Source organism: Leuresthes tenuis, unplaced genomic scaffold, assembly GCF_036924035.1.
Source record: "Leuresthes tenuis unplaced genomic scaffold, fLeuTen1.0.hap1 SCAF_22, whole genome shotgun sequence".
NCBI classification, from domain to species: domain Eukaryota; kingdom Metazoa; phylum Chordata; class Actinopteri; order Atheriniformes; family Atherinopsidae; genus Leuresthes; species Leuresthes tenuis.
In genome coordinates, this window is record NW_027325376.1 from 11772519 (window position 1) to 11912860 (window position 140342).

At 37.3% G+C, this 140342-nt stretch overlaps 4 protein-coding genes and 2 long non-coding RNA genes across 7 annotated transcripts; 5 read left to right on the forward strand and 1 right to left on the reverse strand.

The window, feature by feature from the left end:
* The first annotated feature begins 17584 nt into the window (after window positions 1–17584).
* Window positions 17585–36699, forward strand: LOC140282135 (urea transporter 2). Its single transcript, XM_072376715.1, has 8 exons — window positions 17585–18377; window positions 18851–19040; window positions 19483–19611; window positions 20224–20413; window positions 25969–26116; window positions 33862–33996; window positions 35463–35512; window positions 36230–36699. The coding sequence occupies exons 1-8, from the start codon at window positions 18251–18253 to the stop codon at window positions 36410–36412; spliced, it is 1152 nt and encodes a 383-aa protein (XP_072232816.1). The 5' UTR covers window positions 17585–18250; the 3' UTR covers window positions 36413–36699.
* Window positions 36700–37471: 772 nt separating this feature from the next.
* LOC140282136 (protein O-GlcNAcase) lies at window positions 37472–53304 on the reverse strand. The gene is made up of 17 exons (XM_072376716.1): window positions 53095–53304; window positions 51068–51119; window positions 47652–47749; window positions 47359–47489; window positions 47100–47271; window positions 46921–47019; window positions 45788–46057; window positions 44728–44814; window positions 44063–44538; window positions 43796–43970; window positions 42780–42836; window positions 42374–42459; window positions 42124–42228; window positions 41944–42035; window positions 41620–41809; window positions 40600–40759; window positions 37472–40199 (listed from the first exon to the last, which is right to left on the reverse strand). Exons 1-17 carry the CDS (start codon window positions 53147–53149, stop codon window positions 40063–40065), a joined length of 2442 nt encoding a protein of 813 aa, XP_072232817.1. The 5' UTR covers window positions 53150–53304; the 3' UTR covers window positions 37472–40062.
* Window positions 53305–56446: 3142 nt separating this feature from the next.
* On the forward strand, window positions 56447–111069 carry LOC140281669 (C-type mannose receptor 2-like). Its single transcript, XM_072376168.1, has 6 exons — window positions 56447–56534; window positions 58113–58283; window positions 58436–58666; window positions 94757–94859; window positions 95413–95651; window positions 110801–111069. The coding sequence occupies exons 1-6, from the start codon at window positions 56501–56503 to the stop codon at window positions 111067–111069; spliced, it is 1047 nt and encodes a 348-aa protein (XP_072232269.1). The 5' UTR covers window positions 56447–56500.
* On the forward strand, window positions 76217–84523 carry LOC140282303 (receptor-type tyrosine-protein phosphatase H-like). Its single transcript, XM_072376889.1, has 6 exons — window positions 76217–76220; window positions 76969–77226; window positions 77967–78224; window positions 80762–81019; window positions 84165–84303; window positions 84481–84523. The coding sequence occupies exons 1-6, from the start codon at window positions 76217–76219 to the stop codon at window positions 84521–84523; spliced, it is 960 nt and encodes a 319-aa protein (XP_072232990.1).
* On the forward strand, window positions 87528–88192 carry LOC140282146 (uncharacterized). Its single transcript, XR_011909812.1, has 3 exons — window positions 87528–87598; window positions 87913–87992; window positions 88124–88192. It is a non-coding gene; the product is annotated as an uncharacterized lncRNA (long non-coding RNA).
* Window positions 93147–94472, forward strand: LOC140281492 (uncharacterized). 2 transcript variants are annotated; one of them, XR_011909763.1, is made up of 4 exons: window positions 93147–93224; window positions 93370–93412; window positions 93999–94169; window positions 94308–94472. It is a non-coding gene; the product is annotated as an uncharacterized lncRNA (long non-coding RNA). The 2 variants fall into 2 exon arrangements; XR_011909762.1 differs by lacking the exon at window positions 93370–93412.
* Window positions 111070–140342: the final 29273 nt, after the last annotated feature.

The following is a 140342-nucleotide window of genomic DNA, read 5'->3' on the forward strand; positions in this document are numbered from 1 at the left end:
CCAAACTCTTCCATACAAATGCATAAAAAATCATTATTATTGTAACCTTTCAAATATCATTTAGGTGAATTGAAAAAAAGGTCTGTTTCAAAAGACATTTTAGCATGTTAAACTATAACTAACTCAATATATCTTTTCATTGCTCATACGGTATTACAAGGTCACAGAATTTAATTTAAATATATCTTGTAAGTTTCACGACAAAGTCCATGTGACATGAACAGGATTCAAGAGCAAACTTTCAGTCTCTACCACCAGTTGATGTTACTCTATTTGCAGATTGGCCTCGGGGTCATGGGTAATATACTTTACACATCTATTTCTTGAGATAGGTGTTTAGAATGGAGGAATGAATTAAAAGTACACAGTCTTTTCCTGTTTAAGATGTCATGATCCCAGTCTTGGGATTGTAACACTGTAACATGTTCCATGTTTCTTTGTCTTAGTATTGATCTTGTTCTTTAAATTAATCCTCAGTCCTAGAGTTAAGTTCAGGTTTTACTCTGAAACCAGTTTTCTCTTTGCCCCTTATTCCTGTTTTATTTTCTAGAACTGACCCTCTTGAGCATTCTCTTGATGTTACTTCCTGTTCCTTAGTCACACCAGGTCCTAGTTTGCTGATTGTGCACATCAGGCAGTATCCGGGAGTTTATTTTTCTACCACAGTAAGTTTTGTAGCTTGTTATTTTCATTACTTCGATCCATAATATCTTCCAATACTCTCTTTCTTTCTCAGCAATTTGACATGTTTGCAGTTGTATTCTGTGCTTTGTAAACATGTCTACATAATCAGGTAGACAAGCTACAACCTCTTAAACTTCACTTTACATATAATGCTCTTGAAATTAACCCTTTATTGTCCTGCTCTACCTTTTAGTATCAATTTTTTTCAATGACTATATTGTATCTTTTTCAGTTTTGGGTCCTAAATCACCACAAGCCATTTCTTTCACCCTTTCAAGTATGTAATTCCAATAACTGAGTGAATATTGTGCTATTATTTATGACTTAAAATGCTTATATTTTTACCATGAAGGAACATCTCAATCATTTGCTGTCATCAGTATTAGTTTTAAGTCAATTGATTTGTCTTTCTATGAATGTCCTGGGTAGATTTATGCATATCAGATTCAGGTAAAAAGTTATTTGAAGAGATAAATTTGAGATTCTTTTGGCAATGTAAGCAGATCCATGCAGGATTTTTAAAGATTAAAAGGATAATCTGTGGGTAAATTGTCAAGTCATTTTGTGTTTCATTTGATTTTCATAGGTTCTAGATTAGAAATTAATTCGGGTTTTATTAATCTTAAACAAACAAAATTGATGAAAAATGTAATGTAGCCTAACTGCAGTATGTTTCCGTCAGCGGAAAAATCTAGGCAAAATACAACATGGTGGAGGACGCAGCTGATGAACTGTGGCCTTCACCACTCCAACCAATCAACACACAACCTGGGGTTTACAACCAAGGATTCCTCAAGCAGAGGATCTGAGCACGTTGCTATAGAAACTTCCTGCAGGCCACAAGTGCTTATCCTTGAAAATGGCATCAAATTATTTAGACAACAAGCTAATATTATGTCTGTGTCATTTAGACACGCAAAAGGTTAAAAACTAGTTTGGTGATCGCCTGCCTCAACTTCACCTTTGCTGCCATGGCAACAGAGCGCTGTACTACTTGTAAGGTAAAAAGGCAGCATAGCACAGAGAGGGTAACAAATGGAGGAGAAGTGTTAGGCAGTAGGCAGGAGATTGCTGGAGCTGGGAAATGGATGTGGGGAGGAAGGAGGGGGCGGAAAACCATAAAAGTCTCGCTCTGTCAGGCAGGCGAGGAGGCAGCATGAGATAATGGGCATGGAAATAAATGGCTGGCATGACAGCACCACTAATTTTTACTTCCAGTAATCCTCTGTACTGATGTAATGTCTCCTGTTTTCATAGTAACTTTGGGTATTTTGTGTGGTGGTTTGATTGGATAAAACAAAAAAAAATATGCACAATAGAAATGTATATAAAGAAAGTTGGATTTTTAAAAATCTTTTTTTGAATTTTTTAAAAAAGGAATTGGAGTACAGATTTTAAAAACATAATAGTGGGTAATAACACTGACAGTCTCCTGGATACGCTTTCTTTCACTGTTGGTTTGCGCCTGCTAAAAAAAGAACGGGAGGAGGACAGAAGGATAGTAAACAAGATGAGGTGAAAAATCATTACTTCCTCTTTCTGTTCACAAAGCAAAAGTATAAATGACAACTTGGCCTTTTGAGTGTTAACACATTTCAGTGGGGAACAAGATGGGATGTCATGTTTTGCAGGGTTGCTTGGGATAAAGCAGGTACAAATGGCATCAACATGCTTTATTTACAAAATACATCATCATTGTGGCATCTGGGGACAATATATTGAACCTTAATCTACAAGACTAAGGATAAAAATGATGGCTTGAAAAGAAGAAAATAGTTTTAATACATATATTGACATTATTATTTCATACCATTCCTATTCCTAATTCCATTTACTCTGTATGCAAAGTATGGGGAAGTTTTGGAACACATATGGCAGTGTTAAGACTGTGTTTAAACATTAGCTGGTGCCTCCAGAAAGTCATGTAATGAAAAAAATGTCTAAACCATCATTGTGATGTGTATCTCAGAATCATTTTAAAAAGGCCAGAAAAGATATAATTGGTCAGCATTTGTGTATAAAAATGCAAAGATTAAAGAAATGCCCCTAAAATCAAAGTTTGCTTGTGTAAATGTGGATTTACTCTTTTTCATCTATGCTCAGTAATGACCTCAACCTTTAAATATTCTTATCACCCCTTGTACAGATTTAGGAACCCCTGCCCGTGTGGTAGATCAGAGCTAAAAACTCTGCTCCTCCAAGGATAAGTACCCCCACTGGCTGCACTGATAGGCACTGGTTCATGTAATTCAGCCAGGCTTTGAATCAGTCCTAGTTTTTTTGATAAGCACACAGCTCTTTGATCCTACAATATAATGAATGAAGCTGGTGAAATTCTGAAAAAGGCATTTAAAACATTTTCATACATTTTTGCTTCTTGTTGATTAATATAAGCTCATATCTGCTTCTTATTGATCAGCCTATGTTAATGTGTTCTGTTTAAAACAGAGTTTTGTGTATGCACAGTATTTTCCAACTATAAACTTTGTAAATGAGGAATATACATAAAAGCTCATATCTGTTTAGAATCTGGATAAAATGTGAAGTTTTGAGACTAAAATATGTTTGTTTGTGATTGAATAGCTGAAAACATCATGTGATATTTACAGGTTCCATTTCATGAAATGGTTATCATGCAATACAAAATATAATTTATGAATATGTTACTTCACACTAAGCTGCACCAGAAACAGCTTTCCTCTCTTTTCTCCTGGAAGGGCATCTTTAGGGTTGGAAAATCCTCCATTAGCATTTTAAATTACAAATGAAACCTAAAACAGCACAGTAAGAGCACATGGACAAAGTATGAAATTCCCTTTTTATTGGAACAGTTGTGGTTTCATCACTGCAACCAAAATCACGGCATGGTAGCGTAGTTGGATTCTCATTGCATTTTGTTTTTCATTTGGTTAAATGAAAAATGTCTAGAATTAAACATTTAGTTGGAACAAGGGGTACTGTTTAATCAAAGCATGCTCGTAATTTAGCACAATGAAAAGCACCCTGTGCTTATGCTGAATCTGATGGCAAAGCAGGAAACTGGAATGTTCAACTCATAAAGATGTTTTGGCCTTCAGATGTAAAACATGGCATTGGACAAACCACCACAACAAAACTGAATATGCAACAAAATTTTAGAAAACAAACAGCTGTTGTATTTTTCTTTTATTAAAAAAAACAACAAGACAACGATACCAAAGGCAAGCACAGGAAAAAATCGTATTTTCTGAATTATTAGACAATTAGACAACCAACTGTAAGTTAAAGTCAGGCAATACAGCTGCTGTTTCATTGCCATCTGACTGTATGACAATGACACTAATGTTGTTCCTGAAGTATATCCAATATTATAGCTCTGCGGTGTGTAAATGCAAAATTTACACACAGAAGTAGAATAAATAAGTAAGATAACCTACACTAATCCCCTTGATGTTGTAGTTGCTTCCTTGGAAAAGAAAACATAACATGGCTACTGATGTCAATGCATTTTTGATGTTATTAAAAATTATATGTGAATGTGCTCAGGGGTTACTATTCAGTTATTCACAACCAGTCCCTTTTAAAGGTTTTATTTCTAAAAAGCCTTTTTTTTTCTTGGATTAAATCTGACATTAAATTTTCTTTCATCACCTTCTATTTCCACAGTTGCTTGCAGAGGCACGATAAGGCTGATATGCAGAGAAGATGGCAGAGATTAAACAAATGTGCACATAAACACAGTCCAAGGTTGTGTGAGGTTGTGCATCCCTTCTTTCACTTTGAGTTTTTCTTCACTTCTGTTTCACCATTTCTATTTATTGATTTTACTCTACAACTTTCTGAGTAATACTCATAAAAGGCCTCTCATCTTCCACTGTATCATCTTTCCAGAGCTTTTCTTCTTTCTGCACTTCTCACCACATTCCCTGCGGTGGTCAGTCATAGAGCACCATCAGTCGCAGACACACAGAAACAAACACACGTGATCTCTGACTTCTCTTTCGTAACATCAGTATCCTGTCATGTTGAGGCGCCACGGTGCATATCATACGTCCTCCATCAATTGTCACCCACTTGTCCTTTATCTTTTTCTTGTTAGATTTTTCATCACAATAGAACAGCTGACACTGTTTGACCCACACAAACACCTTCACGCACTCACTTCTAAATACGACCTTAAGAATGATGCATGTGTGACCACCCTGGGCAGTGTGTGCTCAGGGCATTATGCATTTTATCCGTGTTTAAGGTCAAGTTCTATTTAATCTCCTGTTTAACCTTCTGCTGACTCCATGATTCATTGGATGAAAAAATAAAATAGAAGCACAGAAATGTTTCCCAACTTTATCTAAATGCATCAAAATTATATCGGCAATAAATGTAGGCATAGATTAATACCATTTGATTTAGTTAGATAGATTAGTTAGACATTTCTGGTTTAATCAAAATTAAGTTCAAGAATGGTGCTGCATAATTGTCAGACCGCTGCAATAGCTCCGGTTATTTTGTGCCATTCGTCTTCGGCTTTTATAAAGAGTTTTTTTCCGTGAAAAGACTAATTTTGAAACATTTTTCTGTGCTGCTGGAATGATTTCTGCTGGTATTTCGGCCACTTTTTTTTTTCTACATCTTTGATGTGTAACCATGCCAACTTTGAAGTAGTTTGCATGTGGGAGCTGCTGGTTGAACTTTCCAAAGCCTCAGTAATAGCTAATTTCTTCCTTTGATTCTCATGAGAAATGTGAGATCACTGACAGATAAAATGGAAGATTTTGAAGCTCTCATAAGGATGCAACTGCAATACTGGGAAAAGACGATTATTTGTTTCACAGAGACATAGCTGCAAGAACAACTAACATCTCTCTATCTTGCTTTCAGGAAACAAAGCCTACAGTTCTCCAGTTCAGGTAACAGTACAGGAGGGGGATATTGAGTTGCTTGTTAACAGATGGTGTTATCCTGGATATGCTACAGAGGAGCATCAGCAGCTGTGAGTTGCTGCCAAACTTAATTTTATTTTATTTTTATCTATAACAATAACATAGCTACATAAAAAATTCAATGTAGCAATATATAATTCAATATGGGGATTGGTTATGTTTATTTTATTTTACTCTGATTATTTTGTATTAATCTGACTATTTATATAACTTCAGTCTTCTCATTAATTGATGTAATTATGTTTAATGTCTTTATTTGGCTTAATTTCTATATTAGTTTCCTTTTGCAGCTTTGCTATTCACTTCCCAGACCTATATCTGTATCTTTTTTTTTAGTTTTGATTCATTAATATTGTAAGTTAATTCAAATGTATCTAATATTGTGCTATGTTTATGTTTAATGTTATTTTCTTCTTGTGTCAGTTTAAATAGTTTCTTTAGCATTTCTGGTTTATTGTGTAACATTACACAAAGTGTAATGACATCAACATCTTGCCTATATACTGTCATCATACACATTGTATTTTTATCTATTTAAACAAAATCTTATCAATTTGTATAAATGTCTGACAGAATAAACCCAAAGTTCTTATTGGAGCTATCTTAATTATTATTTTTTTAAAGAAGGGCACATTTCAAGGAATTCAAATGTTTTAATGTCATATATATTGGAAGTGTGTAACTATGAATCCTTCTGACATTATTATAATCTGCCTGACTTCTAATATCTATATATACATAATGATGTGAAACAGATTATCATAATGTAACTTTGAATATTTAACCTAAATGTATATATTTAATTTAGATTCATTACCTCACTTTTATATAGTTTTCTTTCTTCATGATTGTACACAACTGTTGCTTAATCCTTAAAGACTTGCACTGTTTACTATTCACAGTCTACTGATTACAGTGCAGTTGTATCCCTGTGGAGGTCAGATCAGCTCTGGGAATACTTGAAAAATAAAAGGCTCTATGTAGTTCACCAGTGCCAGGCTCAGTGGATTGGCAGTGGAAGCATGCCCTTACAGTTGGTGTTAAAGAGGCTGTTTGCATGCTCGCTGCTGTTTGTGCCACAACAAAACTGGCATGAAATTCAAAGCGATCAAGAAATAGCTTCCGCTTGAGCAGCTGAGGCACAAAAAAGCAGAGTAAAGCGGCTCAGCCTATTGAAATTTTTACAGTCAACTGTTATTTAAATTCTTAGTCTTGCGTGGGAGGAAATGGAGTTGAATCAAAGGCCAATTTACAGCTTTTATTTATTTTGAGGCTTCACTCTGACTCCATGAATCCACCCCTCTCCACTTCTTGTTCTCCAGATTTGGGCAAGTCAGCCTGAATTTAGGGGGGTCAGGGATAAGAACTGCCTCTGCTGTGGGCTTGGTGGAGGGTCAATACTGCACACATTACACTGCAAGTGCAGATATGTTTTTGTTAGACAAATGCAACAGATTGTGTGAGTGGGCTGATCCTGCATCCCATAAATGTTAAATATGTCTTCTCTTATGACACTAAAAGGAATTGTGATATGGCCTTGTTTTCCTCACTTTGCAGTCTTATAGCAGTAAATGCATTAAAACGCTTTTAAATGTTGCAATTTAAATTAATATGCAGCTTAGGTTTACACCACATTCAGCATAACCTCCAGATACGAAAGTGTAGGACAGAACATATAAAATCCCAGTATGGGGAGGCAGAGCCTATTTAATGATTTTTGTGTCAGTGGCAGGACAAACTATGCAAACACAGACAATCGGATGATAAAGAAACATGCACAATCGTTAAGGCTTAGCCTCTGCAAAAATCTCCTGCCTTTATCTGTTTTGCTGCCTAATTGCTTTACAGCTGGAGAGAAGACACAGGGCTATCGACCAGTTTGACACAAAAGCGTCGCTCATCTCAATTGCGTGGCTCGCTAAAGAAGTAAAATGGCAGACCACTGTGAGATTAAAACATCTCTTTATGGCATCTGAGAAAAATCATCAGGAATTTCTACAGCTTCTCACAGAAGTGAGGAATGGTGTACGCCTCTTTCTGCAGGGGGCATCCCAACAGCGGCTGGTGGCTCCTAGCTTGTGAGCTCCCCAGCAGTAAGGTTGGAAAACTGCTGTGAGTTTGAGCAAACGATCATCCTGTATGAGATTTAGAACTCTACTGGATGGGGAGGACTTATGAGAAACTGCTAGGACAGCTCTGACACTGGGTCAACCATAAAAATATCTTTTTAATGGCTGTTTTTTCCTAAAAATGTGGGTTGGTTTGGTTTATTTCCAAACTATCTGATTTTTTTATTAGTAAATATAACTGATAATATTTTATAGTCATACATACTGATGTCTTTGACCCTTTTGCTGCACTAACCAATTTGCCAAACCTCCATCCTAAAAAGTAGAGAGTAGATGGACAGCTAGGAGAGCATGCGACTGGTTGGGCCAGGAGTGAGGATCCCTATACTATCAGTCGCAAGGAGTGAGATGTCTACTTAAAGCTGGACCAGAGCAGGTCATACGGGAGGTAAGTCAAGTTTTCTTTGCCTTGTTTGGTAATCACTCTCTGCATTGGAAAAAGTCCAATGATCCAGATTCCAGAAAATGCTCAGAGAAGAAGCAAGTTGAAAAACAACATATCTTAAGTATGGTTCTTACCAACCATCAAGAAGCAGTTGGGTGGTTTCTGCCCTCCAGTATCAGAGGGATGTGTTAGGCTCATTATGATTTAAAGAGACAATAGAAACTTGGACATACTGGAAAACCTTGACTCTCATGCCCTGACTGTGTTTGTGCTTGCGTGGTCTTGTAAACTTGGAGCCATAAAGCCTTAAAATGCCACAACTTATTGTTTGATTTCCAGAATATTTGTTGAATAGATTACAGGATCCTGATTTTCATAAATGACAATATAATACTCATGTCTAAAAGAGATAAAAAAAAAAACAAAAAAAAAAACAGGAAAATGACAATTCAAATCCAGATGAAACACTACTTTCCACTACTAGCCAGGCTTTGGAATATTTATCCTTTTCAGTTCTGCTTTATTTTTCAGCAAAGACTATAGAAAACTGATCTAACAAGCAGCCTTTTGGGGGAAAGCATCCCAAACTTCTTGTGAAGATTTTAAAAGAAAAGGTACTGTTTCCACAGTCTGAAATCAAACAGCTGACATAAACTCAATAAAAAAATCTATTTTCAGATCAAGAACTTCACATCAAAGCTTTTAGTTTTGATAGGACAGTATTGCTGGATATCTGTATACACAATAGACAAATTCCCAACTACTCATGTTGCAGTTTTTTTTTCTTTAATAACATTTGACTTGAAGATGCTGCCTGCTGACGGCTAACTTCTTTGAATAGATACAAAAATAATTAGAGTGTCTGGTCAACTCAATATCACATGAAATTGTGTAATAAACCAACCAATCTACCACAGACTGCCATGTCAATGTTACATTTAGCCTCTCCAAGGCATCAAAACTACATGTTGCTACCAAAATTTATCAGAAAAAAAAAAAAGATTTCAGCTGTTTAACAGTGATAAAATTACAGTTATCTATGTTGTGAAATCTCAAGATATTTTGATGCCTAAACCTAACTAAACTGAGAGTGAAAGGTAAACGTTGGAAGGCAACAGTACAAAACCTACTTTCTGAACTAAAACCACAACCTCCCTGGTAAAAGCCCAGTTTTAATTCTCCGCCACTTCTCAAACTTTCAAATAGAAATTGAAAGTAGGCTTAATGTTGACATGCACAATGATTTTTTGCAGTATAGTGGGAAAATTAAAGTAGTAAGAGAATGCAAACTCACACAATACTTGTTGATATAGGGCTGCCGAAATTAAGCTCCCAAAGCCACAAGTGAAATGTCGTGTGCCTACAATGCCAAAGACATATCTACAAATATAAAAAAGGAGCACCTACCTTGCAAAAAAACCTCCCCTTAAAACATCTAACATCAAGTGTCTGTTTTCATTAGCTTCTCTTCCTCCTCTGGAGCAGATATATGCCTAACTGTACTAAATTACACTTTTAGTACAGTTATTTTGCCCTATCAAAAGAAAAAAGAAAAAAAAGATTGTTAGTATTTTCATGAGATTCATGTGTATAACAATAGTATGTATACATGTTTTCACTTGATAAAATAATTGCTCATTTTCTATAGCATTTCCAAAGTGTTCAAACTTTTTTTAAGAACTCAGGCAACTGCATTGTTGTGTGTAGTTTTAAGGCTTGAGAACTTTCTTTTAATTACCATGAATAAGATGTGAAATAGTGCCCAAGTATGAAGTAAAAAAAACATAAAGAAATCGTACCTAAAGAACCTTCCCTTGATATAGATTTCCGTCTCGTGCTTTAAAGCTATGGTTAATTTCATATCCAGCAATCCAAGCAGTCATCTGTACAACAAACAGCTGGTGTATGGCATCATTGTGATACAGGAGCTGATATTCATAGCTGGTGAGTCACAAACCTTCAACAGTCACTCGCCCACTGCATTCTGTTTGTTCTGTATTCTTTTGTGTCATGTTTCAATTTGATTGGATTAATTTATCTGATGCCCTCATTTCTGTCTGTGCCAAACAAGGTAGCACTGCATAGTGGAATAAATATATGGGTTACTATATTCATAATCCCTCCTCATTCTGCCTAAATTGGGTTATTGTTACTGTAGCTGGAAACAGGGTTGCCATGTGCAGGTACTGGGTTTCTGGGCTTTTACTGCACACACTGATGATGCCACAGATCGCTGATGATCTGTTAAGACTTAAAGCAATAAACATTTTAGAAGTTGGTTGTATGCATATTTTAATATGCACAAAAGAAAATGGTAAGTAAAGATATCATACTGCAGAGGTTTTAGATTCTTTTTTTAAACTAAACTAAAGTAACTAAATCTCAGATTCTTAAAGTTTGCAATTTTTCAATGGAGTCATTGAGTCTACTGACTGATGTAGCTTTTCCAGATGGGTGACACACAAAACCTAAAAATCACTCATATCTGTTTAGTCTAACAACTTCCAACAATACATACAGTAAAGCTCAGATGAAACAGAAATCCTAAATCTCTTTCAATGTTAAAGGGGAAAAATGAATAAAAAATAAAAGTTACTGATGAAAGAAATAATACTGCCGTTAAAGCAGCTCTAAGTATTATGTGTATAATGATAAACTGATATCGTAAAAAGAAAAAAAAAAGCCAATGTGAAGGAAATTATTTGTAGTAATGAACCAAACCATATATGCTCTACCGTTTGGTTAGTTACAGGGAAATAAATTCAGCTGGTAAACACAGTGGGACATTTGGCCGCTGAATAGCCGAGTCGCCTGTTAATCTTTTAACTCTGCCCATCAAAGTTGGCCATCTTTCTATGTCAAAAGCTACGTCCATCTCCATCACATTATGGTTCTGGTTATACTAAAACATGGAGAGGGGAAAGGCATTTGAAGCCAACACGGCATCTTATCTTGTTATCAATGATTTTATAGATATTTATGCCTCAGAGAATATAGATATATTGTACAGCAGCATGTTTGTATGCAGAGGTTTTACTTTTCGCATTGGTCTAATGTAATCATTGCTAAGTAACCTAACTTTCACTAACTTCTGTTTTGACTAAATAATACATGCATCTTACGTATTTACTTAAGTCAATTGTCACATGTTTAGTTGCAATGTAATTCAGGTTCTATCGAAAGGAAAGAAAATTGGACAAAACTTCAATTAATTTCAAAATGAGAAAAACAACAAAACATGGACAATGAGAACTTTGTTATACTACACAAGGTAGGCAAAGATAAATGGTTTGCCACTGAAAGATTCTTCATAACCTTAGCTTTGTTGTATGTCTGAGTAAGCAACTATTTGTTCGTTACTGTTCCTGTAATGGCCAAAATTTAAACGTCTGTTATTGCTGCTTTAATTAAAAATTGAGATAGTAACATTTTTTAGTTTTTATAGACTTAAAAGCTTCCAGGTTCTATATAAAAGCTATAATAGCATTCTTATGGTTCTCCTTAGGTTATGAATGACCATTCCCCAAATACTACAAATGGATTTGTAGTTTCTAAGCAGTTAATCCCATATTTTCAAGGAATCACTATCTATGTAGGACCAAACACACTGTATAAACCTTTCCATTTCAAAAGAAAGAAAGGGAGTAGTTAAAGGTTATTGGGAGGCAAATAAGAGTAAATAGGAGTCGCTCAACTCATTCTCAGGGGTTTCACCAGAGCAACATGAAAGATCCATCCATCAGTCATTTACTCTTCTCCTCCTGCTCAATCTTATTTCCCTCCAGTGCTAGTCTAGTTTTTCATATATTGTAAGGAGGTAAAGGTTATTTCCATGCTGGTTATGCTTGAGAAGTCAATATTAATTGAGATGCAGCTGTATGTGTACTATGAAAATGTTAAAAGGGCAAATAACTTTATAGAACTGATGGGCAGGGTTGATGAATAATGAAACAATTTGCATCAGTAGGTTTGTTGCTTCGTAAGATTTTCATTTTTAAAGGTTATAGTTTGGTTTCAGATTTGATGTGCCAAGAAAATACGTTAGAATTGGAAACCTGAGGAAGAAACAAAAGTGCTGACTGGTAACCCTTTGGTTGATTAATTGGTCCAGCAAAACCTAAAACAAATGTATTTCTTAATTAGACAAATTATGACATGAGCTACCCCCCCCAAAAATAATTCAAAATAGAAATGATAAAGATCTAATGTGGATGAATTCATTATCTCTGCAGTATGTAATAGAGTAAGTACGAAGGTTTTTCTATTGGTTTTCTATGGCCCTGAAAACCAATAGATTTTTCAGGAAGACCACCAGCACACTATTAAAAAGGAGTGAGGCAACAGTACTTCATCTTGAATCTTGAAGATGTCTCACCTCTCATCAAGATCCAAAAGGAAGCCCAGTTGCCATAGGTCATGGTAATCCAAAGAGCCTGAATAAGAATCCACATCGAGATTTCTGCGTTGTGTTAATTTTTGACACCATATAATTCCATCAGTTTATATATACCATCTATAACAAATTAAAATGGTTATTTTATCACAACAGCTGTCCTGTTTAGATGTGTGTAGATCTTGTTTTTTCTCATCAGCTATTTTAGCTTCTCTTTCAATAAGTCACAATCAAAGCATGAGATTTAGATATCAGATAAGGCGAAGGGCTGAGTTCATAAACTCGGGTTTGACAGCGAGGGAAAGAAGCATATGACAGCCATAAATCTGCAACTCCCGATTTATGATGCATCTTCCATTAATCTTGCACTGTTCGAATCCTGTTGCACACAGACCAGCACTGCACTTCCTACCAGGATTCTTAGTCTCATTGAGGTTTATACTGCGGTGACTGAAATGTCATAGTATTGTCATTTTAACCCTAAAATGTTAAAACAAATGTCCACAAACCCTTTTTGTGTCCCAGTCTGCTCCCATTAGTTTACTGTTCGATTTGCAAAAGCTGCTGTACAGTTTTATCCCAAACAACTTTACAGTGACTATTTTCTTTTAGTTTTAACATAGTGGAATGCAAAAAGAAAGTAAAGTATGTTATTGTCTCACTATCTTCTGAAAAGAGTAAGATAGCCAGCCCTAAAACTTGATGTAAAATTCAATTCTTCCAGGCAGGGTGTGCCTTTTCGCTGTAATGGCAGTGACTGCATTCTTGGCTGTTTAAGTGTTTTACAAAGAAAGCAGGATGACTGCAAACTTAACTGGAAACTGATTGAATTATCAGGAATCATGTCAATAGCTGTATGGTGTTGATGTGGTCAGCTCTGTTGCCTCACAACAAAAAGGTTTGAATCCTGGCTAGGGCCTTTCTGTGTGGAGTTTGCATTGCTGTAAAGGTCCTCTGTCTGCAATCATCACAGCCCCTTGCCCACTGGCAGCTGGGATAGGCTTCAGCCCAACCCCCTCTACTCCCCAGAACCCTAAATTGGATTAAGTGGATTTAGAAGACTGATGGATTCATATCTAAATAAAGTGGCAAAATGAAGTCTGTGAGTGTCAATTTGTATGCACATAGGTACACAGAGAGAGGAAGAAAAAGAACCAAGAGAAAAATGCAGATCACCATGGAAATAGTGCACAATAAGTACTCTTTTTCCTTACCCCCACCCCCAATGTTTATTTACTCTTTCAGACAACAAAGTCATTCTATGTTCCCCCTCTTATAAGTTTCTACTTCACTGTCTTGGCCCAACAGTGTTCTCTGCAGATTGAGTGCCTCAGATTTTGTGCTACCTGAAAATGCTTTAATAATAAGAGACTATTAGACTTTCAGTTCTGGGCTGTAGGAACATTTTGAGGCTAAGCAACATGATAAAGTGTGAATATTGCATCTCTAAGACCAGATGGGCTGTAATTTCAGCTTCTCATTTTCTGATATAATTTTTAGGCCTTGTGTTGCATTTGCTTTGGAGATCAGATTCTTCAGCCACTGCACTTATTAGATATCTTAGTGGCTTTGGGGAATTTCTGTAACCTAATCAAAACTCGTGCTGCTGTTCTTATTTGTAGGCCTCCTTGGGGTTAATGGCATCATGCTTGCTATATTGTATCCTTTTTATATTCCTAATAATTGCTTGAATTTGTACTGTGTTGATATTCTATTGGTCAATTATGTGACATTAGTCCCGTTTGGTTGATTGCCAAACCATCACCCACAACATTAAAAATGATTTGCTGCAGTGTGAGCAGGGGTATTTTGGACTGTTTCTTTGAAGTGCCCTGCGATGACATTTGCTGTGATTTGGCACTATATAAACAAAACTGTATTGAATATATTTCTTCAGAAGATGCTGTCATTATATCATATTTTTAAGTGAATTTTATTGTCATTTTGATCATGCTGTGTCCCTCATAAAGCTGTTACATGACCTCCGTTTTCCACTGATCACCCCTACATCACAACTGAAGAACTTTTTTGTGTGCTAGTTTGTGCAAGTCTAGAACTAACTCTGGTGTCATTTTAGGAGCATGGCCTATCTGGCTCTGACTAGTAAGTATCATATGTCCTAATTATTGCTTCTTGCATTGTTTTCCCATTTACCAAAGTGAGTTTCTGCTTTAGGATCCATGACTGACCAGGCCTCTTTAAGGTATTTATTTTTCATTGTTTGTCAGAGGATAACACATCCACTTAGAATTGATGCAATCCTTGAGTACTGATACAACTTGATATGATGTGACGTTTGAGTGGTACTGCACAGATGTTTAGTCATATCTGTTCTATACAGAACTTGTCTGCAGTTTTGAGGGGAAAAAAAAGCGGTCAAAAGCTGTGATGAAAGATTTTGTTCAAACCTACAAAACTTTCTTCTAAATTCTTGAAGAGCTTATGGTTTCAACTGAGGTACGATGTTTTGTTTTGATTATGTAGTTGATTTTGGCTATTTTTTAGATAATCTAGTAATATATTTGTTAAATTGGACTATATGTGTTTTTCTGAAGGAGTATCTTGGGGCAATAAAATCAGCTTGATGCTGCAAAATGCTGTGATATAACATTTGTTGTAGTCCATAAACTGTGTTGATAACTGGAACATTCCTAGTCATTATTTTTCTTGGACAACAAGGTTTGTTAGTCTAGACTAAAAAAAAAAAGGTTAGTCTTAGCCTGAATGGGAATTCTCATCCTAACCTGCAGCTTTCTTGGCTTTATACTGGAGCTTTATAGTAAGCCCCATGCATACCCTAATATCACAATTATTGGCCAGCAGTATCGCACACATTATGCAGTAAAAGAAATCTTGTGTAAACTCATGAGCAGTGAAAAAATAAAAGGCCTTTTGTGTTGAAACTTGATTTTCCTTTAAGACAAAGGTCTTTACTTCTGCTTCAATCACTGTTGTCAGCATTCAGTTACTGTGAAACTCATACAGTAACTCATTAGTGAAGACGAGCACATACTGTTTACTTTACTTTATGCTTCCATCCACTAAGTGTTTTGACATTATGCAGCCATTGACCTGTAGCCTTTGCTTGAACGACTTAAAACTGACTGCACTCACAAAATATATATTGCACATATGGTGGTCCTCCCTAATGTAGTATAGACAGGACTGCATGTGTCTGTTAACCTTTTAAATAAAACCAATATAGGTGCAAATCAAAGTGTATCTTTCACTGTTTACCTGCAGCCTTCCTCTTATTACGGCCCAGTCTGGTGTGTAACCCAGTGCAACTCCTTTTCTTTGCTCCGTATTCTGTGATTGATGGAATGAGCTGAGGTGTATAGAAAGGCAGGGGGAGGCGGATGTATTTATTGAAGCAAGTGAAAGATGGAAGGAGTGGAGGACAGGGGAAGGGGGTGAGAGAGAGAACAATGGGCTTCTTAAATGGCACAGCAGTCCCCACCTGCAAAAACAAAGCGTTTGGACCCCTGCTATTCTGAGTTAAAAGGAGGGAAAAGATTCTATTTTGTGATGGTATCTGACATGTTGTTTTTGCCTTCACATGCTCCACTTTTTGCTTTCTAATGGATGTATATCAACAATGTTTTTATAGCTTCTTGTGCACATGCGTTTGCATGAAATCTTTTTTCTTTTAATCACTGCATTGACATCATTAAAAGTGACATAGTACAAAGTAACACCGGTACAAAATTGTGAAAATGTGATATATATAGTTATAGATTAACACACATTCAAAATGTTAACCTTAGATGAACAACATGGCATATTCCACATTGTAATTGCTTAATAAAAAAAAAATCTAAGCCAAAATGCAGCAGCAGTGTGTGAAAAACTAAGTGCAGCCTATGATTCAGCTGCTTGTAGAACCACCTTCAGCAGCAATGAGTTGAAATAATACTTTTCTGTATGATGATCTCACTCTGTCACATCACTGTAGTGGAATTTTTGGTAGTGGAACGTTGCTTTAGTTCAATGAGGTTTTCAGACATTTATTTAAACACAGCTCTCGTCAGATCCAACAAGCATTTCAATCAAGTTGAAGTCTTGACTTTGACTGGGTCATTGCAACAACTTGTTTCTTTTCGTTTTCAGACTTTCTGTTGTAGATTTGCTTCTGTACTTAATATCATCTTAATGTTGCATGTTTCATTTTTGACTAAGCCTTAGCTGTCAGACAGATGGCCTCATACCTGATTGTGTCCTAATGCTTTGGTAAAAGGAGGAGATCGTAGTTGCCTCACTGACTGCTAGGTGTCCAGGTCGTGTGGCTGCAAAAATAGCATAAATCATCAGCCCCCACCATTATGCTTGACAGTTGATATTAGGTGATTGTGCTGTAATGCTGTGTTTGGTTCTTTCTAAATATGGTGCTGTGCTTTATGACCAAACACTTCCAGTTTGGTCTCATTTGTCCAGAGGATGCTGTTCCAGAAGTCTTGTGGTTTGTTCAGATGTCATTTTGCAAACCAAAGCTGTGCTGCTATGTACATGCTCGTACCACCTCCAAACACACCATACTTTTTCTAATTTTACTCTCATTAACTTTACCACTTAACATGCTAACTGAGGCCTGTCGATGTAGCTCTTGCTTGTGTTTTTTTTTATTATTATTATTTTCTTTGCATTAGACTGTCTGGTTTTGTGTGAATTTACAGGGACACCCACTCCTGGGGAGATTGGCAACTGTCATGAATGTTTTACCACTGCGAATGATCTTTCTCACTGTAGAAAGACAGACTCAAAAAAAGTTTGGAGATGTTTTAAGAGTACATTTACTTTTTCTCAGACTGGGTCCAAATTATGGATTATTTTTTTGTGAAAAATATGTGTCCTATTGCATGCTAGTTGCTGTTCATCTGAGGTTGTATTTACCTGAGAAAGACCAGATGATTTTTAATTACGTCCCAATTGGTAAAACCTCAGAATTCACACAGGGTTTACTTTCTTTTTCACAACACCTAACGCATTCAAACACAACACAGACTTTCGACAAAGTGAGATTGCTCAAAAATGTAGAAACATAATCGACGGAAAAAGTGACAGTGTACAGGTCATGATGAAACTGTTAAAAGTTTCTCTGAGAATTTACAGAAGTATCTGATATCAATCATAATAACTTTCAGACAGGTTATTCATTTAATTATTTTTTCAGTAAAGGCAAAGTAGAAAAGATATCTGAGTTATAGATTACACCATTTGGAAAAATGTGAGATAGCACAACACCCTCTAATGGCTTTACAAATGAAGGAAAAACAAACATTCATCCACATGGTGCAATAAAAACTGGATGAGTAGCTTAAATGGACAAACAGTAGGTGAGGAGATGTCACAGTGGGGCTGACAGAACAAATGGGAAAGAGAGGACAGATGGAACAAGGTGATTGTGAAATGCAACAACCAACGAGGAGCATGCAACGGACTGATTTTCCTCTCTTTAACCACAATTGATGGGGTTGACCTTTGTTCTTCTCTGGCACAGAAGGCTGAGTCAATACATTACCCACTAGTTTATAAGTCACCCCCTTAAACCTCATCGGAGAAGGAAAGGGGAGAAGAGAAGAAGGGATGAGCCAGAAGGAGGGAGAGGAAGGAGCAGAAGAACAAACAAAGGCGTAAAAGGAACAAAAAGAAACAGAATACTAAAAAGGAACTTTAAAGGACTTTTCAGCATTAATACAAAAGTTTTATCACATTTATAGTGGTGCTGTTCTGCAGCTGCAGCATGTGGATAGAAACCAAAACAGAGGTGGACGAGGTCAGCAGGACTCGTGCCAGTTTCAGTCGGCGTGTACTGAACAGTCTGCTTTTGTGCACTGGAGACATGGAGCACTTTGATAAGTACATTCAAGGTAGGAAACTACTCACTGCTACCATCAGATATTCTTTAACCTTACAGATAACTATAAGACCAATCATAAAATACAAAATATTGCGACTAAAAGTGAGATCTAGATCTTCTCTTTATGTGATTATTCATAAAACTTAGAATTCCCAAAGACTTGGCAAGTTTGAAATGACCATAATCATAAGCAGATGACTCAGATATGCTTACATCACCATTAAAATATGCAAATGTAATCATCACACAACTCCCACAGGGAAGACTGCTGCACTCTTCCTCCAACACAAAACATAATCATCATTAAAATCCCATCTTGGTTATTTTACAAAAACTCAAATTAGCTCCCATAAATCCATCAGAGAAAATAGTTGTTGTTTTTTTGCAGCAACAGCATTTGCATTTTATAACTTCACTTTTACAGCCTCTGAACATTTTGCTGTTCAGTGTTATTTTTTTCCTTTTTTTTCTCTTGTTTCCTAGACAAGTGGTTTGTGCTGCAGCTGACTGTGTGGGGGCTGAGAGGGGTGACCAGGGTGATTCTAGCCAACAACCCGCTGAGTGGGACTCTCATTCTGGCTGCCCTGTACTGGGCTTCCCCCTGGCAGGGCCTGCTGGGAACTCTGGGTGTACTGGCCTCTACACTAACAGCTGTCATCGTAGGACAGGACAGGTGGATGTACAAAGAATGAAAAAAAGCTTAGAAGTTGTGCCAAAAGTCAATGATTTAAGGCTTTACTTAAAATTCATAAGAAGAACAGCTCCCTGACTGATATCCCCATATACATCTATTTACTAAAAAAATCCTATATTTTAACTTATCCAAAATTCATGCTACACAATGTGAAATAAGTTAATGTTCAACCTCATAGGTTTTGAAAGTCTTTCCAGCTAAAACTGGGCCTTGTGATGCTCTCAAGTTTGATGTGTGAATACATTTACCTTCACATTATGTTTTTAAAAACCAAAAAAAATTATGAGGATCCATAAACAGTGAGGGAAAAAGATTTATTTCAGATTTATTAGCCTATTGTTGGTCAAGTATGATGCCGTCATCTGAGTCAAAGCTAGAAGTAGTCGTGATGTGTCGGTCCTTCTGTTATGTGTTTGTGCAGTGCTGAGGTGGCAAGGGGTCTTCATGGTTTTAATGGCATGTTGGTGTCTCTGCTGATGGGAGTGTTCAGCTCGGCTGGGGACTGGTACTGGTGGCTGTTGCTCCCTGTTTGTCTCGGTTCAGCTACTTGGTAAGAAACATGCGCGCATTGTTTATACTAAAGCTCAACAGTCAAGGCAGGTGTCCAACAACTCCCCCAAAACTAAATCACTTTCTGAAAACTGGATCACCTTCCAAATTACTGTGATAGATTAGGAGCGCATTCTATTCACCTCTTAAAACAATCCATCAAAAAAAGAAGACAATTCTTACCAGCCACCTTAAGAGTTTAGGTTCAAGCCTTTCATAGCAATAGCTTTTTGTGTCCTCTAGTAAAAGAACAAATGTTAAGGGGTTTCATGTCAAGGAGACACCCACCCAAACCAGAGTACACGCATGCAAATGTTTTCTTTTTACTTTAGAAAGGAAAAACTGGTCATTGTAAATTTGAATGGGTATTTTTCCCAAACTGCATATCAGTAATAAAGCAACCAATCTGCAGTACACTATATGTGTCATTTTAGTGCCTTTTTAGTGTTTTTTAAATATCAAATGCAAATAAGCTGCAAGAAAGCTGACAAACAGAAAATGTGTTTAAAAGGAAAGAAATTTCCTTTGTATTTTGTGTGTGAAACATACAGATTATGTTAAATGTCCATTTCAGTATGAGTACTCATCCATTCCTCCACTTTCCTTTCTATAGTGTCTTTCTGTTCAGTGGGCTCTCCACATTACTGGGCCACTGGGACTTGCCTGCTGCTGTGTTTCCCTTCAACATCATTATCACCCTCTATCTCCTGTGTACTGGTGAAAACAACCCCTATTTTCCACATCATCCAGCAACACCGCCCGGTATGCTGAGGCCCAATGTCACAGAGCTCAATGCAATACAGGTGAGGATTCGCCAACACAAGGGAGCAAAATGGGGCCAGAATGTTGAAATAAAAAGTTTTTCAGACCGACTAAAGTTCCAGTGTGTAACAATTTCTTTATTAGCAGAAATTAAGCTTAACATTTTAACAATGACTTTGGAGTAGAGTCGGGTGAAAACATCACCCACTTTCACTGAAATAGTCGCAAAACTAAAATCTTTGTGCTTGTGCTGATGGACATAAATTGTGTGTTTTTTCTTGAAAACCAGCACGACTTGCAAAGGGATGTTCGCAGCCTAAAAAAAAAATCTAGAAATATGAAATGCAAAGCATTTGAAATGTTAAACCTCTAACTTATATAGCAAATTAGTGACTTTGCTCAAATGTTTATCAATATTTTTGAAAAAAGTTAACATTTAGTCTGTCTTAAAAAGAGACTTACTAAAATATGTCAATTAGGTGTTTGTTCACGCAGAAAAATGTGGCCAGTAATTAAGTTAATGTCCAGAGAATAAGTGACCTTTAGTGGTCATGGGACTAACTGCATGTGAATGAAAAAAAAAAAACGATGTTCACAATTGCACGGTTGTATTATGAAAAGAAGCTTTTAAATATTAGAATGTCTTTTAAGAGGCCACAAATTCATGGGTGGGAGAGATGAGGGGAAGGTGGATGGAGCAGCTAAGCACTTGATTTCAGGTCTGAAATGTTCTTTTCAAAATACAACTCTCACCCTCATCAACACAATTTTGTTGGATGCATGTGAACACAACACGTTATGAGGAAACTTATGAGGAAACCTGTCACTTCCTGATTGGAATTAGACTGTAACATCCCCATTTTTACAATTCACATGCAAATGCTCTGACTAACACTGGAAGTCATTCATTTTGTGTTTTAATTAATCAACATCATCAATTAATTACTGGCAGTATGTTCCTACACGAACAAATATCATTTCACAGGAATTCTTTATGAACCATATTTAGAGTTAAGCACAAACAACCTGAACGATCATTTGAAATTGTTGATTGGCAATAGTGATGCAACATGTACATTGCTGCTGGTCATAATGGGTTCATGTGGAAACTATGTTTATTGTACATTAACCACATTGTACTTAATAGCTAAATCTAACCAAACAGTAAGCAAAAGTAAAATGAGGGTACAGTAGAATAGTTTTTAAAAAAATGTACCTCCTGCCATCTTTTCCGAAGCTCTTTTCCTTGACCGTGTTGGAAAATATAATTGGATATAAGGAAAGACGACAGGAGAAATTCACAATGACTTAGGAAAAGACACTGAGAATCTGACCACACTAAGCTGGGATGTGGGTATTCTACAAAAAGTGCTGTAGATAATGAATCTTATGCAATATTATCACATTGTCACACATCATATAAAAATCTTAGTAATATAAGATATATCATAAGAATATTGCTTTATTATCTTTATTAGTTTTTAGGTTTGTAGTCTAAAAAGCAAACCAAAAGGCACAAAACTGAGAGCTAATGCTGCTCATTTTCACCCTCATCTCCTTTTTCTATTTTTCCACACAAATCACACTTAGTAGGATTGTATGATGTTAATCAAGCGTTCAAGGTTGAAGGTTGCAGCTGCAAGAAATTATAGGCCAGAATCATCCCCTCTCTGCTTCACAAAATGCTGAATTTTAATTTCCTTCTTGACAGTTGTGTGTAACTCAATACCCATACCAATTTGACCTCCAAACACAGACCTTTTGCCAGAAAACTCTAACAATCAATACATAAAAACACTTGAACAAAATGCTATTGGACTGTTTTCCAATAGGCACCAGGTCCTATTCATACTACCCCTTAGGTCAGCTGCACTCAAGCTTTCTCTTCATGGATATTCAATCTATTTTGTACAGTTGTGGATAAAAGTGATACTGCTTTAAAGTATCTCCTCAAAAGAAAGTGTCCATGTAGCTCTTCTTGGTCTGACTAGTTGTTTTTATGAATGGTGACAAATCTAGGCACATTCATAGGTGGTGGATCATTTTCCAGCCACAGAGACTCAGTGATCCCTTGTGGACTGATGAGAATGATAAAATTTACATTTCACAAGCTTGTGCCGAAATCAACAGGAAATCTGATTTTTAATCATATTTAAAACTTACTAGATGTTTGTGGGAGAGGTTGCATATGTAAGCTTCTGTCACTTGGAAAGGCTGATGCTAGATTCAGTTTGACCTTTAAGTCAAAAAGAGAATTTCATGCTGGGGCAGAGAGTCATGAAAAGAAGATAAAAAATGAATTGGCATCATGTTCTATTGTCTATGTAATATCATATGACCAGGTTCTGATATAATGTTTGGTGGTTTTGTCAATGTTCCCCTCAGAATTTCATTGTTTGAGTACCGTGTGCAACAGAAAGGTTTCTGAACTTAACTTCTACTGGTGCCTGAGCTTATGTATGCAAGGGTTCGATGTTATACAGTAACTGACAGTGACTCAGTCCCATTAATTGATAAACCATACCCGTGTCAGTGCTGTATTATACACCCAGTACGCCCACCCTTTTATGTCCTTTATGCAAACTCTGGTGCTATTCTATCAAGTCCACTTTGGTAGAGCAAAATCAACTTCCAAACAATAACTCTCTACTTCACGGAGGCTATAATAATTTCTTTAAACTTCTTTAGAGAGGTGTTGATTCATCCATGCTGATTTTCCAGGAGTACATGGTGCTTTTAAAGTGTGATGCACTGGTCAATGTGGTTTTCTGTGATTAATCTATTCCTTAAATGAGGCTTAGCTTGACCAATATAATTAAATCCTATTAGAAATAATTTTATCTTTAAAATTAATGCATATAAACTATCTGTTGAAGCTTAGTTTAGGACAGCAATAACCTCATAATTAACCGTGTAGTTAGGTTGTGCGTAATGTATTGGGGAGATGGTTGAATATACTGAAAGAATGTCTTGAGACTATTTTATTACTGTGCCACTCATGCTTATTGATGCCTTCAAATACAGTTCAAGATCCATCACACCATCTTCTCTCACCTTTTCAAAATGCAGTATACACTCTAGACAGTCTAATGGTGCTGTAAGTCCAGGCTGGCTTCATCTAAGGGAAAACTAATATTCTCATCTAGGAAAAGGCAGAGGAGTGAATATCAAGCAGATTAATTATGCTGGGAAAGGCATATAGTTTTGGTGTTATGAAGTGAGGATTTGTAAGTCCAGAAAATGTGTTTTCTTATACTTTTTTCATAAATATCCACAAAGTATGATGCAATTACTAGCAATAGATATCACATATAACAGGAAATTAAAAGAGAAACCCACATGTGACTGATAAGGGCACAATATCCATAAATCAGGCAGATCTGTGTCTGTTACTTAGCAACAGTCATTGGTGGAGCTCTTGTTGGCAAATTATATTCAGCACAAACTGTTTAAACTATGAGTTCAGTTTAGAGAGCAAGATAAGGTGCTCATGACATTTTATGCAGTTTCTACAGATTGATAGAGATCCCGAACTTGTGTCCATGTGATTGGAGCACTGGCTGCAATACAGTATACCTTTAAAAAAAAAAACCCTAACCCAAATCTAATCGACTTGAATATGTGTTTATGCATCACTCACAGATTGGCTAATATGCTGTTTATGCAGACAACAAAATAACAAATATGGTCTATGATATGTAAGTTGTCTAGAAATATTTAGATATGTATAGAATAGATTATACAGTCTTTCCAGTGTAATATCATTTTCAAATTACAAATTGAAAATTGACAACTGGCCTCTCTCTTATTGCTCACTGAGGTTATTTGCAGAAGTTTTATAGGGAGAGTTTTATTGAATAAAAACTGCACATTGGGTCTTTTTAATATTCAACATGCTTTTTATTTATACCATTCGTCTTTCCCTCCAACAGCAGTTTTATTGAGTAAAGATGCACAGGATCTAAACATACTGCCATTCCGCAGCTGTTTTTCTTATAGAAAATCATTACTTTGTGGTTTCTTAATTGGACATAATCTAATTTAACCTGTAAGCAGGCCTTCTGGTATGGAACAAAAAAACTAAAACAATTAAATTTGTTTACCTCATTGCCGTGTGTATGTTTCTGTTCAGGATGATCTACAAACTCACTGTGATATGAGATTAGCCATGCTGCCTAAACCCTCTCAGCATTGTTAGGTGTGCTGAATATGAAGTTGAGATTTACACACAATCTTATTAAGAAGCATCACACCCCGTGGCAAAGGGTGTTCCTCACAGTAAATTACTTTCCACAAGTTTCAACTCCAAGTTCTGAGATGTTTTTCTCTGTGTTCCTACCTTCATATGAAAGAGTCTGCCTTTCCCTTGGCTCAATGTTTTCTCTTCTTTTTATTATTCAACATGCTTTTATTCATATCATTCCTCTTTCCCTCCATCAGTCTGTCTCTGGCTTTACAAATGCTGTTCCTTCCCTGATAGACACCCTGTTTGTTCTGTTCATTATAAGATCTGAAAAACATAAATCCTTCTTTTTATCTCAGTGTCGCTTTCTCACCTCACTCAATCTGTTTCTCTTTTCTGCTAATTAGATCTGTCATGATATCAGATTTTCACTGCACAATCATCATGGCCAAAAAGGTCACATTAATAACCTCATAGCAATATCAGATATGAAGATGGTTGCTCATTCTATGACAAATTGCCGACAATTATACCTCTTGGATATGATTGTTCTGTGTGCATGATATATTCCCTTCTGCTCTCTTCTTTTTTATTTATCTTCTTTTTTTAGTATATATTCTCTGGTTTTTTTATGATGGTAGTTGCAAAGTGGGGTTAGCAAGTAAGTGGCACTGTCTGTCTGTCTGTCCATTCAGTCGGTCGGTCGGTCGGTCGGTCATATTAATCCTTAACTTTTGCCTCTGGAATGTTTTTAAATGACAATAAAAATCAGTTGTCACCAAACAAAAGAAACGATCCATGAGATGCAAACTCATCCTTGCCTTTAACTCTCCTTTCTGTTTCCTCCCTCTGTTTTCCCCTTTCACCCCATTTTTCCTTCTATCCCTCTCCTCTTTCCTTTTATTCCACCCATCTCCATTACCTCCTTCCACCTTTCCTCCTCTCATCTCTCCTCTGGTTCTCTCCAGAGATGGGGATGACGTCTGTCCTATTTATATTTAATGTCTTCAGCTTCGCTCTCTCTGCTGAGCATGGCTGCACGACCGTGACGGTATATTTAATCTCGCACAAACACACATATACACACACATAAACACACAAAGGCATGTACCCACAAGGAGTTGTGAGGTAGCGACCATTTATGACTTGTAAATATCAGTGGCAGGCAGGCACGCCCATCATGTCGCCATGGAAACTCTTCTCTTCCTACTATCGACAGCGTTTGTCAGTGTGTATGTGTATAGATCTTTAAGCAGAATGAGAAAAGAATAGCTTATTTAGACTAAACTCATCTCGTCATTTTGTTTTTGTGAGTGTCTTCCTTCTCTTGGGACATATTCCTCGTATATAAACTTGTGTAATGCAAGCGTAAACAGTTCTCATAATTCTTCCCAAATATCTTTGTTTGCCCAGGTGATGCATGGTATCCCTCTTGGTGTGGGTCAGATCTTTGCCTGTCAAGCCCTTGGACCTTCTCTTCTCATCCTGGGAGCTGTTGTGCTGTACTCCCCACTGCTGACTATCCATGCTCTACTGGGATCAGCAGTTGGAACATTAGCAGGTTAGTCTCTATGTGTGTCCCAGTGGAAGGACTGAGACTATAGCATCAATTTCTTCTTTTATAGAATGTGCGATAGTTCAATACACTATGGGACACTGTTAAGTTATTTTGTTCTTTATGACAAGACACCAAGGATCACTTTATCAACATTTCACTTTACATCATGTAATCTTGAGTATCATTCATCTAATGTGCCACACAAATCAGTTTACCACCAACGGAAAGTATCACACAGTCTGTAAAACATTTGTGTAATAATTCTCTCAATGACGCTGGATGTACTAATGTTAGATAGTATTTATAACAAATAGACTTTAATACAAAGTTTTGGATAGTAAAAGACATTTGTGACCATTCACCTACCACTTTTGAAGCTGACTTACTGCCTCACTCAACTTTCTATATTTCTCTTAAAGCTATCATTTTCACTTGTTGTGCTTTATGGTGCCATTTTGGTGTCCTATAACAAGATTTTGAGATGTGATGAGGATTCTGCAAAGGTTGCGTATACTTTTGAATAAATAACACATTTTCCATGCTTGTCCTGTTTTTGATTGCACAGATTGACTAGGCTTGCATCAGATATAGAAACACTGCAAAGTTTTTGTCATCTGGGTGCATCCAAAGCACATTGTGAAACATTGGCGGAATCGCAAGCATTACCTCAATAGGCTACATCGGCTCTGTGTTGCAACTAGAATTTCACAAAGCAACCTCTGCGAAAGGCAGGCTTTTATTCTTGTTCCATTAACTAATTTGATCTTGACCACGTTGCCTTTTTGAAAATCCTTTCAATATATAGGGCTCTCATTAAAACGGCACAGATATTGGCTGACGAGATGCTGCACAACGCACAAGCCAAACTGAACAGGGCCAATTTTAGGGTCCATGTCCCAACCCGTAACCATTAATTGATCATTTAAGGTGGTTTAAGTGACTCCTTGCAGTAATGAGTGCATGTAACACATTTAAGCTTTTTAGAGAAGCTGTCACTGTCAGGGGGATGGACCCTGAAAACGCAAGAGAAGCTTGTTGCAGTAGGAGATATTTACCTTTTAAGATTAATTAACATTTTTAAAGGGTCAAACTCAGACCATGTTTTGTTTTTGTTTCTGAACTGGAACAACTTACCCTAATATTTTCAATCCTGAAACCAAACCAACAACTTAAACAGTGTCAATTATGGGACCAAAAACAAAAAGTTTTTAGCCTATCTTAGTACTTAGTATATCTGAAAGTTTAGGGAGCTCTCCTACAATAACAGAACGTCAGCTGCTAAAATCTCAATTTGAAACTGCTGCGACATCTGAACAAGTAGCCTGGTCTATAATATCTCTGTATTATAAATTAGAAGCACAGGCCTGTGGATCTACGTCCCTTTTATTATCATTCCACTATGATAATTAAGAAAAGAGAATGACAAATGATTGAAGTCCAGCCCTGCCTCCATATACTGCTACAACTTTAACACAATGTCCTAAAATACTTGTGTGTATGTGTGTGTGTACATGTGTTGGAGGCTATGAGTCACACCATTAGAAGCAGAAAAGTGGGAGTTAGCTCAGACACAAACACGTGTACAAACCTGTGGACCTCTTCCTTCCAGTAAGCTCAGTAGGTAAGTTTCACATTTAAGAATGGTAACAAAATTTCCATTCTTAGGTGGAAGGAGTGGTAGTTGTGGTGGGTTCAAAAGACCTAAGTTTGAGTCTTGCACTGTTGTTTTGCATTATGGGACTGTTGTTGTTTTACTTGTGTTGTCTTTTACTACTTGGTTAGGTGAAGGCAACATATGTTTTTCATTATGTTTAGATATATGTTGCTATGTTTAACCCAAGACTCCAAGAAAGTGTTGTATAAACATAACTAAAAGATGGCTTAAAACACAAAGAGTAAAATAAAAGTAAGGTGAAAGTACAGTTGTGTGCGCTTAATCACACGTCAGAAGGTCGACCACCAGTTCGGCATTGCATTCTGTTTATCAGCAAATATTGAGGATTAGCGTGATCTTATGACAGAATGTGTAGCAACAAGAATGATTGTGAAAAGAGTTGCAGTCTCAAAAATAAAGGCTCAAAATTGTACAAACTGTATATCTTTCTGACATTTCTGAAAACAGAGACGCCGCTTTCATCTCACTACTTGATAACATTCATGTTTAATGTATCGTAACAGGATATTAACACCTAATGTCTCGCTACAGCTGTCACAACATCAGAATTTAAATAGCACCTATTCGTCATTCAGCCTTTTAGTCTCCTTTAATCCAGCAATCAATTTTTAAAACTTTTCTCATAGTTTTTTTCCCACTGGCATCATATCACTTCTGTAGTCGGTGCTAAAGATGTTCTGGTTTAATTTTTAATTTCAGGAAAGAGAAGGTTAGAGTCTGTTTGTGTCCTTGTGTGTGTTTCTCTGTGTCGCTATTACTGTTGTCACCCTCAATTGTAACTAACACTGATAAATATTCACTAAACACTGTCCCGGCTAACAATTTCTAATCAGATAATTCACTAGAAAATTTAACCAATCACAAGAAGCCTGTCAAGTTGTTTGTCTTTAAAAGCTGTACCGGTGTGTATAGGGCTCGACCAGGAGACATTCGGTATCTTAAGAGTCTTACACTCTAAAAGAAAGCAAAACTCTAAAAGAAAGCAAATCACTCAATAAGATAAAACAGGAACTGAAATTAATTAATAAACGATTAAGTCGTTTTATTGTGCAAACTTTATCTGCTATAACAATAAGCACAAACATAAGTATGGTCAGCTAACTAGATAATTTGCCAACTATACCTAACAATATTTTTTTCCAAACGCACGTGTTGGTAATTTGAAATATTTATAAACTATATAACAATTCAAACTTAAAGTATTAGCATTTGCTGACTTTTTAGCACCGAGGATTTGTCAGTACTTTAGCTGTTAACATCCACAATTATCAACCAGACAGATGATCAGCCTAGGTTAGATCACTTCAGAATTAAATCAATTTGTTGACCCATACGTTTAAAAGTGGACTTCATTGGTGTTATGATAAAAATACCGATAATTAATCAAAGGTAGAAATAGTTTTTGTGCATTTAATCATATATGACAATGAGGTTGGGGGTGGGGGCGATGTAGCTATTTGAACAATACTCATGTCACCTCATAATGCCTATTTAATAAAAGACAAACAATGTCATTGGTCGATCATGTGAGAGAAGAGAGACATCGGGTGTGAGGCCATATTTAGAGCTGCGACTCAAAGCACAATTGCGTATAATATTCCCATGAGGGGTTTCCAAGGGAGAAGATCAGGGGCTGTATGTAGGCCAGTCACTCTCTACCTCCTGCTGCATTCATTACATACGAAAAGAAATAGTTTCTCTGTTCTCCTGTTTCTGCTCTCACTATGAAACATTTTTCTGAGATAGGAGAAGTCAACTAGAGTTCATAGTTTACTATGTTTTTATATCAGAAATTCAAATGTATAAAATGAAATGTATTTGCCACTAAGAAAATATCTGCCATCTCTGGTTAACATGCAGCATCAGGTCAGAAGAAACTGGAAGGAACACATGTTTGGAAGTAGATATGTGTTTTTCTTCTGATCTTTATGACCATATCTACTTGAGGAAAACTGGAGAGGGCTTGACAAGGTCTATTACCTACTTATCTAATCTATTTTCAGCTTCTGGCAGGATTTATTTTCATAATGTACATTAAAGATCTTGAGTCAGACTATAGACTGTAGAAAAATATCCATGGGTTGTTTTTTTAAAGAGTCTCTTTGTTACAGTCTATGGGTCAGACCTCTGGTAATTGCAGGAAAGCTGATCCACACACAGCATGAGGCATGAGTATTCACTCTTAATGACTGAATGTGTTATATTGAACTGTTTATTAATGATGATATTCATATTTGTAGCATTTGTCAATTGTCTCACTCTGAGGCAAAATTTAATAAATGTGGTTAATGAAATTCTCATTAACCACATCAGTCTCAGCTGTACTTTGTGTTCAGTACTAATTAATAGCAGTTATCATATTAGCCATTTAGCCTTTTTACATTGCATTAGTGTGATAAACTAGGTAAACTTTAGCAAAAGTAGGATTTTCATTATGAGTGTGTTTGCAAATATCTCAAATCATCTCTGTGCCCCAGCAGCCTACAGACTCACTAATGCTGCCATGGACATGTATTCCCAGTTTAACATGGTCAGTACTCTGTCTGGGAGGGTAAACAGAGATTTCAAGACGAAACAAAATCTAACCTCTGAAAGATCATTCTAATTACCTCATTTCATGAGATCATTTTCAAATAAGCAATTTTCTTGAATTGGGAATGAGGTAACATGTTGGACAGATGTAGGTGAAAATACGAAGTTATTATGCATGCATTGTAGTAGAGAACTTAATATGCTGCATGTGCAGACTGTGTCCTCTACATCGGGTGCAGCTGACACTAGCACAGTGTTAACAAATGAGCCCACATACAGAGCAATCCATTTACCTGTATCCATAAACAGTTTTACCCCACAAATACATTAAAGGACATTATGATGGATACACCAGCTGAATGAAGAGCACAGGCAAAAATGCAAAGTTAGTGATCACACACATTGGGGAAATAATAAAAATGATAATAATAATAATAAGAAGAAGAAGAATATCTATAGTTTATTCCAAGTGTTCAGTCCAGAGTTTTATACTTTCATTCCCATTCAGTGAAAAAGAAATGATGCAGGGAAGTGGAAAGGAGAGGCGACATTGTGCATTTCATTTGATAACAGCACTCAGACTCATTCTGCTAGAAAAGACAACACCTCACTCGGTGGGACTCGCATGCACACACATCGACACAAAAAGAGGCAGGAAGAAAAAAAAGAACAGTTAAGATTTTAGCATCCTCTGGTGCTTCTTCCAGCACTACCATTAGTCTTTAATGATACCTTATGTGTGGAGGGGACCAAAAGAAAAAGGGAGTGCAATGAAGGAAACTAGGTAGGTGAAGGGGGGAAGTAATGGTGGTAAAAAAACAAAATGTTTGCAATGAAAATGATTATAGAGAAGGAGAAAATCACTATGTAATGAAGTCGGGACTGTGGCTGTAAAGGAGGAGAAACAAAGGGAGCTGGAGGGGAATAGCTGGCAGAGTAGGTCAGCAGACACACGGCATTAAGAGGAAGCACAGGGGTGTGGTCAGTCTGCTCCAGGAACAGACAACTGAACTGCAGCTCCCATTGCCTGAAAGTAAGAAAATCAATCACAGCCCCGCCTAAGATTTATTGTTTACAGGAGAGCTCCCAAAATGTACACCTTTCTGAAAAAACCCTGTAGTTGTTATCAAGGAAGGATGCAGTGCAGATTGTTGTATGTATTTAATTTCTTATCTTTGGTCAGCATCCATGGTTAGGCATTTCAAAGCTCTTAATGGGTTCTGAAAAGGCTTTTTCATAACACAGGGTTTGCAATAACCAGTGACGCTAATGGCAATGTCATAAAACAACACAAGCCTATTCCATCAGGCTAATAGTGCACATGTGCACAAAATAAATATAACAAGAGTTCATTGAGGGCACAAAGGGTCGCTCCTCTGCACACAGTTTTCAGGATTTTTTTATGATGTTACAATTTCTGTCAGTGAAGCAGTCCGTAAGCAATAACTGATCAAAGGTGCAGCTTGTTGCAAAAATGCTTGAACAGTTGCTATGTGGGCGTGCATAGCAGCATTCCACAGTCCTTAATCTAATATGGACAATATTTCAATATATATGTTCACATGATTTGCATAGAGAATATTCTATTCATATTCCCATTTACATGTTACATGAATAATCACTCATGCCAGCATTGCGCCCCCCTGTGCAAATAGGGGACTGTAATGTACGAAGTCTTAGTTACATCCATATCCCTTAAAATATGGAACTGTAGTACACTCTGATTTCTCCCTCGCCACAAAATATTTTTTTGCCATAGCCTTCCTGTTTTGCATTAAATTCTGATGGAACTGTTGTTGCCAGATCTTGTGATAGAAACTAAAAAGCTCATCTATGAAAACAAGCTAATGACGAGCAACAGTGTTCTTGAAAAAATACAACAAAAAACCCACATTTGGTCCGCAGACAATGTATCTTCGTGATGTGTGTTTGTGTTTGTCTGACATTCTCTCAAGTGCCTTAATGGAACTCACATTGGTTGTTACCAGCAGAGGGATGGATCGCCATGAAAGGTGAAAGTGACATCCCTTAGGATGCGAATATGCCGTGATTATTAGTCTACCCCCTACATAAAAATTTTAATTTGTCCAATAATTTGATTTATGACCAAATACCTCATTCTAATTGGCAAACACTTAAAAATGGGAGAAAGTGGTACAACGTTGGAGAAATATCATGCTGTACCTCTGAAACAACAGAAAAATGATAATGATAAAAAGCAGAAGTTCCTCCAGAGTCACTCTGACCTCTTCTGAGATGAGGAAGCAGTTGTGGTGGAAATTTAGTAACGCACAGAGTCAGTTGTTTTCTTCTGAGGAGATAAGAGGCTTTAATAATAATAATATCTTGCAAGACAGAACAACACAGTAGAGAATACAGAGTTGCTCTGACCACTGAGGCAAAAACAGATGCCCGCTCATCACGTCATCTGTCTTTGGGTATAGTTGATTGTCATACACAGTAACACTCAATACAATGCATATAAGAATTCATTTTCCATTACACAGTGAAAGTGATTTAGCTTGGTAAAATATTAAATTAACAGAGTAAACCAAAATGATGTTCTTTTGGCACTTTACACTTGGCAACATTTGCTTATCCTGAACATTTCAGAGGAATGTTCAGTATCATGTTCAACCTCTAAGTGAAACTTGTTGGCCTGTGCACCCTGCTTACCCCAACCACATTGTGATTGTACTGTTAATCTCCATCATGTGTGGGTTGAGAAAAACAGCTAAACTGTAAAGGCTATGAGGTCCTGCTGGCCTTGCTGAGATCTATCACAGTTGGCATGCCCCTGTGCAGTCTACCTATAATTTCAATGGGTTGTTTGTCTGGTATGGAAGTGAGTCAGAGATGAGGCACTGATGTGCTGTGCACCCACTTTCATCATCAATAGCCTGCAGAGAGACCTCATCATAAAATCAAGACTAAAAAGTTACAATAAAAAAGTCAATCAGAGCAGCTATCCTAAAGATTTAAATGCTGATTATTTAATGTTATAAAATCTAAAATCCGATTTTATTGATTAAGTGACATGGCAAATTGTGAGACATTTGATGAATCTAATAAAAGTTGTTGCATGGTTGTCCACAAAAGCTCTCATGTCTGCAATTCTTATTCTGTTTACAGGCTTGTTGCAGAACAAACTTCTTTTTTTTTTTTTTAAAGCTGCAGCCACACTAAAAAAAAAAAGAAGAGCTGCTAGAAGAGCTGTTAGACATGACTGCAAAGTAAGAACTTCTAGATGAATGATATGCTAAAAGGGTATAGACAAAATAATCCAAATTGGACTGTTTATTATTTTTTTTCTCTGCTAAAGTGGGTTTTTTTAGGTTACACATGAATTAAGCACCCAGGGCAGCCATTCAACGGTTTGTGTCTAGCACCACCACATGGACAAGTTTAGTTTTTCAGATTCATCAAGAATTCTTATATCTGTTGTGTGTGTGTGTGTTTCTGCCTTTCATATTCACAGACCTGTCAACAGCTGTGACTCACTGTTTTTGTATCCCCCCACCCCACCCCCTGTATGTGTCAGGTTTATCCATGGCAGTGCGTCACGATTCACTGTACTCGGGTCTGTCGGGGTTTAATGGAGCTCTGGGCTGCATGGCTGTTGGAGGACTCTTCTTCACCTTCAGCTGGAGGATCCACCTCCTTGCCATTGCTAGCGGTGACACAACTGCACACACAAATGCGTGGAGACACATCTTATTTTCTTGTCTCGAATGTGACATAACATAAAACTTTACCAACTTAATTTACAGAAAGTTGTAATAAATTGCAAGAAATATGAAATACTAATGCTGTTCAGTGTTCCATTCTAGCCTAATTTGGCCTTTTTTAAAAAATATTTTCTGTGAGTGAGTTAAATATTTTTTAAAATATGTGATAGTCTTAAAAATAAATCGAAACAGCTCTGCCTGTGGTATACAGGGCAGATTGAGGAAGTAATTTCTATATTTTCTGCCCATGGCTAACGGCTGTAGTGTGCCAGTGTCTCTGTCCGTGGTGCTGAAGCCAAACATTCCATACTAGCTTATATTTTATAGAAATATTCAAACCCACATTCTTTTATAAGCTGGTACCTTTACTTTTATACAGTAACAGGTTATTTTAAGCTTAAATAGCTTTAAATCTCTCAATACTATGAGGTTTCAATCATTTTCACTTTCATTTTCAGATGTTAATGAAGGGACTGGCCACTTCAGTGCTTCTTCCTTGTTAGGGTGCACCCTCAGTGCTGTAAAACTCCAGAGATGATCAGAAACTAGACAAATGAGACAAATTGTCTTCCCTGTACAGCAAAATCCAGACATTTTACAGGCACAGTGTCATCTTGTTGTATGAGGGGGGCCTCTTGTTTGTCTGAGTTATAAATATGTTACTTTGTGCATCGCTGCTCTTCTCAACTAATCATTGTTCGACTGAATTGAGTTGATTGCTGAATCATGCCATCTTAAGGTAAAAAAATGGATAAACAGTGTGGCTTGTACACATTGATGACCCCAGATAGAAATTATGCCTTGATTAAACTGCATTTACCAAGACACATTTATATGTTGGTAATTAGCAAATCAGCTTATTCAGACTTCTCTTTCTCCTATGAAAGAGAATTGTTCCTTCACTAATTTCCTCTTTCCTGTCATGAGTCCTTTTTTATTGCCCATTACTTCTACTCTACATCCTACTTTATAACCCCACTCATTTAAACATAGTTCTCCTCTCATCTATCTTTTGATCTAAACCATTTCCCTTTTCTCATTTTAAATTTATTTTTTGCACACTCTCTTTTGTGCCTATTTCCTGTAATTACATAGACAGAGTAATTATGTAATTTTGTCACTTCAAAGGTCGATTGAATCTGCTTAGACCTGCTTTCCATTGTACCTTCCTACCCGTGTTTTCACTCATGAGGACAGAAACAAATTGCAGCTGGAGGTTCATGGACATTAGCACTAACCAGCTTGGCAGAGAGCTATTCTGATCCCATTAGGTAAATTGGCTTTAATGAGGGTTTCCACTTCTATCACGAGAGAGTGTGGTTAACTGGTCTTGTACAGCAAGAACATCAGCAAGCTGGAGAAAATGAGTGGTGATGTACAGTTTTTAGCCTAATCTTTTCTCATCTGCCCGCAGCTTTTCTCTCTGCATATGCTGACATCGCACTGCAGAATTTGCTGGGAACTGTAAGTACACACACTTTTCAGGATTTCATCTTTTTTTTTTAGGTTGTTTACCACATTACCTGGCCTTTGAATAAACCAGTGTTCACTTAAGCATTATACCTTTTCCCCCTATGCTCGTTGTTTTTAGACTTATATCTAATAAACTGCTCTGAGCATAGGTACATTTTTACTGGTTCACATTGCAGACAAATAGTAATCATCATCATAAATTAGTGAGTTATGTCAGAGATTATAATACACACAATACTGGTCAAGAATTCAGATATGATTCAGGAAGCCGTTAAAAGTCATGTGACAGTCACATGCTCACTATACTTACTTACTGTGTCTGCATTCCCTACTGTCCTCAGCTGATTTGCTTCACCATCCCTTTTTTGCAGAAGTTTTTTCTTCTAGAGCTACTCACTCACTGTGTGTTTAACATTTGTCACATGATGTATGTCAAGCTCATATGCTGGGTCAGTCCTTGTAGAGATTTGCTCCAGATTATCACATCACATTATCACATTACCCCACCACTCTACTAAAATGCCTAAAATGTTAAAATAGGTGTTAATGGGGAAGTCTATGATCTTCTTAAAAAAACAAAACAGAAAAAGTTGGCTAATGCTATAAGCACACATGACTAGAACAGAAGCACATACTCACACTGTGTGCTTAGACATTTCGTCTCACCTCGATCTCATTCATTAGTAAGCATCCTCTCTCCCTGCCTAGGTGGGTCTCCCTGCGTGCAGCTGGGCAGCTACTCTAATAGCCACACTTATGTTGCTGTTGACTGGCAGTTTAGCAGCATACCGCATCCCCATTGGTCAAGTGATGGCCCCTGAACGCAACCTGCGCCCCCAAGGCCAATGGGAAGCTGGGAACACAGAAGACAGGGAGAGCACAGATGTGTAGTGTGAGGACACACATACACACGCATACAGAGTACTGTATTGGTGCGTTAAAAGGAAGAGATTAATGTACTGGACCAAACATAAATATGTTTGTATAATAACTACAATCTTTTCGTTATAATTCTCTGCTATTTCATCGTAGCATTACAAATGAGTGAAAAAGATGAAGCTCACTTTGAAGAGGGCCTCACTGCCTGGTTTGTCCACAGGGTGGCAGTATATCTTTAGCAAATAGTCGCTCATGCAAACCACAAAACATCTCAATTCACAATTTCTATTAAATGTGTACATTTCTTGATTCAAATTTTGCTGCATTTATTTTTATCATTTGTCTCTCACCATGACACATAAAATAAAGCCAAACAAACAGGTTATTTAAAGGGAAAGACAACTTCTTTTAATAAGCATGAAAATCCTTCTGTTAGTTAAACATAACTATTGTTCTAAAATGACAGTTTTACTGTTATCGTTAATAAAAACCAAGACTTATCCTACAGCATACCTTTTTTTAACTTCATCATTGTCCTGCATAGAATCTCTACATTGCACTCCCCTGAAACTATTGTAAACACAGATTGTACATGTAGCTCTATTCAGGCAGACAGTGAGAAAATAAGACTGGAAGTGTATTCTTGAAATGGACAGAGTGATCAGCTGCTTATGCCTGCAGATTAAAGGCAATTGTTATTGAGTATCATTTTCAATTGTAATGTCATGCTTGTTATAAATGGTCTCTAATGAAAAAGCTGTGGATCATTATACTTTGTTTTTTTCACAGTGCTTCATGTTGCCTGTGTAGAGTTTCACACATGCTCATTTACCCTGTTTCAAAACGCGCGCTTGCTTTCATTCACACATACATTTTTAAATGATCATCAAAGTAAAGCCAAAGAAATACCTCAAAACAACTTTTTTTTTGTTTTACCATACAGGTGTAGCAACAAACAATAACATCTTTTTGAAAGCTTTTGTTCAAATCATGCATTTCTATGTATTTTGGTGTTTTATTTTTGTCTACACAATTTCCATATCCAGAATTTTCTTTTTTAAATCACAAAGCACTTCACAGACAATGTGAATGACATTGTTAACAGGAAGAAATGTACAAAAGTGTCTTTCAGTGTCTTTCAACTGTAACAATAAAAAAAGAAAAGTCAAAATCAAAAGTATAAATATAAATAGTTGCACAGACATTTGTTGTGTATCTTTTAGCTGAATGAAAAGAAACATTCATAGCCCTACATACATGTAGCTGAAGGTTCGATTATGAGAGCTGTTGTGCTTAATTGAGTGTGTATGTGGGCGTTTGTGTGTATCACGGTGTTAATGATTATGTGTATTCATCAGATTTCAGAATGAAGGCAGAATGACATAGATGTCCTTGCTCATATATTAAACATGATCACTCATGCATGCACCTCATACAATGTTCCCACATATGTATACAGCAGTACATTCTGGCAATGTTTACAGTATAAAACAGCTGTCTAAGTGAAGTGAAATTAAATGAGAGGGCGATATCTGTTCTAGCCAACTGAACCAAGCGTAGACTTCAGGAACTGCAAGTGTGGAAGTTATAGCTTTTTTTGCTGTTGTTCTGAATAATTTAAGCATGCATACATTTTCTTGTATGTCCCTAAATCTTTATTACAATAATGGGTAAAAAATATCCAATAGAAAATGTTCATTTGTGTTTCCAATTTAGAGCATACAACTGGAATTATATCTGTTTATGTCATTATATACATAATTGTACTCTCTGAGCAGCCACACATTTGTTTTGTTCTTCATGTATGTAAACATTCATCTAAACCAAACAAGTGTAAACAGTGATGCCACACCTACGTGTGGTCTGGTGTTGCCAGACAACATGACCAACAGGACGGGCTAGAAAACAAATATCCTATCCACAACCCTAACTCAAAAAACAAGGAAGAAAGAACAGATAAAAAGATCGTTCATGAGACCGAGGGAGCAGAGCACAAGATTGACCAAAGGAGCTTTACTAGGGTCATTTTCACGAAAAGATTATTTTATTCAGTTTAAAACGATTTTACACAGAAATGAGTCGCTCTCAATATCAAGCAACCACCAGCTAAGCATTGACTTCAAAAAGGGCAAACCAAAGTTTGTCGGTGCCGTGCCAGTGACACTAGTGATTTCTGCTGATAGTTCTATAGTAACTGTTGTGATGAGTAGCAATGCCAACAGGAATGTTGAGTAGAGGTGTGCAGCTTACTGAGCTTTCCTAAGCCCAAATCATGCCTGGAATAAGACAACAAAAGAAGAGACGTCTAGGACAAAAAGCCAGGAGCATCACGGATAACGAGAAAGAAGACGTTTAAACAATTTCTTTATCTAATCATCATAGGGAAAGTGAGATCATCGGTAAACAGTGGAGGAACTTGGAGGACCGATAAGGCCACAGCAGTAAAACTGAGAAGGCAGTAATACTTGTACAATGAGATTGGGTTGCGGTAACTATCTGGACTCTCCACATGCCTCTAAGATTAAATAGGCAGACAAGAGTGCATTGTTAACAGCACCGTTAACAGCACATTGCTTGTTAACAAGTCTGGAGAAGAAGAATCTCCGCAAAGCAAATATTAATTTTCTGTGCGAGTTTCAGTCCTTGTTATGATCAAATAGAGCTGCTGCTGCTACTTGTAATATACAATATACTTCTTTTCCCGAGCCAATTCACTTTGTGTTTCACAAATGTCCAAAATGTCCATTCCATGAAAAGTTTCTCAGAGAACTATGTTTTATTGCTTATAAAAACGCTGATCCGTTAAATAATTAATTATTTATTAACAAAAGCAATCCTGTGATCTAGAGCTCTGCTCCCTTCTCAAGCTATTTTTCTCTTTTCTTCCTTGAAATCAGAAGAGCTCCTGTAATACAAAACCACAGGAGTTTAAATGGCTTTTCAAAAGATTTCAACTCAAAGCTTGATTCATGCTTTGTAAACCCCTCAATTGCTGCCACACAGACTCAAGGAATTCAAAACTGTCTCTCAAAAATGTCACCTCTCTTGCAAAGCTTCGTCATCTCTGGAACACACTGTGTTTAGAAAATTTTTCACATTTGTTGTTGTTAGTCATATAGATATACATATGTATATGTATATTTTATATATATATATATATATATAGATAGATATATATACATATACATATTTTATGTATATATATATATATATGTATACAGCGCCCTTGCAGACATGCACTACTTTCTATTATTGTAAAGACAGAGTCTAATTATTCGGAGCAGCACCTACTTTTTTCCCCTCAGGGTGCAATGAAAGCCTTCACCAATCATAAACACCAATCAATAATTTATAACACTCACTGATCGAAAGCATAAACTTGTAGAAAAGCAATTAATTGAATGGATGAGACATACTGATATGAATTTTGTTACAACATGACAAAGTATTGTGAGAAAACTCCTGTTGTACCTCTTTTCCAAAGTGTTCAAGGTATGTCTACGTGAAGCAGTGAGGAACAATAACATAAATGTGACTAATATATAAATGACTGAGGGTTGATGCTTTAAAAGATTGATGAAGCCATAAAAGCTGAGTATCTCATGTCTGAGAAGGGCTTAAGTATGCAATTATGTGACTGTTGTTATAAGTGTTTTTTATGTTCAGAGCAGCCTTCCCAGCACCACACCCTCTCTGCTCCTGGCCTCCCCTCTGAGGATCTCCAGGAAGCCCAGTTTTGTCAAGAATTCCAGCCTCTGACGGTCTGTAGGCTGCACCTCACAGAACACACCCTGAGAACCTACAATTATACATACAAAAATCCAACTCAAAAAAGACATTCACAAGCTCTTTTCCAGTACCATTAAATTAATTTCATGTCATAAAAACATGCATAGAACTATTTCTGGATCTATCCTAAAGTGGCAGGTCATAGAATATTTAACTACAGGACTTCAGCATTCATGATGATTAATGAAGAATGAATGTTTTACAATATTTAAACAGCTATACGCATCAGTGTTGGGTGGTATTATGACACAGCTTCTTCCTAGCAGGATAAATAATTTTTTTAAAAACTGTCAGATTGTGCCAATACATTTTTGTCGAGAGTTAAGGGTGAGACAGATGGTGGTTTCATAGTAATGCATTTCCTCATTCCTCATAGAAATGATAAACACACAAACTGAATCTGTGATTACCATTGGCCTTGAGTGCAGTGAGGAGAGTGGTGAGCAGGGTTCGGCTGACACTGATGTCCACCAGCTCAGGCAGGGCGTCCAATCGCAGCTGAGAGGGGAAGTGATAGAGGAGAGAGTCTGGGTACTCACCCTGGTCCTCCTCCATTAACTGGATCAAGTCCTGGACAGAGGAATGCAGAGAGACCATGGCTGTTGTTGCTGATATTAATACATTTATATCTACCACTTATCAAAACCAGTTAGATGGTTAGTTAGAAAGTGCTTTAGGAAAACGCACAAGTTGACTGCAGGAAAGGAGAGAAACTTAAGATGAGTTTGTGGAGAGTGTATCTTTTTACACTAATTAGTTCTATGCTGTAGTTTCCCACACCTGCTGTGGGATGTGGCAGCTAAACATGCAGCCCTACAGGAAAGTAAGAAGTGAAGGGAGTCGCTCCCACTACTGTCAGACTTTAAGGTGGAAAACCTTTTGTGCCCGGCGGCAATGAGAATGGCAGTCATCCAAAGCATGAAAGTCAGTGTGCCGCTTTGAGCAGTGAGCTCAGATGTCAGAAGCTGACTATATCTGTTAATCACCACCAGTTCTGTTTGGCTTTTTGCCAAAGACAGCTGAAGAGTTTGTCATGATGCGCTGTGACACTGTGTCCCTTTTTCAACAAAGATGCTGAAATATAAGATGCTCGATTCTTGTGTCTATTCTAATGACTGACAAATTTCTCACGCTGTTAAAAACTGTTCACCGCTGCACAATAACAGCTGCGCAACAGCTGAATTGCTTAAACTTTTAACCCTAAACTAGCATTACCTCATCATCCAGTGCCTGCGTATGAGTGTTTGTGTCTTTTGGTTAGTTTTGTTTTGTGTGTACCCATCTTCCCAGTGGGTTATTAATCTTTGGCAGAGGGGCCCAGATGGCTTGACAGCAGGTACTGACATGTCCAATCATTTGAGTGCATAATTTTACCTAGTGTTTGGTTGTGCCTCTACAGGATATTCTTTGTATACTGTTCACTCATTCACCTGTGTTTTTGGGGGGGTGTTGTTCCCTTTGGGTGGATATTTGTCCCTCATGGCAGGTATCCAGCTGGCCTGGCAACGCTTGGCAAAGGAGCGAACATCTAAGATGCCTAGTACACACCCACAAACGCCAAGCTCATCTTCAAGGATAAAGCTGTACTCTGGGCTCAACGCCAGGCATGGGCCAAGACATCTAGGAGATGAGATTAGGTATTACATTCTAAGAATATGTATATACAGTGTAGTTCACAAATCAGTCTGTTAATAGGGAAACCCATTCAATCTAGAAGTTTTGTTTTCTTCAACCCATATGCCTATATGACAAACCTGTCCCCTATGACATCTGGATGAGCTGTGCTGGACTCCTGGCCGCCCTGAGTCCTCAGGTGAAACTGGCGAACCATCCGATAAAGCTCCACCTGCCCACACATCGCTAAAATTTCAGCATTTGTTTATACAGTGACTGTAAAAACAAATAATCTCTAACTTGCTTCAGACTTCTCCTACCTTGTCTTTACTGTAGTAGGGTCTGATGTTGTAGAGACGGGAGGTAGGGAAGAGAGGTGGAGGATGAGTGAAAAGTTCGCTGCAGCTGCCGATTGGGAGAAGCATCTACACAGCACATAAAAAACACATTGCACAGATTAAAGGATTCAATTTTACAAAACTAAGTAGCGTATTATTCCGAATTTTAGAATACAAGCAGGTAGACGAGCAAAAAACAAATCTATGATAAAAGATTTTTCACACTGGCTACCTGCACCTCCCCGGACACTCCGCCCTTGAACACCCATGGCTCTGAGTCCACTCCCAGCAAGTCCGGTCCTGTGGTCTTCCCACACCCTACCACAGATAACAACATCATGTTATACTTGTGGAGCCTTGTCATTGGGACCAATGAAATATAAGAAAAGTTGTCGCTGTGTATTGGAATCTATCCCTTAGCTTTAAAAGGTTTATGGCATTGAAGCTTCTCAAGACATGTTGGCAGAAATGAACTTTTTTCAGTTTTCATGCTACTCTCAAAATGATCTAATGCTTAACTAGTGGTGCGATCCTTATTTCCCCATTATCTCAACAGCTCCACCGAGTTAACACAGTGAAGTAAGGAGAATGTTCTTTCAGGCATAGATGGAGGAGAAAAAAAACGTACACCCACTCACAGTGAAAGCAGTTCCTCCAGGAGCCGAGGGTGGAGCTGTCACTTAACACTCGCCCATCTGAGTGAGGCAGATGAGTGTGGGGTAGAGAGTAACAATGGAGAAAAGTGTCATTCAAGTAAAACACCACACTTGCATAAAGAACCATTTCAGTCTCTCAAATGTCACATGTTACATAACCAGTTTGAGGTATTTTGGTACAGAACTTTAATTAGAGGAAAAAGAAACTGAACAACACACCCTAACATAGCAAATTTCCGGTATTTCAACTGCTCTGGAGCACTAAGAGTTCATACTATGTTATATACTGTATATTATATAATGAGCAAGGGTATGTCAAGTTATTTTAGGATATATCGTAATATAGTATGGGATTATTACAGTTTAGCATTAATATTACAGAATGTTTTATTATTCCATTTTACTAGGGCTGAAATTTACTGGGAAGTAAGCCATTACATAATATTTGCATACTATCTAATGACCATACCATTGCATGTTATATGAGTGGTACATTGTGTTATGCATCTAAAAGAAATTATAATCTATTTAATTACATTGTATTAATGTACAGAACCTTTTACTGTACTATCCTGTCCTATACTATGTGCTAGACATTTAAATACAGAAAAGTGCACATGCTGTTCTACTACTACCCCTGTTACTAGTTTAGTCTGTCCACCGTACAAGTATATTAGTGGTAGCCTACTGCATTGCATAGTAGTAATGTAACTATATAATATTCCACTAAACTGAAGTGCTGTTTTTCCTCAAAGCTCATATCAGGGGTAACTCTGAACATCAGCAAATTAAAAAATCATGGTGTATAAGTGCTTTAACCCTAGATATACTACTGTACTCTAGTAAACCAAAACAATATTCACATTTAGCCAATTGCATGATCATTACATTGTATTGTGGCATAGATAATCAAGAAGCTACAATAATCAAAACTAACACAACATAAACATTCTGCACCCCTGTATATTTTTCCTGCCTCCATCTCTCTGCGTTCTTACCCAGCCAGCAGATGAAGGCCTTTGCCAGCAGAGCTGTGTTCCTCAGGTCCCACACATACGGGTAAAGGTCATAGAGGACAGCCCTGTTAGCCCCACCAACGACACTGCAGTGGAGCTGGGCTATGTCCTCACACAGAGACAGGAACCTGGAGGCCCGCCCACGCCACTCATCAACCTGACAACATAATTAAATATACTAGGTTAATAGGATCAGTTATGCCCTCCACAGTTCATATTTAACCATGTCCACATACAATTCTCACAGACCTTCTGAGGCTGTGTCTTCTTGCTGTTGGCACTGACCAGGTGACAGTTTGTTTTCAGCCAGGTCAGATCCTGCAACACTTTCTGGGCTGATGGGCCATGCTCATGGGGGAGATAATGAAGACCAACCAGCAACCGCACCTGGGACTCACTCAGCATTCCTTTCCCACCACAGTGCCCCCTACCCTGTGCCCTCTGTCCCCGGCCTCCAACTACAGGTGCTCCAGGCCTGGATCCTGGAGGTTGCTGACTGGGTTGGCTAGGCTGGTTTGACCTCTTTTTGTCCTCGTCTTGTCCCTCTTTCTCCTTCTTAACCATAGTGGGCGAGGAGGGTGGGGAGCTGGAATTCAGTGGGAAGACTGGGAGTTTGGCCACAGCAGAGGTCCCCCTGAAGGTGGAAGGACAGTCAGACCTGTCGGGGGTTTTGCACCGCGATGGTGGAACAGTAGCCCGCTGGTCTGTCCTTGAGCTCTGTCGACCTATAATAATGGTTCAAATAGACAATGGGGTCACTCGAATCTTTAGTTGGCTTCATTCAAAATAGCACACAGAAAATTATCCAATTCACGATTAGTAAAATCTAACTGGTCTACGTTACCTGTAAAGCCAACTTTGACACACATATACAGGAGCAGAAGCATATATTTAAGGTTGTTTGCTATTGTTACCTGCTTGTAGAGGCTGATTGAGTTCTTCCATCCAGTCATGTAGTGCAGCAGACAGAGCTCTTTCAGGACAGTACTCGCACTCCTCATCTAGAGTACATATAACATTTCAGTATACCATCTGTGAATATCCTCTGCTAATTTATATTCATAGACTCTCTCCGAAGAGAGAACCAGATTAAGTCATTTTGAATAGTCTGCCTCTGATGCCTACATTAAGGGTAAAATACACGAGAAGGCTGCACAGCAAACTTTCATGTAAATAGTGGAATTCTTCTTGCATTTCTATCCACATTACAGGCTGCAGCAAGGCCTTCATCTCTTGTCTTATCTCCTTTTTAAAGCCTGTTCGTCCTCCATCCCACGACTTCGTTTCTCCCCCAAAAGGGACCTTGCTCTCTTCTCATTTCTTCCCTCATCACTCTGCGAAATTACTCCTACATCACCGCCTCTCTCCCCACCCAGCCAGCAGAACATCACACGCTACATTGCGTCTCTGTTCCCACAATTTTCCATTAAATTCCCTTGTGCCCTCTTTCTTTCTCTGGCTCTGCTTCCATACATTTCACTGTCATAGCAAACAGGATGTGATTAAAAATTGAACCAAACATAAAATTAGGGTAATGCAGATCAGTCACACCTCTATAGCCATGGTAAAAGTTTTCAAAATAATTCAAATACCCAACTTTGGGATCATACGTAACAGCCAACTTTAAGTAAAACTGGCTGATGAAAAGCTCTCATCTTTAAACCATGATCTTTTAACAGTGAGTTGCAATGGAAGAAGCAGAACATAGGTGAAACTGTGGGGGTCGGTATTAAGGAAATATTTGTACAACAATATGTGCAATGGCAGCTTCAGCTTAATGTATAACTTTTCTAGGACAACAGTTGAAGCTTTCATTCTTTTGAAAATCATTTGTTGCAACACCAGCTTATTTAGTAAGTAAACTGTACATAGATGTGGTCTGGCAGAGTTAATGTTAATTTAACTGAGGACATCTCCTGTCTCATTATTGATAATTCCTACTTCCATCTGCTCTCCATCTGTTGAACCCCTCACCTTTCATCTCCTCTTTTCCTGTTCTGTACCAGTTTCCCAGTGTGTGCAGTGGGATGTAGTTGGCTTCAAACTCGCAGTTGGGATTGAGCAGGAGGCCTCTCAGGTGTCTCCTCAGCTGAGGCTCTCGACCCTTGAAAGGCCCCAAGAACAGACGTCTGGAGTCATAGTCATTAGCGTGCAAGTTGTCCCAGATGAGCGGGGGGCGCTGGAGGACAGACTCCACCTCAGCGAGGCAGTCTACAGACAGTTTTCTGGAAATGACCTTACTGCCTGTGCAGGGAAAAGGTTGCTCAATATAATTCTCGAAGATTTGACTAATAAAATTGGCTGCATTCATAACTACTTTCGTGTCTTCCAAAATTCCAAAAAGAATCAACATATTTTACATTTTTCAATTCTAAAAAGTTTAACAAATGAACCACCCCTCAAAATGTGAAGTTCAGTAAATCCGATTTGCTTTAAAAGTTGGTGTAGAACTGCTGCTCTGGGATAAGTACAAAAAGATTGCTGTAGGAGATAAACAGGATTCACAAGATGATTACACACTCATTATGATTACAAACTACAGATGGCAACATGACAAAACTACCTCATGCCTTGGACACGTCTCTCTAACAAAGCAAATGCCACAGTGGTGACACATAGCACTAAATGATTTTATCTGCATTATGTAAGCAGCATGACAGGATGAAACAACTCTGTGCCAAATGCAGGGTGTGTTTTAAATATCCAGTAAAAAATAAACTTAAAAAAACAATTAGTTCATGGTACAACTGTAAAACCATTTCTGCTGTAGAAATATAGAGATAAAATTCATGACATGAACTACAAGGAAGTGGGCGATAATGTGTGTATGTGTTCCTACTGTACTTCCATATGCGTGTAGGTGGATGTGCACTTAAATCGTTTTCTGGTTCGAGGAGGAGGTTGTGTGGATTTGTACACACACTTATTTGCACATGTGCACGCTCGTATGTGTTTTGCTTGTGTGTATGTGAGTGCTGCTACTAGCCAAGAAACTGTGGGTGAAATAAAGATCTCCCTCCATATTTAAACATTCTGGTATATGGCTGTACTGTAAGAAGACAACCACACTATACAGTGTTATAATGAAGACAGTATTTTTGTCTTACCCGTCCATATGACTGTTATATTGGGCAGTAGGTCCTCTCCAACAGTTTGCAGGTAGGGAGACTTGGATACACTGGGAGTGCACAGAGAGCCACAGTACTCTACGGAGACGGAAGAAACAATGTTTCACGTAGTAAAAACTGCATGGTCAAAATGTATGAAATCTTGACTCCAGTCCTACCTGTAGGGCAAAATAGAAAGACAGGTGGTTCCCCCAAGAATCGATAGATCTCATTGGTTACTGTGACCTGAGCGTGGGCAAATGAAGCGAAGGCCTCGCTGTCAGCTTGACACATGGAGTGATCGATGTCATCAAACAAAATGGCAAATGCCTGGCAACCCAGGTCTGACACCTGACAGAGAAAGAGAAGAGGCCCTGTATGAGAGACTAAAGAAACAGTCACATCTGTGTGATATATTATCCATGTGTAGTAACAAACCTGTCTTAGCTTGCGTTTGAGTAGTGTTAAGTCACATGAGGATGAAAAGACAATGTCCTGACCAGGAGAGAGTGCGTAGACAAACTGGAGACCTCTAGACTGGGCCTCTACTATGAGAGTACGCAACTGACCTATGAAGGAGGAGAAGGATAAAAATACTGAAATTCTAATGAGATGGCATGAACAAGAGTGTCCAAAATTAAAATATAAATAAAACTGCATTATTCAGTAAACACAGAATTTCTTTTTTTTAATTGCATGTTATGTTGTTTATTTTTGTGGCTGAGACTTGCCCTCTTCTTCAGGAGAATAGACTTCTCTCCACAGCAGTCTGTGTTTCAGGTCATCTTTTGGACCGTATAAGTAGGTGTTCAAACCCCAACACTGCATCCTGGTGAAGAAAGACAAGGCAAAGAGGCAAAGGGAGGAAACCTGTTAAAAAGGGCCGGTTTAGGTAATTTAAAGTATAAAAATCAAACCCTCAAAAGCTTTTATTGTCAGATGCAGCAATAAATAAGTAATCAGTACAATTAAGTTCTTGTTTGCCTGTGTGTCCACTTACTGCCTTCAACAATAACAACCTACTAACATAAACGGGACGAAAAAGGTGCTCATAGGGACATAACTAATAACATATTTTCATATATACTAAGGTTATTAGCTAAGGCTGAAAATGCAGAAGAAGGCGAAGAAGAAAGGAACAGTTCCTTCATCCATAGGGTAAAAATGGTCACTGAATGAGTTTGATTAGTTTAAAAACAATTTAAATCATGTGCTGTGAGAGTGCTGCATCTGTTCTATATATTGAAACCATAACTTTGTTGGGCAGGGTCCTGGACAGTGAGGGGCTGGGAACTGAGTTTGAGGAGACGACAAAAGAGGGGGAAAACAGAAAAACAACAAGCTGCAAGAAAATATATCCAGTGTATTGATCTTGAGACACCAAGGCTGCCTCAAATACAGGAAATGAGCTACTGAATTATGAATAGTGCCTCATACTCAGAATGAAACAATATCTGCATTGGCAGCCATTCATACACACATCTACAAACATGAATGTTTCCCCATCTCTAGCCCTGCTCTTGTCTTTCTTATCATCTGTGGGACGGCAGAGCTCTCTCCCTCTCTCTCTGTCTTCCATTTCCTGAGCAGATGGTACACAAGTCACCTCCACAAAGTGGCAACCTACCCACCTAAAACACGCAATCCCAAACACACGCACACTTAGACACTCCATGGCACCTCGCTGCCAAACTTATGCAACACTCAGCATATGAACTGTGCCTGCACCCCACACAGGAGTCCCAAAAAAACCCTTTTATTAATCAATCTGGATCCCACACACTCAGCTGCTGTCAAAGCTTTGGAAGCCAAATTAATTTCCATAAAGCCAGTTACTGTCAGTATCGTTTGTCTGTTTGCTGTTAAAGTGCAGGCTACAGCGCATGTTACCTGAAAATCGGTAGACGTTTGAGGCCACATTTCAGCAGCTTTATCAGTGTTGCTTATTGTGTGCGTTAATTAGAAAGTTCAGACAGAAAAGAAAACAGTATATGTTTTTGCTGTTACATCTAAGAGCAGAGGAAAGCATAAGCATGCTCTTTAAGGATGCAGACACCTCTCACTATTAGCCTCTGAACTACAAAGATGTGTCCCGGCTCCCCACAGAAATTTAAGTTGGTACACTTACAAGTTATATCCGTGTACCATGAAGAGTGAACCGGTTCCCTACCAGCTACAAAGCATAAACATGGGGGTAATGAATACACATGTGGAGTAAATGCTGTATCCTTTATTAGTGCATCAATTTACTGTACATTTGAAATACTGCTGTCAATACTGCTAAAATTGTGATTTAACAAAGAGGCTTTCTTTCAACGTCACTTTGCATGTTTTTTTTAGCTGGGGAGCTGCGTCATATAGGAACAGCCTGTCAATCACTTTGAGCTGATAAAACTGTAATTGTGTTTAAAAGAAGAACTAAAGAACTGAGTTGAGGAACCACACCATATAGAGCACTGCGCAAAGGTGCAGAGCCACCCCTGTTTTCTTTATATATTTCCAGGTGAGTAAGTGCAAACAGAAATGGAAATATAGTATATGAGGCAAAAACAGAGTTTGTGCAATTTTTACAAGCTTGAAAGTCCATATTTAGTACGACTTCCTTTATATTTCAACACAGCCTGGTCCCTCTTAGACACACTTTCTTGTAATTTCTTTAAGCAGTCTTCAGGAATAGTTGTCCAGGCTTATTGAATGGCATTTCAAAGCTCTTCTTTGGATGTCGGCTGCGTTTGTTCAATACTCTGTCAAGATGATCTCACACTGCTTCAGTAATGTTGAGATCTGGGCTCCGGGGAGGATTCATCCCTCCATAAGACCTGTTACGACTACCTCAGCCTTGTCTGCCTGTTTGCCTTCGTTAAGAATGGCTTCTTGACAGCCATTCCTCCATCGGGACCACTTCTGATGAGGCCTAAGTGAAGAGTAGATGGATCAACTGAAGGGCCAGATGCATCTCTCAGGTCTTTACTTTTCTTTTTCTTTTTAGGCCTGCACATAATGCCAAGAAATGCCAAGAAGAGTTCATAGCTCTTTGGGAATCACCTTGTTTGTGCAAAAATACAAATTTGTGTTCGTCAAATTGTGTTATATTTGCAGATTCCATATATGCAACTAAAGAAAAGAGAACTAATTATTTGTCTTTGTGAAAGGCTGCTAGTGACAGGGTTCCGAAAGATACAATTTAAAAAAGCTTATTTGCTAAGTTTTCTGTTTAAATGTCTAAATACAACACTAGATCATCCCTTGAGTTAGATACCTTTTTTTTTACAGTTGCATGATTCATGGGTCAGTGATATGTGGCTTAAGAAAACAAAAACAATCCTCTGAAAATGCTCAAGTACAAGTGCTGGAACTTGAAAATGAGTAAAATGTCCAAAGCCAATGTAAAAAAAAAACAAAGTCTGACTGCTTGGAAGCAAAATATAAAGAAGTGAGGGAGGCTGAAGACTTCTGCACTACATTACATGATATTTAATTAGCTTAAAATGTGCTTTTATATGTTTAAGTGTCTTTCATACATCAGTTCTGTTGACAGGATGCTATGGTCTCATCTCTGAAAAGGACCCTGTTGAGGGAGATCTACTTGTATCACTCCACACGTGTGCTGAATGGTTCTTTGGTTTGCATAGAAAAATGTAGCTGAATAAAGAGCTTCAGACCAAGCAAAGTGTGCTTGAATGTAACAGGGCACATAAATGATCTTTTAGTATGAAGTGAATGTAGAGCAGCAGCTGTTCTACCGTGGCTTAGACCAATACTTCTAGGATCATGGTAAGGCCTTCATTTTCATTTTCTATCCTTTGGCTGTGTCAGAATGCAGCGTCGGCCTCCATTGTGCCACAGCTGTCATCCATGGCTGAGCCTCAGGTCTGAGGATGAGCGTGCCCTTTATGTGGAGTCATTCTGCGTCAGTGACTTCTCTCATGTATGCTTGGCACTGGAACAGAGGCATGAAAATGTGTTTCGCTCAGTGGCATGATGTATGTTGATCCTGACCCCACAATACTCATGTGGAGCATTAGAACAACAGAAAAACATGGCCTCTGAATGAGATGTACGCCCGGACACTTGTGTGGACAGACCGTACATACACGACAGTTTCATGCTGACTGGCAAACAAACACTGGACAGGCACAAGGCTTACCATTGGAAGAGAACTTTCCTCTGATCCATAGACCATGGCCTCCCATAAAAACCTGGAGAGAAATAAAATTTAAAATGAGTGCACGCCAGCATCTTTAACATTGCTGAGGCAGTTGGTAATGCTAACAATCCACATCTTTATAACAGCTGGCAGGTTATAAACTCTAATAATCTACAGCTTCATGGAGCATTTCTACTTAAAACCTCTCTTTGCAATAAAATTCTGCAAGGAAAAATTCTTGTTTTTTGACCAGTACAAGCAAGCAAGTATGTTACACAAGCCCAAAAACGTAACTTTGCACTTAATGTCACTGAAGTTTTACCATAAATAGCGTTCACTTGTTGGTTAGAAATGATTAAAGTCAATGCAAGTTTACATTAAATGCTCATCAAATCTACTGATACGGTTTTGTTTGTTTGTTTTTTTTAAAAAGTTAAATTTGTTCTGTATCAGATGCTGTTCATTATTGGCTGGCATTGAAGTGAGAGTGCTGCATGTTTAGCAGCACAAAATTATACCAGATCTTCCATTTACGTGGCTACATCCCTGCTGTGTTTGGCAGAGGCATAATTCATTTGCGGCTACACTCTCCATCATCATTTTCTATTCTTGGAAACGGGAGCATCTCCAGTGTCCCTCTCAGTCCTTCAGTGTTTTTGAATAAGTCTGCAGTATGCGTGTGTGTGCAAATATCTGTGTACAGTAAGTGGGCCAGAGAAGGAATTTAATCACATATATTCCAGACTGCTTTCTCCTGTATGTCTCGGGGGGATTTTTTTTTTATTATCATTTTGTGTATGACATGTCTACCTGTGTGTGCATGTCATGTGGAGCATTCCCCAATGAAGCAAACCCAATTACTACCTCTATTGGAAGCCATCCCATGGGGCTGAGAAAGAGAATAAGAGTATAAGAATAAAGCGTGATACCAATTTTGCCAAGATGCAAAGGGGTTGAAAGGAGATATGCTTGACAAACCTAAGCATTTAATCAGCAATTGTGATAATTTATAATTCGGGTCAATGTGCTGGTGAGGTGCCACAGTTATACATATATATTCTTTTACCAACAAACATCTAAAAATTTGTTTCTTCATTAGATGACAGAAAAAACTCACTATTAGTCACCTACATCATATCCACTTAATTGATAAATGTATGAAAATGTGACTTAACGTGGGAAACGCAGATAATGATGGCACAAGACTAGTTAGCGAAAATTAACTCACTAGTTATATTCCTTTTATAGTAAACAGATTTGCTTTTATTGGCAACTTATATATGTAGCAGTTGAGGTAATCGTGTTTCCAAGCGTTTCCACTTATATCCCAGCAGAAATTAATATGTTTGTGTGGCTGCATGTGGTGATAATGGAAAAGGGGATATTTCTGTCACAAACAACAACAACAACCCATTTTCTGCATTTTCATTTTTATAGTAACAACCTGTAGTGTCATTAACATTTTTACCACTTCTAGTGTTATGGAAGGCCTTTTCCGCTTCATCATCACAATTATCCCCATCATCATCTTAAAAATCAGAACTCTTGACAGGCATCATTTTTGTAAAGGTCATCAAAAACTACTCTCCTCCTCCATGAGCATATCCTTCTTCCTGACATTCTTCAAAGCATCTCCATCATTTATACTGTCATGTCATTCAGACCTTATTGCAGTCTTTAGTCTCACTATTACCAGCAGCCTCATCATCATTTCTACCAGCTAATATCCAGAGCTTTCATTAGTCTATAGCCTTTAAACCATAAGGCATCCAGAGCCTTTCACCGCCTGCTCTTTGATTTCCACTTCAAGCATGGCTGAGCCCCACAACATCCTCTCACACAGACCTTTTCATCCAACCTTATCCTGTCTTCATAAATATATTTATCACCACACCCACGCCCATTTTACAGTGGTCGCTTTCAAATATGGGTCAGACTGTGGTCTATATTCGAAATCAGTGCCCTCAAGGTAAGAAATAAATCACATGATCTGTTAGGGGGTCAGTTATGAAGTCGGCCGCTCTCACCTTCCACCACCCCGCAAATAAACCGGTTCTTCTCCTCCATGCTGCTCTCAGTCATTAACGCTGCCTCCCTCCGCTTCCAGTCGTCCTCTAACGAGCGAGGGGGGACGAGATGCTTCCCCCCGTCTACCACCTTAGATCTTGCAAATGTTCTTCATACCTCTCATCGGTTTGCTTCCACCTCTTCCTCTACCTCTCCTCCTCCGTTAGAGAGCAGTGATGTTCCGCGATGCATTCAAGTGCTCTCGGGAAGATCCTGTCATCAAGCACAGCAATAATTATTGCAAAAAAGAATCCATCCATTTTTTTAATACCCGCTTAATCCAGTTCGGGGTCGCAACAGGGGCTGGATCCTATAAAGGCTGCCAATGGGCATCTATCCAACCCAAGAGCAGGGTACACCCCGGACAGGTGCACACCCAAGACATACCTATAATAACATTAAGTTATTATAGAAATTTACGAATAGAAAAGTATTATTAAAATAAAAAAATAAAAAATAAAATTATGATAAAATTAAAAATATTTATTACAATTAGAAATTGTGGTTGTAGTCTTTGTAATTGTACTATATTAAATAGACAAACAACCCTATTGCAAATATTGTATTGTGTATCCTATGATTAGTATAGTGAAAGTTTCACAGTCACTGAAAACACTTTTGTTCCTTTTTTTGAAAAAGAATTGAAAGAAAGGATAAAGTCATTTGACATCCATGAAAAAATGCTGAATTGGTTTACTCATTGCTAACAGATAATAAATGCTCTCACATAAAAAGCACACGCCAGCTTGCTCACTTCAATGCATGTCCCCTTTTATTTCAGATTTTTCCCGGAGCTTTGAATGCAGCATCCACCTCAAGCGTCTTCTAAACTGCACAAGCGCAGTGGGCTCTTGCAAGTGAGACAAACAGAGTGTATAGTTTGTGTGTACGCGTGAGCGAGAATGTCCACGATCACACCCAATGATCAGCCTGATTTTGTTCAAATTGATCTCATTCACTGATCTTTGAGATAACTTAGTTTGTGTAGAGAGATGGATCTTCATCTGTTCTGTGGATGCTTGCAAAATACACAATGAAAAATACTTCACAAGAGACCTCTGAAAACTGTCAGGATTAATGGTAATAGCTCTCTGACATTAAGAGCACTACATATACAACATAAAGCTACAGTACGAACGACTGTATTTAGATTTGTGAATTATTATTCTCTGCAAAATATAACCATTTCATGTCTGAGTTAGGATTAAAGAATGTCTGAGTCACTCCTTTAGGCATTTCAAGTAACCAACACAGATCTTAGAGACTACTTCTTTATGTGAAGTAATTTATTTAAAGAATGTAGCTTGTCTGGGGCATCCCCAGTTGACTTGAGGAAGCAGTGATTGCAAAAACTAATCATAATGAGCAGCCAGATGATTTTTGTTTCTTTATCATGACCATAATGACTTGAAAAGCTCTTATAATTGTATCTGAGCAATGCAGACTAAGAGTAAAAATAGTCCAACTTACCCAGAAACAGTGTGTGTCTGATCATTTAAGCAGAGGGAATAGAGCAGAATGCTTTCTCACCACCTGGTCTAACAGCAAAATGAGAAACTGTCACAGAAACTACTGGACACAATGATAACTGCATAAGGGAATACAATCTCAAAGAAATTTAATTTAACAGGTAACAAAGTCCGCCCTGTGATGGACTGGCGACCTGTCCAGGGTGTACCCCGCCTTTCGCCCGATGACTGCTGGGATAGGCTCCAGCCCACCCGCTACCCGATTAACGGATTGACGGTATAGAAAATGGATGGATGGAGGTAACAAAGTCCACCTGTGGAGGACGGAAAGGTTTTGTGGTGGAGCTACACTCATGACTTTCAAACTGGACACAACAGTTGGACTTTCGAGCGACTTAAGTTGGTGGTAAAACACACAGTGTAATAATGTCCCGCATCAAAATATGCTCTTCCTGAATTCCGGGCTGATGTCACCTACACCCTGTGGTTAAACACAGAACCTGTTAGAGACACGGATTTGATGAAACTACCAGGGAAATCTTCTGAAATCTGTGAGCAACTTCCCTCTCAACTAAACAGTTTGTGTGCGGGCATGAGTCAGTGGTTGTGAAACTGCCAGTGGAGGAGAGTTGACTGCATTGTATGTACCTTTTTCAAAATTTGTTTTGTTTCGTTCATTCAATCCTCAAACACGATAAAACAGACATAAATTGTTTTACAATATAAACAAACTCCAACACGTGTACTGGCTGAACAGGCTCAAGCTGAGCCAAATGATTTATATATGCTCAGCCTTCACACTCATCAAGTAAAGCCCCATGCCAGCCAAAATAATATGGAATGGAAAGAAAAGGTGACACCTGAGACCACCTATTTTTGTTAAGATATTTTTTGTTTTACATTGATGTCTCCTCTCTCAAACAATCTGACTTTACTGTCCAAAACACATACTTCACCGCCCAATGTGGAGTGTCTCTTATCCTCGAAAATTAGGTAGACGGCTTAGTCTCGACCTGAAGGGCTCTCCTGTGTTATGCCATGCACTTGTAAAGTGTTTTGTTGAGTTTCTTTCACATGAATGTCTGTAATTCCCTCACTGCATTGGACTGCTTACACAATGACACTCAACTTGTGTTTAGGTGTGTTATCCTTTGGGTTAGGGTGTTGTTGGGATTGAAGCGCACCAGGATGTTGTTTGTTTCTGAGATACTCCTACAACATTCAAAAATGTCAGAGGAATTAATCACAACTTCTACCATAGGTTGAAACTATGTAATTATGCCAGACTGAACAGAAAATGAAGTAGCACAATGTGTGATAGTTTAAAAAAATATTATAGTAAAGAGGTATTCCTCCATTTAAGCTTGCTTGATAAAAGAAGCACATTCGATTTTCAAAGATAAAATTAGCATGAAAGGGGAATCAATGACATCAACAAGTGTGAACGTTAAGTGTAAGTGGGACCCCTGAAAGCCATTTATTGTAAAGGAGAAGTGATACAGATCTATGCTAGTTTTCATGAACTCAAAATAAAACAAGTTGGAGCACATCTCTGTCTATCAGAGCAGTAAAAAAAACAAAGATTATTCTGACACTTCCTGGTTCCTGAGCTGCAGTCTTTGGCATGTCATTAGTAATCATTTATACCACACACAAGCAGCTGAGCATGATCAAAACAGCTGAAGTGCGGAGGCTCACGTTAGCTGTTACTCAGGCTTCTTCATGCTGTAAGACTGCTAAGTGCAATTAATACAGTATTTGCCACACTTGATAAGGATTAGTATTGTGAATTATACATGTATTGGCTGTAAAATAAAATTTTATTAGAAAAGTTACTTTAGAGTTTAATTTTGGATTTAAAACATTAGCAGTGTGCATCTTTCCAAAGGTTTAAATCATGGATTATAGGCTGATCATCGTTGTGCTTACAGGTTGGTGCTTTTTGTTTAATTATTCTGGCTTGTTGTTTTTTTTTAGTTTTCAAGTGGCTATTAAATGGTCTTTAACCAGCGCTGCATGCATGCTGATTGTCCCAGTGGAAGATGACATAAAATTGTTTGTCAGTTTTGACTGTTGTTTTCTGTTGGGAGAAAGGATTTTCTGTTATTTGTTGATTTTCCTTCAGTAACAATAACACTTAATTTATATAACCCCAAATAAGAAAAACGGGAAAGGGAAATACGATTGAAAAGTGGTGTTTCTTGTATCTATTTAGACTTTTTTTCATGATAGACTGTATGACCCAACGTATTTTCTGTTTTGTCTTACAAATCTCATATGATTCATTAATTATGTCCTTTCCTTTGTTCCTATGATATTGTTGGATTCCACCTGAAAAAATTCCTCAGAGCCAAAAGAAGATTAACATAAGTCTTCTTTTTTTTCCACAGTAAAATTCTTAAGTGCCATTTGTAAATGTAACTCCATAATGTAGTGGTTGACAAAGGTTTCCCACAGTAATTCCTTACCCATGTGGTTAAATCAGCTGTTCTGTTCTTGAGGTAGTGCAGATTAGGATCACTCCCTTGTTCTTTATGCACGGAAAATCTTCCAGATTGCTTGAATAGTTTAATGACATTATGGGCTGCAGAGGGAGAAACGTGCAAATCTCTTCTAATTTTGTTCTGACGAACATTGATTTTAAATGAAATTATTTTCTCACACATTTGTTGACAAACTGGATACCCTCTGTCCATCTTCTATCTTTGCTCTTTAAAGATTCAGCCCGTCATAGATACTGCTTTCGTATAAAATCATGTTTACAATCATATGTAAATGTCAGCTGTTCAATAAATAACATTATTTACCTTTTTACCCTCTTCGTTAGCTCTAAATGGCCCATTTCGGGGGAATGTTTTCGGAATGTGTTGCAGGCCTGAATGGAAAAACCAATTGACAAATTAATGAAAGTTGATGGACAAACATGAAATGACTTGGGTCCATACTGTCTGCAGTTGTATTGAAGTTAAAGTAATAGAGTAAAGAAAAAATACATCAGTGTTTTATTTGTTTATCTTTAGTTTTCAGTTTCCGTGGCATCTGGAGTTGTTCTGATTTGTGACTTTTAATTGAATGGGTGCTTTTAATGTTGCAGTCTGTTGCATTGATTCACTGAGACAGACGGAAACCTGATCTAGTTAAACCTTGTTCAGGTATCAGCGATTAAATATAAGAGGCTTTAGTGGAGCATTCTGTGTTTTATAGACGTAACAATGACATAGTATAATCCAGTCAAAGGACAAGAAGTGTTTTCTCAGAACTAAACAATTAAATGTCTAGTTGTGGATACATGATAAGTGTAATCAGATTCCCAAGTGTAACACTATGCATGAATAATAGCACCTTCCTTCTAGCTCTTCACTGTACCAGGAAGTATGAGCACAAAAATCTCATAAATGAGGAAAAGACTTTAAGCAGAGTCCATGAACCCTTCTTGTTCACAGTACCTCTCCACATGCAGTGTAAAATGACAAATGGTAATCCAAAAACTGGAATTTGTTTTATTTCAGGAGCACTGCTCAGTGTTGCCGTTGCCCAGACTCGTCAGTACTACTTTGTGAGCACACAGCTGAACTGGGCAAATGCTCAGAGTGTCTGCAGGCGTGACTTCACTGACCTGGCCACCATAGAAAACACTGCTGATGTGAACGCTGTTCTTCAGACCACATCAAACTATACAGGTGAGTTCTTAATTGCAGAATTAGAAACATGAAATATTCAGTGACACAACTACCAAGTAACATCTGAGTTTTTGAAAGACATTCTGAAGTCATTTGCATTTGAGAACAGGTTTTATTGCAGTTCTTTTAGAAGCAAACATCTTTTTGAACAGGCAAGGCTTGGATTGGCCTCTATGATGACATGGAAAACAGCTGGAGATGGTCCCTGAATGACAGCAGCTTCTATGGTGAAGGAGAGACAACTTTTAGAAACTGGTATCCAAACTCACCCAACAATTTTGGTGGAAAGCAGCACTGTGTTAGATTACTTAGCTTTTCTACAAACACTTTCAAATGGGATGACCGTCAGTGCGATGACAGACGACCTTTCGTGTGCTATAATGGTAAGTTTTTAGGCAGCAAAAATTGAGAAATTAATTTTTTATTAATTAATTTTTTTTTAAAATCTCATTTTTAGTTTCCATGACATATCCAGAGACATATAAAGCTTGGTTATGCAGAGATCATATGCATGAGATTTTATCTCACTGAATGAAAATCACAAATTCTGCAATCAGATCTCCTTTTTTCAGCAACAGTTACTCTGGCATCATAGTAACCTGTTTTTGTCTATTACTAAGTTAAACCTGACTCTTTTTATTACTTTTCATCCATGTCTTTACAGGTATAGTAAATGGCTCACCAACCTTTGTTTTCAATTCAAACTTATTGAATTGGACTGAAGCTCAGAGATTCTGCAGGGAGAACTATATTGATCTTGCCAGGTACAGTAAACATTACTGAATACTCCCACATAATGCAGCACTGTGCAATACACATAAGATTGTATGTGTTTTATGAGTTATTTTTGTGTTGGTTTAATGTTTTCAGCAAAACCTTAGACAACCACATGCAACACTATATAATATTTCCAAACAACCATAAAAGTCACAACAAAATATAGAGGGTACTTTCTTTGTTGTGCTTCTCTTAAGTTAACCTTGATATTATTATTATGCTGATCAATTTTCCCCACAGTATACGGAATTCAGCAGATGAGAGCATTATCGTGAATCTAATAGGTAATACCGAACCATGGATCGGTCTATATCGGCAAAAGCTGTGGTCTGATGGCAGTAGTTCTCTGTTTCGACACTGGGCTTCTGGTAGGCCGAAGCTGTATCAGGAGCGGTGTGCTGCTGCAGCGTTCGATGACTCAGGAAGATGGTTAGATGAAAGCTGTACCCAGAGTTTACCGTTCATCTGCTACAAACAGAGTAATGTGTCTAATTTACCCTCTCTCACACTTTAAAGGTGATAATCGTTGCATTTGAAGAAAAAAAGGAATTTGCAAATATTTACTGCGAATATGTAATTAACAGTTACATTTTTTAAGTGAAAAAGTATGTTGACAACTTCAAGATGGACATTACTTTTATGAACAAAATGAAAGCTGATAAAGATTTTCCATACATAGAATGCAGTAGATTCAAATTACGGTGGGATAAAAAGAGAGAAAAAATAATATTTCTCCCAAGTTTGAAAGGGAAAGGAATATTTTCAGTTTGATTGTAATTTTCACCGTCACAGCCAGATGGCACTAAATTCAACATAATGGCTTACACTGCATGGTATAGCAAAGTTTTTGTTATTTGATGTAACTTCTTGTCCTCTTTGCGAATCAGTTCCGCCCAACACAGAAAGCTTCAGACCATCAGCACAAGATGAGACCAGTATCACTCTGCAGTGGAATAAAGTCAACAACAATGTCAGCTTTGTTCTCCAGTTTAATGGGACAGAGACATACATCAGTGCACCAGATGGAGATGGAGCAGTAACTCACACAGTCTCATCTCTCACTGCTGGAACTAAATACACATTCACTCTCTTCTCTGTGTTTGAGAACGTCAGAAGCAGTGGACGACAACTCACAGCGGTCACTGGTATGTTGAATCAACTCAACATTGTAGACTTTAGCAGCTCTTCACACCATCATTTATTTTTTATTGCTCCAATGTAAAATAAACAACTATTTGTCATGACGTCACCATCAATCTTGAACATAACCCCTGCCTATTAGCTAGTTTTACAAGCATCACATAAAGAACAAACAGCTACTTCACACTCCACCATTTCTGACCAGTCAGATGACCAATCAGATCCAACTCAGCCATTCAGGAAAAGGTTCTTAGATTGACAGAAGCTAATATGAAGTGTTTAAAACAGAAGGTGAAAAGAACTGATGCAGCAATATTTGTGGCAATTAATCAAAAATAGGTCTTTTTCATCTGTTTCTTTTATTCTTTACATTTAAGAACGATAGCTGTTGTAGCAGAGGCATCCAATGAAACTATAAACATTCAAATTAGGAAAATATTGTTTGCAAACAGCAAAATCACAGAACTCAAAACTCCTTTAGAGTTCAGTAACTCAAGATTTTTGAGCACATCTCTTGTCAAAAAGAAGTGCTGTGATGTTACTGCCTCTTCAATATCCTTCTTCATGATGCAGACAGTAGATTTGAACAATTGTGTCTTGTTGACACCATTAGATCAGAAATGGGATGGAACAATGGAAGATGGTTTAGTTGTTTTTCTTACAAAGCTGACTGGAACCACATTTCTGACCTTCTTCTTTTCTTTCGTAGCTCCTCAAAATACAGACAACTTCAAACCATCAGGACAAGATGAGACCAGTATCACTCTGCAGTGGAATAAAGTCAACAACAATGTCAGCTTTGTTCTCCAGTTTAATGGGACAGAGACAAACATCAGTGCACCAGATGGAGATGGAGCAGTAACTCACACAGTCTCATCTCTCACTGCTGGAACTAAATACACATTCACTCTCTTCTCTGTGTTTGAGAACGTCAGAAGCAATGGACGACGACTCACAGCTGTCACTGGTAACAAGTTTCATATCATCAGTTTTTTATGAATAACATACATCTGAATAATGTTGTATCTTCTATTGCCCCATAAACTAACCATTATAATCTCTTTTCAAGTCCTGAGATGTTCTTTAATTAAAGAATGGTCTTAAAATGAAGCTGCAAAATTGTGCCTTCAACTTAAAAAGTCATTTTAGTTACACTGTAGCAGCAGCACTCTTATCAACAACAGTTGCCAATGATAAAATGATTTTATCAGTTCTAATAATATTAAAGGAACATGAGTAAATGCATGTTTGTATTTGTCTGATCTTACCAAAATGGAAACTATCAGTCATTAAATATCTATTCTCAGCAACAACATTCAAACAGTCATAAATGTCTTGAGATAGATGTTTATACATATTCATGTACATGCATTCTGTTTAATCACCTTAAATAACTTTGATACTGACTTCTCTCCAAAGCAACATCATCACTGAAATGTGAAATAGACATTTTGATGTTAAAGCTTTTATGCACCATGTTTATTAAATTGTTCATTACTCAATTTGATCTCCCAGCTCCAATAAATGAAGAAAGCTTCAGACCATCAGCACAAGATGAGACCAGTATCACTCTGCAGTGGAATAAAGTCAACAACAATGTCAGCTTTGTTCTCCAGTTTAATGGGACAGAGACAAACATCAGTGCACCAGATGGAGATGGAGCAGTAACTCACACAGTCTCATCTCTCACTTCTGGAACTAAATACACATTCACTCTCTTCTCTGTGTTTGAGAACGTCAGAAGCAATGGACGACGACTCACAGCTGTCACTGGTAACAAGTTTCATATCATCAGTTTTTTATGAATAACATACATCTGAATAATGTTGTATCTTCTATTGCCCCATAAACTAACCATTATAATCTCTTTTCAAGTCCTGAGATGTTCTTTAATTAAAGAATGGTCTTAAAATTAAGCTGCAAAATTGTGCCTTCAACTTAAAAAGTCATTTTAGTTACACTGTAGCAGCAGCACTCTTATCAACAACAGTTGCCAATGATAAAATGATTTTATCAGTTCTAATAATATTAAAGGAACATGAGTAAATGCATGTTTGTATTTGTCTGATCTTACCAAAATGGAAACTATCAGTCAGTAAATATCTATTCTCAGCAACAACATTCAAACAGTCACAAATGTCTTGAGATAGATGTTTATACATATTCATGTACATGCATTCTGTTTAATCACCTTAAATAACTTTGATACTGACTTCTCTCCAAAGCAACATCATCAGTGAATTGTGAAATAGACATTTTGATGTTAAAGCTTTTATGCACAATGTTTATTAAATTGTTCATTGCTCAATTTGATCTCCCAGCTCCAATAAATGCAGAAAGCTTCAGACCATCAGCACAAAATGAGACCAGTATCACTCTGCAGTGGAATAAAGTCAACAACAATGTCAGCTTTGTTCTCCAGTTTAATGGGACAGAGACAAACATCAGTGCACCAGATGGAGATGGAGCAGTAACTCACACAGTCTCATCTCTCACTTCTGGAACTAAATACACATTCACTCTCTTCTCTGTGTTTGAGAACGTCAGAAGCAGTGGACTACAACTCACAGGGGTCACTGGTATGTTGAATCAACTCAACATTGTAGACTTTAGCAGCTCTTCACACCATCATTTATTTTTTATTGCTCCAATGTAAAATAAACAACTATTTGTCATGACGTCACCATCAATCTTGAACATAACCCCTGCCTATTAGCTAGTTTTACAAGCATCACATAAAGAACAAACAGCTACTTCACACTCCACCATTTCTGACCAGTCAGATGACCAATCAGATCCAACTCAGCCATTCAGGAAAAGGTTCTTAGATTGACAGAAGCTAATATGAAGTGTTTAAAACAGAAGGTGAAAAGAACTGATGCAGCAATATTTGTGGCAATAAATCAAAAATAGGTCATTTTTCATTTGTTTCTTTTATTCTTTATATTTAAGAACGATAGCTGTTGTAGCAGAGGCATCCAATGAAACTATAAACATTCAAATTAGGAAAATATTGTTTGCAAACAGCAAAATCACAGAACTCAAAACTCCTTTAGAGTTCAGTAACTCAAGATTTTTGAATACATCTCTTGTCAAAAAGAAGTGCTGTGATGTTACTGCCTCTTCAATATCCTTCTTCATGATGCAGACAGTAGATTTGAACAATTGTGTCTTGTTGACACCATTAGATCAGAAATGGGATGGAACAATGGAAGATGGTTTAGTTGTTTTTCTTATAAAGCTGACTGGAACCACATTTCTGACCTTCTTCTTTTCTTTCGTAGCTCCTCAAAATACAGACAACTTCAGACCATCAGGACAAGATGAGACCAGTATCACTCTGCAGTGGAATAAAGTCAACAACAATGTCAGCTTTGTTCTCCAGTTTAATGGTGCAGAGACATACATCATGGCACCAGATGGAGATGGAGCAGTAACTCACACAGTCTCATCTCTCACTGCTGGAACTAAATACACATTCACTCTCTTCTCTGTGTTTGAGAACGTCAGAAGCAGTGGACGACAACTCACAGCTGTCACTGGTAACAAGTTTCATATCATCAGTTTTTTATGAATAACATACATCTGAATAATGTTGTATCTTCTATTGCCCCATAAACTAACCATTATAATCTCTTTTCAAGTCCTGAGATGTTCTTTAATTAAAGAATGGTCTTAAAATTAAGCTGCAAAATTGTGCCTTCAACTTAAAAAGTCATTTTAGTTACACTGTAGCAGCAGCACTTTTATCAACAACAGTTGCCAATGATAAAATGATTTTATCAGTTCTAATAATATTAAAGGAACATGAGTAAATGCATGTTTGTATTTGTCTGATCTTACCAAAATGGAAACTATCAGTCAGAAAATATCTATTCTCAGCAACAACATTCAAACAGTCACAAATGTCTTCAGATAGATGTTTATACATATTCATGTACATGCATTCTGTTTAATCACCTTAAATAACTTTGATACTGACTTCTCTCCAAAGCAACATCATCACTGAAATGTGAAATAGACATTTTGATGTTAAGGCTTTTATGCACCATGTTTATTAAATTGTCCATTGCTCAATTTGATCTCCCAGCTCCAATAAATGCAGAAAGCTTCAGACCATCAGCACAAGATGAGACCAGTATCACTCTGCAGTGGATTAAAGTCAACAACAATGTCAGCTTTGTTCTCCAGTTTAATGGGACAGAGACAAACATCAGTGCACCAGATGGAGATGGAGCAGTAACTCACACAGTCTCATCTCTCACTGCTGGAACTAAATACACATTCACTCTCTTCTCTGTGTTTGAGAACGTCAGAAGCAGTGGACGACAACTCACAGCGGTCACTGGTATGTTGAATCAACTCAACATTGTAGACTTTAGCAGCTCTTCACACCATCATTTATTTTTTATTGCTCCAATGTAAAATAAACAACTATTTGTCATGACGTCACCATCAATCTTGAACATAACCCCTGCCTATTAGCTAGTTTTACAGGCATCACATAAAGAACAAACAGCTACTTTCCACTCCACCATTTCTGACCAGTCAGATGACCAATCAGATCCAACTCAGCCATTCAGGAAAAGGTTCTTAGATTGACAGAAGCTAATATGAAGTGTTTAAAACAGAAGGTGAAAAGAACTGATGCAGCAATATTTTTGGCAATTAATCAAAAATAGGTCTTTTTCATCTGTTTCTTTTATTCTTTACATTTAAGAACGATAGCTGTTGTAGCAGAGGCATCCAATGAAACTATAAACATTCAAATTAGGAAAATATTGTTTGCAAACAGCAAAATCACAGAACTCAAAGCTCCTTTAGAGTTCAGTAACTCAAGATTTTTGAGCACATCTCTTGTCAAAAAGAAGTGCTGTGATGTTACTGCCTCTTCAATATCCTTCTTCATGATGCAGACAGTAGATTTGAACAATTGTGTCTTGTTGACAACATTAGATCAGAAATGGGATGGAACAATGGAAGATGGTTTAGTTGTTTTTCTTACAAAGCTGACTGGAACCACATTTCTGACCTTCTTCTTTTCTTTCGTAGCTCCTCAAAATACAGACAACTTCAAACCATCAGGACAAGATGAGACCAGTATCACTCTGCAGTGGAATAAAGTCAACAACAATGTCAGCTTTGTTCTCCAGTTTAATGGGACAGAGACATACATCAGTGCACCAGATGGAGATGGAGCAGTAACTCACACAGTCTCATCTCTCACTGCTGGAACTAAATACACATTCACTCTCTTCTCTGTGTTTGAGAACGTCAGAAGCAATGGACGACGACTCACAGCTGTCACTGGTAACAAGTTTCATATCATCAGTTTTTTATGAATAACATACATCTGAATAATGTTGTATCTTCTATTGCCCCATAAACTAACCATTATAATCTCTTTTCAAGTCCTGAGATGTTCTTTAATTAAAGAATTGTCTTAAAATGAAGCTGCAAAATTGCGCCTTCAACTTAAAAAGTTATTTTAGTTACACTGTAGCAGCAGCACTTTTATCAACAACAGTTGCCAATGATAAAATTATTTTATCAGTTCTAATAATATTAAAGGAACATGAGTAAATGCATGTTTGTATTTGTCTGATCTTACCAAAATGGAAACTATCAGTCAGTAAATATCTATTCTCAGCAACAACATTCAAACAGTCATAAATGTCTTGAGATAGATGTTTATACATATTCATGTACATGCATTCTGTTTAATCACCTTAAATAACTTTGATACTGACTTCTCTCCAAAGCATAATCATCAGTGAATTGTGAAATAGACATTTTGATGTTAAGGCTTTTATGCACAATGTTTATTAAATTGTTCATTGCTCAATTTGATCTCCCAGCTCCAATAAATGCAGAAAGCTTCAGACCATCAGCACAAAATGAGACCAGTATCACTCTGCAGTGGAATAAAGTCAACAACAATGTCAGCTTTGTTCTCCAGTTTAATGGGACAGAGACAAACATCAGTGCACCAGATGGAGATGGAGCAGTAACTCACACAGTCTCATCTCTCACTTCTGGAACTAAATACACATTCACTCTCTTCTCTGTGTTTGAGAACGTCAGAAGCAGTGGACTACAACTCACAGCGGTCACTGGTATGTTGAATCAACTCAACATTGTAGACTTTAGCAGCTCTTCACACCATCATTTATTTTTTATTGCTCCAATGTAAAATAAACAACTATTTGTCATGACGTCACCATCAATCTTGAACATAACCCCTACCTATTAGCTAGTTTTACAAGCATCACATAAAGAACAAACAGCTACTTCACACTCCACCATTTCTGACCAGTCAGATGACCAATCAGATCCAACTCAGCCATTCAGGAAAAGGTTCTTAGATTGACAGAAGCTAATATGAAGTGTTTAAAACAGAAGGTGAAAAGAACTGATGCAGCAATATTTGTGGCAATAAATCAAAAATAGGTCATTTTTCATTTGTTTCTTTTATTCTTTATATTTAAGAACGATAGTTGTTGTAGCAGAGGCATCCAATGAAACTATAAACATTCATATTAGGAAAATATTGTTTGCAAACAGCAAAATCACAGAACTCAAAACTCCTTTAGAGTTAAGTAACTCAAGATTTTTGAACACATCTCTTGTCAAAAAGAAGTGCTGTGATGTTACTGCCTCTTCAATATCCTTCTTCAGGATGCAGACAGTAGTTTTGAACAATTGTGTCTTGTTGACACCATTAGATCAGAAATGGGATGGAACAATGGAAGATGGTTTAGTTGTTTTTCTTATAAAGCTGACTGGAACCACATTTCTGACCTTCTTCTTTTCTTTCGTAGCTCCTCAAAATACAGACAACTTCAGACCATCAGGACAAGATGAGACCAGTATCACTCTGCAGTGGAATAAAGTCAACAACAATGTCAGCTTTGTTCTCCAGTTTAATGGTGCAGAGACAAACATCAGTGCACCAGATGGAGATGGAGCAGTAACTCACACAGTCTCATCTCTCACTGCTGGAACTAAATACACATTCACTCTCTTCTCTGTGTTTGAGAACGTCAGAAGCAGTGGACGACGACTCACAGCTGTCACTGGTAACAAGTTTCATATCATCAGTTTTTTATGAATAACATACATCTGAATAATGTTGTATCTTCTATTGCCCCATAAACTAAACATTCTAATCTCTTTTCAAGTCCTGAGATGTTCTTTAATTAAAGAAACGTCTTAAAATTAAACTGCAAAATTGTGCCTTCAACTTATAAAGTCATTTTAGTTACACTGTAGCAGCAGCACTCTTATCAACAACAGTTGCCAATGATAAAATGATTTTATCAGTTCTAATAATATTAAAGGAACATGAGTAAATGCATGTTTGTATTTGTCTGATCTTACCAAAATGGAAACTATCAGTCAGTAAATATCTATTCTCAGCAACAACATTCAAACAGTCACAAATGTCTTCAGATAGATGTTTATACATATTCATGTACATGCATTCTGTTTAATCACCTTAAATAACTTTGATACTGACTTCTCTCCAAAGCAACATCATCAGTGAATTGTGAAATAGACATTTTGATGTTAAAGCTTTTATGCACCGTGTTTATTAAATTGTTCATTGCTCAATTTGATCTCCCAGCTCCAATAAATGCAGAAAGCTTCAGACCATCAGCACAAGATGAGACCAGTATCACTCTGCCGTGGAATAAAGTCAACAACAATGTCAGCTTTGTTCTCCAGTTTAATGGGACAGAGACAAACATCAGTGCACCAGATGGAGATGGAGCAGTAACTCACACAGTCTCATCTCTCACTGCTGGAACTAAATACACATTCACTCTCTTCTCTGTGTTTGAGAACGTCAGAAGCAGTGGACGACAACTCACAGCTGCCACTGGTAACAAGTTTCATATCATCAGTTTTTTATGAACAACATACATCTGAATAATGTTGTATCTTCTATTGCCCCATAAACTAAACATTATAATCTCTTTTCAAGTCCTGAGATGTTCTTTAATTTAAGAATTGTCTTAAAATTAAGCTGCAAAATTGCACCTTCAACTTAAAAAGTCATTTTAGTTACACTGTAGCAGCAGCACTTTTATGAACAGCAGTTGTCAATGATAAAATGCTTTTATCAGTTCCAATATTCTTGAAGGAACATGAGTAAATGCATGTTTGTATATTCGTCTGATCTTGCAATAAAGGAAACTATCAGTCAGTAAATATCTATTCTCAGCAACAACACTCAAAGAGTCACAAATGTCTTCAGATAGATGTTTATACATATTCATGTACATGCATTCTGTTTAATCACCTTAAATAACTTTGATACTGACTTCTCTCCAAAGCAACATCATCAGTGAATTGTGAAATAGACATTTTGATGTTAAGGCTTTTATGCACCATGTTTATTAAATTGTTCATTGCTCAATTTTGTCTCCCAGCTCCAATAAATGCAGAAAGCTTCAGACCATCAGCACAAGATGAGACCAGTATCTCTCTGCAGTGGAATAAAGTCAACAACAATGTCAGCTTTGTTCTCCAGTTTAATGGGACAGAGACATACATCAGTGCACCAGATGGAGATGGAGCAGTAACTCACACAGTCTCATCTCTCACTGCTGGAACTAAATACACATTCACTCTCTTCTCTGTGTTTGAGAACGTCAGAAGCAGTGGACTACAACTCACAGGGGTCACTGGTATGTTGAATCAACTCAACATTGTAGACTTTAGCAGCTCTTCACACCATCATTTATTTTTTATTGCTCCAATGTAAAATAAACAACTATTTGTCATGGCGTCACCATCAATCTTGAACATAACCCCTGCCTATTAGCTAGTTTTACAGGCATCACATAAAGAACAAACAGCTACTTTCCACTCCACCATTTCTGACCAGTCAGATGACCAATCAGATCCAACTCAGCCATTCAGGAAAAGGTTCTTAGATTGACAGAAGCTAATATGAAGTGTTTAAAACAGAAGGTGAAAAGAACTGATGCAGCAATATTTGTGGCAATAAATCAAAAATAGGTCATTTTTCATTTGTTTCTTTTATTCTTTACATTTAAGAACGATAGCTGTTGTAGCAGAGGCATCCAATGAAACTATAAACATTCAAATTAGGAAAATATTGTTTGCAAACAGCAAAATCACAGAACTCAAAGCTCCTTTAGAGTTCAGTAACTCAAGATTTTTGAGCACATCTCTTGTCAAAAAGAAGTGCTGTGATGTTACTGCTTCTTCAATATCCTTCTTCATGATGCAGACAGTAGTTTTGAACAATTGTGTCTTGTTGACACCATTAGATCAGAAATGGGATGGAACAATGGAAGATGGTTTAGTTGTTTTTCTTATTAAGCTGACTGGAACCACATTTCTGACCTTCTTCTTTTCTTTCGTAGCTCCTCAAAATACAGACAACTTCAAACCATCAGGACAAGATGAGACCAGTATCACTCTGCAGTGGAATAAAGTCAACAACAATGTCAGCTTTGTTCTCCAGTTTAATGGGACAGAGACAAACATCAGTGCATCAGATGGAGATGGAGAAGTAACTCACACAGTCTCATCTCTCACTGCTGGAACTGAATACACATTCACTCTCTTCTCTGTGTTTGAAAACGTCAGAAGCAGTGGACGACGACTCACAGCTGTCACTGGTAACAAGTTTAACTTCACCAGTAGCTATGTTTAAGGGAACAAATAATTTGGTAGTTAATTTGGTTGATTCTAGTGATGTAAAAGCATCTGTAAAAAATGTACTTCAGCAAATATCAAAATGTAGAACAAGATGAAAATGTTAAATTAATTATAAAACCTCATTTAACTTAATTTACTGTCCTTTTTTTCTCTCCCAGCTCCTCAAAATGCTGAAAGCTTCAGACCATCAGCACAAGATGATACCAGTATCACTCTGCAGTGGAATAAAGTCAACAACAATGTCAGCTTTGTTCTCCAGTTTAATGGGACAGAGACAAACATCAGTGCACCAGATGGAGATGGAGCAGTAACTCACACAGTCTCATCTCTCACTGCTGGAACTAAATACACATTCACTCTCTTCTCTGTGTTTGAGAACGTCAGAAGCAGTGGACGACAACTCACAGCTGTCACTGGTAACAAGTTTCATATCATCAGTGTTTCATGAACAACATACGTCTGAATAATGTTGTATCTTCTATTGCCCCATAAACTAAACATTCTAATCTCTTTTCAAGTCCTGAGATGTTCTTTAATTAAAGAATTGTCTTAAAATTAAGCTGCAAAATTGCACCTTCAACTTAAAAAGTCATTTTAGTTACACTCTAGAAGCAGCACTCTTATCAACAGCATTTGCCAATGATAAAATGCTTTTATCAGTTTCAATATTCTTGAAGGAACATGAGTAAATGCATGTTTGTATATTCGTCTGATCTTGCAATAAAGGAAACTATCAGTCAGTAAATATCTATTGTCATCAACAACACTCAAAGAGTCACAAATGTCTTCAGATAGATGTTTATACATATTCATGTACATGCATTCTGTTTAATCACCTTAAATAACTTTGATACTGACTTCTCTCCAAAGCATAATCATCAATGAATTGTGAAATAGACATTTTGATGTTAAGGCTTTTATGCACCGTGTTTATTAAATTGTTCATTGCTCAAATTTGTCTCCCAGCTCCAATAAATGCAGAAAGCTTCAGACAATCAGCACAAGATGAGACCAGTATCACTCTGCAGTGGAATAAAGTCAACAACAATGTCAGCTTTGTTCTCCAGTTTAATGGGACGGAGACAAACATCAGTGCACCAGATGGAGATGGAGCAGTAACTCACACAGTCTCATCTCTCACTTCTGGAACTAAATACACATTCACTCTCTTCTCTGTGTTTGAGAACGTCAGAAGCAGTGGACTACAACTCACAGCGGTCACTGGTATGTTGAATCAACTCAACATTGTAGACTTTAGCAGCTCTTCACACCATCATTTATTTTTTATTGCTCCAATGTAAAATAAACAACTATTTGTCATGACGTCACCATCAATCTTGAACATAACCCCTACCTATTAGCTAGTTTTACAAGCATCACATAAAGAACAAACAGCTACTTCACACTCCACCATTTCTGACCAGTCAGATGACCAATCAGATCCAACTCAGCCATTCAGGAAAAGGTTCTTAGATTGACAGAAGCTAATATGAAGTGTTTAAAACAGAAGGTGAAAAGAACTGATGCAGCAATATTTGTGGCAATAAATCAAAAATAGGTCATTTTTCATTTGTTTCTTTTATTCTTTATATTTAAGAACGATAGTTGTTGTAGCAGAGGCATCCAATGAAACTATAAACATTCATATTAGGAAAATATTGTTTGCAAACAGCAAAATCACAGAACTCAAAACTCCTTTAGAGTTAAGTAACTCAAGATTTTTGAACACATCTCTTGTCAAAAAGAAGTGCTGTGATGTTACTGCCTCTTCAATATCCTTCTTCAGGATGCAGACAGTAGTTTTGAACAATTGTGTCTTGTTGACACCATTAGATCAGAAATGGGATGGAACAATGGAAGATGGTTTAGTTGTTTTTCTTATAAAGCTGACTGGAACCACATTTCTGACCTTCTTCTTTTCTTTCGTAGCTCCTCAAAATACAGACAACTTCAGACCATCAGGACAAGATGAGACCAGTATCACTCTGCAGTGGAATAAAGTCAACAACAATGTCAGCTTTGTTCTCCAGTTTAATGGTGCAGAGACAAACATCAGTGCACCAGATGGAGATGGAGCAGTAACTCACACAGTCTCATCTCTCACTGCTGGAACTAAATACACATTCACTCTCTTCTCTGTGTTTGAGAACGTCAGAAGCAGTGGACGACGACTCACAGCTGTCACTGGTAACAAGTTTCATATCATCAGTTTTTTATGAATAACATACATCTGAATAATGTTGTATCTTCTATTGCCCCATAAACTAAACATTCTAATCTCTTTTCAAGTCCTGAGATGTTCTTTAATTAAAGAAACGTCTTAAAATTAAACTGCAAAATTGTGCCTTCAACTTATAAAGTCATTTTAGTTACACTGTAGCAGCAGCACTCTTATCAACAACAGTTGCCAATGATAAAATGATTTTATCAGTTCTAATAATATTAAAGGAACATGAGTAAATGCATGTTTGTATTTGTCTGATCTTACCAAAATGGAAACTATCAGTCAGTAAATATCTATTCTCAGCAACAACATTCAAACAGTCACAAATGTCTTCAGATAGATGTTTATACATATTCATGTACATGCATTCTGTTTAATCACCTTAAATAACTTTGATACTGACTTCTCTCCAAAGCAACATCATCAGTGAATTGTGAAATAGACATTTTGATGTTAAAGCTTTTATGCACCGTGTTTATTAAATTGTTCATTGCTCAATTTGATCTCCCAGCTCCAATAAATGCAGAAAGCTTCAGACCATCAGCACAAGATGAGACCAGTATCACTCTGCCGTGGAATAAAGTCAACAACAATGTCAGCTTTGTTCTCCAGTTTAATGGGACAGAGACAAACATCAGTGCACCAGATGGAGATGGAGCAGTAACTCACACAGTCTCATCTCTCACTGCTGGAACTAAATACACATTCACTCTCTTCTCTGTGTTTGAGAACGTCAGAAGCAGTGGACGACAACTCACAGCTGCCACTGGTAACAAGTTTCATATCATCAGTTTTTTATGAACAACATACATCTGAATAATGTTGTATCTTCTATTGCCCCATAAACTAAACATTATAATCTCTTTTCAAGTCCTGAGATGTTCTTTAATTTAAGAATTGTCTTAAAATTAAGCTGCAAAATTGCACCTTCAACTTAAAAAGTCATTTTAGTTACACTGTAGCAGCAGCACTTTTATGAACAGCAGTTGTCAATGATAAAATGCTTTTATCAGTTCCAATATTCTTGAAGGAACATGAGTAAATGCATGTTTGTATATTCGTCTGATCTTGCAATAAAGGAAACTATCAGTCAGTAAATATCTATTCTCAGCAACAACACTCAAAGAGTCACAAATGTCTTCAGATAGATGTTTATACATATTCATGTACATGCATTCTGTTTAATCACCTTAAATAACTTTGATACTGACTTCTCTCCAAAGCAACATCATCAGTGAATTGTGAAATAGACATTTTGATGTTAAGGCTTTTATGCACCATGTTTATTAAATTGTTCATTGCTCAATTTTGTCTCCCAGCTCCAATAAATGCAGAAAGCTTCAGACCATCAGCACAAGATGAGACCAGTATCTCTCTGCAGTGGAATAAAGTCAACAACAATGTCAGCTTTGTTCTCCAGTTTAATGGGACAGAGACATACATCAGTGCACCAGATGGAGATGGAGCAGTAACTCACACAGTCTCATCTCTCACTGCTGGAACTAAATACACATTCACTCTCTTCTCTGTGTTTGAGAACGTCAGAAGCAGTGGACTACAACTCACAGGGGTCACTGGTATGTTGAATCAACTCAACATTGTAGACTTTAGCAGCTCTTCACACCATCATTTATTTTTTATTGCTCCAATGTAAAATAAACAACTATTTGTCATGGCGTCACCATCAATCTTGAACATAACCCCTGCCTATTAGCTAGTTTTACAGGCATCACATAAAGAACAAACAGCTACTTTCCACTCCACCATTTCTGACCAGTCAGATGACCAATCAGATCCAACTCAGCCATTCAGGAAAAGGTTCTTAGATTGACAGAAGCTAATATGAAGTGTTTAAAACAGAAGGTGAAAAGAACTGATGCAGCAATATTTGTGGCAATAAATCAAAAATAGGTCATTTTTCATTTGTTTCTTTTATTCTTTACATTTAAGAACGATAGCTGTTGTAGCAGAGGCATCCAATGAAACTATAAACATTCAAATTAGGAAAATATTGTTTGCAAACAGCAAAATCACAGAACTCAAAGCTCCTTTAGAGTTCAGTAACTCAAGATTTTTGAGCACATCTCTTGTCAAAAAGAAGTGCTGTGATGTTACTGCTTCTTCAATATCCTTCTTCATGATGCAGACAGTAGTTTTGAACAATTGTGTCTTGTTGACACCATTAGATCAGAAATGGGATGGAACAATGGAAGATGGTTTAGTTGTTTTTCTTATTAAGCTGACTGGAACCACATTTCTGACCTTCTTCTTTTCTTTCGTAGCTCCTCAAAATACAGACAACTTCAAACCATCAGGACAAGATGAGACCAGTATCACTCTGCAGTGGAATAAAGTCAACAACAATGTCAGCTTTGTTCTCCAGTTTAATGGGACAGAGACAAACATCAGTGCATCAGATGGAGATGGAGAAGTAACTCACACAGTCTCATCTCTCACTGCTGGAACTGAATACACATTCACTCTCTTCTCTGTGTTTGAAAACGTCAGAAGCAGTGGACGACGACTCACAGCTGTCACTGGTAACAAGTTTAACTTCACCAGTAGCTATGTTTAAGGGAACAAATAATTTGGTAGTTAATTTGGTTGATTCTAGTGATGTAAAAGCATCTGTAAAAAATGTACTTCAGCAAATATCAAAATGTAGAACAAGATGAAAATGTTAAATTAATTATAAAACCTCATTTAACTTAATTTACTGTCCTTTTTTTCTCTCCCAGCTCCTCAAAATGCTGAAAGCTTCAGACCATCAGCACAAGATGATACCAGTATCACTCTGCAGTGGAATAAAGTCAACAACAATGTCAGCTTTGTTCTCCAGTTTAATGGGACAGAGACAAACATCAGTGCACCAGATGGAGATGGAGCAGTAACTCACACAGTCTCATCTCTCACTGCTGGAACTAAATACACATTCACTCTCTTCTCTGTGTTTGAGAACGTCAGAAGCAGTGGACGACAACTCACAGCTGTCACTGGTAACAAGTTTCATATCATCAGTGTTTCATGAACAACATACGTCTGAATAATGTTGTATCTTCTATTGCCCCATAAACTAAACATTCTAATCTCTTTTCAAGTCCTGAGATGTTCTTTAATTAAAGAATTGTCTTAAAATTAAGCTGCAAAATTGCACCTTCAACTTAAAAAGTCATTTTAGTTACACTCTAGAAGCAGCACTCTTATCAACAGCATTTGCCAATGATAAAATGCTTTTATCAGTTTCAATATTCTTGAAGGAACATGAGTAAATGCATGTTTGTATATTCGTCTGATCTTGCAATAAAGGAAACTATCAGTCAGTAAATATCTATTGTCATCAACAACACTCAAAGAGTCACAAATGTCTTCAGATAGATGTTTATACATATTCATGTACATGCATTCTGTTTAATCACCTTAAATAACTTTGATACTGACTTCTCTCCAAAGCATAATCATCAATGAATTGTGAAATAGACATTTTGATGTTAAGGCTTTTATGCACCGTGTTTATTAAATTGTTCATTGCTCAAATTTGTCTCCCAGCTCCAATAAATGCAGAAAGCTTCAGACCATCAGCACAAGATGAGACCAGTATCACTCTGCAGTGGAATAAAGTCAACAACAATGTCAGCTTTGTTCTCCAGTTTAATGGGACAGAGACAAACATCAGTGCACCAGATGGAGATGGAGCAGTAACTCACACAGTCTCATCTCTCACTGCTGGAACTAAATACACATTCACTCTCTTCTCTGTGTTTGAGAGCATCAGAAGCAGTGGACGACAATTCACAGCTGCCACTGGTAACAAGTTTCATATCATCAGTGTTTTATGAACAACATACATCTGAATAATGTTGTATCTTCTATTGCCCCATAAACTAAGCGTTCTAATCTCTTTTCAAGTCCTGAGATGTTCTTTAATTAAAAGATTGTCTTAAAATTAAGCTGCAAAATATTGCCTTCAACTTAAAATTGCAAAATTGTGCCTTCAACTTAAAAAGTTATTTTAGTTACACTGTAGCAGCAGCACTCTTATCAACAACAGTTGCCAATGATAAAATTATTTTATCAGTTCTAATAATATTAAAGGAACATGAGTAAATGCATGTTTGTATTTGTCTGATCTTACCAAAATGGAAACTATTAGTCAGTAAATATCTATTCTCAGCAACAACACTCAAAGAGTCACAAATGTCTTGAGATAGATGTTTATACATATTCATGTACATGCATTCTGTTTAATCACCTTAAATAACTTTGATACTGACTTCTCTCCAAAGCAACATCATCACTGAAATGTGAAATAGACATTTTGATGTTAAAGCTGTTATGCACCATGTTTATTAAATTGTTCATTGCTCAATTTGATCTCCCAGCTCCAAAAAATGCAGAAAGCTTCAGACCATCAGCACAAGATGAGACCAGTATCTCTCTGCAGTGGAATAAAGTCAACAACAATGTCAGCTTTGTTCTCCAGTTTAATAGTACCACTTTAAACATTGCGGCACCAGATGGAGATGGAGCAGTAACTTTCACAGTCTCATCTCTCATTGCTGGAACTAAATACACATTCAGTCTCTTCTCTGTGTTTGAGAACGTCAGAAGCAGTGGAGTCAACATCCCTGCAGTTACTGGTGAGATAATATATCTGAAAAATGTGTATCATACATATACATTTTTGTCAATGAATTTTAATTATATCTCCCAATAAACAGTTAAATTATATGACATGAAAGCCTTCATGATTCCTGATCAAAATACTCTTAAAGTGTTGCAGGACGCATTACTGTGTACTGTGTAACAATCAGAAAGGAATGACTTTACTTCTCTTTTTTTTTTTGTCAGCTCCTCAAAACGCACAAGGCTTCAGAAAATCAGGACAAGATGAGACCAGTATCACTCTGCAGTGGAATAAAGTCAACAACAATGTCAGCTTTGTTCTCCAGTTTAATGGGACAGAGACAAACATCAGAGCACCAGATGGAGATGGAGCAGTAACTCACACAGTCTCATCTCTCACTGCTGGAACTAAATACACATTCACTCTCTTCTACGTCTTTGAGAACGTCAGAAGCAGTGGAGTCAGCATCACTGCAGCTTCTGGTAAGTTAACTAACTTAACTGCTTTGACTCCCAGAATATCACTTCAGAGTATCATCATTCGTACTTATATGTATCACCTGACCTGAGAATATCGAACTATCCATCCATAAATATCCATCCATCCATGAATTATCTTTGCTTATCTGAGGTCAGGTTGCAGAGCCAAGAGCTCCAGCAGGGAAATTATTTTAAGCCCTCTCCTAGTTTACAAAATGCTTTTAGACTGGATAGTCAATCCCATGACTTTTCGAGTCTTCACCCAAATCCTCAGACGTTGCGTCCACAATGAAGGTCCTGAACACAGTCCATTCAGATTCCATGTACCCTTCTTCCCTTTGAGTTGAAGATCTCACGAACAGGGACCTCCACCAGACATTCCCAGTTCACCCTCATTACCCAATTGGGATTATCAGGTCTGTCCGTCAGTCTTCTCCACCAACGTATCCAACTCACCACCGGGTGGTGATTGGTTGACAACTCTACCCAACTCTTCAGCCAAGTGTCTAAGACATACTGTCGTAGGTCTAATTTTACAACTACAAAGTTGATTATCAATCTTTGGCCAGAGGTGGCGTGGTACCAGGCACAATTATGAACAACGTTATGCTGGAACATATTTTTAATGGCACTTTACCTGTACTGTCAACAGAGTTTTCAACATGTGTCTGTTAAAGAGATAGTTTTAATAGCCAAGGATCATGAGTTAATGGACGAATAAACCTATTCCTTTTCTCTGTCAGCTCCTCAAAACACAGAAGGCTTTGGATCATCAAGACAAGATGAGACCAGTATCACTCTGCAGTGGAATAAAGTCAACAACAATGTCAGCTTTGTTCTCCAGTTTAATGGTACAGAGACATACATCATGGCACCAGATGGAGATGGAGCAGTAACTCACACAGTCTCATCTCTCACTGCTGGAACTAAATACACATTCACTCTCTTCTCTGTGTTTGAGAGCGTCAGAAGCAGTGGACTACAACTCACAGCTGTCACTGGTGAGATATAATTGATAATAAGCGCATTTAGAAAATATATATCTGTGCATAGCTGCATTCTGTGTGTACCGTAACATCAACATTGTAATATGTTATGTAGTTTAGAGACAGTTGTTTTATCAAAAAGTTGTCATTAACCCTTGTATGGTCTTCGCTTTTGGGACCCTCTGGTTTTCCTCGGGTCAAATTGACCCGGGACATATTTGGGGCTTTAAAAACAATTCTAACATCAAATTTTACTTCATAAACCATTAACATATATTGTCTTTATCTCATGGGGATGAAGACAATTCAGTTAGTCTATTCTTAGACAAATACGTCTGTGAAGCTCTTCCAGTGGCTGACTCTTGGGCTGCTCCAGCGGCCACCTGTGGTGGTCCTTGTGGTGTATATTCCGAGTGAAGGCCATCTTCATATTCACTTTCTGAATCACAACACTCTGAATTGACATCTAAATTATCCTCATATTTGGAGATATCTTCCTCTTCCACATTGTAATGTGCCTGACTCTCCTCAAATATGAGTTCCAAAGCCTTCTGGCAGCTAAATCTTTTGGCCATACTGATGGTGGAAGACTGTATTGTGATTTAGAGGATAGTGTGGCAAAATGTTTGATTTTTACATTTTTATGTGATGGAACAACATGTAAAATAGAAAGTGAGAACAAACAGCTTTGTGCTTTGATGAAAATAATGTAACACTGTGTGTCTCTGTGTGGACGTGTTTCTGTGTGTCTCTGTGTATGCATGTCAAAACGACCCAAAGACCATATGAAGAATGTAAATGTATGGGGTATAGTTGCATGTGTGCTCAAAACTTTTTTTTGTTTGTCCATGTTTATCACAGAAAAAAAGCTAAGGCCATTGAGTTTCAGGTAGAAAAAATGTACACTTGTATAATTTTTCTTCTTTTAAAGATTTGAAACGGGTCAATTTGACCCGAATACCATACAAGGGTTATTAAATTTTGCCTCATTAACTGCTGCCCTTTCATCATCAACAGCAGTTGCATATTGAAGCAAAAAGCTCTCATTGGCATCAGTAAACAAAAAGAAATATTAGCACAAGCATGTCGTATTTTTCTGATCCTCCCACGAGCGCCGTTATCACTAACCTTTTAGCTGTTTCTTGCTTCAGCTGCATGATCATCTACAAGTGGTTTTATATTGACCTTTGCCTGAGCATAATGCTGATGTAGTGTGTACCAGAAATGGTGCAACTTCAAATCTTTGAGTCCCATATTTGTAAAGATAATCACTGTGATACTTTTCTCTCCCAGCTCCAATAAATGCAGAAAGCTTCCGACCATCAGCAGAAGATGAGACCAGTATCACTCTGCAGTGGAATAAAGTCAACAACAATGTCAGCTTTGTTCTCCAGTTTAATGGGACAGAGACAAACATCAGTGCACCAGATGGAGATGGAGCAGTAACTCACACAGTCTCATCTCTCACTGCTGGAACTAAATACACATTCATTCTCTTCTCTGTGTTTGAGAACGTCAGAAGCAGTGGACGACAACTCACAGCTGTCACTGGTGAGATTATATATATAATAAATATATATTATATTTTTAACTTTTTTGTCAATGAATTTTAGTTATGTCTCCCAATCAACAGTTGAATTATCTTTAAAACCTTCATGTTTTCTAATAAAACTACTGTTAAAGTGTTGCAGGACGCATTACTGTGTAACAATCAGAAAGGAATGACTTCTTTTTTTTTTTTTGTCAGCTCCTCAAAACGCACAAGGCTTCAGAAAATCAGGACAAGATGAGACCAGTATCACTCTGCAGTGTAATAAAGTCAACAACAATGTCAGCTTTGTTCTCCAGTTTAATGGGACAGAGACAAACATCAGTGCACCAGATGGAGATGGAGCAGTAACTCACACAGTCCCATCTCTCACTGCTGGAACTAAATACACATTCACTCTCTTCTCTGTGTTTGAGAACGTCAGAAGCAGTGGACGACAACTCACAGCGGTCACTGGTAACAAGTTTCATATCATCAGTTGTTTATGAACAACATACATCTGAATAATGTTGTATCTTCTATTGCCCCATAAACTAAACATTATAATCTCTTTTCAAGTCCTGAGATGTTCTTTAATTAAAGAATTGTCTTAAAATTAAGCTGCAAAATTGTGCCTTCAACTTAAAAAGTTATTTAGTTACACTGTAGCAGCAGCACTTTTATCAACAGCAGTTGCCAATGAAAAAAGGATTTTATCAGTTCTAATAATATTAAAGGAACATGAGTAAATGCATGTTTGTATTTGTCTGATCTTACCAAAATGGAAACTATCAGTCATTAAATATCTATTCTCAGCAACAACATTCAAACAGTCACAAATGTCTTCAGATAGATGTTTATACATATTCATGTACATGCATTCTGTTTTTTCACCTATAATAACTTTGATACTGACTTCTCTCCAAAGCAACATCATCACTGAAATGTGAAATAGACATTTTGATGTTAAAGCTTTTATGCACAATGTTTATTAAATTGTTCATTGCTCAATTTTCTCTCCCAGCTCCAATAAATACAGAAAGCTTCAGACCATCAGCACAAAATGAGACCAGTATCACTCTGCAGTGGAATAAAGTTAACAACAATGTCAGCTTTGTTCTCCAGTTTAATGGGACAGAGACAAACATCAGTGCACCAGATGGAGATGGAGCAGTAACTCACACAGTCTCATCTCTCACTGCTGGAACTAAATACACATTCACTCTCTTCTCTGTGTTTGAGAGCATCAGAAGCAGTGGACGACAACTCACAGCTGTCACTGGTGACAAGTTTCATATCATCAGTTTTTTATGAACAACATACATCTGAATAATGTTGTATTTTCTATTGCCCCATAAACTAAACATTCTAATCTCTTTTCAAGTCCTGAGATGTTCTTTAATTAAAGAATAGTCTTAAAATTAAGCTGCAAAATTGCGCCTTCAACTTAAAAAGTTATTTTAGTTACACTGTAGCAGCAGCACTTTTATCAACAGCAGTTGTCAATGATAAAATGCTTTTATCAGTTTAAATAATCTTGAAGGAACATGAGTAAATGCATGTTTGTATATTCGTCTGATCTTGCAATAATGGAAACTATCAGTCATTAAATATCTATTCTCAGCAACAACACTCAAAGAGTCACTAATGTCTGGAGATAGATGTTTATACATATTCATGTACATGCATTCTGTTTAATCACCTTAAATAACTTTGATACTGACTTCTCTCCAAAGCAACATCATCAGTGAATTGTGAAATAGACATTTTGATGTTAAGGCTTTTATGCACCATGTTTATTAAAATGTTCATTGCTCAATTTTATCTCCCAGCTCCAATAAATGCAGAAAGCTTCAGACCATCAGCACAAGATGAGACCAGTATCACTCTGCAGTGGAATAAAGTCAACAACAATGTCAGCTTTGTTCTCCAGTTTAATGGGACAGAGACAAACATCAGTGCATCAGATGGAGATGGAGCAGTAACTCACACAGTCTCATCTCTCACTGCTGGAACTAAATACACATTCACTCTCTTCTCTGTGTTTGAGAACGTCAGAAGCAGTGGACGACAACTCACAGCGGTCACTGGTAACAAGTTTCATATCATCAGTGTTTTATGAACAACATACATCTGAATAATGTTGTATCTTCTTTTGCCCCATAAACTAAGCATTATAATCTCTTTTCAAGTCCTGAGATGTTCTTTAATTAAAGAATTGTCTTAAAATTAAGCTGCAAAATTGTGCCTTCAACTTAAAAAGTTATTTAGTTACACTGTAGCAGCAGCACTCTTATCAACAACAGTTGCCAATGAAAAAATTATTTTATCAGTTCTAATAATATTAAAGGAACATGAGTAAATGCATGTTTGTATTTGTCTGATCTTACCAAAATGGAAACTATTAGTCAGTAAATATCTATTCTCAGCAACAACACTCAAAGAGTCACAAATGTCTTGAGATAGATGTTTATACATATTCATGTACATGCATTCTGTTTTTTCACCTATAATAACTTTGATACTGACTTCTCTCCAAAGCAACATCATCACTGAAATGTGAAATAGACATTTTGATGTTAAAGCTGTTATGCACCATGTTTATTAAATTGTTCATTGCTCAATTTTATCTCCCAGCTCCAAAAAATGCAGAAAGCTTCAGACCATCAGCACAAGATGAGACCAGTATCACTCTGCAGTGGAATAAAGTCAACAACAATGTCAGCTTTGTTCTCCAGTTTAATGGGACAGAGACAAACATCAGTGCACCAGATGGAGATGGAGCAGTAACTCACACAGTCTCATCTCTCACTGCTGGAACTAAATACACATTCACTCTCTTCTCTGTGTTTGAGAACGTCAGAAGCAGTGGACGACAACTCACAGCGGTCACTGGTAACAAGTTTCATATCATCAGTGTTTCATGAACAACATACGTCTGAATAATGTTGTATCTTCTATTGCCCCATAAACTAAACATTCTAATCTCTTTTCAAGTCCTGAGATGTTCTTTAATTAAAGAATAGTCTTAAAATTAAGCTGCAAAATTGCGCCTTCAATTTAAAAAGTTATTTTAGTTACACTGTAGCAGCAGCACTTTTATCAACAGCAGTTGTCAATGATAAAATGCTTTTATCAGTTTCAATATTCTTGAAGGAACATGAGTAAATTCATGTTTGTATATTCGTCTGATCTTGCAATAATGGAAACTATCAGTCAGTAAATATCTATTCTCAGCAACAACACTCAAAGAGTCACTAATGTCTTGAGATAGATGTTTATACATATTCATGTACATGCATTCTGTTTAATCACCTTAAATAACTTTGATACTGACTTCTCTCCAAAGCAACATCATCAGTGAATTGTGAAATAGACATTTTGATGTTAAGGCTTTTATGCACCGTGTTTATTAAATTGTTCATTGCTCAATTTTATCTCCCAGCTCCCCAAAATGCAGAAAGCTTCAGACCATCAGCGCAAGATGAGACCAGTATCACTCTGCAGTGGAATAAAGTCAACAACAATGTCAGCTTTGTTCTCCAGTTTAATGGGACAGAGACAAACATCAGTGCACCAGATGGAGATGGAGCAGTAACTCACACAGTCTCATCTCTCACTGCTGGAACTAAATACACATTCACTCTCTTCTCTGTGTTTGAGAACGTCAGAAGCAGTGGACGACAACTCACAGCTGTCACTGGTGAGATTATATACATAATAAATATATATTAAATTTTTTTCAATGAATTTTAGTTATGTCTCCCAATCAACAGTTAAATTATCTTTAAAACCTTCATGTTTTCTAATCAAACTACTGTTAAAGTGTTGCAGGACGCATTTCTGTGTACTGTGTCACAATCAGAAAGGAATGACTTCACTTCTCCTTTTTTTTTTGTCAGCTCCTCAAAACGCACAAGGCTTCAGAAGATCAGGACAAGATGAGACCAGTATCACTCTGCAGTGGAATAAAGTCAACAACAATGTCAGTTTTGTTCTCCAGTTTAATGGGACAGAGACAAACATCAGTGCACCAGGTGGAGATGGAGCAGTAACTCACACAGTCTCATCTCTCACTGCTGGAACTAAATACACATTCACTCTCTTCTCTGTGTTTGAGAACGTCAGAAGCAGTGGACGACAACTCACAGCTGTCACTGGTGAGATATTTCAATTTTTGATAAAAACCTCTTACCTAGATTTATTAATGATTTCACGAGTGTTGGACTCCTGAGGTGACACGGAGAAACAGTTAGAGCTTTTTTTTCTTTTTTGCCACAGTTTTGTTCTTGTAAGATATCAAATGAAAAGAGTCCAAAATAAACTTTATAAACCAAAGTTCAGATCTACTAAAATAAGTTTTTGAAGAACTTAGTCTGCCGACTACAAAAACCTTCACCTCACCTATAAAGCTCTCCACAATCTAGCCCCCAGTTACCTCTCCGACCTCCTTCACGAATACGCTCCCTCCCACACCCTCCGCTGGACTGCTAGCCATCCCCACGTCACGCCTCAGTACCTTGGGTTCCCGAGCCTTCAGCTACTCAGCACCCAGGCTCTGGAACTGTTGATGTTGATGTTGATGTTTTGTTTTAATGTCGTTTCTATCTGTCATGCTTTTATTTTTTGTAAGGTGACCTTGGGTGACTTGAAAGGTGCCTCTAAATAAAATGTATTATTATTATTGTCATCATTATTATTATTATTATTGTTGTTGATACACTTTTTTCTTTTCTGTTGTAGCTCCTCAGAATGCATTAAGCTTCAGACCGTCAGCACAAGATGAGACCAGTATCACTCTGCAGTGGAATAAAGTCAACAACAATGTCAGCTTTGTTCTCCAGTTTAATGGGACAGAGACAAACATCAGTGCACCAGATGGAGATGGAGCAGTAACTCACACAGTCTCATCTCTCACTGCTGGAACTAAATACACATTCACTCTCTTCTCTGTGTTTGAGAACGTCAGAAGCAGTGGACGACAACTCACAGCTGTCACTGGTGAGATTATATACATAATAAATATATATTAAATTTTTTTCAATGAATTTTAGTTATGTCTCCCAATCAACAGTTAAATTATCTTTAAAACCTTCATGTTTTCTAATCAAACTACTGTTAAAGTGTTGCAGGACGCATTTCTGTGTACTGTGTCACAATCAGAAAGGAATGACTTCACTTCTCCTTTTTTTTTTGTCAGCTCCTCAAAACGCACAAGGCTTCAGAAGATCAGGACAAGATGAGACCAGTATCACTCTGCAGTGGAATAAAGTCAACAACAATGTCAGCTTTGTTCTCCAGTTTAATGGGACAGAGACAAACATCAGTGCACCAGGTGGAGATGGAGCAGTAACTCACACAGTCTCATCTCTCACTGCTGGAACTAAATACACATTCACTCTCTTCTCTGTGTTTGAGAACGTTAGAAGCAGTGGACGACAACTCACAGCTGTCACTGGTGAGATATTTCAATTTTTGATAAAAACCTCTTACCTAGATTTATTAATGATTTCACGAGTGTTGGACTCCTGAGGTGACACGGAGAAACAGTTAGAGCTTTTTTTTCTTTTTTGCCACAGTTTTGTTCTTGTAAGATATCAAATGAAAAGAGTACAAAATAAACTTTATAAACCAAAGTTCAGATCTACTAAAATAAGTTTTTGAAGAACTTAGTCTGCCGACTACAAAAACCTTCACCTCACCTATAAAGCTCTCCACAATCTAGCCCCCAGTTACCTCTCCGACCTCCTTCACGAATACACTCCCTCCCACACCCTCCGCTGGACTGCTAGCCATCCCCACGTCACGCCTCAGTACCTTGGGTTCCCGAGCCTTCAGCTACTCAGCACCCAGGCTCTGGAACTGTTGATGTTGATGTTGATGTTTTGTTTTAATGTCGTTTCTATCTGTCATGCTTTTATTTTTTGTAAGGTGACCTTGGGTGACTTGAAAGGTGCCTCTAAATAAAATGTATTATTATTATTGTCATCATTATTATTATTATTATTGTTGTTGATACACTTTTTTCTTTTCTGTTGTAGCTCCTCAGAATGCATTAAGCTTCAGACCGTCAGCACAAGATGAGACCAGTATCACTCTGCAGTGGAATAAAGTCAACAACAATGTCAGCTTTGTTCTCCAGTTTAATGGGACAGAGACAAACATCAATGCACCAGATGGAGATGGAGCAGTAACTCACACAGTCTCATCTCTCACTGCTGGAACTAAATACACATTCACTCTCTTCTCTGTGTTTGAGAGCGTCAGAAGCAGTGGAGTCAACATCACTGCAATAACAGGTAAAGTCTTATTTCCTTAAAGTGTCGTTTAACAGACCTAACTGCTGTGCATTTCAAGGCGAGTTAATTTATTGAAACCTTTAGGTAGATTTGTTTAGCAGTTAAATAGATTAGGCTACCATTGTAATAGATGTCATAAACAGACACTGAACAACATGGTGAAGAAATAAAAGGGAGAAAAGAGAGCTCTCCAGACTTCACTAAAACCCCAACTTCAAACCCTCAGGCTAAAGATACAACAATAGAAAAGACCAAAAACCTAAAAACACCGCAGTAGATATGTTGAAAATAAATAGATAAATGGAACAGTTATGTGCAGAGTTAGCTATAACTTATTCAGATGAACAATTGCAGCGGGGACAAAGCTGTTTCTGTTATGCTTTGCCCTGCAATTAGGGACAGCAAACCTCCATCCAGAGGGAAGAAGCTGCATTTCCCACGTGATCCAAGAGGTGGTATTCTTCATTTAACCCTTAGGGGTCAACGCTATAATTGGCCGTTTTTGACGTTTTACCTTTTTTATTTCACCTTAAAAACTGTTTTTTACATACCATAATTACACTTTGGAACTAAAATCATGCAAAAACAACAAAATCAGAGTCGGAAAAATTAGAATTTTCACTGTTACCACAGCAAGCATTTTCCTATAACAATAATCAGGAAAACGCACAGGCAAGTTTCTTTGTAGAGCACAATTCATACACAAGGCATTGCTTTACAGTTACATCAAATCATAAAAAGGCAAATAAAAGCATTCCATAAAACATAAAACAATCATTCATCAATTAAATTAAAAGGGAAGAGTGCAGATAAAATACTTTCAGTTGTCATATGCACAGCTAAAAAGAGCTGTTTTCAGCCTGGATTTGAACATTGTCAGAGTTGAGGCCTGTTCATAATACTGAAACGCAGCCTTATCACCTTGTTTTGTATAGTGGAAATGACTTTTCATAAGTCTGGCCTATTATTACTTGGCCTATCAACACAATTTAGAAACTGGTATGTAGTTTGAAGTCCCCACGTTCAACACAAGTTGAAACTGAGACTCAGTGAGGCTGTGTCTTCCTGCTACCTCATCTTAAATCGGTCATGTGATTGGACGCCCTGGCGGGTCTGTCAACTCCACAGGGTTAAGGTGGAGCTTTTCATCTTCTACACCTCTCTTGTTTCCAGAGACTCTGGTAAATCACAGCCTGACCTAATCAGCTTCCCTGACCAGTTCCCACTTTGCCTCAGTATGTTCCTGTCCTTCAAAGATAGGTCACTGTACAATGGCAGCAAGGAAAAAGATAAAACTGACTCTAAATGATAGGGTTCTTCATCAGTATTCACTCAAACCGAAATTTTTTTTGTTTATTTTGTTTAGAATTCCTAAACATTTTCTGTTTGATTGTCTCTTCTGATATGATGCGACGACAGCTTTAAGTCAGATTCGAGTGAAATTTACACACCTGAACATTAAAAGTTGTAGTTAATACATAACTATTCATTATATATGTTTTTTTCCATGTAAACAAACACCATCTTTCCAAAACTTCCAAATTCTTCAACCACAGGACCAAGTAAGTAAATGCATTTGTTACATTCATTGCTGAGTAGAGTTTAAATACACAATGAAATAAATTCCATGCCTTTGTTTTTAATTCATATCCTGATTGTATTTTGAGTTTTTCTCCTTGTTTGGGTTTCTATTTATAATTTTCGTATAAAACAGAAATTTGGCTACCATTGTCTTCTTTGATAAAGCTTTGTACATTTATATCTTTGTTCAAATTTTAAATGGAATTCAATATAAGTTATTGTATTTACTATTCAACTATCCTAATGTAACATTATGAGTGTATTGTTCAAGCTGACTGTTTATTTGTGCCAACAGATTATGTTCTTCGAATGAACATGAACTTACAAATGTCTACTGAGCTGTCAAAACTAAAGTTAGAGGAGGAGTTACTTGAGGTGAGACTCGTTATTCTTGGAGTTAATTTTTTACCCTGTACTGACTCATTTATATCTACTTTTAATCCAAAAAATACATCTTTTTCCCAAGTACTAACATAAAGATTTGTTTCTCTTGGCTTTTATTCCAGCTATTCAAACAATATGGACTGTCAGAGCAGTTGTTTTCTCTGAAGATTCTTTCTGTTGAATCATGAAAACAATAAGGAAAATGGAGGAAGATTCACGTGCCTTGCATGAAAAATTTAATTTATTTTTTATTTGAATTTTTCCCATTTTGAATTATGTCTGTTAAAGAGAACAGAACAGCTGAAATCTCATCCATTGTGGCCCAATCTTGGAACATTCAAGATTTAGACGATCTTCCTGGTGAAAAGTCAAATTTCTTCTACACTGCCCATCAAAATTATCTTACTTAACTTATAAATATTTGGCAAGACCTCTTGAAATTAAGTCAGTTTGTGTGCAAATTTCATTCTCAGAATGCATCCAATTAATGTTACTGTAAATGTTCCGTGTCTTCTGAACATTTAATGGTCATCCACAGACCTAGAGCAATCTTGGCATTTCTATCAAATGCAAAAACATTAGTTACACAGATTATAAATGGGGGACACAAAATAGGATTTCTTGGTTTGTAAAAATATTGAAGCATAATAAAACATCTTACATACCTGACGCGTATTTACTACAAATTCACACTTCAAGCCAGTTGTCTCAATGAAATGCAGCAAACCATTTGACTCTTTACTGGCGTTTGTAAAAAGGGAAATTTTGTGATACAGTTTGTTGCACAACAACTCTTCATTTTATAAATGTGTTTTTGAGGCGGTGAAACCATTAAGATGCCTGACTTTTTGCAACCTATTGGGGTGTAACTAGGGATAGTCACATGTCTATCACAAGTCTGATGACATAATGAGCATACCCTCTTCAGTAAGGCACATGTAGTCGAAAGGAACTTTGTGTTCTTGTGCAAAAAATCCTGTTGGCCCCCACACTACCTGGTCAGTGTCTGCAGTTGTCATGTAGATCGAAAAAGAACAGGACATGCTCTGATATGGCAAGCCAAAAAACTCTGTTTCCATTATTCACACAAATTTGTGTTTGCATGTGGACAATAGGGCTCTACAATGTGTGCTTTACAGTGCATTTCTTATTCACCTACTCTTACAAACAGTGCTCTCTATTATACTGTATATAAAAATACAGTTCATGTACAGCACTCTCCTCTACAGTCGCACTGATAAACATACTGCAGGGATACTTGGGTTTAGTATTTTTCTCAAGGAAAGTTGAACTTGTTGACACCCTGAGGACTGAACCACCAAACTTCCAGTTGGACTACATTCTCTCTGCTGAGCCAAGGTGTCCCCATGTCAGAAAAAACAGGATTCTAAAAGTCATGTAAGAAATTGACAGGCGAAATCCTGCAAGTCTCAACAAGTTCTTTAGCATAGCATTCATAACAACATGGCAGGTGATGTTTTCACATGTCTACAGTCTTGATTATGCAGAATCAGTGCAAACACCACCTGTCATTTGTCATAAATGCTATGCTGACGAGAGAGTTGCCTGGACTTCTTGTGTGTCACTTTGATTATGTGTGAAAAGAAAAAATAATGATCAGTATAAAGTCATAAAATAAAAAAATAATGGAATGAAAAAAAATGACACAGATATGAGATTTCCACACTAGAAAGAGCCAGACACCACCTCTATTTAAAATAGACTTTGTCCTTTCTCCTATTTCCCAAAACTTGTCTGGAGGACATTAACACCCTGACACCAACTAACAAAGCTATCAGTAAATAAACAAGTTAAGCCTTTCATGTGAAGGTAGAGTTAAAGTCTGAATACAGACCAAATGTTAGCGTCTTCCTGGACATTTAAATCAAGAAATTGCTTGACACCTCAACTAACAAGACAAGAAACACCTCCCACATCTCCCCTCTTTATCTCTGGGAAAAAAAGACATTTAGCTTCGGGTTGATCTTCATCTGAACTATTGACACTAGCTTAAACATGCTTATTATATTTGTACAGGTTCTTTAAGGTTCTCATTGAGGTCAACAGCTTTATTTTTTTATAAGGGAGAAATCATTAATTAGGAAAATTAGTAACTTTTCCTTGGAGCCACGTTGCCATCCAGTGGTCAGTGTTGGCACAGAGTAGTTAAGCCTAAAATAATTTGTTATTCAGACATTTAAATGAATGAACTCCATCATAAACCCATGCGCCCTGTTGTTGTGTGTGCCCCACTGTGTTAAACACAGGAAGACAGCATTTGTTAGTTCTTTACTCATGTGTGTGTAATCTTACAGTGACCAGTGATCCATAATAATTCAGTTCAGAGTTTGCTGTTTATTTTAAATCTTTATTTCATACCTTTATTATACCTATATTTCTATACTTTGCTTTACATTTTATCTATGAACATAGCTGTCCATATTATTAAGTAATGTGTCTATTATTTGTTTTTTTACTGTAACCCCTGTTGCTGGCATTGTTCTACATCTTACAAAGGTTTTTTTTTTTTCCGAACCCCCTTTTTATCGCACTCATGCCCCTGCCCCCATGAATTAAACTTGGGAGCTGCCAGAAGTCAGTCAGAAGTGGCAGAAAGAAAAGAGAGAGAAATGAAGATTTAAGAAAAATATAAATCTTTTTATGATTAGTGTCTCATTCTCTCGGCGCCCTACGCTGCTGCAAGTGATGAAGTACAGTGTACAGCCATTACAGCTGTTCTTATTGTCAGTGTTACACAATCATTTCGGGGCAGAAATATTCAAAGCAAAACCTGATGATACAGTTGTAATGACTGGAATTCCTGTTCATAAATGTAGGGACAGGCGACTTAGTGTGAGGAACTATTTCTATTGTTACAGTTTTTCACTTTTGGAACTTTTTCTTTCCTTTTTTAATTTTTGTTTGTCTTGAATATCCAATCTTGGAAATAAAGAAACATTCTGTTTCACTGTGTTATCCAATGTGATTACCATTTGTCAACTCCTCCTGTCCCCTTATACAGCATTGTTGTCCTCTCAACAGTTGACAGCTGTCAGCGCTGTGGTGCATCACTTACTTTATTACTTTGCTCCCTGCTACATATGGTCACAGTTAGAAGTTGTAAGTACATGGTTAGATTTACATGTTAGAAAAAAAACATGGATAGGTTTAGAAAACTATAAATTGTCACGGACATCAGTGTTCAGAGGTGCAGGAGGGGGGTACGTAAGCAAGAAAACCTAACACAGAATCATTAACAGACACACCTTTTGCACTTGACAGTGGCAGTAAACTAGTAACTTGGCAGAAGAACATAGTTTGCCTGAGGAGTTCCCAGTTAGTGCTTGAATCAAAGACTGTATGCGCATACTTTGAATATCTTTTGTGCTTTTGTGTTTAAGAGCACAATTTTGCCGGTGGCTGTATTTGCTAATGAGAGTTGATCTCTGGAAAGTTAATTTACATCATATCTGGTTCTCAGAAATGTTATGCAAAACCACTTACCTGGGATTTTGATTGGAAAATGGACTTCTTTGCACTATACAATTGATATTCTGTGCGGCTCAAGTACCAACTGGCTCAGCTATAGTATAATTAGCGTTAATTAAAGCAAAAACTTGAGAAATATTATATTTTCTTCTAGTTCTTGTCAGAACTCTCACAGCAGCATTTTTGGATTCGCTGAAGCCTTTTCTATGAATTTTTGGGACAGCTCAACAATTAAGAGTTACAATAGTCCAATTTTGAAGTAACAAATGCATGGATTAGTTTTTCTGCATCACACTGTGACAGGATGTTCCTGACTTTAACAATATCATAAAGGAGAAAGGTGTCATTAGAACTACATTCAAGCAAGCTTGATAAAAGCTACAAATTCAATGCTCCTCGGCGCAACTGTAAGTTGTCACTGTGGTGACACTTTATATTTATGACCCAATAGACAATATAAGTGACTAGGTCATAAGTCCTTATAAAATGCTTATAAGCACGCATTAAATGTTAAGCAGACTATAAATATATATTGATAGTAGCCTTTCTACCGTTTTACCAACTCCATCCCTTTATATAGAAATAAGGCACAGTTGAAATTGATTAAAAGAATGCTCTTAATCTAACAGTTTATTTGTTACAGATGCTATGATATTATATAATCTCATTAGTGATATACATGTATATGCTAATAATTATGTTTCATGTATTTTAATTTTTTTTATCTGTCAACTCATGCTTATTACAATAACTATAATATACTAAGAACCACTATCTGTAGACAACATTGAGAAAACTGACACAACCCTCCGATATGTCACATCAGAGAAATGGGACTATGCTTTCAAAATGAAACAGGTTTGTTTAAAGTAGGGCTGTCAAAATTGCTCAAAAATGAAGTTCGAATATTCCCTCTAAATTTCTCCACATATATTCGAATATCTGTATTAGCGCGTTATGTCAATGACGCGCATACGCACCTGGGATGAGTTGCGTCCGCTGCATAGGGGCTTTCAATCAGCCAGGCGATGACAGCATTACGTCGATAACAGGACAAACTAATACAACGACACATAACTACTTGTACAGGTAGTTTACTTAAGTTTAAACATATTTGACAACATATTACCTACACAAAAATAAGTACATGAACTAACGGCCAAAACCGTCTACATATGACCGTAATGCATTTCTGCGTGCAGGCCTCTTGTAGTGCTGCAGACAAAGAGCTTGTGCAAAATATGTGTCGAGACGTGGTTGTTTAGTTGGAGTTTCATATGTTATCCCATGCTCATTTATGGGTGCACATTTTAAAGATGTAAGCTCATGTTGCTGGTGGTCGAATGATAAACTAACTGGAGCTAGCTTGCATACGACTTTGTCTCGAGGCTCCCCAATGTTTCCATCAACCGACCACAATCCGAAGTATTTCCAGACGGGGCTTGTCATATTTCAATATTAATTTTCACCTGCGAATGTCTGTTTTTAAAGCCTATTCGAATATATATTAGAATATTCTTTGACAGCCCTAATTTAAAGCACATCATCTCTGCTGATTTCTAAATAATCAGGTTTTTAAGATAAAGATATCTTTACCTCCGCCCCTTAGTGTGAAACATTTCAAATATTTTCAGCAGCTGAAGACAAAAAAATATCTTGGCAGCACACCTTAACTGATTCTCAGTGGAGGTAGAAGTGCTGCATTTTCAATGAAGAAGAAGTGCAGATATACTGGTATGTATGTTCTACAGCTACCACATTTTAAAAGGATTTGTACTGCGCATTTGTAAATTGGTTCTTATCCGTGTGTGAGATGTGATTGGTTAAAGTTAATTACAAGGTTGAAGTGTACTAATTAAGGTTATTGATATTTTTAAAGGTGTATCTCATGGATTATAAACTGATCTACATTGTGCTCTCAGGTTAGTTGATTTTTCACTCCTTAATTTATTGGTTTATTTTTTTCTTTCAAAGCAACAACTTAAGCGGTCTATAATGAGCAGCAAATACACAAATTTTCTTTTGCACAGGTTGAAACTGAGGTTAACTCAAAATGACAAAGAAAATGTTTATCTGTTGTAAATGTTTTCTGTAGGATAAGAGGATTTTTCATAGATATATTAAAGGCACATATACATTTATTCAAACTCTCTAAATTCTGACCTGACAGAACTCAAAAATCTAGTTGTCTGTAACAACAATGGATTGAAAATGCAGATGTGCCCCTTTTCATATTGACATCAGCTGAAAATGATGAAATTATGATCTTTTCGTTAGAAAAGTCTTGATTGACTTGATTACCATTTCAGATGACAAGGACACAAGGGAAGGAATTGAGGAAATAAACTGAATAGGGAAAGATGAGTGCACTCAAACTTGTTTAAGGTCGGGTAGTGTTATATTCTTGGCTTCTGAGAAGTGTAACGCAGCCTTACTTTTGTGTGTCAAAGAAGTTCTTCCTGTTTGCCAACACACACTATACAATTTTTTCCCTTTTTTTTTCCCCAGGTGCACTGCTCAGTGTTGCCGTTGCCCAGACTCGTCAGTACTACTTTGTGCGCTCGCAGCTGAAGTGGAATGATGCTCAGAGTGTCTGCAGGCGTGATTACACTGACCTGGCCACCATAGAAAACGCTGCTGATGTCTATGCTGTTCTTAACACTGCATCTAACTTTAGAGGTCAGTTTTTAAAAGTGATTCTATGTCCGAATATATCATATTCTGAAACACTGCTTTTGAAAAAGTTGCCCTGTACACAGAAAATCAAGAAATATAATGCTGATTGTCACAGAAGCTCTTTTACATATTTCTAAACAGGAAAGGCTTGGATAGGTCTGCACGATGACTTGTTAAACAGCTGGAAATGGTCCTTAAATGACAGCAGCTTCTATGGTGAAGGAGACACAACATTCAGAAACTGGTATACGGCGGGTAGTCAGCCAAACAATCTTGGTGAAAAACAATACTGTGTCAGACTTTTAAGTGAGAATGTCAGACTTTTAAGTGGGAGTCCATACTTTGGCCAATGGGATGACTTTGACTGCAATGTGGCACATCGCTTTGTGTGCTACAATGGTAAGTTTTCATAGCACAAGAAATAACACATTCATTCATTATTTTCATCATATTCATGTTTTTCATGACATTTCGCGAAAAAGCTACATGTTTGTGGTGTAGAAATAATACAAACGATTTTTCAACTCGTTGATTTATATCTTTTAGTCCATCCTGTTGCTGTTGATTTCTGCCTGTTGATATCTTTACAGGTATAATAAAAGGCTCACCATCATTTGTCATCAATCAAACCTTATCACTGACTTGGACTGAAGCTCAGAGATTCTGCAGGAAGAATTATGTCGATCTCGCCAGGTACAATTAACATTAATGAAAACTCTGACATATCATGCTACCAACAAACACATTTTAATGCATTCTGTTAAAGAAATTGTGCTTGTCAGACAGTAAAATAATTAGATTAAAGGAATCCTTTATTTCCTTATTATGTCCTTCAACTTCCATATTTTCCTCTTTTTACATTTGAAACTGTCAAGTTTTGTATTGCTGTCTTAAATTTTATATGACACTTTAAGCCGTGGCACAGTACCATAATTGTTGGTGGATTTATATTTTTTTTTAGATAGTTTAAAGTACAAAGGCTACTTATAGTGAAAGAATGGAGTAATGGGCAATAAATATGTTTCTGTTTTATGTCATTGTTGCATGTTGTTGTTTACAAGAAAATATTTTAAATGATGATGAATTCTTTGAGCTGCTAAACATTTTCCCTTAAGCCATATTATTGCTCCCCTTTTTCTAACTGATGTTTGTCCTCCAGTATATTCCCCAAAGTATACAGTGGACTTTTTTGTGTCTGTTGTCTTTAGTTTTCCTTGATACTGATATGCTGCTCTTTTCCACTCAGTATACGAAATGAAAGAGAAAATGCCATCATCACAGAACTAGCAGGAGGAAGCTTTGTGTGGATTGGTCTGTATCGGCAAAAAGAGTGGTCTGATGGCAGCAACTCTCTGTTTCGACACTGGGCTGCCAGTGAGCCAAACAATGGTGAACATGAATGTGTTGCTGCATCATTCGCTGACTCGGGGAGATGGTCAGATGAGGACTGTACTCAGAGTTTACCGTTCATCTGCTACAGACCAAGTAATGTGTCTAATTTCTGCCCTCATACACAACAAAGATGTTCATTGTTGTATTGAAGTATTGACGTACTTACAAAAAGAATGAACTCTCATTGCGAAGCACCTGAAGTTCAAATTTCACATTTTTTGTGAGAAGATGTTAACAGCTTGCATTAGTGAGATGATGAACATAGAAAAGAAAAAGAAATCACATTTTTCAGGAAAATATTTCTACACTGAATAAGTCCATACAGTAGTTATTGAGGAGTTGGAAAAAAAAGTGGGATTTAAATGAATAATTAAGACATGATTACTCAATGTATATATTTCAAATGGTCTTACTGACCTGCCTCTTCATTAGAATTCTGGATAAACGCTGAACTACACAAAGTTAGTAATGACTCAGTCATCACTAACTACTTAAACATTAGTGGTAAAGATTTATCCATCCTCAGGAATGATATATAACAGAGAAGCTTCCATGAACAGTAATTCTTGATTGCATTATATTCAGAATACTTTGCCATTAGTTCTTCAGTACTCACTGAATATTAAATGTTTGCCTGTCTAATAGTTGCTCCTTTTGTGTCCCTTAAATTAAAGTATTATATCATACTGATACAAAGTTACAGTTGGCAACAGTAGTCATGATGATTAACAAAAATGTATTCATTAACAATTCAAAATCTAATGATTTATTATAATCCTCATCCGTTTTCATGTAATTCTTTGAAATCTACTGCTTTGCCCTTCTTTAGGAATTGTTAGGGAAGTATTTAGTAATCATTGATAAACTGTTCAGGCATTCCTGATTTGATACAAATGCATGTTTAATGAACTAAGATTAAACAATCATTGTATTCCAAATGAAACTGGTTTAAAAGTGAATCCATAATTACGTTAAGTATCAGTTAGTTCCTTCCTTCTTTATTCCTCATGTAGTCCTGACGAAGAAGACTATTATTCTAAAGTTACAATTATTCTCCCACACGTTTGATGGGAAGGTGATATTTTCACTTTGATGGTTATTTGCACTTTCTAAGCCAGATGTCAATGAGTCTGACATGACAAACTCATGGTTTCCAAAAGAGTTTTTATGCCTAAAAATATCATTTTTAGCTTCAACAAAAAATTACCCTCATTGTCTTAGTTCCACCGAATACAGACAGCTTCAGACCATCAGCGCAAGATGAGACCAGTATCACTCTGCAGTGGAATAAAGTCAACAACAATGTCAGCTTTGTTCTCCAGTTTGATGGTACAGAAAAAAACATCAATGCACCAGATGGAGATGGAGCAGTAACTCACACAGTCTCATCTCTCACTGCTGGAACTAAATACACATTCACTCTCTTCTCTGTGTTTGAGAACGTCAGAAGCAGTGGACGACAACTCACAGCTGTCTCTGGTGAGATATAATTGATAATAAGCGCATTTAGAAAATGAATATCTGTGCATAGCTGCATTCTGTGTGTACCGTAACATCAACATTGTTATTTGTTATGAAGTTTAGAAGCAGTTCTTTTATCAAAATGTTCGTCATAAAAAAAATTTTGAACAAATTTTTCCTCTGCTGCCTTTTTATCATAAACAGTAGTTGCATCATGAAGCAAAAAGCTCTCATTAGCATCAGTAAACACAAAAAAATATTAGCACAAGCATGTCATAGTTTTTCTGATCCTCGTACGAGCGCCGTTATCACTAAATTATTTGCTGTTTGTTGTTTCAACTGCATGATCACCTACAAGTAGTTTTATATTGACCTTTGCCTGAGCATAATGCTGATGTAGTGTGTACCAGAAATGATGCAACTTCAAATCTTTGAGTCCCATATTTCTAAAGATAATCACTGAGATACTTTTCTCTCCCAGCTCCAATAAATGCAGAAAGCTTCAGACCATCAGCACAAGATGAGACCAGTATCACTCTGCAGTGGAATAAAGTCAACAACAATGTCAGCTTTGTTCTCCAGTTTGATGGTACAGAAAAAAACATCAGTGCAGCAGATGGAGATGGAGCAGTAACTCACACAGTCTCATCTCTCACTGCTGGAACTAAATACACATTCACTCTCTTCTCTGTGTTTGAGAGCGTCAGAAGCAGTGGACGACAACTCACAGCTGTCACTGGTAACAAGTTTCATGTCATTAGTTTTGTATGAACAAACTATATCTGACTTGTGTTTCCTCTGTCCGATATAAATTCAACACTCTAATATATTATACATTTTAAAGACAGTTCTTTGGATAAAGTTTTCATTCATTAGATTTTTCTAAACGTTCCTGTTGCTCATCAGGTAATTCTAGTTAAGTGCAACCAATTTATCATCAACAGCAGCTGTAAACAGCAGCATAACCTCTTTTCAGTTACAGTGAGCTCAAATAAATATTAGTCAAACCATATTGAGGTTTTTTATTGTTCGAAGGGGTTCCAATAAATTGACAATTCTCTACGTTTTTTTGGAGGGAGATGTGGTTTTTATTTTATGATCACCATTAATATGTATGTAGCTTTTTATAATGAGCTCTCTCCCGAACAAGATGCTAAATATAATGTGCAGTAGAAATGATGCAGCTTAACACTTGTGAGTTCTATTTATAACATTGCTCTTTACTCTGTTTTCCTTTATTAGCGCCCCAGAATGCAGACAGTTTCAGACCATCAGCACAAGATGAGACCAGTATCACTCTGCAGTGGAATAAAGTCAACAACAATGTCAGCTTTGTTCTCCAGTTTGATGGTACAGAGACAAACATTGGTGCACCAGATGGAGATGGAGCAGTAACTCACACAGTCTCATCTCTCACTGCTGGAACTAAATACACATTCACTCTCTTCTCTGTGTTTGAGAACGTCAGAAGCAGTGGACGACAACTCACAGCTGTCTCTGGTGAGATATAATTGATAATAAGCGCATTTAGAAAATGAATATCTGTGCATAGCTGCATTCTGTGTGTACCGTAACATCAACATATTTATTTGTTATGAAGTTTAGAAGCAGTTCTTTTATCAAAATGTTCGTCATAAAAAAAATTTTGAACAAATTTTTGCTCTGCTGCCTTTTTATCATAAACAGCAGTTGCATCATGAAGCAAATAGCTCTCATTAGCATCAGTAAACACAAATAAATATTAGCACAAGCATGTCATAGTTTTTCTGATCCTCCTACGAGCGCCGTTATCACTAAATTATTTGCTGTTTGTTGTTTCAACTGCATGATCACCTACAAGTAGTTTTATATTGACCTTTGCCTGAGCATAATGCTGATGTAGTGTGTACCAGAAATGGTGCAACTTCAAATCTTTGAGTCCCATATTTGTAAAGATAATCACTGTGATACTTTTCTCTCCCAGCTCCAATAAATGCAGAAAGCTTCAGACCATCAGCACAAGATGAGACTAGTATCACTCTGCAGTGGAATAAAGTCAACAACAATGTCAGCTTTGTTCTCCAGTTTAATGGTGCAGAGACAAACATCAATGCACCAGATGGAGATGGAGCAGTAACTCACACAGTCTCATCTCTCACTGCTGGAACTAAATACACATTCACTCTCTTCTCTGTGTTTGAGAACGTCAGAAGCAGTGGACGACAACTCACAGCTGTCACTGGTAACAAGTTTCATGTCATTAGTTTTGTATGAACAAACTATATCTGACTTGTGTTTCCTCTCTCCGATATAAATTCAACACTCTAATATATTATACATTTTAAAGACAGTTCTTTGGATAAAGTTTTCATTCATTAGATTTTTCTAAACGTTCCTGTTGCTCATCAGGTAATTCTAGTTAAGTGCAACCATTTTATCATCAACAGCAGCTGTAAACAGCAGCATAACCTCTTTTCAGTTACAGTGAGCTCAAATAAATATTAGTCAAACCATATTGAGGTTTTTTGTTGATCCAAGTGATTCCAATAAATTGACAATTCTCTACGTTTTTTTGGAGGGAGATGTGGTTTTCATTTTATGATCACCATTAATATGTATGTAGCTTTTTATAATGAGCTCTCTCCCGAACAAGATGCTAAATATAATGTGCAGTAGAAATGATGCAGCTTAACACTTGTGAGTTCTATTTATAACATTGCTCTTTACTCTGTTTTCCTTTATTAGCGCCCCAGAATGCAGACAGTTTCAGACCATCAGCACAAGATGAGACCAGTATCACTCTGCAGTGGAATAAAGTCAACAACAATGTCAGCTTTGTTCTCCAGTTTGATGGTACAGAAAAAAACATCAATGCACCAGATGGAGATGGAGCAGTAACTCACACAGTCTCATCTCTCACTGCTGGAAATAAATACACATTCACTCTCTTCTCTGTGTTTGAGAACGTCAGAAGCAGTGGACGACAACTCACAGCTGTCACTGGTGAGATATAATTGATAATAAGCGCATTTAGAAAATGAATGTCTGTGCATAGCTGCATTCTGTGTGTACCGTAACATCAACATTGTTATTTGTTATGAAGTTTAGAAGCAGTTCTTTTATCAAAATGTTCGTCATAAAAAAAATTTTGAACAAATTTTTCCTCTGCTGCCTTTTTATCATAAACAGCAGTTGCATCATGAAGCAAAAAGCTCTCATTAGCACCAGTAAACACAAATAAATATTAGCACAAGCATGTCATAGTTTTTCTGATCCTCGTACGAGCGCCGTTATCACTAAATTATTTGCTGTTTGTTGTTTCAACTGCATGATCACCTACAAGTAGTTTCATATTGACCTTTACTTGAGCATAATGCTGATGTGGTGTGTACCAGAAATGGTGCAACTTCAAATCTTTGAGTCCCATATTTCTAAAGATAATCACTGAGATACTTTTCTCTCCCAGCTCCAATAAATGCAGAAAGTTTCAGACCATCAGCACAAGATGAGACCAGTATCACTCTGCAGTGGAATAAAGTCAACAACAATGTCAGCTTTGTTCTCCAGTTTGATGGTACAGAAAAAAACATCAATGCACCAGATGGAGATGGAGCAGTAACTCACACAGTCTCATCTCTCACTGCTGGAACTAAATACACATTCACTCTCTTCTCTGTGTTTGAGAACGTCAGAAGCAGTGGACGACAACTCACAGCTGTCTCTGGTGAGATATAATTGATAATAAGCGCATTTAGAAAATGAATATCTGTGCATAGCTGCATTCTGTGTGTACCGTAACATCAACATTGTTATTTGTTATGAAGTTTAGAAGCAGTTCTTTTATCAAAATGTTCGTCATAAAAAAAGTTTTGAACAAATTTTTGCTCTGCTGCCTTTTTATCATAAACAGCAGTTGCATCATGAAGCAAATAGCTCTCATTAGCACCAGTAAACACAAATAAATATTAGCACAAGCATGTCATAGTTTTTCTGATCCTCCTACGAGCGCCGTTATCACTAAATTATTTGCTGTTTGTTGTTTCAACTGCATGATCACCTACAAGTAGTTTTATATTGACCTTTGCCTGAGCATAATGCTGATGTAGTGTGTACCAGAAATGGTGCAGCTTCAAATCTTTGAGTCCCATATTTGTAAAGATAATCACTGTGATACTTTTCTCTCCCAGCTCCAATAAATGCAGAAAGCTTCAGACCATCAGCACAAGATGAGACTAGTATCACTCTGCAGTGGAATAAAGTCAACAACAATGTCAGCTTTGTTCTCCAGTTTAATGGTGCAGAGACAAACATCAATGCACCAGATGGAGATGGAGCAGTAACTCACACAGTCTCATCTCTCACTGCTGGAACTAAATACACATTCACTCTCTTCTCTGTGTTTGAGAACGTCAGAAGCAGTGGACGACAACTCACAGCTGTCACTGGTAACAAGTTTCATGTCATTAGTTTTGTATGAACAAACTATATCTGACTTGTGTTTCCTCTCTCCGATATAAATTCAACACTCTAATATATTATACATTTTAAAGACAGTTCTTTGGATAAAGTTTTCATTCATTAGATTTTTCTAAACGTTCCTGTTGCTCATCAGGTAATTCTAGTTAAGTGCAACCATTTTATCATCAACAGCAGCTGTAAACAGCAGCATAACCTCTTTTCAGTTACAGTGAGCTCAAATAAATATTAGTCAAACCATATTGAGGTTTTTTGTTGATCCAAGTGATTCCAATAAATTGACAATTCTCTACGTTTTTTTGGAGGGAGATGTGGTTTTCATTTTATGATCACCATTAATATGTATGTAGCTTTTTATAATGAGCTCTCTCCCGAACAAGATGCTAAATATAATGTGCAGTAGAAATGATGCAGCTTAACACTTGTGAGTTCTATTTATAACATTGCTCTTTACTCTGTTTTCCTTTATTAGCGCCCCAGAATGCAGACAGTTTCAGACCATCAGCACAAGATGAGACCAGTATCACTCTGCAGTGGAATAAAGTCAACAACAATGTCAGCTTTGTTCTCCAGTTTGATGGTACAGAAAAAAACATCAATGCACCAGATGGAGATGGAGCAGTAACTCACACAGTCTCATCTCTCACTGCTGGAACTAAATACACATTCACTCTCTTCTCTGTGTTTGAGAACGTCAGAAGCAGTGGACGACAACTCACAGCTGTCACTGGTGAGATATAATTGATAATAAGCGCATTTAGAAAATGAATATCTGTGCATAGCTGCATTCTGTGTGTACCGTAACATCAACATTGTTATTTGTTAGGAAGTTTAGAAGCAGTTCTTTTATCAAAATGTTCATCATAAAAGAAATTTTGAACAAATTTTTCCTCTGCTGCCTTTTTATCATAAACAGCAGTTGCATCATGAAGCAAATAGCTCTCATTAGCACCAGTAAACACAAATAAATATTAGCACAAGCATGTCATAGTTTTTCTGATCCTCGTACGAGCGCCGTTATCACTAAATTATTTGCTGTTTGTTGTTTCAACTGCATGATCACCTACAAGTAGTTTTATATTGACCTTTGCCTGAGCATAATGCTGATGTGGTGTGTACCAGAAATGGTGCAGCTTCAAATCTTTGAGTCCCATATTTCTAAAGATAATCACTGATATACTTTTCTCTCCCAGCTCCAATAAATGCAGAAAGCTTCAGACCATCAGCACAAGATGAGACCAGTATCACTCTGCAGTGGAATAAAGTCAACAACAATGTCAGCTTTGTTCTCCAGTTTAATGGGACAGAGACAAACATCAGTGCACCAGATGGAGATGGAGCAGTAACTCACACAGTCTCATCTCTCACTGCTGGAACTAAATACACATTCACTCTCTTCTCTGTGTTTGAGAACGTCAGAAGCAGTGGACGACAACTCACAGCTGTCACTGGTAACAAGTTTCATGTCATTAGTTTTGTATGAACAAACTATATCTGACTTGTGTTTCCTCTGTCCGATATAAATTCAACACTCTAATATATTATACATTTTAAAGACAGTTCTTTGGATAAAGTTTTCATTCATTAGATTTTTCTAAATGTTCCTGTTGCTCATCAGGTAATTCTAGTTAAGTGCAACCATTTTATCATCAACAGCAGCTGTAAACAGCAGCATAACCTCTTTTCAGTTACAGTGAGCTCAAATAAATATTAGTCAAACCATATTGAGGTTTTTTATTGATCCAAGTGATTCCAATAAATTGACAATTCTCTACGTTTTTTTGGAGGGAGATGTGGTTTTCATTTTATGATCACCATTAATATGTATGTAGCTTTTTATAATGAGCTCTCTCCCGAACAAGATGCTAAATATAATGTGCAGTAGAAATGATGCAGCTTAACACTTGTGAGTTATATTTATAACATTGCTCTTTACTCTGTTTTCCTTTATTAGCTCCGCTGAATGCAGACAGTTTCAGACCATCAGCACAAGATGAGACCAGTATCACTCTGCAGTGGAATAAAGTCAACAACAATGTCAGCTTTGTTCTCCAGTTTGATGGTACAGAAAAAAACATCAATGCACCAGATGGAGATGGAGCAGTAACTCACACAGTCTCATCTCTCACTGCTGGAACTAAATACACATTCACTCTCTTCTCTGTGTTTGAGAACGTCAGAAGCAGTGGACGACAACTCACAGCTGTCACTGGTGAGATATAATTGATAATAAGCGCATTTAGAAAATGAATATCTGTGCATAGCTGCATTCTGTGTTTACCGTAACATCAACATTGTTATTTGTTAGGAAGTTTAGAAGCAGTTCTTTTATCAAAATGTTCGTCATAAAAAAAATTTTGAACAAATTTTTCCTCTGCTGCCTTTTTATCATAAACAGCAGTTGCATCATGAAGCAAAAAGCTCTCATTAGCACCAGTAAACACAAATAAATATTAGCACAAGCATGTCATAGTTTTTCTGATCCTCGTACGAGCGCCGTTATCACTAAATTATTTGCTGTTTGTTGTTTCAACTGCATGATCACCTACAAGTAGTTTTATATTGACCTTTACTTGAGCATAATGCTGATGTGGTGTGTACCAGAAATGGTGCAGCTTCAAATCTTTGAGTCCCATATTTCTAAAGATAATCACTGATATACTTTTCTCTCCCAGCTCCAATAAATGCAGAAAGCTTCAGACCATCAGCACAAGATGAGACCAGTATCACTCTGCAGTGGAATAAAGTCAACAACAATGTCAGCTTTGTTCTCCAGTTTAATGGGACAGAGACAAACATCAGTGCACCAGATGGAGATGGAGCAGTAACTCACACAGTCTCATCTCTCACTGCTGGAACTAAATACACATTCACTCTCTTCTCTGTGTTTGAGAACGTCAGAAGCAGTGGACGACAACTCACAGCTGTCACTGGTAACAAGTTTCATGTCATTAGTTTTGTATGAACAAACTATATCTGACTTGTGTTTCCTCTGTCCGATATAAATTCAACACTCTAATATATTATACATTTTAAAGACAGTTCTTTGGATAAAGTTTTCATTCATTAGATTTTTCTAAACGTTCCTGTTGCTCATCAGGTAATTCTAGTTAAGTGCAACCATTTTATCATCAACAGCAGCTGTAAACAGCAGCATAACCTCTTTTCAGTTACAGTGAGCTCAAATAAATATTAGTCAAACCATATTGAGGTTTTTTGTTGATCCAAGTGATTCCAATAAATTGACAATTCTCTACGTTTTTTTGGAGGGAGATGTGGTTTTCATTTTATGATCACCATTAATATGTATGTAGCTTTTTATAATGAGCTCTCTCCCGAACAAGATGCTAAATATAATGTGCAGTAGAAATGATGCAGCTTAACACTTGTGAGTTATATTTATAACATTGCTCTTTACTCTGTTTTCCTTTATTAGCGCCCCAGAATGCAGACAGTTTCAGACCATCAGCACAAGATGAGACCAGTATCACTCTGCAGTGGAATAAAGTCAACAACAATGTCAGCTTTGTTCTCCAGTTTGATGGTACAGAAAAAAACATCAATGCACCAGATGGAGATGGAGCAGTAACTCACACAGTCTCATCTCTCACTGCTGGAACTAAATACACATTCACTCTCTTCTCTGTGTTTGAGAACGTCAGAAGCAGTGGACGACAACTCACAGCTGTCTCTGGTGAGATATAATTGATAATAAGCGCATTTAGAAAATGAATATCTGTGCATAGCTGCATTCTGTGTGTACCGTAACATCAACATTGTTATTTGTTATGAAGTTTAGAAGCAGTTCTTTTATCAAAATGTTCGTCATAAAAAAAATTTTGAACAAATTTTTCCTCTGCTGCCTTTTTATCATAAACAGCAGTTGCATCATGAAGCAAATAGCTCTCATTAGCATCAGTAAACACAAATAAATATTAGCACAAGCATGTCATAGTTTTTCTGATCCTCCTACGAGCGCCGTTATCACTAAATTATTTGCTGTTTGTTGTTTCAACTGCATGATCACCTACAAGTAGTTTTATATTGACCTTTGCCTGAGCATAATGCTGATGTAGTGTGTACCAGAAATGGTGCAACTTCAAATCTTTGAGTCCCATATTTGTAAAGATAATCACTGTGATACTTTTCTCTCCCAGCTCCAATAAATGCAGAAAGCTTCAGACCATCAGCACAAGATGAGACTAGTATCACTCTGCAGTGGAATAAAGTCAACAACAATGTCAGCTTTGTTCTCCAGTTTAATGGTGCAGAGACAAACATCAATGCACCAGATGGAGATGGAGCAGTAACTCACACAGTCTCATCTCTCACTGCTGGAACTAAATACACATTCACTCTCTTCTCTGTGTTTGAGAACGTCAGAAGCAGTGGACGACAACTCACAGCTGTCACTGGTAACAAGTTTCATGTCATTAGTTTTGTATGAACAAACTATATCTGACTTGTATTTCCTCTCTCCGATATAAATTCAACACTCTAATATATTATACATTTTAAAGACAGTTCTTTGGATAAAGTTTTCATTCATTAGATTTTTCTAAATATTCCTGTTGCTCATCAGGTAATTCTAGTTAAGTGCAACCATTTTATCATCAACAGCAGCTGTAAACAGCAGCATAACCTCTTTTCAGTTACAGTGAGCTCAAATAAATATTAGTCAAACCATATTGAGGTTTTTTGTTGATCCAAGTGATTCCAATAAATTGACAATTCTCTACGTTTTTTTGGAGGGAGATGTGGTTTTCATTTTATGATCACCATTAATATGTATGTAGCTTTTTATAATGAGCTCTCTCCCGAACAAGATGCTAAATATAATGTGCAGTAGAAATGATGCAGCTTAACACTTGTGAGTTCTATTTATAACATTGCTCTTTACTCTGTTTTCCTTTATTAGCTCCGCTGAATGCAGACAGTTTCAGACCATCAGCACAAGATGAGACCAGTATCACTCTGCAGTGGAATAAAGTCAACAACAATGTCAGCTTTGTTCTCCAGTTTAATGGTACAGAAAAAAACATCAATGCACCAGATGGAGATGGAGCAGTAACTCACACAGTCTCATCTCTCACTGCTGGAACTAAATACACATTCACTCTCTTCTCTGTGTTTGAGAATGTCAGAAGCAGTGGACGACAACTCACAGCTGTCACTGGTGAGATATAATTGATAATAAGCGCATTTAGAAAATGAATATCTGTGCATAGCTGCATTCTGTGTGTACCGTAACATCAACATTGTTATTTGTTAGGAAGTTTAGAAGCAGTTCTTTTATCAAAATGTTCATCATAAAAGAAATTTTGAACAAATTTTTGCTCTGCTGCCTTTTTATCATAAACAGTAGTTGCATCATGAAGCTAAAAGCTCTCATTAGCACCAGTAAACACAAATAAATATTAGCACAAGCATGTCATAGTTTTTCTGATCCTCGTACGAGCGCCGTTATCACTAAATTATTTGCTGTTTGTTGTTTCAACTGCATGATCACCTACAAGTAGTTTAATATTGACCTTTACCTGAGCATAATGCTGATGTGGTGTGTACCAGAAATGATGCACCTTCAAATCTTTGAGTCCCATATTTCTAAAGATAATCACTGTGATACTTTTCTCTCCCAGCTCCAATAAATGCAGAAAGCTTCAGACCATCAGCACAAGATGAGACCAGTATCACTCTGCAGTGGAATAAAGTCAACAACAATGTCAGCTTTGTTCTCCAGTTTGATGGTACAGAAAAAAACATCAATGCACCAGATGGAGATGGAGCAGTAACTCACACAGTCTCATCTCTCACTGCTGGAACTAAATACACATTCACTCTCTTCTCTGTGTTTGAGAACGTCAGAAGCAGTGGACTACAACTCACAGCTGTCTCTGGTGAGATATAATTGATAATAAGCGCATTTAGAAAATGAATATCTGTGCATAGCTGCATTCTGTGTGTACCGTAACATCAACATTGTTATTTGTTATGAAGTTTAGAAGCAGTTCTTTTATCAAAATGTTCGTGATAAAAAAAATTTTGAACAAATTTTTCCTCTGCTGCCTTTTTATCATAAACAGCAGTTGCATCATGAAGCAAAAAGCTCTCATTAGCACCAGTAAACACAAATAAATATTAGCACAAGCATGTCATAGTTTTTTTGATCCTCGTACGAGCGCCGTTATCACTAAATTATTTGCTGTTTGTTGTTTCAACTGCATGATCACCTACAAGTAGTTTTATATTGACCTTTGCCTGAGCATAATGCTGATGTAGTGTGTACCAGAAATGGTGCAACTTCAAATCTTTGAGTCCCATATTTGTAAAGATAATCACTGTGATACTTTTCTCTCCCAGCTCCAATAAATGCAGAAAGCTTCAGACCATCAGCACAAGATGAGACCAGTATCACTCTGCAGTGGAATAAAGTCAACAACAATGTCAGCTTTGTTCTCCAGTTTAATGGGACAGAGACAAACATCAGTGCACCAGATGGAGATGGAGCAGTAACTCACACAGTCTCATCTCTCACTGCTGGAACTAAATACACATTCACTCTCTTCTCTGTGTTTGAGAGCGTCAGAAGCAGTGGACGACAACTCACAGCTGTCACTGGTAACAAGTTTCATGTCATTAGTTTTGTATGAACAAACTATATCTGACTTGTGTTTCCTCTGTCCGATATAAATTCAACACTCTAATATATTATACATTTTAAAGACAGTTATTTGGATAAAGTTTTCATTCATTAGATTTTTCTAAATGTTCCTGTTGCTCATCAGGTAATTCTAGTTAAGTGCAACCATTTTATCATCAACAGCAGCTGTAAACAGCAGCATAACCTCTTTTCAGTTACAGTGAGCTCAAATAAATATTAGTCAAACCATATTGAGGTTTTTTATTGATCCAAGTGATTCCAATAAATTGACAATTCTCTACGTTTTTTTGGAGGGAGATGTGGTTTTCATTTTATGATCACCATTAATATGTATGTAGCTTTTTATAATGAGCTCTCTCCCGAACAAGATGCTAAATATAATGTGCAGTAGAAATGATGCAGCTTAACACTTGTGAGTTATATTTATAACATTGCTCTTTACTCTGTTTTCCTTTATTAGCGCCCCAGAATGCAGACAGTTTCAGACCATCAGCACAAGATGAGACCAGTATCACTCTGCAGTGGAATAAAGTCAACAACAATGTCAGCTTTGTTCTCCAGTTTGATGGTACAGAAAAAAACATCAATGCACCAGATGGAGATGGAGCAGTAACTCACACAGTCTCATCTCTCACTGCTGGAAATAAATACACATTCACTCTCTTCTCTGTGTTTGAGAGCGTCAGAAGCAGTGGACGACAACTCACAGCTGTCTCTGGTGAGATATAATTGATAATAAGCGCATTTAGAAAATGAATATCTGTGCATAGCTGCATTCTGTGTGTACCGTAACATCAACATTGTTATTTGTTATGAAGTTTAGAAGCAGTTCTTTTATCAAAATGTTCGTCATAAAAAAAATTTTGAACAAATTTTTCCTCTGCTGCCTTTTTATCATAAACAGCAGTTGCATCATGAAGCAAAAAGCTCTCATTAGCATCAGTAAACACAAAAAAATATTAGCACAAGCATGTCATAGTTTTTCTGATCCTCCTACGAGCGCCGTTATCTCTAAATTATTTGCTGTTTGTTGTTTCAACTGCATGATCACCTACAAGTAGTTTTATATTGACCTTTACCTGAGCATAATGCTGATGTAGTGTGTACCAGAAATGATGCAACTTCAAATCTTTGAGTCCCATATTTGTAAAGATAATCACTGTGATACTTTTCTCTCCCAGCTCCAATAAATGCTGAAAGCTTCAGACCATCAGCACAAGATGAGACTAGTATCACTCTGCAGTGGAATAAAGTCAACAACAATGTCAGCTTTGTTCTCCAGTTTGATGGTGCAGAGACAAACGTCAGTGCACCAGATGGAGATGGAGCAGTAACTCACACAGTCTCATCTCTCACTGCTGGAACTAAATACACATTCACTCTCTTCTCTGTGTTTGAGAACGTCAGAAGCAGTGGACGACAACTCACAGCTGTCACTGGTGAGATATAATTGATAATAAGCGCATTTAGAAAATGAATATCTGTGCATAGCAGCATTCTGTGTGTACCGTAACATCAATATTGTTATTTGTTATGAAGTTTAGAAGCAGTTCTTTTATCAAAATGTTCGTCATAAAAAAAATTTTGAACAAATTTTTCCTCTGCTGCCTTTTTATCATAAACAGCAGTTGCATCATGAAGCAAAAAGCTCTCATTAGCACCAGTAAACACAAATAAATATTAGCACAAGCATGTCATAGTTTTTCTGATCCTCGTACGAGCGCCGTTATCTCTAAATTATTTGCTGTTTGTTGTTTCAACTGCATGATCACCTACAAGTAGTTTTATATTGACCTTTGCCTGAGCATAATGCTGATGTAGTGTGTACCAGAAATGGTGCAGCTTCAAATCTTTGAGTCCCATATTTCTAAAGATAATCACTGAGATACTTTTCTCTCCCAGCTCCAATAAATGCAGAAAGCTTCAGACCATCAGCACAAGATGAGACCAGTATCACTCTGCAGTGGAATAAAGTCAACAACAATGTCAGCTTTGTTCTCCAGTTTGATGGTACAGAAAAAAACATCAGTGCACCAGATGGAGATGGAGCAGTAACTCACACAGTCTCATCTCTCACTGCTGGAACTAAATACACATTCACTCTCTTCTCTGTGTTTGAGAATGTCAGAAGCAGTGGACGACAACTCACAGCTGTCACTGGTAACAAGTTTCATGTCATTAGTTTTGTATGAACAAACTATATCTGACTGTTGTGTTTCCTCTGTCCGATATAAATTCAACACTCTAATATATTATACATTTTAAAGACAGTTCTTTGGATAAAGTTTTCATTCATTAGATTTTTCTAAACGTTCCTGTTGCTCATCAGGTAATTCTAGTTAAGTGCAACCATTTTATCATCAACAGCAGCTGTAAACAGCAGCATAACCTCTTTTCAGTTACAGTGAGCTCAAATAAATATTAGTCAAACCATATTGAGGTTTTTTATTGTTCGAAGGGGTTCCAATAAATTGACAATTCTCTACGTTTTTTTGGAGGGAGATGTGGTTTTCATTTTATGATCACCATTAATATGTATGTAGCTTTTTATAATGAGCTCTCTCCCGAACAAGATGCTAAATATAATGTGCAGTAGAAATGATGCAGCTTAACACTTGTGAGTTCTATTTATAACATTGCTCTTTACTCTGTTTTCCTTTATTAGCGCCCCAGAATGCAGAAAGCTTCAGACCATCAGCACAAGATGAGACCAGTATCACTCTGCAGTGGAATAAAGTCAACAAAAATGTCAGCTTTGTTCTCCAGTTTGATGGTACAGAGACAAACATTGGTGCACCAGATGGAGATGGAGCAGTAACTCACACAGTCTCATCTCTCACTGCTGGAACTAAATACACATTCACTCTCTTCTCTGTGTTTGAGAGCGTCAGAAGCAGTGGACGACAACTCACAGCTGTCACTGGTGAGATATAATTGATAATAAGTGCATTTAGAAAATGAATATCTGTGCATAGCTGCATTCTGTGTGTACCGTAACATCAACATTGTTATTTGTTAGGAAGTTTAGAAGCAGTTCTTTTATCAAAATGTTCATCATAAAAGAAATTTTGAACAAATTTTTCCTCTGCTGCCTTTTTATCATAAACAGTAGTTGCATCATGAAGCAAATAGCTCTCATTAGCATCAGTAAACACAAATAAATATTAGCACAAGCATGTCATAGTTTTTCTGATCCTCCTACAAGCGCCGTTATCACTAAATTATTTGCTGTTTGTTGTTTCAACTGCATGATCACCTACAAGTAGTTTTATATTGACCTTTACCTGAGCATAATGCTGATGTAGTGTGTTCCAGAAATGGTGCAACTTCAAATCTTTGAGTCCCATATTTGTAAAGATAATCACTGTGATACTTTTCTCTCCCAGCTCCAATAAATGCAGAAAGCTTCAGACCATCAGCACAAGATGAGACCAGTATCACTCTGCAGTGGAATAAAGTCAACAACAATGTCAGCTTTGTTCTCCAGTTTAATGGTGCAGAGACAAACATCAGTGCACCAGATGGAGATGGAGCAGTAACTCACACAGTCTCATCTCTCACTGCTGGAACTAAATACACATTCAGTCTCTTCTCTGTGTTTGAGAACGTCAGAAGCAGTGGACGACAACTCACAGCTGTCACTGGTGAGATATAATTGATAATAAGTGCATTTAGAAAATGAATATCTGTGCATAGCTGCATTCTGTGTGTACCGTAACATCAACATTGTTATTTGTTAGGAAGTTTAGAAGCAGTTCTTTTATCAAAATGTTCATCATAAAAGAAATTTTGAACAAATTTTTCCTCTGCTGCCTTTTTATCATAAACAGTAGTTGCATCATGAAGCAAATAGCTCTCATTAGCATCAGTAAACACAAATAAATATTAGCACAAGCATGTCATAGTTTTTCTGATCCTCCTACGAGCGCCGTTATCACTAAATTATTTGCTGTTTGTTGTTTCAACTGCATGATCACCTACAAGTAGTTTTATATTGACCTTTACCTGAGCATAATGCTGATGTAGTGTGTACCAGAAATGGTTCAGCTTCAAATCTTTGAGTCCCATATTTGTAAAGATAATCACTGTGATACTTTTCTCTCCCAGCTCCAATAAATGCAGAAAGCTTCAGACCATCAGCACAAAATGAGACCAGTATCACTCTGCAGTGGAATAAAGTCAACAACAATGTCAGCTTTGTTCTCCAGTTTAATGGGACAGAGACAAACATCAGTGCACCAGATGGAGATGGAGCAGTAACTCACACAGTCTCATCTCTCACTGCTGGAACTAAATACACATTCACTCTCTTCTCTGTGTTTGAGAACGTCAGAAGCAGTGGACGACAACTCACAGCTGTCACTGGTAACAAGTTTCATGTCATTAGTTTTGTATGAACAAACTATATCTGACTTGTATTTCCTCTCTCCGATATAAATTCAACACTCTAATATATTATACATTTTAAAGACAGTTCTTTGGATAAAGTTTTCATTCATTAGATTTTTCTAAATGTTCCTGTTGCTCATCAGGTAATTCTAGTTAAGTGCAACCAATTTATCATCAACAGCAGCTGTAAACAGCAGCATAACCTCTTTTCAGTTACAGTGAGCTCAAATAAATATTAGTCAAACCATATTGAGGTTTTTTGTTGATCCAAGTGATTCCAATAAATTGACAATTCTCTACGTTTTTTTGGAGGGAGATGTGGTTTTCATTTTATGATCACCATTAATATGTATGTAGCTTTTTATAATGAGCTCTCTCCCGAACAAGATGCTAAATATAATGTGCAGTAGAAATGATGCAGCTTAACACTTGTGAGTTATATTTATAACATTGCTCTTTACTCTGTTTTCCTTTATTAGCTCCCCAGAATGCAGACAGTTTCAGACCATCAGCACAAGATGAGACCAGTATCACTCTGCAGTGGAATAAAGTCAACAACAATGTCAGCTTTGTTCTCCAGTTTGATGGTACAGAAAAAAACATCAATGCACCAGATGGAGATGGAGCAGTAACTCACACAGTCTCATCTCTCACTGCTGGAACTAAATACACATTCACTCTCTTCTCTGTGTTTGAGAACGTCAGAAGCAGTGGACGACAACTCACAGCTGTCACTGGTGAGATATAATTGATAATAAGCGCATTTAGAAAATGAATATCTGTGCATAGCTGCATTCTGTGTGTACCGTAACATCAACATTGTTATTTGTTAGGAAGTTTAGAAGCAGTTCTTTTATCAAAATGTTCATCATAAAAGAAATTTTGAACAAATTTTTCCTCTGCTGCCTTTTTATCATAAACAGCAGTTGCATCATGAAGCAAATAGCTCTCATTAGCACCAGTAAACACAAATAAATATTAGCACAAGCATGTCATAGTTTTTCTGATCCTCGTACGAGCGCCGTTATCACTAAATTATTTGCTGTTTGTTGTTTCAACTGCATGATCACCTACAAGTAGTTTTATATTGACCTTTGCCTGAGCATAATGCTGATGTGGTGTGTACCAGAAATGATGCAACTTCAAATCTTTGAGTCCCATATTTGTAAAGATAATCACTGTGATACTTTTCTCTCCCAGCTCCAATAAATGCAGAAAGCTTCCGACCATCAGCACAAGATGAGACCAGTATCACTCTGCAGTGGAATAAAGTCAACAACAATGTCAGCTTTGTTCTCCAGTTTAATGGGACAGAGACAAACATCAGTGCACCAGATGGAGATGGAGCAGTAACTCACACAGTCTCATCTCTCACTGCTGGAACTAAATACACATTCACTCTCTTCTCTGTGTTTGAGAGCGTCAGAAGCAGTGGACGACAACTCACAGCTGTCACTGGTAACAAGTTTCATGTCATTAGTTTTGTATGAACAAACTATATCTGACTTGTATTTCCTCTGTCCGATATAAATTCAACACTCTAATATATTATACATTTTAAAGACAGTTCTTTGGATAAAGTTTTCATTCATTAGATTTTTCTAAACGTTCCTGTTGCTCATCAGGTAATTCTAGTTAAGTGCAACCATTTTATCATCAACAGCAGCTGTAAACAGCAGCATAACCTCTTTTCAGTTACAGTGAGCTCAAATAAATATTAGTCAAACCATATTGAGGTTTTTTGTTGATCCAAGTGATTCCAATAAATTGACAATTCTCTACGTTTTTTTGGAGGGAGATGTGGTTTTCATTTTATGATCACCATTAATATGTATGTAGCTTTTTATAATGAGCTCTCTCCCGAACAAGATGCTAAATATAATGTGCAGTAGAAATGATGCAGCTTAACACTTGTGAGTTATATTTATAACATTGCTCTTTACTCTGTTTTCCTTTATTAGCTCCCCAGAATGCAGACAGTTTCAGACCATCAGCACAAGATGAGACCAGTATCACTCTGCAGTGGAATAAAGTCAACAACAATGTCAGCTTTGTTCTCCAGTTTGATGGTACAGAAAAAAACATCAATGCACCAGATGGAGATGGAGCAGTAACTCACACAGTCTCATCTCTCACTGCTGGAACTAAATACACATTCACTCTCTTCTCTGTGTTTGAGAACGTCAGAAGCAGTGGACGACAACTCACAGCTGTCACTGGTGAGATATAATTGATAATAAGCGCATTTAGAAAATGAATATCTGTGCATAGCTGCATTCTGTGTGTACCGTAACATCAACATTGTTATTTGTTAGGAAGTTTAGAAGCAGTTCTTTTATCAAAATGTTCATCATAAAAGAAATTTTGAACAAATTTTTCCTCTGCTGCCTTTTTATCATAAACAGCAGTTGCATCATGAAGCAAATAGCTCTCATTAGCACCAGTAAACACAAATAAATATTAGCACAAGCATGTCATAGTTTTTCTGATCCTCGTACGAGCGCCGTTATCACTAAATTATTTGCTGTTTGTTGTTTCAACTGCATGATCACCTACAAGTAGTTTTATATTGACCTTTGCCTGAGCATAATGCTGATGTGGTGTGTACCAGAAATGATGCAACTTCAAATCTTTGAGTCCCATATTTGTAAAGATAATCACTGTGATACTTTTCTCTCCCAGCTCCAATAAATGCAGAAAGCTTCCGACCATCAGCACAAGATGAGACCAGTATCACTCTGCAGTGGAATAAAGTCAACAACAATGTCAGCTTTGTTCTCCAGTTTAATGGGACAGAGACAAACATCAGTGCACCAGATGGAGATGGAGCAGTAACTCACACAGTCTCATCTCTCACTGCTGGAACTAAATACACATTCACTCTCTTCTCTGTGTTTGAGAACGTCAGAAGCAGTGGACGACAACTCACAGCTGTCACTGGTAACAAGTTTCATGTCATTAGTTTTGTATGAACAAACTATATCTGACTTGTGTTTCCTCTGTCCGATATAAATTCAACACTCTAATATATTATACATTTTAAAGACAGTTCTTTGGATAAAGTTTTCATTCATTAGATTTTTCTAAATGTTCCTGTTGCTCATCAGGTCATTCTAGTTAAGTGCAACCATTTTATCATCAACAGCAGCTGTAAACAGCAGCATAACCTCTTTTCAGTTACAGTGAGCTCAAATAAATATTAGTCAAACCATATTGAGGTTTTTTGTTGATCCAAGTGATTCCAATAAATTGACAATTCTCTACGTTTTTTTGGAGGGAGATGTGGTTTTCATTTTATGATCACCATTAATATGTATGTAGCTTTTTATAATGAGCTCTCTCCCGAACAAGATGCTAAATATAATGTGCAGTAGAAATGATGCAGCTTAACACTTGTGAGTTATATTTATAACATTGCTCTTTACTCTGTTTTCCTTTATTAGCGCCCCAGAATGCAGACAGTTTCAGACCATCAGCACAAGATGAGACCAGTATCACTCTGCAGTGGAATAAAGTCAACAACAATGTCAGCTTTGTTCTCCAGTTTGATGGTACAGAAAAAAACATCAATGCACCAGATGGAGATGGAGCAGTAACTCACACAGTCTCATCTCTCACTGCTGGAACTAAATACACATTCACTCTCTTCTCTGTGTTTGAGAACGTCAGAAGCAGTGGACGACAACTCACAGCTGTCTCTGGTGAGATATAATTGATAATAAGCGCATTTAGAAAATGAATATCTGTGCATAGCTGCATTCTGTGTGTACCGTAACATCAACATTGTTATTTGTTAGGAAGTTTAGAAGCAGTTCTTTTATCAAAATGTTCGTCATAAAAAAAATTTTGAACAAATTTTTCCTCTGCTGCCTTTTTATCATAAACAGCAGTTGCATCATGAAGCAAATAGCTCTCATTAGCATCAGTAAACACAAATAAATATTAGCACAAGCATGTCATAGTTTTTCTGATCCTCCTACGAGCGCCGTTATCACTAAATTATTTGCTGTTTGTTGTTTCAACTGCATGATCACCTACAAGTAGTTTTATATTGACCTTTGCCTGAGCATAATGCTGATGTAGTGTGTACCAGAAATGGTGCAACTTCAAATCTTTGAGTCCCATATTTGTAAAGATAATCACTGTGATACTTTTCTCTCCCAGCTCCAATAAATGCAGAAAGCTTCAGACCATCAGCACAAGATGAGACTAGTATCACTCTGCAGTGGAATAAAGTCAACAACAATGTCAGCTTTGTTCTCCAGTTTAATGGTGCAGAGACAAACATCAGTGCACCAGATGGAGATGGAGCAGTAACTCACACAGTCTCATCTCTCACTGCTGGAACTAAATACACATTCACTCTCTTCTCTGTGTTTGAGAACGTCAGAAGCAGTGGACGACAACTCACAGCTGTCACTGGTAACAAGTTTCATGTCATTAGTTTTGTATGAACAAACTATATCTGACTTGTATTTCCTCTCTCCGATATAAATTCAACACTCTAATATATTATACATTTTAAAGACAGTTCTTTGGATAAAGTTTTCATTCATTAGATTTTTCTAAATGTTCCTGTTGCTCATCAGGTAATTCTAGTTAAGTGCAACCAATTTATCATCAACAGCAGCTGTAAACAGCAGCATAACCTCTTTTCAGTTACAGTGAGCTCAAATAAATATTAGTCAAACCATATTGAGGTTTTTTGTTGATCCAAGTGATTCCAATAAATTGACAATTCTCTACGTTTTTTTGGAGGGAGATGTGGTTTTCATTTTATGATCACCATTAATATGTATGTAGCTTTTTATAATGAGCTCTCTCCCGAACAAGATGCTAAATATAATGTGCAGTAGAAATGATGCAGCTTAACACTTGTGAGTTCTATTTATAACATTGCTCTTTACTCTGTTTTCCTTTATTAGCTCCCCAGAATGCAGACAGTTTCAGACCATCAGCACAAGATGAGACCAGTATCACTCTGCAGTGGAATAAAGTCAACAACAATGTCAGCTTTGTTCTCCAGTTTAATGGTACAGAAAAAAACATCAATGCACCAGATGGAGATGGAGCAGTAACTCACACAGTCTCATCTCTCACTGCTGGAACTAAATACACATTCACTCTCTTCTCTGTGTTTGAGAATGTCAGAAGCAGTGGACTACAACTCACAGCTGTCACTGGTGAGATATAATTGATAATAAGCGCATTTAGAAAATGAATATCTGTGCATAGCTGCATTCTGTGTGTACCGTAACATCAACATTGTTATTTGTTAGGAAGTTTAGAAGCAGTTCTTTTATCAAAATGTTCATCATAAAAGAAATTTTGAACAAATTTTTGCTCTGCTGCCTTTTTATCATAAACAGTAGTTGCATCATGAAGCTAAAAGCTCTCATTAGCACAAGTAAACACAAATAAATATTAGCACAAGCATGTCATAGTTTTTCTGATCCTCGTACGAGCGCCGTTATCACTAAATTATTTGCTGTTTGTTGTTTCAACTGCATGATCACCTACAAGTAGTTTAATATTGACCTTTACCTGAGCATAATGCTGATGTGGTGTGTACCAGAAATGATGCACCTTCAAATCTTTGAGTCCCATATTTCTAAAGATAATCACTGTGATACTTTTCTCTCCCAGCTCCAATAAATGCAGAAAGCTTCAGACCATCAGCACAAGATGAGACCAGTATCACTCTGCAGTGGAATAAAGTCAACAACAATGTCAGCTTTGTTCTCCAGTTTAATGGTGCAGAGACAAACATCAGTGCACCAGATGGAGATGGAGCAGTAACTCACACAGTCTCATCTCTCACTGCTGGAACTAAATACACATTCACTCTCTTCTCTGTGTTTGAGAACGTCAGAAGCAGTGGACTACAACTCACAGCTGTCTCTGGTGAGATATAATTGATAATAAGCGCATTTAGAAAATGAATATCTGTGCATAGCTGCATTCTGTGTGTACCGTAACATCAACATTGTTATTTGTTATGAAGTTTAGAAGCAGTTCTTTTATCAAAATGTTCGTGATAAAAAAAATTTTGAACAAATTTTTCCTCTGCTGCCTTTTTATCATAAACAGCAGTTGCATCATGAAGCAAAAAGCTCTCATTAGCACCAGTAAACACAAATAAATATTAGCACAAGCATGTCATAGTTTTTTTGATCCTCGTACGAGCGCCGTTATCACTAAATTATTTGCTGTTTGTTGTTTCAACTGCATGATCACCTACAAGTAGTTTTATATTGACCTTTGCCTGAGCATAATGCTGATGTAGTGTGTACCAGAAATGGTGCAACTTCAAATCTTTGAGTCCCATATTTGTAAAGATAATCACTGTGATACTTTTCTCTCCCAGCTCCAATAAATGCAGAAAGCTTCAGACCATCAGCACAAGATGAGACCAGTATCTCTCTGCAGTGGAATAAAGTCAACAACAATGTCAGCTTTGTTCTCCAGTTTAATGGTGCAGAGACAAACATCAGTGCACCAGATGGAGATGGAGCAGTAACTCACACAGTCTCATCTCTCACTGCTGGAACTAAATACACATTCACTCTCTTCTCTGTGTTTGAGAGCGTCAGAAGCAGTGGACGACAACTCACAGCTGTCACTGGTAACAAGTTTCATGTCATTAGTTTTGTATGAACAAACTATATCTGACTTGTGTTTCCTCTGTCCGATATAAATTCAACACTCTAATATATTATACATTTTAAAGACAGTTATTTGGATAAAGTTTTCATTCATTAGATTTTTCTAAATGTTCCTGTTGCTCATCAGGTAATTCTAGTTAAGTGCAACCATTTTATCATCAACAGCAGCTGTAAACAGCAGCATAACCTCTTTTCAGTTACAGTGAGCTCAAATAAATATTAGTCAAACCATATTGAGGTTTTTTATTGATCCAAGTGATTCCAATAAATTGACAATTCTCTACGTTTTTTTGGAGGGAGATGTGGTTTTCATTTTATGATCACCATTAATATGTATGTAGCTTTTTATAATGAGCTCTCTCCCGAACAAGATGCTAAATATAATGTGCAGTAGAAATGATGCAGCTTAACACTTGTGAGTTATATTTATAACATTGCTCTTTACTCTGTTTTCCTTTATTAGCGCCCCAGAATGCAGACAGTTTCAGACCATCAGCACAAGATGAGACCAGTATCACTCTGCAGTGGAATAAAGTCAACAACAATGTCAGCTTTGTTCTCCAGTTTGATGGTACAGAAAAAAACATCAATGCACCAGATGGAGATGGAGCAGTAACTCACACAGTCTCATCTCTCACTGCTGGAAATAAATACACATTCACTCTCTTCTCTGTGTTTGAGAGCGTCAGAAGCAGTGGACGACAACTCACAGCTGTCTCTGGTGAGATATAATTGATAATAAGCGCATTTAGAAAATGAATATCTGTGCATAGCTGCATTCTGTGTGTACCGTAACATCAACATTGTTATTTGTTATGAAGTTTAGAAGCAGTTCTTTTATCAAAATGTTCGTCATAAAAAAAATTTTGAACAAATTTTTCCTCTGCTGCCTTTTTATCATAAACAGCAGTTGCATCATGAAGCAAAAAGCTCTCATTAGCATCAGTAAACACAAAAAAATATTAGCACAAGCATGTCATAGTTTTTCTGATCCTCCTACGAGCGCCGTTATCTCTAAATTATTTGCTGTTTGTTGTTTCAACTGCATGATCACCTACAAGTAGTTTTATATTGACCTTTACCTGAGCATAATGCTGATGTAGTGTGTACCAGAAATGATGCAACTTCAAATCTTTGAGTCCCATATTTGTAAAGATAATCACTGTGATACTTTTCTCTCCCAGCTCCAATAAATGCTGAAAGCTTCAGACCATCAGCACAAGATGAGACTAGTATCACTCTGCAGTGGAATAAAGTCAACAACAATGTCAGCTTTGTTCTCCAGTTTGATGGTGCAGAGACAAACGTCAGTGCACCAGATGGAGATGGAGCAGTAACTCACACAGTCTCATCTCTCACTGCTGGAACTAAATACACATTCACTCTCTTTTCTGTGTTTGAGAACGTCAGAAGCAGTGGACGACAACTCACAGCTGTCACTGGTGAGATATAATTGATAATAAGCGCATTTAGAAAATGAATATCTGTGCATAGCAGCATTCTGTGTGTACCGTAACATCAATATTGTTATTTGTTATGAAGTTTAGAAGCAGTTCTTTTATCAAAATGTTCGTCATAAAAAAAATTTTGAACAAATTTTTCCTCTGCTGCCTTTTTATCATAAACAGCAGTTGCATCATGAAGCAAAAAGCTCTCATTAGCACCAGTAAACACAAATAAATATTAGCACAAGCATGTCATAGTTTTTCTGATCCTCGTACGAGCGCCGTTATCACCAAATTATTTGCTGTTTGTTGTTTCAACTGCATGATCACCTACAAGTAGTTTTATATTGACCTTTGCCTGAGCATAATGCTGATGTAGTGTGTACCAGAAATGGTGCAGCTTCAAATCTTTGAGTCCCATATTTCTAAAGATAATCACTGAGATACTTTTCTCTCCCAGCTCCAATAAATGCAGAAAGCTTCAGACCATCAGCACAAGATGAGACCAGTATCACTCTGCAGTGGAATAAAGTCAACAACAATGTCAGCTTTGTTCTCCAGTTTGATGGTACAGAAAAAAACATCAGTGCACCAGATGGAGATGGAGCAGTAACTCACACAGTCTCATCTCTCACTGCTGGAACTAAATACACATTCACTCTCTTCTCTGTGTTTGAGAACGTCAGAAGCAGTGGACGACAACTCACAGCTGTCACTGGTAACAAGTTTCATGTCATTAGTTTTGTATGAACAAACTATATCTGACTGTTGTGTTTCCTCTGTCCGATATAAATTCAACACTCTAATATATTATACATTTTAAAGACAGTTCTTTGGATAAAGTTTTCATTCATTAGATTTTTCTAAACGTTCCTGTTGCTCATCAGGTAATTCTAGTTAAGTGCAACCATTTTATCATCAACAGCAGCTGTAAACAGCAGCATAACCTCTTTTCAGTTACAGTGAGCTCAAATAAATATTAGTCAAACCATATTGAGGTTTTTTATTGTTCGAAGGGGTTCCAATAAATTGACAATTCTCTACGTTTTTTTGGAGGGAGATGTGGTTTTCATTTTATGATCACCATTAATATGTATGTAGCTTTTTATAATGAGCTCTCTCCCGAACAAGATGCTAAATATAATGTGCAGTAGAAATTATGCAGCTTAACACTTGTGAGTTCTATTTATAACATTGCTCTTTACTCTGTTTTCCTTTATTAGCGCCCCAGAATGCAGACAGTTTCAGACCATCAGCACAAGATGAGACCAGTATCACTCTGCAGTGGAATAAAGTCAACAAAAATGTCAGCTTTGTTCTCCAGTTTGATGGTACAGAGACAAACATTGGTGCACCAGATGGAGATGGAGCAGTAACTCACACAGTCTCATCTCTCACTGCTGGAACTAAATACACATTCACTCTCTTCTCTGTGTTTGAGAACGTCAGAAGCAGTGGACGACAACTCACAGCTGTCACTGGTGAGATATAATTGATAATAAGTGCATTTAGAAAATGAATATCTGTGCATAGCTGCATTCTGTGTGTACCGTAACATCAACATTGTTATTTGTTAGGAAGTTTAGAAGCAGTTCTTTTATCAAAATGTTCATCATAAAAGAAATTTTGAACAAATTTTTCCTCTGCTGCCTTTTTATCATAAACAGTAGTTGCATCATGAAGCAAATAGCTCTCATTAGCATCAGTAAACACAAATAAATATTAGCACAAGCATGTCATAGTTTTTCTGATCCTCCTACGAGCGCCGTTATCACTAAATTATTTGCTGTTTGTTGTTTCAACTGCATGATCACCTACAAGTAGTTTTATATTGACCTTTACCTGAGCATAATGCTGATGTAGTGTGTACCAGAAATGGTGCAACTTCAAATCTTTGAGTCCCATATTTGTAAAGATAATCACTGTGATACTTTTCTCTCCCAGCTCCAATAAATGCAGAAAGCTTCAGACCATCAGCACAAGATGAGACCAGTATCACTCTGCAGTGGAATAAAGTCAACAACAATGTCAGCTTTGTTCTCCAGTTTAATGGTGCAGAGACAAACATCAGTGCACCAGATGGAGATGGAGCAGTAACTCACACAGTCTCATCTCTCACTGCTGGAACTAAATACACATTCAGTCTCTTCTCTGTGTTTGAGAACGTCAGAAGCAGTGGACGACAACTCACAGCTGTCACTGGTGAGATATAATTGATAATAAGTGCATTTAGAAAATGAATATCTGTGCATAGCTGCATTCTGTGTGTACCGTAACATCAACATTGTTATTTTTTAGGAAGTTTAGAAGCAGTTCTTTTATCAAAATGTTCATCATAAAAGAAATTTTGAACAAATTTTTCCTCTGCTGCCTTTTTATCATAAACAGTAGTTGCATCATGAAGCAAATAGCTCTCATTAGCATCAGTAAACACAAATAAATATTAGCACAAGCATGTCATAGTTTTTCTGATCCTCCTACGAGCGCCGTTATCACTAAATTATTTGCTGTTTGTTGTTTCAACTGCATGATCACCTACAAGTAGTTTTATATTGACCTTTGCCTGAGCATAATGCTGATGTGGTGTGTACCAGAAATGGTGCAACTTCAAATCTTTGAGTCCCATATTTCTAAAGATAATCACTGTGATACTTTTCTCTCCCAGCTCCAATAAATGCTGAAAGCTTCAGACCATCAGCACAAGATGAGACTACTATCACTCTGCAGTGGAATAAAGTCAACAACAATGTCAGCTTTGTTCTCCAGTTTGATGGGACAGAGACAAACGTTGGTGCACCAGATGGAGATGGAGCAGTAACTCACACAGTCTCATCTCTCACTGCTGGAACTAAATACACATTCACTCTCTTCTCTGTGTTTGAGAGCGTCAGAAGCAGTGGACGACAACTCACAGCTGTCACTGGTAACAAGTTTCATGTCATTAGTTTTGTATGAACAAACTATATCTGACTTGTGTTTCCTCTGTCCGATATAAATTCAACACTCTAATATATTATACATTTTAAAGACAGTTCTTTGGATAAAGTTTTCATTCATTAGATTTTTCTAAATGTTCCTGTTGCTCATCAGGTAATTCTAGTTAAGTGCAACCATTTTATCATCAACAGCAGCTGTAAACAGCAGCAACAACCTCTTTTCAGTTACAGTGAGCTCAAATAAATATTAGTCAAACCATATTGAGGTTTTTTGTTGATCAAAGTGATTCCAATAAATTGACAATTCTCTACGTTTTTTTGGAGGGAGATGTGGTTTTCATTTTATGATCACCATTAATATGTATGTAGCTTTTTATAATGAGCTCTCTCCCGAACAAGATGCTAAATATAATGTGCAGTAGAAATGATGCAGCTTAACACTTGTGAGTTATATTTATAACATTGCTCTTTACTCTGTTTTCCTTTATTAGCTCCGCTGAATGCAGACAGTTTCAGACCATCAGCACAAGATGAGACCAGTATCACTCTGCAGTGGAATAAAGTCAACAACAATGTCAGCTTTGTTCTCCAGTTTAATGGGACAGAGACACACATCAGTGCACCAGATGGAGATGGAGCAGTAACTCACACAGTCTCATCTCTCACTGCTGGAACTAAATACACATTCAGTCTCTTCTCTGTGTTTGAGAACGTCAGAAGCAGTGGACGACAACTCACAGCTGTCACTGGTGAGATATAATTGATAATAAGCGCATTTAGAAAATGAATATCTGTGCATAGCTGCATTCTGTGTGTACCGTAACATCAACATTGTTATTTGTTATGAAGTTTAGAAGCAGTTCTTTTATCAAAATGTTCGTGATAAAAAAAATTTTGAACAAATTTTTCCTCTGCTGCCTTTTTATCATAAACAGCAGTTGCATCATGAAGCAAAAAGCTCTCATTAGCATCAGTAAACACAAATAAATATTAGCACAAGCATGTCATAGTTTTTCTGATCCTCGTACGAGCGCCGTTATCACTAAATTATTTGCTGTTTGTTGTTTCAACTGCATGATCACCTACAAGTAGTTTTATATTGACCTTTACTTGAGCATAATGCTGATGTGGTGTGTACCAGAAATGGTGCAACTTCAAATCTTTGAGTCCCATATTTCTAAAGATAATCACTGAGATACTTTTCTCTCCCAGCTCCAATAAATGCAGAAAGCTTCAGACCATCAGCACAAGATGAGACCAGTATCACTCTGCAGTGGAATAAAGTCAACAACAATGTCAGCTTTGTTCTCCAGTTTGATGGTACAGAAAAAAACATCAATGCACCAGATGGAGATGGAGCAGTAACTCACACAGTCTCATCTCTCACTGCTGGAACTAAATACACATTCAGTCTCTTCTCTGTGTTTGAGAACGTCAGAAGCGGTGGACGACAACTCACAGCTGTCACTGGTAACAAGTTTAACTTCACCAGTAGCTATGTTTAAGGGAACAAATATTTTGGTGGTTCATTTTGTTGATTCTAGTGATGTAAAAGCATCTGTAAAGAATGTACTTCAGCAAATATCAAAATGTAGAACAAGATGAAAATGTCAAATTAATTATAAAACCTCATTTAACTTAATTTACTGTCCTTTTTTTCTCTCCCAGCTCCCCAAAATGCAGAAAGCTTCAGGCCATCAGCACAAGATGAGACCAGTATCACTCTGCAGTGGAATAAAGTCAACAACAATGTCAGCTTTGTTCTCCAGTTTAATGGGACAGAGACAACCATCAGTGCACCAGATGGAGATGGAGCAGTAACTCACACAGTCTCATCTCTCACTGCTGGAACTAAATACACATTCACTCTCTTCTCTGTGTTTGAGAACGTCAGAAGCAGTGGACGACAACTCACAGCGGTCACTGGTAACAAGTTTCATATCATCAGTTTTTTATGAACAACATACATCTGAATAATGTTGTATTTTCTATTGCCCCATAAACTAAGCATTATAATCTCTTTTCAAGTCCTGAGATGTTCTTTAATTAAAGAATGGTCTTAAAATTAAGCTGCAAAATTGCGCCTTCAACTGACTTCTCTCCAAAGCATAATCATCACTGAAATGTGAAATAGACATTTTGATGTTAAAGCTTTTATGCACCGTGTTTATTAAATTGTTCATTGCTCAATTTTGTCTCCCAGCTCCAATAAATGCAGAAAGCTTCAGACCATCAGCGCAAAATGAGACCAGTTTCACTCTGCAGTGGAATAAAGTCAACAACAATGTCAGCTTTGTTCTCCAGTTTAATGGTGCAGAGACAAACATCAGTGCACCAGATGGAGATGGAGCAGTAACTCACACAGTCTCATCTCTCACTGCTGGAACTGAATACACATTCACTCTCTTCTCTGTGTTTGAGAACGTCAGAAGCAGTGGACTACAACTCACAGCGGTCACTGGTAACAAGTTTAACTTCACCAGTAGCTATGTTTAAGGGAACAAATATTTTGGTAGTTCATTTTGTTGATTCTAGTGATGTAAAAGCATCTGTAAAAAATCTACTTCAGCAAATATCAAAATGTAGAACAAGATGAAAATGTCAAATTAATTATAAAACCTCATTTAACTTAATTTACTGTCCTTTTTTTCTCTTCAAGCTCCACAAAATGCAGAAAGCTTCAGACCATCAGCACAAGATGAGACCAGTGTCACTCTGCAGTGGAATAAAGTCAACAACAATGTCAGCTTTGTTCTCCAGTTTAATGGGACAGAGACAAACATCAGTGCACCAGATGGAGATGGAGCAGTAACTCACACAGTCTCATCTCTCACTGCTGGAACTAAATACACATTCACTCTCTTCTCTGTGTTTGAGAACGTCAGAAGCAGTGGACGACAACTCACAGCGGTCACTGGTAACAAGTTTCATATCATCAGTTTTTATGAACAACATACATCTGAATAATGTTGTATTTTCTATTGCCCCATAAACTAAGCATTATAATCTCTTTTCAAGTCCTGAGATGTTCTTTAATTAAAGAATGGTCTTAAAATTAAGCTGCAAAATTGCGCCTTCAACTGACTTCTCTCCAAAGCATAATCATCACTGAAATGTGAAATAGACATTTTGATGTTAAAGCTTTTATGCACCGTTTTTATTAAATTGTTCATTGCTCAATTTTGTCTCCCAGCTCCAATAAATGCAGAAAGCTTCAGACCATCAGCCCAAGATGAGACCAGTATCACTCTGCAGTGGAATAAAGTCAACAACAATGTCAGCTTTGTTCTCCAGTTTAATGGGACAGAGACAAACATCAGTGCACCAGATGGAGATGGAGCAGTAACTCACACAGTCTCATCTCTCACTGCTGGAACTGAATACACATTCATTCTCTTCTCTGTGTTTGAGAACGTCAGAAGCAGTGGACGACAACTCACAGCGGTCACTGGTAACAAGTTTAACTTCACCAGTAGCTATGTTTAAGGGAACAAATATTTTGGTAGTTATTTTGGTTGATTCTAGTGATGTAAAAGCATCTGTAAAAAATCTACTTCAGCAAATATCAAAATGTAGAACAAGATGAAAATGTCAAATTAATTATAAAACCTCATTTAACTTAATTTACTGTCCTTTTTTTCTCTCCCAGCTCCCCAAAATGCAGAAAGCTTCAGACCATCAGCCCAAGATGAGACCAGTGTCACTCTGCAGTGGAATAAAGTCAACAACAATGTCAGCTTTGTTCTCCAGTTTAATGGGACAGAGACAAACATCAGTGCACCAGATGGAGATGGAGCAGTAACTCACACAGTCTCATCTCTCACTGCTGGAACTGAATACACATTCATTCTCTTCTCTGTGTTTGAGAACGTCAGAAGCAGTGGACGACAACTCACAGCGGTCACTGGTAACAAGTTTAACTTCACCAGTAGCTATGTTTAAGCAAACAAATATTTTGGTAGTTAATTTGGTTGATTCTAGTGATGTAAAAGCATCTGCAAAAAATCTACTTCAGCAAATATCAAAATGTAAAACAAGATGAAAATGTCAAATTAATATATAAAACCTCATTTAACTTAATTTACTGTCCTTTTTTTCTCTTCCAGCTCCACAAAATGCAGAAAGCTTCAGACCATCAGCACAAGATGAGACCAGTGTCACTCTGCAGTGGAATAAAGTCAACAACAATGTCAGCTTTGTTCTCCAGTTTAATGGGACAGAGACAAACATCAGTGCACCAGATGGAGATGGAGCAGTAACTCACACAGTCTCATCTCTCACTGCTGGAACTAAATACACATTCACTCTCTTCTCTGTGTTTGAGAACGTCAGAAGCAGTGGACGACAACTCACAGCGGTCACTGGTAACAAGTTTCATATCATCAGTTTTTTATGAACAACATACATCTGAATAATGTTGTATTTTCTATTGCCCCATAAACTAAGCATTATAATCTCTTTTCAAGTCCTGAGATGTTCTTTAATTAAAGAATGGTCTTAAAATTAAGCTGCAAAATTGCGCCTTCAACTGACTTCTCTCCAAAGCATAATCATCACTGAAATGTGAAATAGACATTTTGATGTTAAAGCTTTTATGCACCGTGTTTATTAAATTGTTCATTGCTCAATTTTGTCTCCCAGCTCCAATAAATGCAGAAAGCTTCAGACCATCAGCGCAAAATGAGACCAGTTTCACTCTGCAGTGGAATAAAGTCAACAACAATGTCAGCTTTGTTCTCCAGTTTAATGGGACAGAGACAAACATCAATGCACCAGATGGAGATGGAGCAGTAACTCACACAGTCTCATCTCTCACTGCTGGAACTAAATACACATTCAGTCTCTTCTCTGTGTTTGAGAACATCAGAAGCAGTGGACGACAACTCACAGCGGTCACTGGTAACAAGTTTAACTTCACCAGTAGCTATGTTTAAGGGAACAAATATTTTGGTAGTTCATTTTGTTGATTCTAGTGATGTAAAAGCATCTGTAAAAAATCTACTTCAGCAAATATCAAAATGTAGAACAAGATGAAAATGTCAAATTAATTATAAAACCTCATTTAACTTAATTTACTGTCCTTTTTTTCTCTCCCAGCTCCCCAAAATGCAGAAAGCTTCAGACCATCAGCACAAGATGAGACCAGTATCACTCTGCAGTGGAATAAAGTCAACAACAATGTCAGCTTTGTTCTCCAGTTTAATGGTGCAGAGACAAACATCAGTGCACCAGATGGAGATGGAGCAGTAACTCACACAGTCTCATCTCTCACTGCTGGAACTGAATACACATTCATTCTCTTCTCTGTGTTTGAGAGCGTCAGAAGCAGTGGACGACAACTCACAGCGGTCACTGGTAACAAGTTTAACTTCACCAGTAGCTATGTTTAAGGGAACAAATATTTTGGTAGTTAATTTGGTTGATTGTAGTGATGTAAAAGCATCTGTAAAAAATCTACTTCAGCAAATATCAAAATGTAAAACAAGATGAAAATGTCAAATTAATATATAAAACCTCATTTAACTTAATTTACTGTCCTTTTTTTCTCTTCCAGCTCCACAAAATGCAGAAAGCTTCAGACCATCAGCACAAGATGAGACCAGTGTCACTCTGCAGTGGAATAAAGTCAACAACAATGTCAGCTTTGTTCTCCAGTTTAATGGGACAGAGACAAACATCAGTGCACCAGATGGAGATGGAGCAGTAACTCACACAGTCTCATCTCTCACTGCTGGAACTAAATACACATTCACTCTCTTCTCTGTGTTTGAGAACGTCAGAAGCAGTGGACGACAACTCACAGCGGTCACTGGTAACAAGTTTAACTTCACCAGTAGCTATGTTTAAGGAAACAAATATTTTGGTAGTTCATTTTGTTGATTCTAGTGATGTAAAAACATCTGTAAAAAATCTACTTCAGCAAATATCAAAATGTAGAACAAGATGAAAATGTCAAATTAATTATAAAACCTCATTTAACTTAATTTACTGTCCTTTTTTTTCTCTCCCAGCTCCCCAAAATGCAGAAAGCTTCAGACCATCAGCACAAGATGAGACCAGTATCACTCTGCAGTGGAATAAAGTCAACAACAATGTCAGCTTTGTTCTCCAGTTTAATGGGACAGAGACAAACATCAGTGCACCAGATGGAGATGGAGCAGTAACTCACACAGTCCCATCTCTCACTGCTGGAACTAAATACACATTCACTCTCTTCTCTGTGTTTGAGAACGTCAGAAGCAGTGGACGACAACTCACAGCGGTCACTGGTAACAAGTTTCATATCATCAGTTTTTTATGAACAACATACATCTGAATAATGTTGTATTTTCTATTGCCCCATAAACTAAGCATTATAATCTCTTTTCAAGTCCTGAGATGTTCTTTAATTAAAGAATGGTCTTAAAATTAAGCTGCAAAATTGCGCCTTCAACTGACTTCTCTCCAAAGCATAATCATCACTGAAATGTGAAATAGACATTTTGATGTTAAAGCTTTTATGCACCGTTTTTATTAAATTGTTCATTGCTCAATTTTGTCTCCCAGCTCCAATAAATGCAGAAAGCTTCAGACCATCAGCGCAAAATGAGACCAGTTTCACTCTGCAGTGGAATAAAGTCAACAACAATGTCAGCTTTGTTCTCCAGTTTAATGGGACAGAGACAAACATCAATGCACCAGATGGAGATGGAGCAGTAACTCACACAGTCTCATCTCTCACTGCTGGAACTAAATACACATTCAGTCTCTTCTCTGTGTTTGAGAACATCAGAAGCAGTGGACGACAACTCACAGCGGTCACTGGTAACAAGTTTAACTTCACCAGTAGCTATGTTTAAGGGAACAAATATTTTGGTAGTTCATTTTGTTGATTCTAGTGATGTAAAAGCATCTGTAAAAAATGTACTTCAGCAAATATCAAAATGTAGAACAAGATGAAAATGTCAAATTAATTATAAAACCTCATTTAACTTAATTTACTGTCCTTTTTTTCTCTCCCAGCTCCCCAAAATGCAGAAAGCTTCAGACCATCAGCACAAGATGAGACCAGTATCACTCTGCAGTGGAATAAAGTCAACAACAATGTCAGCTTTGTTCTCCAGTTTAATGGTGCAGAGACAAACATCAGTGCACCAGATGGAGATGGAGCAGTAACTCACACAGTCTCATCTCTCACTGCTGGAACTGAATACACATTCACTCTCTTCTCTGTGTTTGAGAACGTCAGAAGCAGTGGACGACAACTCACAGCTGTCACTGGTAACAAGTTTAACTTCACCAGTAGCTATGTTTAAGGGAACAAATATTTTGGTAGTTAATTTGCTTGATTCTAGTGATGTAAATGCATCTGTAAAAAATGTACTTCAGCAAATATCAAAATGTAGAACAAGATGAAAATGTCAGATTAATTATAAAACCTCATTTAACTTAATTTACTGTCCTTTTTTTTCTCTTCCAGCTCCCCAAAATGCAGAAAGCTTCAGACCATCAGCACAGGATGAGACCAGTATCACTCTGCAGTGGAATAAAGTCAACAACAATGTCAGCTTTGTTCTCCAGTTTAATGGTGCAGAGACAAACATCAGTGCACCAGATGGATATGGAGCAGTAACTCACACAGTCTCATCTCTCACTGCTGGAACTGAATACACATTCACTCTCTTCTCTGTGTTTGAGAACGTCAGAAGCAGTGGACGACAACTCACAGCTGTCACTGGTAACAAGTTTAACTTCACCAGTAGCTATGTTTAAGGGAACAAATATTTTGGTAGTTCATTTGGTTGATTCTAGTGATGTAAAAGCATCTGTAAAAAATCTACTTCAGCAAATATCAAAATGTAGAACAAGATGAAAATGTCAAATTAATTATAAAACCTCATTTAACTTAATTTACTGTCCTTTTTTTTCTCTCCCAGCTCCCCAAAATGCAGAAAGCTTCAGACCATCAGCACAAGATGAGACCAGTATCACTCTGCAGTGGAATAAAGTCAACAACAATGTCAGCTTTGTTCTCCAGTTTAATGGGACAGAGACAAACATCAGTGCACCAGATGGAGATGGAGCAGTAACTCACACAGTCCCATCTCTCACTGCTGGAACTAAATACACATTCACTCTCTTCTCTGTGTTTGAGAACGTCAGAAGCAGTGGACGACAACTCACAGCTGTCACTGGTAACAAGTTTAACTTCACCAGTAGCTATGTTTAAGCAAACAAATATTTTGGTAGTTCATTTTGTTGATTTAAGTGATGTAAAAGCATCTGTAAAAAATCTACTTCAGCAAATATCAAAATGTAGAACAAGATGAAAATGTCAAATTAATTATAAAACCTCATTTAACTTAATTTACTGTCCTTTTTTTCTCTTCCAGCTCCCCAAAATGCAGAAAGCTTCAGACCATCAGCACAAGATGAGACCAGTGTCACTCTTCAGTGGAATAAAGTCAACAACAATGTCAGCTTTGTTCTCCAGTTTAATGGGACAGAGACAAACATCAGTGCACCAGATGGAGATAGAGCAGTAACTCACACAGTCTCATCTCTCACTGCTGGAACTAAATACACATTCACTCTCTTCTCTGTGTTTGAATACGTCAGAAGCAGTGGACGACAACTCACAGCGGTCACTGGTAACAAGTTTAACTTCACCAGTAGCTATGTTTAAGCAAACAAATATTTTGGTAGTTCATTTGGTTGATTCTAGTGATGTAAAAGCATCTGTAAAAAATCTACTTCAGCAAATATCAAAATGTAGAACAAGATAAAAATGTTAAATTAATTATAAAACCTCATTTAACTTAATTTACTGTCCTTTTTTCTCTCCCAGCTCCCCAAAATGCAGAAAGCTTCAGACCATCAGCACAAGATGAGACCAGTGTCACTCTGCAGTGGAATAAAGTCAACAACAATGTCAGCTTTGTTCTCCAGTTTAATGGTGCAGAGATAAACATCAGTGCACCAGATGGAGATGGAGCAGTAACTCACACAGTCTCATCTCTCACTGCTGGAACTGAATACACATTCACTCTCTTCTCTGTGTTTGAGAACGTCAGAAGCAGTGGACGACAACTCACAGCGGTCACTGGTAACAAGTTTAACTTCACCAGTAGCTATGTTTAAGGGAACAAATATTTTGGTAGTTAATTTGGTTGATTATAGTGTTATAAAAGCATCTGTAAAAAATCTACTTCAGCAAATATCAAAATGTAGAACAAGATGAAAATGTCAAATTAATTATAAAACCTCATTTAACTTAATTTACTGTCCTTTTTTTCTCTCCCAGCTCCCCAAAATGCAGAAAGCTTCAGACCATCAGGACAAGATGAGACCAGTATCACTCTGCAGTGGAATAAAGTCAACAACAATGTCAGCTTTGTTCTCCAGTTTAATGGTGCAGAGACAAACATCAGTGCACCAGATGGAGATGGAGCAGTAACTCACACAGTCTCATCTCTCACTGCTGGAACTGAATACACATTCACTCTCTTCTCTGTGTTTGAGAACGTCAGAAGCAGTGGACTACAACTCACAGCGGTCACTGGTAACAAGTTTAACTTCACCAGTAGCTATGTTTAAGGGAACAAATATTTTGGTAGTTAATTTGCTTGATTCTAGTGATGTAAATGCATCTGTAAAAAATGTACTTCAGCAAATATCAAAATGTAGAACAAGATGAAAATGTCAGATTAATTATAAAACCTCATTTAACTTAATTTACTGTCCTTTTTTTTCTCTTCCAGCTCCCCAAAATGCAGAAAGCTTCAGACCATCAGCACAGGATGAGACCAGTATCACTCTGCAGTGGAATAAAGTCAACAACAATGTCAGCTTTGTTCTCCAGTTTAATGGTGCAGAGACAAACATCAGTGCACCAGATGGAGATGGAGCAGTAACTCACATAGTCTCATCTCTCACTGCTGGAACTAAATACACATTCACTCTCTTCTCTGTGTTTGAGAACGTCAGAAGCAGTGGACGACAACTCACAGCGGTCACTGGTAACAAGTTTAACTTCACCAGTAGCTATGTTTAAGGGAACAAATATTTTGGTAGTTCATTTGGTTGATTCTAGTGATGTAAAAGCATCTGTAAAAAATCTACTTCAGCAAATATCAAAATGTAGAACAAGATGAAAATGTCAAATTAATTATAAAACCTCATTTAACTTAATTTACTGTCCTTTTTTCTCTCCCAGCTCCCCAAAATGCAGAAAGCTTCAGACCATCAGCACAGGATGAGACCAGTATCACTCTGCAGTGGAATAAAGTCAACAACAATGTCAGCTTTGTTCTCCAGTTTAATGGGACAGAGACAAACATCAGTGCACCAGATGGAGATGGAGCAGTAACTCACACAGTCTCATCTCTCACTGCTGGAACTAAATACACATTCACTCTCTTCTCTGTGTTTGAGAACATCAGAAGCAGTGGACTACAACTCACAGCGGTCACTGGTAACAAGTTTAACTTCACCAGTAGCTATGTTTAAGGGAACAAATATTTTGGTAGTTCATTTGGTTGATTCTAGTGATGTAAAAGCATCTGCAAAAAATCTACTTCAGCAAATATCAAAATGTAGAACAAGATGAAAATGTCAAATTAATTATAAAACCTCATTTAACTTAATTTACTGTCCTTTATTTCTCTCCCAGCTCCCCAAAATGCAGAAAGCTTCAGACCATCAGCACAGGATGAGACCAGTATCTCTCTGCAGTGGAATAAAGTCAACAACAATGTCAGCTTTGTTCTCCAGTTTAATGGGACAGAGACAAACATCAATGCACCAGATGGAGATGGAGCAGTAACTCACACAGTCTCATCTCTCACTGCTGGAACTAAATACACATTCACTCTCTTCTCTGTATTTGAGAACGTCAGAAGCAGTGGACGACAACTCACAGCGGTCACTGGTAACAAGTGTCATATCATCAGTTTTTTATAAACAACATACATCTGAATAATGTTGTATCTTCTATTGCCCCATAAACTAAGCATTATAATCTCTTTTCAAGTCCTGAGATGTTCTTTAATTAAAGAATGGTCTTAAAATTAAGCTGCAAAATTGTGCCTTCAACTGACTTCTCTCCAAAGCATAATCATCACTGAAATGTGAAATAGACATTTTGATGTTAAAGCTTTTATGCACCGTGTTTATTAAATTGTTCATTGCTCAATTTTGTCTCCCAGCTCCAATAAATGCAGAAAGCTTCAGACCATCAGCGCAAAATGAGACCAGTTTCACTCTGCAGTGGAATAAAGTCAACAACAATGTCAGCTTTGTTCTCCAGTTTAATGGGACAGAGACAAACATCAGTGCACCAGATGGAGATGGAGCAGTAACTCACACAGTCTCATCTCTCACTGCTGGAACTAAATACAGATTCACTCTCTTCTCTGTGTTTGAGAACGTCAGAAGCAGTGGACTACAACTCATAGCTGTCACTGGTAACAAGTTTCATATCATCAGTTTTTTATGAACAACATACATCTGAATAATGTTGTATCTTCTATTGCCCCATAAACTAAGCATTATAATCTCTTTTCAAGTCCTGAGATGTTCTTTAATTAAAGAATGGTCTTAAAATTAAGCTGCAAAATTGCGCCTTCAACTTAAAAAGTAATTTTAGTTACACTGTAGCAGCAGCACTCTTATCAACAGCAGTTGCCAATGATAAAATTATTTTATCAGTTCTAATAATCTTGAAGGAACATGAGTAAATGCATGTTTGTATTTGTCTGATCTTGCAATAATGGAAACTATCAGTCATTAAATATCTATTGTCAGCAACAACACTCAAAGAGTCACAAATGTCTTGAGATAGATGTTTATACATATTCATGTACATGCATTCTGTTTAATCACCTTCAATAACGTTGATACTGGCTTCTCTCAAAAGCATAATTATCAGTGAAATGTGAAATAGACATTTTGATGTTAAAGCTTTTATGCACCGTGTTTATTAAATTGTTCATTGCTCAATTTTATCTCCCAGCTCCAATAAATGCAGAAAGCTTCAGACCATCAGCACAAGATGAGACCAGTATCACTCTGCAGTGGAATAAAGTCAACAACAATGTCAGCTTTGTTCTCCAGTTTAATGGGACAGAGACAAACATCAGTGCACCAGATGGAGATGGAGCAGTAACTCACACAGTCTCATCTCTCACTGCTGGAACTAAATACACATTCACTCTCTTCTCTGTGTTTGAGAACGTCAGAAGCAGTGGACGACAACTCACAGCTGTCACTGGTGAGATATAATTGATAATAAGCGTATTTAGAAAATGAATATCTGTGCATAGCTGCATTCTGTGTGTACCGTAACATCAACATTGTTATTTGTTATGAAGTTTAGAAGCAGTTCTTTTATCAAAATGTTCGTGATAAAAAAAATTTTGAACAAATTTTTCCTCTGCTGCCTTTTTATCATAAACAGTAGTTGCATCATGAAGCAAATAGCTCTCATTAGCACCAGTAAACACAAATAAATATTAGCACAAGCATGTCATAGTTTTTCTGATCCTCGTACGAGCGCCGTTATCACTAAATTATTTGCTGTTTGTTGTTTCAACTGCATGGTCACCTACAAGTAGTTTTATATTGACCTTTACCTGAGCATAATGCTGATGTGGTGTGTACCAGAAATGGTGCAGCTTCAAATCTTTGAGTCCCATATTTCTAAAGATAATCACTGTGATACTTTTCTCTCCCAGCTCCAATAAATGCAGAAAGCTTCAGACCATCAGCACAAGATGAGACCAGTATCACTCTGCAGTGGAATAAAGTCAACAACAATGTCAGCTTTGTTCTCCAGTTTGATGGGAAAGAAAAAAACATCAATGCACCAGATGGAGATGGAGCAGTAACTCACACAGTCTCATCTCTCACTGCTGGAACTGAATACACATTCACTCTCTTCTCTGTGTTTGAGAGCGTCAGAAGCAATGGACTACAACTCACAGCTGTCACTGGTAACAAGTTTAACTTCACCAGTAGCTATCTTTAAGGGAACAAATATTTTGGTAGTTAATTTGGTTGATTCTAGTGATGTAAAAGCATCTGTAAAAAATGTACTTCAGCAAATATCAAAATGTAGAACAAGATGAAAATGTCAAATTAATTATAAAACCTCATTTAACTTAATTTACTGTCCTTTATTTCTCTCCCAGCTCCCCAAAATGCAGAAAGCTTCAGACCATCAGCACAGGATGAGACCAGTATCACTCTGCAGTGGAATAAAGTCAACAACAATGTCAGCTTTGTTCTCCAGTTTAATGGGACAGAGACAAACATCAGTGCACCAGATGGAGATGGAGCAGTAACTCACACAGTCTCATCTCTCACTGCTGGAACTAAATACACATTCACTCTCTTCTCTGTTTTTGAGAACGTCAGAAGCAGTGGACTACAACTCACAGCTGTCACTGGTAACAAGTTTCATATCATCAGTTTTTTATGAACAACATACATCTGAGTAACGTTGTATTTTCTATTGCCCCATAAAATAAACATTATAATCTCTTTTCAAGTCCTGAGATGTTCTTTAATTAAAGAATGGTCTTAAAATTAAGCTGCAAAATTGCGCCTTCAACTGACTTCTCTCCAAAGCATAATCATCAGTGAAATTTGAAATAGACATTTTAATGTTAAAGCTTTTATGCACCGTGTTTATTAAATTGTTCATTGCTCAATTTTGTCTCCCAGCTCCAATAAATGCAGAAAGCTTCAGACCATCAGCGCAAAATGAGACCAGTTTCACTCTGCAGTGGAATAAAGTCAACAACAATGTCAGCTTTGTTCTCCAGTTTAATGGGACAGAGACAAACATCAGTGCACCAGATGGAGATGGAGCAGTAACTCACACAGTCTCATCTCTCACTGCTGGAACTAAATACACATTCACTCTCTTCTCTGTGTTTGAGAACGTCAGAAGCAGTGGACGACAACTCACAGCGGTCACTGGTAACAAGTTTCATATCATCAGTTTTTTATGAACAACATACATCTGAATAATGTTGTATTTTCTATTGCCCCATAAACTAAGCATTATAATCTCTTTTCAAGTCCTGAGATGTTCTTTAATTAAAGAATGGTCTTAAAATTAAGCTGCAAAATTGCGCCTTCAACTGACTTCTCTCCAAAGCATAGTCATCACTGAAATGTGAAATAGACATTTTGATGTTAAAGCTTTTATGCACCGTGTTTATTAAATTGTTCATTGCTCAATTTTGTCTCCCAGCTCCAATAAATGCAGAAAGCTTCAGACCATCAGCACAAGATGAGACCAGTATCACTCTGCAGTGGAATAAAGTCAACAACAATGTCAGCTTTGTTCTCCAGTTTAATGGGACAGAGACAAACATCAGTGCACCAGATGGAGATGGAGCAGTAACTCACACAGTCTCATCTCTCACTGCTGGAACTAAATACACATTCACTCTCTTCTCTGTGTTTGAGAACGTCAGAAGCAGTGGACGACAACTCACAGCTGTCACTGGTAACAAGTTTAACTTCACCAGTAGCTATGTTTAAGGGAACAAATATTTTGGTAGTTAATTTGGTTGATTGTAGTGATGTAAAAGCATCTGTAAAAAATGTACTTCAGCAAATATCAAAATGTAAAACAAGATGAAAATGTCAAATTAATTATAAAACCTCATTTAACTTAATTTACTGTCCTTTTTTTCTCTTCCAGCTCCACAAAATGCAGAAAGCTTCAGACCATCAGCACAAGATGAGACCAGTGTCACTCTGCAGTGGAATAAAGTCAACAACAATGTCAGCTTTGTTCTCCAGTTTAATGGGACAGAGACAAACATCAGTGCACCAGATGGAGATGGAGCAGTAACTCACACAGTCTCATCTCTCACTGCTGGAACTAAATACACATTCACTCTCTTCTCTGTGTTTGAGAACGTCAGAAGCAGTGGACGACAACTCACAGCGGTCACTGGTAACAAGTTTCATATCATCAGTTTTTTATGAACAACATACATCTGAATAATGTTGTATTTTCTATTGCCCCATAAACTAAGCATTATAATCTCTTTTCAAGTCCTGAGATGTTCTTTAATTAAAGAATGGTCTTAAAATTAAGCTGCAAAATTGCGCCTTCAACTGACTTCTCTCCAAAGCATAATCATCACTGAAATGTGAAATAGACATTTTGATGTTAAAGCTTTTATGCACCGTTTTTATTAAATTGTTCATTGCTCAATTTTGTCTCCCAGCTCCAATAAATGCAGAAAGCTTCAGACCATCAGCGCAAAATGAGACCAGTTTCACTCTGCAGTGGAATAAAGTCAACAACAATGTCAGCTTTGTTCTCCAGTTTAATGGGACAGAGACAAACATCAGTGCACCAGATGGAGATGGAGCAGTAACTCACACAGTCTCATCTCTCACTGCTGGAACTGAATACACATTCATTCTCTTCTCTGTGTTTGAGAGCGTCAGAAGCAGTGGACGACAACTCACAGCGGTCACTGGTAACAAGTTTAACTTCACCAGTAGCTATGTTTAAGGGAACAAATATTTTGGTAGTTCATTTTGTTGATTCTAGTGATGTAAAAGCATCTGTAAAAAATGTACTTCAGCAAATATCAAAATGTAGAACAAGATGAAAATGTCAAATTAATTATAAAACCTCATTTAACTTAATTTACTGTCCTTTTTTTCTCTCCCAGCTCCCCAAAATGCAGAAAGCTTCAGACCATCAGCACAAGATGAGACCAGTATCACTCTGCAGTGGAATAAAGTCAACAACAATGTCAGCTTTGTTCTCCAGTTTAATGGTGCAGAGACAAACATCAGTGCACCAGATGGAGATGGAGCAGTAACTCACACAGTCTCATCTCTCACTGCTGGAACTGAATACACATTCATTCTCTTCTCTGTGTTTGAGAGCGTCAGAAGCAGTGGACGACAACTCACAGCGGTCACTGGTAACAAGTTTAACTTCACCAGTAGCTATGTTTAAGGGAACAAATATTTTGGTAGTTAATTTGGTTGATTGTAGTGTTATAAAAGCATCTGTAAAAAATCTACTTCAGCAAATATCAAAATGTAAAACAAGATGAAAATGTCAAATTAATATATAAAACCTCATTTAACTTAATTTACTGTCCTTTTTTTCTCTTCCAGCTCCACAAAATGCAGAAAGCTTCAGACCATCAGCACAAGATGAGACCAGTGTCACTCTGCAGTGGAATAAAGTCAACAACAATGTCAGCTTTGTTCTCCAGTTTAATGGGACAGAGACAAACATCAGTGCACCAGATGGAGATGGAGCAGTAACTCACACAGTCTCATCTCTCACTGCTGGAACTAAATACACATTCACTCTCTTCTCTGTGTTTGAGAACGTCAGAAGCAGTGGACGACAACTCACAGCGGTCACTGGTAACAAGTTTCATATCATCAGTTTTTTATGAACAACATACATCTGAATAATGTTGTATTTTCTATTGCCCCATAAACTAAGCATTATAATCTCTTTTCAAGTCCTGAGATGTTCTTTAATTAAAGAATGGTCTTAAAATTAAGCTGCAAAATTGCGCCTTCAACTGACTTCTCTCCAAAGCATAATCATCACTGAAATGTGAAATAGACATTTTGATGTTAAAGCTTTTATGCACCGTTTTTATTAAATTGTTCATTGCTCAATTTTGTCTCCCAGCTCCAATAAATGCAGAAAGCTTCAGACCATCAGCGCAAAATGAGACCAGTTTCACTCTGCAGTGGAATAAAGTCAACAACAATGTCAGCTTTGT

Bases quoted from the DNA above. Each gene is read 5' to 3' on its own strand.
- LOC140282135 (XM_072376715.1), top strand. From the start codon at position 18,251: ATGTGGATAGAAACCAAAACAGAGGTGGACGAGGTCAGCAGGACTCGT. The intron at 19,612-20,223 runs GTAAGAAACATG...TCCTTTCTATAG, and splicing joins TGTCTCGGTTCAGCTACTTG to TGTCTTTCTGTTCAGTGGGC. The intron at 20,414-25,968 runs GTGAGGATTCGC...TTGTTTGCCCAG, and splicing joins CAGAGCTCAATGCAATACAG to GTGATGCATGGTATCCCTCT.
- LOC140282136 (XM_072376716.1), bottom strand. From the start codon at position 53,149: ATGACTGAGAGCAGCATGGAGGAGAAGAACCGGTTTATTTGCGGGGTG. The intron at 44,815-45,787 runs GTGAGGGGTTCA...TATGTACTCTAG, and splicing joins AGGAAAAGAGGAGATGAAAG to ATGAGGAGTGCGAGTACTGT. The intron at 40,760-41,619 runs GTGAATGAGTGA...TCCTCTGTCCAG, and splicing joins ACACCCCCCCAAAAACACAG to GACTTGATCCAGTTAATGGA.
- LOC140281669 (XM_072376168.1), top strand. From the start codon at position 56,501: ATGGATTATAGGCTGATCATCGTTGTGCTTACAG. The intron at 56,535-58,112 runs GTTGGTGCTTTT...GTTTTATTTCAG, and splicing joins GATCATCGTTGTGCTTACAG to GAGCACTGCTCAGTGTTGCC. The intron at 58,284-58,435 runs GTGAGTTCTTAA...CTTTTTGAACAG, and splicing joins GACCACATCAAACTATACAG to GCAAGGCTTGGATTGGCCTC.
- LOC140282303 (XM_072376889.1), top strand. The intron at 77,227-77,966 runs GTAAGTTAACTA...TTTCTCTGTCAG, and splicing joins CAGCATCACTGCAGCTTCTG to CTCCTCAAAACACAGAAGGC. The intron at 81,020-84,164 runs GTGACAAGTTTC...TCCACAATCTAG, and splicing joins ACAACTCACAGCTGTCACTG to CCCCCAGTTACCTCTCCGAC.